The sequence below is a fragment of the Rhinatrema bivittatum genome, chromosome 11, assembly GCF_901001135.1.
Source record: "Rhinatrema bivittatum chromosome 11, aRhiBiv1.1, whole genome shotgun sequence".
NCBI classification, from domain to species: domain Eukaryota; kingdom Metazoa; phylum Chordata; class Amphibia; order Gymnophiona; family Rhinatrematidae; genus Rhinatrema; species Rhinatrema bivittatum.
In genome coordinates, this window is record NC_042625.1 from 86,310,211 (window position 1) to 86,452,408 (window position 142,198).

Here is a 142,198-nt window from a genome sequence, read left to right on the forward strand (position 1 = left end):
GGTAAAGTGACTTGCTCACGGTCACAAGGAGCGACAGTGGGACTCGACCCCGGGTCTCCTGGTTCATAGCCCTCTGCTCTAACCACTAGCAGTATTATAGCACTTCAGGGGGTGGGGGTAACCCCCAGTATTTGCCTTCCATGCAGGAATCCCCAGAGGAGCGAATAACTCAAGTTACTGTTCCCTCTCCCCCCTATTGTATCGTAACACAGCTTTCTCAGTATTTCTTTCACCGTGGGCAAGGCTCACGTGACGGGCTGGCAGGGTCCTGCCCTTCCCCTGCCCATGATCCGTGCCTGGCCCGAGCAGAACCAGAGGTCCGGCCCTGGCCACTCTGTCACGGTGCCAGCAGTAGCCCGGCATCCTCTGCCAGCAGAGCCGTGAGGCCGATCCTGCCAATACTCTTCCCTCCCCCATCCCCCAGCTAAAAGCAGGGCTCCTTCCTTCCTTCCTCTGAACCAGATGTGCAGGAGCAAGGAACTGGGGCGGCCCAGCAGCAGTGTCCGCCGGTTCCACACCGATCACATCATCGGGAGCAGCTGCAGCTGCGCCCTCCATCCACCGGTGCCAAACGCCCTGCTGGCAGCGCCTCACATCGCCTCCCACCTCCCGCCGCACAGAGCCTTCCCAGTGAGGTGGCTACATAACCGCAGCTACCAGGAGGCGGGAGGGGAGATTCAGGTGATTCAGAGCAGGAAATGAGATGAGACTGAAGGGAGAGTGGGAAGATGCAGCCCAGCTGAACATGAGTCACTCACAGGTCGGAAACCACGGCCAGGCCTGGGAGGGGGTTTGCCCCCTAAATGTATGCATCCCAGGAGACCCGAGGAGGAGGAGGAGGCGGGCTGGCCAGCGAGGGTCTGAAGAGCAGAGCGTTAACCAGCCACATGTCCCAAAGCAAATGGGCTGACGTCTGTGCCCGGAAGCACCTAAGGTGGCGTTTAAAGCAAGCGCAGTGCACTACCTGCCTTTATCCTAAACCTGAATCAGTTGTTTACTCTTTTGAAAAGTGCAAAGTCCAGGGGACACGCGGTGAAGTTACTGGGTAATACGTTTAAAACTAATAAGGGAAATATTTTTTACTCAAGGCACAATGAAGCTCTGGAATTCTTTGCCAGAGGATGTGGTGAAAGCTATTAGTGTAGCTGCCTTTAAAAAAAGGTTTGGAAAAGGTTCCTGGAGGAAAAGTTCATTAACCATTATTAAGGCAGAGTTGCAGAAATCCACTGCTTATTCCTTGGGGATAAGCAGCTTGGGATTTATCTACCCCCTTGGGATCCTGCCGGGTTCTCGTGACCACTGTTGGAAACAGGATATTGGGCTTGATGGACCTTTGGTCTGATCCAGTGTGGCATCTATTCTTCCAGCCCTAGGGTTGGCAGCCAGTTCCAGCTCAGCAGAGACAGGCCGGGGCAGTCCTACTTTTACCCTGCTGCATGCAGGGATTTGTAGTCCTGGGTTTTCTGTGAAGGGCTGAGTCCATGGTCACAGGCGATGGCACAGCCAGCGCCTGCTCACCTGGGGCCACTGTGCTCCCTCCCTCACAGCGCTCCTGTGAGAAAAATCCGGGAGAATTCATGCGGCAGGGAGAGCAAAACCGTCTAGCAATGATGATAGTGGGGGGAAATACATTTCTAAATAAATAAATAAAATCACGCGGCTGCCTCCCCTCTCTCCTCCAGCTCCGCTTCTCTGTGGAGGAGAAGGGCCATGGGGCAGAGGAAGAGCCCGATCCGGCAGCTCTGGAAACAACTGCAGGCCGCATCTTGTGTTTTCCATTTCTGTCCACAAATCTGGCGAACACAAAAAGATATGTTGGACAGTAAGTTTATTGGTAAAAAATTTGGAGGAGAAGAAACCCCCTTCCCCCAGCTGCATATTCCCCCTCCCTTCCTCGCTATATAATACAGAAATCACCCCAAGCGCAGGATCTCCTGTCTGTAGAGGGTTTAGCACGGCTCCCATGCTCTAGCAGTCTGAGCTTGGCCAGTCTTCTTTTGAGTTTCTTCACGAGGTTGGTGGGTTTTAGGGACTCTGGCCTTTTCAGGTGCGCAGAATTGAGCTTTTGTAGTGGAAGCTGGCTCGGCTGCTCGAACATCTCCTCGTCCTTGTCTTGAGAGAAGAGGACCGGGGGCTGGTGCAGATGCAGCTCCGTTTTCCCCTGGGGCAGTGAGGAGAGCACCTGGCAGACGCCTCGGAGTCTGGGTCAGGCCTGGATTTAGGGACAGGCAACTTAAAGACAAATGCCTATGGCGCCTGAATTTGAAGGCACCCGTGCTGAAGAGGAGCCAGCAAGCGCTTTAGGACTGTGCACGGGTGCTGCTTCAAAGGTGCCACCCTGGCACCCTGCCCTGCCTACCGGCACCAAAATCTTAAACTCTGGCCCTGGTGTGGGGTTCGGTCTGTGCCAGCTGCACCTGGAGCCCGCGGAGGGAGGGCAAAAGCACAACAGGAAGCCTCGGTCTTTTATTAGCCGCCAGCTCTGGCAGCTGCAGGTGAAGCTGGAACCTTTGCACCATGTCCTGTTTGCTCCTGCATGCGCCCCGCACCTCGACGCCCACTCACCTGCCGCTGGCCCCAGCCTATCTCGCAAACCCAAAGCCTCCACCCCTCCCTCCAAAAAAAAAAAAATACTTGTACACAGACCTTCCTCTCCCCCCACCTCCCAGCTGCCGCAGGTTACAGGAAACCACTGCTCTGACGTCTGCCTTTTTCGCAGCTGAGCTGGGGAAGGGGGGGTGTGGGGCTGGATGCTGCCCCTTAACAACCTGCTGACGCCCACTTGCTTCCTGCCCTCGCCTGCCCAGCCGCCCTCTTCCCTCTCTGCTGCGGTCTTGTGCGCTATTAGCCAAGGCGAATGCAATTAAGATCGCAACAGACGAGGCACCCTCAGCCCTCCCCGTGAGCTGATGATATTTCTGTGGTTCATAATCGAAAGTTTGTGTGTGTATCGGGGGGGGGGGGGGGCTTTTCGTGCCCCATCCTTGCACTGAAGGATGGGATGGTAGTGGGCTCAGCTGCAACTCTGGCCAAACGCTGCACCCCGAAAAGGTTGGGGGAAATGCGTGGCGCAGCCTCCCCAGCAGGGGTACTGGAGAGAAAAACGGAAACAAAACCAAAGAAAGACCCAAATGGGCCCAGAGGATCCTCAGCTGTGCAGAAGGCGGGAGGCGTAAAGCTGGAGATGAAGTAAGGTCTTCAGCACTGCAGCAGGAAGGGACCTTGTGCCATTTTCTCTGTTTCCAATTCTTCGTCACGAAAATCCAATGGCTGGAGGCCACTTTGCTGTAAAGGAGCCACATCCAGGGTTATACGTAAAGGGTTTTGGGAGGAGACTTTTACACCTCAAAAACAGGTTCAGCTCAGGGCTTCTTACTGGCTCCTGTGCCTCTCTTGGACTTCACCACAAACTCTGAATGAGATCTGGTCATGCGGCGGACGTCTCCCCACGAGGCAAACGATGGCGGCGGGAGTGAGGAGCCATGGATGAGGTGCCTCGGCCAATCAGCGTGAGCGCAGGCAGGGAAGGAACGAGGGTTCCCCAGCTGGGCGCCACCCTCCCGGCTTGTGGCAGAGACAACTTTCGCTCAACGCCTTTCCTGCCCGGAGCCAGCACGGCGCCACGTTGCACGTTAGAGCCATGTGCCAGCGGCTGCCTACGCCGAAATGTGATTTCCGTTAGCCAGCCGCTCTCGCTTGGTATTTATTTATTTCAGGTCTCTTATAACCCGCTTATCACAGCAATTAGCCGTCCTAATGGCTCAATTTTCAAAACCCTGCGCACGCCAAAACCGGGAGATTGTGCGCCTGCCTCGGACCCACACACGTCACCCAGATTTTGAAAGGCCCGCGGAAACCCGCATATCTCCCGTTACACGCGCATGGGCGGGCTGGGTCTGAGGCATGAATTCTGCACGAAACGATTTGCGCGCACAGGTGCGCGCCACGGTCCCTTCCTGCGTAACTTTACTTCTGCTATGGATGGCAGGTGAGTAATAAAATAAAAAAAAACCGGAGGCTGGGTAGCGAGGATTAAGGGGTCCGGGCTAACAGAGTAAAAGGTAAGGTAAACAAACCGGAGGGTTAGGAAGGCCAATTTGGTTAATTGGGCAAACTGGGAACGAACTGGGAAAATTGGCCCTAGCGTTGGCGTGAGTATCTACTGACATCTCCCTCCCCCACTCATGTTGAGCAGGTGGCATTTGCGCGCACGTGCAGGCGTACGGATAAACTGGGGTGCACGTGTACGTGTAACCAGGCCATTGCATACCATGCGCTCACTTTCTGAAATGGCTGTAGCCATCGGAGCGCGCCAGCAGACACCGGCAGGGCTCTTAAAATGTACCTCTAAGCCAGTAATTCAGACACAATACATTATTAAAACCAACATGAGAAGAGTAGACATGGCCATGTGTTTCAGTGGCTTCCGGAGAAGCTACACATCTGGTACACTGGGAAGCTCAAAGTGGGTCCGGCTACCTTCCAGGGATGTGCGTTCGTCACCTCCATTGTGGCGGGGATGCGCGCACCTCGCCGGCTTTCTAGTACACGCGGGGAAACGGAGGTGAAGAATGCACACTCCTGCTACCTTCTGGGACCCTGGCAGGGAGGGGGAACACCTCCTGTGATCATAGCCCCCCTGTGCCCTTCCCTCTGTTCCACGTCTTGTACTTAAAACCATCTGCCCGGTGAAGGCCAAAAGGAAAGCAGACTGCGGAATAAGACCAGGAAAAAGGAAGCCAAGGGATAAATCCGGCAATCATTCCGAACCATCTTTAGCTGATATCTGCTGCTGCTGCTTTAAATTGCACTGTGAGGGGGGGTGGGTGGGGGCAGAGGCCTCTGCTTTGCCAGGTTCTTGTGGCCTGGTTTGGCCTCTGTTGGAACCAGGATGCTGGGCTTGATGGACCTTTGGTCTGACCCAGCATGGCAACTTCTTATGTTCTTATGATTTTCTCCCATTCTGTGGCTCAGCCAAAAAAAAAAAAAAATCCTTAGGATAACAGAAAACCGGTTGTGCTGTGAAACGATCAAGCTGAGAAGATGAGTGGTGTGGACACGGAGTCCATAATTAGAAGGTAAAGGCGAGGGCGGCAGAGGGGCGGGCTCAGGATGCCCACCTGACCTCCGACGACCTGGACACGGATCAACCTCGGGAACCCCGAGACGACAAAACGCCTGCGCGACTGCTTTCCTTTTGTTTTACAGGCCTGACCGTCGGTGGACTCGGAAGAACGGGTGGGGGGGTTGTTTGTGTTTTTTTTATTTCCAGGACTGTCAGAAAATACTTTTGGCGGTGGCGGGTGATAAAAACGTTTGGAGGTTTCCAGGTAGTTTCAAATCGACGCGACTCAAGAGGCAGGTTTGTGTCTCCCCGTCCGGTGGCCGCGTCATCTTTCCTCCGTTAGCTCGGGACATGCCAGCTTCAGATTTAGGCTACGAGAGCGAATTCATCCTGCGGGTCAGAGTGAAACTGGGTCCGATTACTCCATCTCCCCTCGGGGGATGAGGGGGGAACATTTCATCCTGGCTTTGGACTGAATGTGGCTCCTTGCAGTATCTTCCGGTTTTGTTTTGGGGGGTTTTTTTCTTCTTTTTTTTTTTTGCCTCCTTGTTTTCTTGAGGGCTAACGGTCATGAGGACCACTTACATATTTCCTATTATTACTTTATAGAGTTAATTTCCCTGGTCTCTTGTGTTTCTTTAATATACTGGTTTCTTGGCAGATTTTGTTAGAAAAGGCTGAATAGCGACAAAGTTGGAAAAAAAGAAAAAAGTAGAAGAAGTTTATAAAGTTCAGAGGTCACCCGACGACATCAGCTATCCACAGAACACATCCCAAGCTTCCCCTTTCAGTTCCTCCCTGCAGTAACCGAATGCACCTGCGGAGGGATTTTAACCGATGAGCTGAGCAGACCTAAGTCGGTAGCCACTGATAATCTAATTTTTGCATAATGACTTATCATGGGGGGAGCCTTTAACGCTGTGCACCCTTAATTCAAAACTCTGTAACAAAAATGCGACAAAAAAAAAAAAAAAAAGAATAGAGAGGAGAAGCAAGAGTAAGACCCTGCCATTACTGCGTACACAGCTCTGAATCTGGGGGTGCGGTTTCAATTCCTCTCTCCGCTGCTAGCCGTGTGTATCCTTGAACAGGTCACGTCGTCTCCCTCCGTAAGCTCTGGGGGGTGCGGACACCCCAAGCATCGCATTATCTTCCGCAAGACGGACAGAACTGACAGACCAGGAGGCGAGGCCTGTCTGGTGCCAACAGCTTTAATAGACTGCACGGGACGTGCAGCCCACATTGTCAGGCCATGAAAGGCAGAGCAAAAGCGCAGCTTATCACACAGCGAGCAGATGGGAGGCCTGGGCACCAGGGTCCCCTGCGCCAGGCCTGCCCGGCTGATAAAGCCTCCGCTAATTAGGAATCGAAAGGCAGTGAGGTGGAGGATGGAGACCCCGGGCGGGAGGAGCAGAAAGGCGCTGGCGGGGAAAGTGCTCAGGCCTTCACAGTCCTCTCCAGGTTTCCAATTCAAGATACAAAAAGTACGTCGGAGAGGGGAGGAGGAGGAGAAACATCTCAGATACAGAGAGAAGCAATTTCTCCTCCGGTTATCTCCGCCTCTTTCAAACCTGCTCTTTCTTTCTTTCCCCGACTCCGAAAAAATATCAGTCCTCACTGAAAGTCTCTGGCTAGGCAGCTGCGGTCGCTCCTGACAAAAAAAGCTGTGGGGAGCAGGCATGTTTTCTTATTCCTAAAACCAAGCCAATCTAAAACATCCGTAGAATTGGTGAACAGTTTCACGGGGAAATGCACATTATCACCAGGGCTTGTCAATGAAGTCACCATTTCAAGACGCAGCGGGATACAGGACACTCACCAGTAATGGCAGCTGCTTAGATCGTACTGCGAGCACGGGACTAATCTGGAGTCGCAGCGGAAATGCAGGTGCTCAGCGAGCCAGGTCCGTCTGGCAGGCTGCGAGCACGGGACTAACCAGGAGTCCCATGGGTAACGCAGGCACTCACCAGGCCGGGTCTGGCAGGCTGCGAGCACGGGACTAACCAGGAGTCCCATGGGTAACGCAGGCGCTCACCAGGCCGGGTCTGGCAGGCTGCGAGCACGGGACTAACCAGGAGTCCCATGGGTAACGCAGGCGCTCACCAGGCCGGGTCTGGCAGGCTGCGAGCACGGGACTAACCAGGAGTCCCATGGGTAACGCAGGCACTCACCAGGCCGGGTCTGGCAGGCTGCGAGCACGGGACTAACCAGGAGTCCCATGGGTAACGCAGGCGCTCACCAGGCCGGGTCTGTCAGGCTGCGAGCACGGGACTAACCAGGAGTCCCATGGGTAACGCAGGCGCTCACCAGGCCGGGTCTGGCAGGCTGCGAGCACGGGACTAACCAAGAGTCCCATGGGTAACGCAGGCGCTCACCAGGCCGGGTCTGGCAGGCTGCGAGCACGGGACTAACCAGGAGTCCCATGGGTAACGCAGGTGCTCGCTGAGCCGGGTCTGTCAGGCTGCGAGCACGGGACTAACCAAGAGTCCCATGGGTAACGCAGGCGCTCACCAGGCCGGGTCTGGCAGGCTGCGAGCACGGGACTAACCAGGAGTCCCATGGGTAACGCAGGCGCTCACCAGGCCGGGTCTGGCAGGCTGCGAGCACGGGACTAACCAGGAGTCCCATGGGTAACGCAGGCGCTCACCAGGCCGGGTCTGTCAGGCTGCGAGCACGGGACTAACCAGGAGTCCCATGGGTAACGCAGGCGCTCACCAGGCCGGGTCTGGCAGGCTGCGAGCACAGGACTAACCAGGAGTCCCATGGGTAACGCAGGCGCTCACCAGGCCGGGTCTGGCAGGCTGCGAGCACGGGACTAACCAGGAGTCCCATGGGTAACGCAGGCGCTCACCAGGCCGGGTCTGGCAGGCTGCGAGCACGGGACTAACCAGGAGTCCCATGGGTAACGCAGGCGCTCACCAGGCCGGGTCTGGCAGGCTGCGAGCACGGGACTAACCAGGAGTCCCAGGGGTAACACAGGCACTCACCAGGCCGGGTCTGGCAGGCTGCGAGCACGGGACTAACCAGGAGTCCCATGGGTAACGCAGGCACTCACCAGGCCGGGTCTGTCAGGCTGCGAGCACGGGACTAACCAGGAGTCCCATGGGTAACGCAGGCGCTCACCAGGCCGGGTCTGGCAGGCTGCGAGCACGGGACTAACCAGGAGTCCCATGGGTAACGCAGGCACTCACCAGGCCGGGTCTGGCAGGCTGCGAGCACGGGACTAACCAGGAGTCCCATGGGTAACGCAGGCGCTCACCAGGCCGGGTCTGTCAGGCTGCGAGCACGGGACTAACCAGGAGTCCCATGGGTAACGCAGGCGCTCACCAGGCCGGGTCTGGCAGGCTGCGAGCACGGGACTAACCAAGAGTCCCATGGGTAACGCAGGCGCTCACCAGGCCGGGTCTGGCAGGCTGCGAGCACGGGACTAACCAGGAGTCCCATGGGTAACGCAGGTGCTCGCTGAGCCGGGTCTGTCAGGCTGCGAGCACGGGACTAACCAGGAGTCCCATGGGTAACGCAGGCGCTCACCAGGCCGGGTCTGGCAGGCTGCGAGCACGGGACTAACCAGGAGTCCCATGGGTAACGCAGGCGCTCACCAGGCCGGGTCTGGCAGGCTGCGAGCACGGGACTAACCAGGAGTCCCATGGGTAACGCAGGCGCTCACCAGGCCGGGTCTGTCAGGCTGCGAGCACGGGACTAACCAGGAGTCCCATGGGTAACGCAGGCGCTCACCAGGCCGGGTCTGGCAGGCTGCGAGCACAGGACTAACCAGGAGTCCCATGGGTAACGCAGGCGCTCACCAGGCCGGGTCTGGCAGGCTGCGAGCACGGGACTAACCAGGAGTCCCATGGGTAACGCAGGCGCTCACCAGGCCGGGTCTGGCAGGCTGCGAGCACGGGACTAACCAGGAGTCCCATGGGTAACGCAGGCGCTCACCAGGCCGGGTCTGGCAGGCTGCGAGCACGGGACTAACCAGGAGTCCCAGGGGTAACACAGGCACTCACCAGGCCGGGTCTGGCAGGCTGCGAGCACGGGACTAACCAGGAGTCCCATGGGTAACGCAGGCACTCACCAGGCCGGGTCTGTCAGGCTGCGAGCACGGGACTAACCAGGAGTCCCATGGGTAACGCAGGCGCTCACCAGGCCGGGTCTGGCAGGCTGCGAGCACGGGACTAACCAGGAGTCCCATGGGTAACGCAGGCGCTCACCAGGCCGGGTCTGGCAGGCTGCGAGCACGGGACTAACCAGGAGTCCCATGGGTAACGCAGGCGCTCACCAGGCCGGGTCTGGCAGGCTGCGAGCACGGGACTAACCAGGAGTCCCATGGGTAACGCAGGCGCTCGCTGAGCCGGGTCTGTCAGGCTGCGAGCACGGGACTAACCAAGAGTCCCATGGGTAACGCAGGCGCTCACCAGGCCGGGTCTGGCAGGCTGCGAGCACGGGACTAACCAGGAGTCCCATGGGTAACGCAGGCGCTCACCAGGCCGGGTCTGTCAGGCTGCGAGCACGGGACTAACCAGGAGTCCCATGGGTAACGCAGGCGCTCACCAGGCCGGGTCTGGCAGGCTGCGAGCACAGGACTAACCTGGAGTCCCATGGGTAACGCAGGCGCTCACCAGGCCGGGTCTGTCAGGCTGTGAGCACAGGACTAACCTGGAGTCCCATGGGTAACGCAGGCGCTCACCAGGCCGGGTCTGGCAGGCTGCGAGCACGGGACTAACCAGGAGTCCCATGGGTAACGCAGGCGCTCACCAGGCCGGGTCTGGCAGGCTGCGAGCACGGGACTAACCTGGAGTCCCATGGGTAACGCAGGCGCTCACCAGGCCGGGTCTGGCAGGCTGCGAGCACGGGACTAACCAGGAGTCCCATGGGTAACGCAGGCGCTCACCAGGCCGGGTCTGGCAGGCTGCGAGCACGGGACTAACCAAGAGTCCCATGGGTAACGCAGGCACTCACCAGGCCGGGTCTGGCAGGCTGCGAGCACGGGACTAACCAAGAGTCCCATGGGTAACGCAGGCGCTCAGCGAGCCGGGTCCGTCTGGCAGGCTGTGCAGGGGACCTGAGGAGATGAATATTTGGGCAATGGTCACTCTTCTGTAGATGGCCATTCAGATTATTAAACATGGGGAACAGTGGGTGCAGGAGGGAATGAGGTGGGGGGGATCTTCTGTGCTTTTCTACCCAAGGTGGTGGAGAGCCAAGGAGGAAGAATAAAAATACAGACTGTGCAGGGTAAGGAGAAATCTTGCAGGAGGGCCCACTCTGTGGCTGGGGTGTACGGGTAGCAGTGTGGGTCTCTTCCCGCTCCAGTGTCCCCTCACGCCTCTGCGCTGGCAGCTGAAGGTGACTTACATTCAGGCAGGCTTACAAGCTAAAGGCCCGAACACCTCCTCGAGAAATCGTCAGCGCAAGGTAAAAGATGTGGAGGGAAGCGAGCTGCCCGTCCTTCTGGCCGAGGAGTAGATCTGCGCGTAGCACGATGCCTGTGGAATCCATGCAGGATACATTCAGGGTCTTCCCAGCACAGCGCGGAGTTTAATGCTGAACGGTCTACAGAGGGGCCATACGGACCCCGGAAATGCTAACCGGGGTGTGAGTGAGGTTATCCCCCCCCCCCCTTGTTACGAATGTGGGTTGGGGGAGGGGCAGGGCAGGGGGTGTTGGTTGGGGAGACTCTTGATAACTTGGGTTAGATGTATCAGAACAAGGCATCCGAACCATTATTTTTGTACCGATTGTGGCTGCAGTTGGAGTTGGGTGTAGGACGGGGGGGGGGGGGGGGGGGGGGGGGGGGGGGGGGGGGGGGGGGAATGAACAGAAGAATGAATCTAATTGAATACCTTCAGTGCTGGAGGTTGCACTGCCGAGCTGAGGGACTGCCTGTGCTGTTATTACGTTTCAGTACAGCTCTGTGATTGTGCGGTCTTCTCTTTTTCTGTTCTGTATCTGATGTTATCTGGTTACAGTAATAAAGACATTTAAACGTTCAATCTTAAGGGCCTCGGTCAGCGAGCGCTTTTCCCAGAGACGCGGAATGGCGTGGCGGCACTTGGTTAGCAAATCCCACGGGTCCTGCCCTAAGAGGGGGCTGCGGCGGCTCTTCATCGGCCCAGCAGCTGCATCGAGAGGGGGAACGCCGGTGCCCCCCCCCCCCCAGTACAACCACATAGGTAACTCCCCCCCGCCCCCCCGAAAGCCAGCCTTGGGAAAGGGCAGCTCCTATAGCGGGTACCCAGAACAGTAACCGGGGTCATGGATCAGCGCTGCCCCCCTCAGACGCCGAAACAGCAACCCCGCCAGCGACTGCCGTCCAACGCACGCGCGGCTGGGGCTCAGCGTGCAAGCTCAGGCACATGGTTGTTTTTTTTTTTTTTTGTTTTATTTGTAGTCACGTTTCCTAGAGATATTTTGGAGTTAATGCAAGGATTCAGCAACACCGAGAACGCAAAAAAAATAGTCTTCTTTATTAAGGGGGCGGTGGATGCCTGGAGAGGTGGGACCAGGAGCGGGAGTTCAAACGGTCTTGGGGCAAATGGCGAGGATGGTGGGAAGGGGGAGAGAGGGAGGGAGGGAGGGGATGATGAGAGATGCAGTGGGGTGTGCAGCTACCCCAGTATGCAGGCCTGGTTTTATCCTCAAGAGAAGCAGGGCAATGATACCATTTGGATTATTGCCTCGGACGCACGTTTTTACAGGCGCTGTGTATTGCATCGGCTCCACTGTGTCTTTTTGGTGCTGGGGTGGGAGAGGCAGGTTAGCAGCCTAACCCGCCTCTTCTGCCATCCTGTACCCAGCACAGCACTTAGCTCAAGTGCAGCGAGTCACATCTGCTGGAGGGAACTTCCAGCAAGGCCAACTTGTAAGGTCAGGCTTGGCTATAAATAACTATAAGGTTCACCTCTTTTTTTTTTCTTTTTAAAGAAATGTATTTTACTTGGGTGTCTTGTCTAATTCCCGCTGCTGAGTGCGTTCCGGTGGAAAGACTGGAGAGCAGCGGGTGATGGAATGAGGATGAAGGGCTGGGGGCTCTCAGTACCGTGCATAGTCCCAGTTCAGGTTTTCTGCTCCTGGGGAGGAATCCCAGTCCTTGCGCGTCCCCAGGTCCATCTGGTGCCTGGACTTGGGGGGGGGTCCACGTTAGCTAACCAGTTTCTGGAAGGAATCACAGCACTTTCACAGTGGTGGCGGCCGGGCTGAGTTGGGGGTGGAAGGAGGGATATAAAAATGAGGGGGGAGAGAGCAGAGGATCCTTAGCAGTAGGGAAGCGTGGGGCAAAAACAGAGATCAAGCAGGGTCCGCAGTGCTGCGGCAGGAAGAGGAAGGGTCCCCGAGGACATTACCCCCTAGGAAGAGAGGAGTGGTCTACAGGTTGGAGCAGCGGGGAAGCCAGGGTTCACAGTCAGCCCCTGAGGTAAGGAACACTTGGGGTAAAAACCAAGGGGCTCTCAGCCCTGCACATCCACCCTTTTTCTCCCACCACTCTCGGCTCACCCAGGCTGCAGGTCAGAAGGATTCACCAGAGACTGAGGAAAGCAGGGCCAGCTCCGCTGCAGCTCCTGGCCCCAGGCATTGCTTTCAGTCCAGGCCTTGGTTTGCTTTCCTCTCGAAAGCGAGCGCGTGTGTGTGTCTAGGAACGGCAGACTGCGCCTGGGCCCTTACTGCCCTGATTTCTCTCTTCTCTCTCTCTTTCTTGTGTTTTCAGATGCGCGAAAGGATGTGGTGAGCTTGAAAGTGCTGGGAATGTTCTAGAGAAAGCTTGATGCAGGAGAGAAGGTTAATTGTAAGGGGAGAGTTAAGGGCACCCGCTCTCTGCACCGGAGTTGGACCAGGTGAGACTTTCTGTTCTGCAAAATGGCTCGGGTGTGCCCTGAGGCTTTTATTTTCTGGCCGGTCTGGGGCTTCCTGTAGCTCCTACACCTGCTGACCCAGCTGCCTCTACCGGCCTAGTCCTCCTCTCCTCTTTCCCCCAACCAGGGACAACCAAGCAGGGACATAAAATACAGCAACTACCTCAAAAAACCTGGAACCTGACGCGTGTGCCAAGCGGTCCTGTAACCCCAGCCTACGGGGCACGGGGCTTCCCGAGAGACTCTGCAAGGCCTTGAAATACCCCTGCAGAGACAAGAGAGGTTATTCCAGCCCCTCTTCCTTGCTTTCATTTGGAAAGCATTCTTTCCTGTTCAGGGGACTTGGTTAGTGCTGCGGGATTTAAAGGTCCTTCATAGCAGGGCATATGGGGCTACACAGGACAACTTTGTATGTCAAATATAGAAATCGTTAGCCCCTAAGAATGAGCAAGGCAGGTCAGGTCTCATTCAGGGACCCCTTTTTCCCCCCCTCAACCCAAACCGGGGTTTCAGTTCCTACTGAAATATTCCAACAGGAGCCAGGACCGACCCGATCCGGAGCCGGTGACAGTGCCGGCCAAGCATCCAAGCCCAACTGCAACAACAACAACAACAAAAATCCTAAAAGAAAACTCAGTGAGACAAGTCAGAAATCAGAGGACAGGTGACACGAGAGCTCCTGAGCTCACCAAGCAACTTCCTGCCAAACAACCTCCCCACCGCCACGTGATGTGATGAACTCCTTAGGTAGATCCGGGTTTGCACAGGCTAGAACAGCTATTAGAAGGAGGGGGCTGGAAACGGGTGGCAATAAGCGAGGGAGCCTTTCACCCCCTGGTCACCGCTGCTGCCTCAGGTGGGCAATCACTGGTCAGCAGGCCCTCCTCTCTGTCTCGAGTGCTGCTTGCGGGGAAAGATGCGGGCCGTCTCCATCCCGGTGACAGCGGACAGGTGTCGTCCGCATCACCAAATCACCACCTGCAGTTCGGGGGCCACCAATGGCACGGTGACAGGCATGGAGGTTAAAGGAAGCCCTGCCGCCCCCCCCCCCCCCCGTTAGGGGGAGGGGCAGGATGGAAGCCCCAGTGGCAGGGCAGTACTGGAGGACTTCCCTTTCCAGTGACATCCGCCTGGGTGCCGAGAGCTTGGACCTGGATTCAGGACCGCGTTACGGCCCATTTGGAAACCCGAACAGCCGTCCTGAGTTCTGACGCGCTTCCCTTCCCTAGCTGCTCCCACCTACAGCCGGTTAGCTATAAAAGAAAAATCATTTCCAAGAGAAGTGGGAAAGGTTTATCCTGATGGCACTGCCCTCCGTTTATTCATCCCGCCAATAAACTATAAAAAAAAAAAAATAAAAATTAAAGATTTTTGCATGTCACGCCTAACGGGCCTATAAATGTAGCAGAATCAACATGCAAAAAAAAAATACAGAAATTAAAGTAGCACATAGTAAATTCTCTCTCTAGTATGAATTTTTTTAAATATGTGAAAGCAGCAAAGCGATGCACAGCAGACTTTCACCTCCTCACATGATTACCTCAGCCAGCACGTCCACCTGGCCTTAGGATAAAGATATCTCAGGGTGGCTGCCTCCCCTCGCCCCAGACTACTTCCTTGCAGCTGCTGCCTAGCCTAAGATAGGTGCTGCTTTCTCTAGCGTCCCTGGGGGGGGGGGGGGTCGTCCATCTTTAACCTCTTCCCCAGCCCTGCGCCTTTCAGCTCAGCCGAGAGCTGCCAGCCGTCTCTCGTTAGAGCACGTCGTTTCGTCTGGCCCTTCTCCCATAATGCCCCTCGCAGAGAGATTGCCCTCCGGTCACAGAGGTTACTGCTGGCTTTTGTGACATTCAATGGATGATGCACTTCCATTGGTCTAGATTTTGAGACTGACCCTTTCTCCCCAGGAGGTTACAGGGTCACAGCTACCCTGTCCCAGAATGCACCGAGATGTGAATCCTAAACTAGGCCCGACTCAGCCTGCCTGTTAGAACTGGATCCAGATGGTCAGGTATACTGGCTCCAGAGTAGCTTTCTGGACAGAGGTCTGCAGATGCTGAGGATTTGGGCAGGGGGGGCCTGCACTCCACATTTAATTAAATAAGAGGGTCAGTGTACCAGTGAGCATTTGAGCTGCTGAATGGGATCACTGTACTGTTCACGTAGGGATGCACATTCGTTTTTTTCTGTTTCGGTGGGTAGGTACCTTGCCAACTTTCTCGTACATGCAAAAAAACCGGATAATATGTGTGTTTTTTAAATAATGGTTTATGCGCATAATACCTGTTTTTCTGCGTGTACGAGAGAGTCGATGAGGTGCGCACATATCCGCCGAAATGGAAGAAACAAATGCATGTCCCTGGTGTTCAGTGCAGAAAACCCATGCAAGGGGGGGGGGCCTGCATATTTCTGAAGATTGGGCCTCCAGGAAGGCTGGGGGGACCTGCATGGAGGTCCCAAGGATCAGCCCTAACTTCAGTGAGCATGGGGACGCCAAATTTTAACATGAAGCAGCCTTCTAGCAGAGATGGTAGTGGCCTTTGCTAAAGCAGATTCTGGAAATCGGTTGGGGAGGGGGAAATGGTGCTGGGCTGCACTTGGGAACTCATATGGGCATCTACCCAAGTGGCCAAAACTCAAATGGACAGACTGGAGGGGCCATTTTGGTCTTTATCTGCCTTCATTCACTATGTTACCATGACATCACCTGCACCAACATATACATATGGTCACATACACACAAGCACAAGCTTTTAGTTGAATGTAAATAATACATACGTAGATGCACGCATGCTATGTGTACATAAATTCAACTACATGTATCCATACGGTCCCGTGCACACGCTTACATGTCAACACACACGGTCTCACCTCAGGGCTGGCACTTCCAGGAGATGAACTAGGCAGTTGCACCTTGGGAGGGTGGAACGGTGGCAGAATCGCGGGAGGTGGCCCATAGCCACTGGCAGAGCCCATTCCACTTTTGCCACAGCTTCTCCAACTAGGTAAGCCCGGGGGAAGGGGGCTGCAAGACTGAAGGTTGCCTAGAGAGCATCGAATACTGCCCCACCCATGTTTTCAAGAATGCACGTCCACCAAAACGAGTGCCTTCGCTGACATCAGCAATGTGAAAGAAAGCTGCCCGCATCCCTGCTGCCCTCCCGCCTCAGTGTGCAGTGCAGTTCCTAAAGTCCACGCCACAAGCAGCCGCTCCGTTACCACCTCCACCCTCACCACCACCACCACTGTTTAAGGGTTTTGCTGTAGATACAATACTGTGCTAATCCTTTAAGCCGACCGATCTTGTCAGTGGCCTTGCATGGCCTGGGATCCAGCTGTTCTGCGCAGTGTATGATCTTTGTGACATCACAGCCATCAAACACCCCTCCTCGCTCACACACACTGGACATGGCATGGGGACGGGTGTGGCTGCTCCATCGCCCTCTCTCACCTCCCCATCACTAGCCAGGTTCAGAAGAATTGCAAGAGGGTAGCTGCTGAAAGAACTTCAAAACTAATAACATGTTTAATTAAAAGGTAATGAGCTCGTTATGTTAACCTTAACATCCTTGTCCAATGTATTTTATTCCATTTCTAAACCCCACCACCTTTCTGGAGACTCCAGGTGACGTATAATTCAAGCATATGACCAAAACCAAAATGTAATCCATCCGGAGAACGGCAGAATTACACAGCGCAGGGTTGCAAAATGAGAACAATATTTTCATAGGCTTCACTATGGCTTGATAATAGCACCATTTCTAGCATTCCGTTCCATCTGAAACGAATGGGCCTGGTAGTTCCTGGCTTTCCCTCTTCATCACCACCCCCTCCCACCCTCTCCCACTTCTCCTGGCACAGGTGGGGTGTCTTCTTCTAACTTTCTATCTCTAATTCCCCAGGGATGGGGGGAAGCAGACCCCAGGCCCTTTCCAGTGTCTCACTGAGCAAGAGCCCTGACAAGTCTTCCATTCCCGATCTCCTCGCCACCTCTTGCCCTCTACTCACCAACCAATTAATCAATTGCCCATTCAGAAAGTGAAATCAGAGTCTTAACAAAAAAGCTAAAATTAAAAAGAGAAAAGAGAAAATGGCAAACCCATATCCTGTTCTGTCCCCGTTTCTCTGAACACCTGCAGCTGCACAGATACCGCTGGGCGATTTTTTTTTTTTTTTTGAGGCGTTTACAAAAGACAAAATCTCTTCAGACTGGTTTGTAGTATTAATTTTCACTGGCGGCCGGCTCTTTATTTCCCTTGCTTCACTTTCCCCTCTTGGTACCGTTTTTTAATCAGATATCACAGCCTCGCCCAGTGCTCTGGAAAGAAAATGGATTAGCCAGGGCCGGGTTTAGTTAGGCGTAGGCACCACATTTTGAAGGCAGACCAAAGAGGCGATCCCTCTGCTTGCTCTGGGGGCCATGCGCTGGCAGAGCTTCAGAGGGCTGCCGCCGTGGCATGGTGCCTAGGGGGGGCGCCGAAATCTTAAATCTAGTCCCGAATATGGCGGGAAGCGACGGAGGTCCCAAGATTCCCTCTCTCTAGAAAGAAGGCTTCCCTATTTTTTATTTTTTTTTTAGGTGGGGAGAGGGGGCATAGAGAATAGAGATTAATGCCCCCTCCCCCACCCCCAAAATCTCCCTCCTGAAAATTCTTGCATAGCAAGAGTGTGGAGGGGGGGGATCTCCAGACCTGGAGCACCGCGGGCACCTCTGGTTTTTGGGATGAAACAGATGCCTGCAAACGAGGCCTGTGCTACAGCCACTGTCCTGCGACTCAAGCTCCTAAATATTCGTAGAGCAGGCCCTGAAAGGTAAACCTCTTTGTGGCACCGGAAGGGGCCGACAAACCGTGGCCCATCCTAGGGTCGGTGCGCTTGCCTGAGGCAGTAAGACCCATCCCTTGCTGTGCGCGGCGAGCTGCTCCCCGCTGCCTCCTGTCTTTAAGCGAGCGCAGGCCCCCGCGGATGTCTCCCGAGAGGCCCGAACGTGACGCGGGGGTGGAGAAGTTTAAGATGGCGATCCTGGTTCTTAAAGGCGAGAGGTTAAGAGGTTCACGGCTGATTTTAGGAAGCGGTGGGGAGCGGCCCAGGGCGAATGAACAGTGGCTGGGTCCTGGAACGCTTGGGGCTACCATGGTGGTGAGAGGGCACCCCTCCCCCTCCCTCCACAAAATGGGGGGGCCCAGGGGGGTTGCCCCTGAGGAGGAGGGAGCGAGACGTATCCTCCTCTTGCAGTGTTTGAGAGTTTCGTGGACGTGTGGAAAACCAGGCCTGTCAGGCAGTGAGGGATGGAGGGGGAGGGGGGGGGGTAAGGGGAGGCAGGTGAGGCCCACCCAGGTCAGATGAAGAGGTCTGCTCCTGTCGGAAATGACTGGGAGTAGGCAGGGCAGTGCCGGATTTAGACATAAACCGCACTTCAGAGACTCAGATGATGAGGGTCCTCTAAATATTTCAGGTTTCAGTGATGCTCTGGGGGTCTCTCAAGCTTGACGTAGTCTAGGATCTCTGCAAGTCACAATCCGACCCTGGGGCAGGGCCCGTGGCGGGGGTCCAAGGTTCCCTAATCCATCCCTGCTGTTAGGAGACGCTCGCTCAGTGCTTGAGCAATAGAAAAGGCTAAATCAGTTAATTAAGAGGGTCCCGACCTGACTGTCTGGCAGGCACATGCTCTCCTCGCCCCCAGCTCACTCCCTCTCACAGCTTTCCAGCTCATTCCTGCAGGGAGCACAGCTCTCCTCCCTCCTTCACTTCTGCAGGACGCACAGGCCCTGCACCCCACTCCCCCGAGGGATACGACCCCCTCACTAGAAGGAGCAGAGAGCTTGCTTCTGCCTCATCCCCCCCATCAGCCCCAGGGAGCCACCCCCTCAGGGGCTACTGCTCTCCTCTCTCCACCCTTTCCTCAAGGGATTTATCCCTTCATTTACCTGTGCAGGAAACCCAGCTCTCCTCCCTCCCTCCCTCCCTATCCAGTAAGAGATTATGGGGAAGTTACTCTGGGCCTGTATTTAGAGATTGGAGTAAAGGCAAGCACTTTCCACCCTCACTGGCCTCTGAGGGAGTGCGGCTCCCCCACCCCTTCACGCCCTTCAGGGAGGGACAGGCTCACTCTTCCAGCAACGTTTTCTGCTTGGCGCACTTGCAAAATAGCCCCCCTTGCTCACTAACTTTGAGTGATAAAGACTCCAAAGCTGCTCTGCCACTCACGCACACAGCGAGTGGAAGACCCCCAGGCCCCCCATCAGCCCAACATCTCAGCAGAGCCCAAGGCGGGCTTCCAGGAAAAGCTGCGGACTGGGAACGGCAGATGTTTCCAGTAAACACGAGCTGCTGGCACCCACTGCAGTACAGAGGGATCCCAGCCCTCAGCACCCTGCAGGCTCTGGCAGCTTTGCTCTTGTTCAAAGGTCTGTGTTCCTCTTCGGCAAAAGGTAAGCTGTTGCCTCATTGTAATTCCAGCTGGTACTAACCCCAGCCGGTGCCTGCAGGCGAGATCCTATCAAAGCATGACTGGTATTTATTTATATTGTATACTGGAGCTGTGTGTGGGCACGAGTGCTCCCACGCGCCAATAGTGACAGATGGGCCTCAGCAGATAGAAGGGGGGCCTGCCTTTGCTTGGGAAGCTCCCCTCTTCTGCAGGCCCCCCCTCAGTTCCTCCTCATGTACAAAGGGGCTTCTAGTTATGAACCAATAAACAGCTCCCCCCTCCCACTGCCTTAGGACCTACAGGTATTAAATGGAATCACTGAGAGGGGGGCGGGGTCCGAATTGGATGCTGATTTTTTCAGGTGATGCCCTGGAACTTGAAGTCGACGCCCCCTCGCTGCCAATTCTTTAGCAGCCCTGGGGAAAGTTCGCTTTATCTCCCTGGGGCCCAGTCTCTGACTCCGGGCAAACTGGGCGAGTCGCTCCAGCTCTCTGTACTTCGGGGGGCCGGGCTGAAAACAGGGCGCTGGACTCGGTCTGACTTTCCCCGGTTCTCAAATACTTTGTCATTATGCAGTTTTGGGGAAGGCCTCTCGCCTCAACCCCGTCCACCTTCCTCCTGCCTTCTCTGCCAGGACGAGGAAGCAGCCACCCCTTGCATGCAGCACCTTCTGCTGTGCACCCTCCAGGGCCCGAGGGCTGCAGGAGAGAAGCTCAGTCCAAGTCAGACTAGGAAAAGGTCCTAGAGACGGGGAGGGGGGAGGAACAGGACCAAGATACCAGCAGGGGATTTTGTCATTTTACTCCTGACGAACTGCATACACCAGGAAAAATATCCAAATTATGGGGAAAAAATTGTTTGACTGAATAAGGACCCCAGGCACAGGATGGGGGAAAGATTATCTTGTTTTTTGGTTTTTTTTCTGTTTTAAAGAAAGCCCTATGGCGGAGTTTTAGAGCAGGGATTGCAGCTTTCTACCCTGAAAGGAAGAACTCCAGGAAATGCAAACCTAGTAAAGGAAGGTCAGATAAGCAGCAAACTGCCTCCCCCCACCCCCCAGAGTTGCCCAGTGCAGATCCTTCCATTCTGGGTAGATGAACCTAAAAACTCCCCTATGCAACCCAGCACCAGCTTCTCCAGTCTCCCCACAGGCAATCGCTACTAAATCAGAAGAGAGTTTTTTGCAGACCAGTTTCTGCAAATAAATATATAAACCCAATAAACTCTAAATAATATTTGAAAAAAAAAATGGTTTCGCAAACCACCAGTTTCCAACATGATTTGCAATTTCCTCTGCAAACACAAAATGTTATTTCTTTTTAATGCCAATACTATCAAGTCAGCTGGGGCCAGGGATGCTGCAGAGGAACGCTGACGGACCCTGGAGGGGAGCGGAGAGGGAGAGACGCTCAGCCATCGCAGGGCATGTGGACTCCAACCACAACTGCACGTGTGCAGCGTTCCGGTGGGTGCCCGAATCTGGCCTCGGCCGCACAGCTGGGCTGGACAGGAAGGGTGAAGGGGGTCACTTCCTGCAGGGCAGAAAGGAGCTGCACACTCCCGAGTTTTGACAAAAAGACCTGAAAGCATTATTGCAGTTGTAAGCCAGATAAGTTCTAGACAGATCTTACCTATATCCTACGGGTCCTGTCTTGTGTTTCTGTAGGAATTCTGGGATGTGCGCCCAGACATGAATCTATACGCAGTCCGGCACTAGGGTGAAGGTTCAACTATGGAAAGAGGAGCGGCAAAGAAGCATCAGGGGAGCCACAAAAGAGTCCGGGAAAAGACGTGAAGGGGATAGGGCAGGAGTGGTAGATAGGGAAGTCACCCAGGCCTCAAGCCTAGAATGGCGACTCCTTTAAGGGGTCAGGCTGAGCACAAGAGTGGTTGATGGGGGTAAAGGGACCTCTGCACAGGGCATAGCCCAAGGTCTCCTTAATCCCTCCCTGGCCAATGGGAGGGTAGGCAGAGATCGAGGGGCCCATGCTTGCTGCGTTCAGCCCAGCCACCTCCTGTCTAAGGGCCACAGTTTGGGGAAAGCCTCCCCACCATGCCTAAAGGGAGCTTTTGTGCTACTGAGATCCAGCATGGCTTGGAGCTATGGTCCAGATGTGTTCCCTATCCCTCCTGCACCCACCCCTTCTAGGGAGAATATTATATGGTAGCACAGCTGGGCATGAAAGTGGTAGGGTGCAGCGTGTCAGCGAGCTGGGCCTGTGTAGGAGGAAGGCACAGTATTTCTTCCCTTGCTGAGCTTTCGGTTGTAAATTATCGGCAGCAAGGAGGTGTCTCTTATAGAGTAAAAGGGCCAACTCATGCACTGTAGGTGACAAGATGGATAATTCTGACTCATCATAGTGCATAAAAAATCCTAAGAGACATCTCTCACAGCAACCATGACCCCTCGGGTGCAAACGCCCTTAAGAGTTTACATAGCATGCACTCATCAGAGAGAGCAGCCACTCCTCTCTGTTCTCTGGGAACTCAGAGTGGGCACTCACTCCCCTGTGCCCTCCAGGGTCTAACTGAGAACAATCATTGCTCTGTGCTCACCAGGGCTGCCAGAGGACAACTCCCCCATGCACCCTGGGGTTCTCCAAGGGCACCGCTAAACTCCCCCACACACTCACCGGGGACCCTTCAGGGAGCAGTCACTCCCTCGCATGAATGCCTACGGTAATTTTTTTTTTCTGGAGCGGGGGCAATAAAGAATCAAAATCACAGAAATCGTTTTTGAAATAATCATGAAAAGCAAGGGTGCGGGTCCCTTCCTTCCCATCTCCCCGCGGGCACCCATGCTGCCTTGCGCGCGTAAGCAAAATATTCTGCACAATCACATCCAACAAGCATGCGCACCGCCGCCTCAGCCTTCCCGAACATGTAGTGAGGTAGGAGAGGGGAGTCAATAATTTGGATGCATTTTAGCTGTTTTTGCTGCTGGATTTCAATTCACCGTGTTTACTGACCCCCTCCCCTTGCAAATGCCATGCACAGATACTTGGATTGTCCGTAGCTTCCCGGCGCCTTGTTGGGGGGTTTCCACTTCAGGGGTTGTCTGCACACTTCTGTTTCTAATCTGTGGTCCCTTATTCTGTATTCGGGGAGCAGCTGTCTGTGTATCGTGTGCGTGACTCGGGTGAAAGATTCTGAGGGATCTGTAGCAACTTGGTCTGTTTTGTTGTCCCTGTAGGAGGTGTATTGGTGTCCCAGTGCCTGTTGTAATAGGTGCATTGTTGCCTTTTCGTAGGTAGGGTTGTTGGAATGTAGACGCGTGCAATACTTAAAGACACAGAAATCAAGGTTAACAAAAATAAAAACAAATATATATATATTAGGTAATCATTTTATTGAGCAAATATAAATATATAGCAGGTAATCTCTTTTTATTGAATATAAATATATATCAAGTAATCTCTTTATGTTGAACTAACTTGAGCTTTCCAGACCTTAAAACTCTCTTCAACAACTTGCAAGAAAGAAAGCATGCCTTTCCTGCAGTTTGGGCAAATGACCTCCAGAGGGAGCCCTAGAGGACTTCATGAAGGCCACACTTGGGATATGTAGTCTTCAGGCATTCGGAGCTGACAAACTGGCTGAAGGTAATTAAAGATATTGCTAAGAGTCCGAGGGTCACACACACTGGTAGGATTCGCCGTCTATTTTAGAAGTGGGAGGGGGGCAGCCAGTCGCTGGGAAGCTTGAGTGAGACAGGTGAGTTCTGCAGTGTGGGGAGTCAGGTTGGCCTAGAACTGTTATATTTAATATCAGATTGAAATGCCCTGTTGAGCCTTGAACTGGGAAACATGGGCTCTATGGAAGGGCAGCGATCAAATCCGCCCACATTGGGCCGGACCAGTGGCACCAGGTGGTAAGGGCTGTGCATTGCCACGTGGAAAACTCCTGATTTGAACCCTGGATAGGCTGGAGGGGAGGGAGTCATGGGCATTGCCATCCAGTCTGAATCCATGTAGATAGTATTGACGCTGTACACTGTTAGAACGCATTTGGTTATTTGTTAATTTATATGTATTACCAAAAGTTCCATTGTTGCCTTTACTCAGCCTTTTCTTCATTATTGATCCCTTCCCGTAGCCCTGTTGTATGTATTTTCTTGCCTTTTTGTTAAAATGTGAACCGGTGTGATGTGCCCACTAATACGGTATAGAAAAGTTTTCAAATAAATAAATTAATAAATTGCTAAAATATGACCACCTGCTTACTCTCACCTGCAGACAGGTTGGGCTGCATTCATAGCTCCCACTTACCCAGGTAAATTACATGTTTACCAGGGGAAAGGGCTTTGATATCGCCCTCCCTGACAAATAAAACTTGAAGACTGGATATGTCTGCATAAAAATGGTTAAGGGAAGAGTGCCTATACGTAAAACCTCAAAGAACATAAGAATTGCCATGCTGGGTCAGACCAAGATTCATTGAACCCAGCATCCTGTCTGACAGCGGCCAATCCAGGTTGCAAGTATATATAGAAACATCTATAGAAATGACGGCAGAAGAAGACCAAACGGTCCATCCAGTCTGCCCAGCAAGTTTCGCACTTTTTTTTTTCTCATACTTATGTTACTCTTGGCTCTTAGTAACCTTTTGGTTCTATTTCCCTTTCACCCCCACCATTAATGAGAGAGCAGTGTTGGAATTGCATCTAAGTGAAATATCTAGCCCAATTAGGGGTAGCAACCGCCGCAATAAGCAAGCTACGCCCACCTGCCCACCCAGACTAAATAATTCAGTCCTTGTTGGTTGTTGTCTGTATATAGATCCACCTTTCTTCATTCCCACATTGGAATGTACCTGGCAGATCCCATGAAGTGGATCTAATCCCTGCTGCTCGCTCCCAGCATCCTTTAGTCTGCCTGGCTAATAATGGGGCCGATGCAATAAATTTTGTGGAATGCGGGTGCTGACTTTTCAACGCCCGCTTTCTTAGCGCACGCATGGTGCCTGCAGGGGGGGGGCGCCATGCAATATGCAAATTAGGGGGTCGCGCTAGCAAGGAGGCGCTAGGGTCGCTTTGCGACCTTAGTGCCTCCTTGCTAACGTGACCCCGCGGCGGCTGTCGGTTATGAAGACCGACGCTGGTAAACTTGCGTCAGTTTATCGGCGTCCGTTTTCGTTACTTGCAGACAGCCAGTTATGAAAACCGATGCTGAATTTACCAGTGTCGGTCTTCATAACTCGGTGGTCTGCTGAGGTCCTTTTTGTTTGTTTGTTTGTTTTATTGAAGAAGTACAGAAAAGCAGTTTTTTTCTGCTTTTCTGTACTTCTTTTACAGGTGCTCAGCTATTGACGCCTGCTCCAGGCAGGCGTTATTAGCTGAGCGATAAGTCTGAGACGCACACTTATTTTTTTGAATGCGGAGTGAACGAGTAATAGCCTCGTTCGCGTGCATTTGCATGTGATGAGCGCTAACTCATTCACTCTGCGTCGGATGCGCATTAAATAGGCGCTAATCCCCCTATTGCATTAATGCCTATTTAACCCGCCTCCGACAGCGGGTTAAACAGTATTCTCGTGTGAGTGCGCTGTATTGCATCGGCCCCAATGTGCTATGGACTTTTCCTCCAGGAATTTGTCCAAATTTCCTAAACTGTGCAATGCTCTGGGAACAGCTCCCACAGCTTGATAGTGCACAGTGAAAAAAGTACTTTCTATGAATTTTTTCAATCTGCTAGTGGTTAGGTTAATGGAGTGTTTTAGTTTTTATTTGAAAGGGCAAATAACCACCCTTTATTTACTTGTTCCATCAAACTTATAATTTTATAAACTTCTGCCTCTCTTCCAACTGAAGAGCCCTCGCCTGCGTAGCCTCTCATCATAGGAGAGCTGTTCCTTCCCCTTTACCATTTTTTCGCCCTCCTCTAGTTCCGCTGTGTTTTTCTAGAGAGGGGGTGACTAGAACTGCACTGAATATTCGACAGATTCAGTATGATATTTTCCATTTTATTAAGGATCATTCCTAACATTCTGTTTGCTTTTTTGACCACCGCCACGCGCTGAGCAGAGGATTTCAATGTGCTGCCCACCAGGACGCCAAGCTCCTTTTCTTGGGTGGTGATGCCCAGTACAGAACCCAGCATCCCTACCTGTAGCTGGGATTACTTTCCCTATGCGCATCACCTTGTACTTTTCCACGTTAAATTTCATCTGCCACTCAGTTGCCAGTCTCACAAGCTCCTTCTGCAATCCTCACAATCTGCTGCTGTTTTCATAACTGAATAATTTGGTGTCATCTGCAAATCTGATCACTTCACTCGTCGTTCCCTTTTCCAGATCATTTATGTTTATATTAAACAGCGCAGGTCCCAGTACCAATCCCTGTGGTCCTCCACTAACAACCTTTCTCCATTTGCAAAACCATTTCTGTTTCCGCCTTTTAACCAGTTACCAGTCCCCAAATAGAACAGCGCCCCCTATCCCATAACTTTGTAATTTCCTAAGGAGTCTTTCATGGGGGACCTTGTCAAATGCCTTCTGAAAATCCAGATTTGCTATATCAACCAGCTCACCTTTCTCTACATGTTTATTTACATCTTCAAAAAAATTTAAAAGGTTGCTGAGACAAGACTTCCCTTTGCTTAAACCATGTTGACTCTTCTCCATTAAGCCACGTCTATCTATATGGGCAGAGATTGTGTTTTTAAGAACAGCTTCTACCATTTTGTTGCGCACTGACATCAGGTTCACTGATAAATAGTTTCTTGGCTCACCCCTGGAGCCCATTTTAAAAACTGGTGTCACATTGGCCACCTTCCAGTCTTCAGGAACTATTGCTGTGTTAAATGATAGGTGAGAGATTTCTGGTAGCAGGTTAGCAATTTCTGTTTTAGTTCTTTTAGAGCTCTGGCAAGGGTGCCATCTGGTCCTGGTTATTTGTTATTCTTTAGCTTGTCAGTCTGATCTATTACATCCTCCACTGTCACCCGTCTTTGGAGAAAGGAGAGATGGTGAGTTCATACCCCAAGGAGCTGACTTAGGGTTACATAACTATTAAGAAGTTGTTTATTAAGAAGGGAAATTTTGGTGGCAAAGGATTGGGATGAATCAGAGGGGGCCCTTAAAAGCTTTGTTGGTGGCCCCGCATTATAGTAGGATAATGTGCCTAACAATATCCTAGGAGCACACTGCACAGACAACACCCGTCACAAGCCTTCCATATCAGGACACAGTTACTCTCCCAAAAGCACAAACGGTGACACCTGCTTTGAAACAGTCTTAGGAAAGACACATTAATACTCAGAAAATGTTGCTAGAAGATTACCGGGATCGGTCCGTACAGTTGCTCAGTCTCTGCACAGATCTGGCCAGGTTGTGACCCAGTGTGCACAGCCCATTAAGTAAAGTACATACGGCAGACAGACATACAGTGTTGTTTATCCCCAACAATCCCATACACATCCCTCACCATGTGGTACGAGAGGGTTGCAGAGTAACCTTGGGAAAACAGGCTTGCAGTGTTCACTCTACACTGTGTATGTACAGTACACACACACACACACATACACACACACACACACATACACGCACGCACACAGCAATTTCCCAAGAGCCAGCCAAGAACAGGTGTGAGGTTGGCCAGCGTCTCTTCCTTCTCTTTCCTTTCAAGGTTCTCGGCAGTCTGTCACCTGGTTTATGGCACGGTATTACCGGCTCCTCCAGGTGCAGGGGATAAAGGCTCTGTTGTCGAATCACCTGGGAAAAAAAAAATCTATTGCAAAACTCGCTTTTTAAGCCCTGGGCTGAAATGGGATGGCAGGCAGCGCAAAAAGCCAGCGTTTGGGTGATGAAAGAACAAATAATTATTAAACCTCTCCTGTCCAACCACAGACCCAGCAGGTTCTTGTTGCAGAGGTGAGGAAACGGTGGGGGACATTTATGGAGCCAGTGGTCTTTTGGGGATTAGGGACTCCTTACTGTGCTGATCACAGAAGGAGGGGGCCACACTGCATTCGCCTGGTATGACCATTGGTATCCCCTGAGCACAGAATCGGATGTTGCTGAGGGCTGGATAGGAGGATCACCCTGTCAGCTGAGTCACTCGAGATCTTGATGCGTCTCCACTGAAGGAACCGGCCTCTGAAGCCTCAAACGAGGCAAACGTGCCTAGAGCTGGGGGGGGGGGGGGGGTCATGCGAGGAGTCTGGAAGGCAGGAGGCCGGGGTCATGGGAAGGGGGTGGACAGCTCCAGCGTGACAAAGTGTTTCTGGGTGGTGAGTGCATGGCACAGCCTCCTGAGGCAGGGGACAGGGGGCAAAGGTGTTCAGAGAGTTCAAGCTGTGGGGCGAGCACAGGGGATCCTTGCCAGTGGGAAAGTGGGGCGGAAGTCGGGCGGGGGTCGGTGGTGTTGCCTTAGGGAAGGAACGTGGGGCAGGCGAGGTGGCTCTCGCCCTCATCCATCAGGTGGAATTTTGTAAGACGTGAGTACCCCCCCTCTCCCCATCTTCCCACCCCGGCTCGCAGGCCGAAACTGCCGTGGTTTCTTCCACATAGCTGCGGCCCTGGCAGAAGCGTTGGGCTCAGCCCCGCCCTTCTCCTCCATGCTGCCGCCGTCGTCCAGCTGTTGCCCGGGTCACTGCCCAATGCTGTGGGTACAGGGGGGGACGACCTATCCGTTGCCTGGGGGGGGGGGGCAGTAAACTGGGCAGGCAGAACACGGTCCTCCTCCTCCTCCTGCCCCAAGGAGCCGGATAGCCGAGTGGCTCAGCACGACTGCTGTGCGAGGATGCTTGGCCCTGATCCCAGGCCACGAGCTGCAGGTTAGCTGAAGCGGACTCTGTGCGCCTGCACAAGGAAGCTAATTTTAGAAAGCATAAATTCTCAAGACTGCACACCGTGCCCAACGGCTGCTCGCTGTTAAGAACCGGTGCATTCACGGCCCGGCCCCGGGGCAGGACGCCCACGCTGTGGTCTCTCGTCCAGCAGGGTCAAAAGTTTGGGCCATCTCAGAGGAGGTTTCCCTTTCAGCCCTCTGCCAGCAGAGTGGCCCGTATCGTCTGGGTCATTAGTCCCGGAGAGAAAGAGACATCTAATTCCCTGCCCCCCAACAATATAAATATTCCCGTCAATCAGTTGTCTACATATTCCAGAGAGTTTCACTCAACAGGAGAACGACTGTAACCTTCTGAGGGGGATCTGGAACGGAGACCCTGGGTGGTAGGGGGTGTCCTGAATCCCCCACTCTGGCAAGGACACTTTTTTGCAGGCAGAAAGTTGCAAACCAGTAAAAAAAAAAAAAAAAAAAAAATTCAGGGCATCGCAAGAGAGTTGTTTTTTTTTTTCCTGAAAAGAAATAAATTGCCGACTGGCAGACACCGGATGGAGCTTCACAGCTGAAGAAAAGACAATTGCATGTTGGCATGGCCTGGGCTGAAGGAGGAGAGGAGGGGAGAGGGCCAGGCGACAGGGAAAATAGCGGATGTGGGTGAAACTTCTACCACGCTTTAAGCCTGAATGTCTTCAGTGAGTCCATGAGTCAGTGGTGCCCCGTCTGACTCAGTAAGGAGGGGTCAGGGTGTGTGTTTTATACAACAGGGAGACAGTGGGAGATGAGAATAATGGAGGTGAGTGGTGGTGAGGAGGGGGGGGGGGTTGTGGATATGCCCCCCCCTCTCTCGGGTCTCCTGGAAGGCGGGCAGACTGGGGGGGGGGTGGAAATGGGGTGAACGCATTCCTAAGGAAGCTTGTGCTGTCTCTGATATGCGTTCCAGATGGCAGGGCAGACTGGCTGGAGTCAGTCGGATGCCGGAGTGGCTGGTCCAGCTGGGCTCCCCCCTCGCCAGGTGGAAGCCCTCAGCTCCCTGCTTCCGTTCTTAAACAAGCATTCCCGGTGCTGCCAGAAGTGGCTTACACAGACCTCCTCATGATCCGGAGGAAGCAGGGGAGGAGGGCTCCTCGCCACCACGCGCTGTACCCACATCCCTCCATGGAGCCAGGAGAAAGGGCTGTGAAATGTACTTTTAACCCCTCTGCTGCCAGAAATGGCTTGCTAGCCTACTAGTCACTTTCCGGGGCAAACTGGTTGCCGAAATGAGGTCTCTTGCTCTCCCATTTGCCAGCTGGCTACTTTATTTCAAAGGCTGCCATCAGAAGACAGATCTACAGACCCGCAACGCTGCTGGCTCTGCACCCCCCCTCCACCATATCACTGAGCGACCTTGAGTCAGTCGCTGAACCTCCCTGCATTCATACTTGTGCTATAAGCTCTCTGGGCCAGGGATGCAAACCAGCTGAAATGCTTTGTAAGCACCTAGGTAAAAGTGGCAGGTAACTAAATAAAGATTGCTGGTTTTCCACAAAATTAAGAAATGACTGTGGTTCTTAGTTAGCCCCTTTCGCTCAAAGCTAGGAAGAAGGAAAGATAATCCGAGCACATGAAGATCACCAGGCCCATGTGAGAATTAGATCATTTGTGTGAGCTGACGAGCAGATAACACCCACGGGGCTTGTTTTTCAGCGGGCAGGTCTCCTTTTGATAAAGCAGCGGGGGAAACTCAGGTTCATGTTCTGAGTTCAGTTCCTGCTGCTTTTCCAACCGGCAGCTCTCCCCTCCCCCTCTCCCTGAGAGGGCATCTTGGCCCCTGGGCAGCAGTGACGCCTGCTGGACAGGCGGGGCGGGCACATGTTCCAGGTCCTGCGAGGAAGACGCCATCTGTGGCAATGGCCAAGAACTGGCATTGGAAGACGAGTTACAACAAAATGAGACCTGGGGCAGCTGTAAATGCTGTAACCCGGGCAGAGAGAGGGGGGCCAGGGCCGAGCGGAGCTGGAAGCCCACAAGAAGCAGGCAGAAACTGCTGGAGGAGAGAAAAAAAAAATGACTCTCTCATGTTTAAACCTAGAGGCAGATGCCCTACCCAGGGAATGAGTGAAGAGTACAGAATAAAAATGATTAAAAAAAAAAAAAAAAAAAAGTTTGCTTAACACAAACAGCCAAAGGAATCCGACCCGGGAAAGATTTTCAGCACTTAAGTGTCTATTTTTGCCTTGTCATCTTTAGTGGAAGACTCACTTTTAGACAGAACCGGTTGGTAGGATCATCGCCAGCTGCTCCAGGTCTTCGGGGATGGGCCGAGCCGGTCATGCCTGTGCTTTCCCTAGGGAAATCAGAACCACATCTCCATGCCCTGGGGCAGAGATCAGTCTGGGAGGACTGAAGAATGGAGCTGGGAGCTCTAGGTGTTGCTTTACAACTTGATCCTGACCCTGCATGCCTCCTCGGGCCTTCCAGCCTCCTACCTGCCCATATACTTGACACGAGCCTGGCTAAGTCACCCCCGGTTACATCGGATAAGCCCTTGGGGGGGAGTATGAGCCGAGAATTTCAGCTGCTAAAACCATCATGGTAACCGGTGCCGGCAGAGAACACGGAGGGTGGCGTGCAAGCCACCCCATCTCTTTTCCCTTCGCCTACCTTGACCTACTGCCTCCAGATTGTTGGGAACACGAGTCGGTTTCACTGTTTTCCCATATGGAAAATCTCCCAGAGCACTTTCAAATGGAAGCTGCAAAAAAAAAATAAAAATCCAGTAAGGACTCACCTGGTCTTGTTGAACTGGAGCCAGTAATCACTCCTACTTTCCTCACTCAAGGTGCTGCCTCCTGAACAAGTCTGTGGAGCACTTGTGATACTAAACCTGCGTGGGAGCCGGTCCAGTGGCTCCGTGACCGTGCTCTGCCTTTCAGTGGTTCTGGGTTTGATTTCCGGGTCAGGTCTGAGCTGGCAATGCCGTGGAAGCAGGGTATCCAGCCCCTTGGTGGGGAGGGGAGAGATGAGTCCCGGTCATGAGCCATAGTGACATCTAGTGGCCAGATGTAGGGGGCCATGTTAGCTGTGATCAGGAGGGGAGCCCTGGTTTGTGATCCCTGTCCGACGAATGTTGCTCCAATGGGTGAGCTTGGCTGGGCTGGGTTGATTGTCTGATCTGCCTCACTGGTTCCAGTGCCCATGAGGTAAATGGGAGCTCCTCAGCTGCCAGAGCTATGAAATCTGTCACACTTCAGTAGGACTCACTAAAAAATGGTGAAGAAGCAGATGACACTGTGATTAGATAACAGCTTGGCAAGCCTGTCCCAGTGACCCCTCAGCCTATACGATTTCAGGAGATCCAACAAATATGCATTAGAGAAAGCAGCATATAGACTGAGTCTCTAAGGTATGCAGATTTATCTTGAAAGCCCAGCTGATGGTGGGTCACCAGGAAGCCCTGAAAACTCATAGAATAAGTTATATAGTGGGCACAGAAAGGGCAGCTATGGCTGAATTAATCTCTAGTGGGAAAGTTTGGGTGGTGATTATTGTTTATATTTTGGGAGGGGGGGGGGAGTTGTAGATCATACATTCTGGGAAAAGGCGCTCTCTCTACCTGGGGCTGACGTGGGAAACAGCTGTTCACATCCAGTCCCCAAAATCAAATACAAATAAAGGCACTTGAATTTGCTCAGCTGTGCCGCACACTGTGTAGAGGAGTCAGGAGTATTGTTGACCAGGAGTCAGCCAAAGGCAGTGCCAACAGACAACACCCCAGATACGCCCATGCCCATGGCAGCGGCAGTGCAAAGGGGATGGCTCCAGGAGGGAGATCATTTGCACAGCTGCCAGCAGGGCCGGGCTTTTGCATTTGTAGTATTTGGGTAAAGAAGACCCTGCCTGCTGCTCAAAACATTGCTGCAGAATTGCCAGTGACCCTTGGTTTCTGGAGGGAGGCTGTGAGGCCACTTCTGGCTCGTCGGTCCTCATCAGCCGACATGTTTTGGTACCTGCTGATTGTGAATGGATGAAGCAGGGGCTTCGGGGTACCACAGTGCACGAAGATGTAAAGTCAAAAGCTAGGAACGATATTGCCCTACACAGACACTCAGCAAACCCTGGGCCATTTGGCAGGCCTGATAAGGGGGAATCAGCCATTGCGGAGCATAGGGAAAGTACCCAGCTCCAGTTCAGAGGGATCACGGACATCTTTCTCCCCATCTGGCAGGCTCCAGCTCTCCCTCGGTTAAAACCATGCAGAGAAGATGGCGAGAGGCCCTTAGTCTGTGATATGGCTGCAGCATGCTGGAGGGGGGAGACGTGTAGATGGGTTTCCACACCTCTTTCAGGAAACCTTGCCGTCGTCATCGTCGCAACCAACTTTTATTTAAAACCACCTCAATGTTTACAGATAAATGCTCAGGGCAAGCTTGCAGCAGTGATTCAATTTCCAATAAATACAATTAAATAAAACAAGTTTTAAACATTCAGTTTCTTAACCAAATTTTTTAAACCTGCATTTATTACCAACATAGTAAATTCCAAAAAAAAAAATAAATTGCCAATAGACCCCTGCCCTAGACTGTAATCAAGGCGGACCACAGGCCTGCTGAGAGAGCCAAGTCTTTATGACTTTTCTAAAACTAGATAGATCGTTTATAAAATCAGAAATCCTTTGGAAGGCGGGGATAAAAACAGAAGAGGCTCTTTTCCGCGCACAGAATATCTTAATCTCATGAGGCCAGAGAATCTGAAAAACAATCATTTGATGAACTTAAACAACACCCAGGGGTATATTGAACTGGGTGATCTCTCAAGTAGAATGAGATCTATCTGCTTCTGGTTTGCTTAGCATAGAAGTCTGCAGTTTTTCTCAGCAGAAAACGTCTGAAACAGGGAGTTGGAAAGATGAGGACTGGCTCACTCATTCCGTATGATGTGGAGGCAGGTGATCGCCTTAGGCTGAAGAACAGGACCAAGGATTTAAAAGCGGGGATAGGAAATGAATGGAACACGCAGCTCATCCAATCAGAGGCAAGCTCTAAAGGCCTGATGATAAAAACAACCACCCCAGAAACCAATCAGCCGCCAGGTCCAGGGAGCTGTCATCTGACAACCCCTGTACCAATTGCGATAGCTGTCGTCTTTGCTTGATGCTAAACGCCCCAGCACCGTTTCATTGAGCTTCAAGTTGAAAGAAACCCAAAATTCAGCCCCCAATGTCTCTGGGACATTGTTCCTGCAGGAAGGCAGCTGGTGCTATGTACATGAGCAGCAATTGTGTGACCTTAAACTACACTCTTTGGTGTATATCAAATCCAAATGGTTCCCAACAGAACAAAAAAAACAAAACAAAACCCCGAAACAAAAACAGGTTTTGTGTTCTATGTTGATGATGATCACAGGCAGGACAACTGAGTGAAGGTATGAAAAGCAGATCTGTCAGCCCACCTCCGGGCCGTGCTATAGATCAGTACACCGGCACCCCCCGGGCATCAGAGCAGCTAATGACCAACTTAAAACAAAGCAAAGAACTTTTTAAACACCAATACCATCTCCCCCACCCTGCCAGCAGTGAAAGGGAAATCAGAACGGGATTAATGACTTCAGTTTGTTTTAAACTGCCAGCCATATTATCCGAACTCGCCAGCTGCAAGTGCAGAATCTGAAATGCAGCTCAAAATTAGAGAGAGCTTTTTATTTTAGTCTTTTTGGCTCCGAAGAGGGGTGCAGGCTGTACAAGGCCCTTCACGCCGCTGTGCAGTTTAACACAATTCATTAGTTTAAAAGAAAAATCCCTTTACCAAGTCGGGGAGTGTTTTGCTTAATCAAAGCAAGGTGTTGTCTGTTTCAGGTACCCAGGAGTCAGCCTGGATGAGGACAACCAAGCTGGATTCTTTCGTTCAGCATTAAAAAAAAAAAAAACCAAAAAAAATTCAGATTCTAGAATTTTGTTTTGTTTTTTTCTTGCAGACATTTGTGAAAAAGGGGGAGAAATAATAACTTGGTTGTCCTCAGCCAGGCTGACCCTGCAGAAGCTGAAACCGATCCTAGTGCTACAAATATTTAATCAATATTACGTTCACTTATTTATTTTATTTATTTATAGGCTTTTCTTTACCGACATTCGTAAGGCACATCATGCCGGCTTACATTGAACTGAAAGGAGGAAAATACAATAAAACAAAATAAAACAAAAGGAGGGAGAAGCCACAGGACTAAGTGCACGATTAGTGTACAGCCAAAACCAGGATCTCTCAGAATCATTTCATTTATCATTACCAGATTGGCTCTGTTTTGTCCGGCAGGCAGAGCCAGTTCTGCGTTTTGCTCTCATGGCACCTGTGGGCCTTGTAGTTACAGCTTTGTTTAGAAAAGTGCCACAGAGACTATGGCTGGCCCTCAGGGTGACCTTTGCTAACAGTCCCCACAGAGAGCTATCGAGAGGTGCTTCAGTGGCACAGACAAGTTGGCCTTATCTTCTAACCTTGAAGCGTGGCTGCTATCTCTGCTCGGTCCTGCAAGACTCAAGCATGTCTGTGCTGTAGGAGAGTCGCTCCCCTCCTCCTTTTTGTTCCCTGCTCTGTGCACTTTGTGGAGTAGGCAGGTTATAAAAATGAATAAATACCCCACCCTACCCTACCCAAAAGCTCCTGATTGCTGTTGGCTCTCACCACCATTCCGCCAAAGATCTTGCCGTCCCCCAGCATGGCCAGGGGGGGGGGCTTCCGAAGACCGTCCTCTCCGAGCAGGGATGGCAAATCCTCCCAGGAAATGTCTGCTCAGGGCGTGCCTGGAGAAGCCCATTTCATGCCCCCTCCCCTCCACTTCCTTGATTAGAATTTATAAATAATCCTCGTGCTGTTTGGAGCTGACTGACGCCTTCTGTAGAGGCCTCGCAGTGGCTTTTTGTTTTTTCCTTTCTATGGCGCCAGGGGCAAGCGTCTATCAGGGCAAGCCGAGGGCCTTTCCTGGAGAGTGACTGTTCCCCCTCCAAGAATCCCAGGGCTGGATGTCCAGGCATCCTGAGGAGAAGGAGGGACCGTGTGTCTGAATTGTAATCTCAATGCATTTCCTGTACAGTTCCACATCACAGTACAGGAAGTGGGGGGGCAGCACGATGCGTGAGTACACTGATCTTTCACTTTTATAGGTCTGAATTTAAATTCTGGCCTTGGTCACATGTGAAATGAGTTTGGGATGGCAACAGGTCTCAACACCACACAAAATCAAGGCACAAAGTTTTAACAGCTGTCTGTTTCCTCTTTGCTTTTTTTGAAGCAATGGCATTAGCGGAGGGTGCGGCAGGGCAGGTGGAAGATGCATTGGCAGAGCTGTGTATGAGGGTCTTGGGTCTGGAATAGCAGGGGGTGCTGTGGGGCAGGACTGGGGTGCACTGGCAGATCTCTGTGTGTGAGTCCTCATACTGGAATAGCGGAGGGTGCTGTGGGGCAGAACTGGGGTGCATTATCAGAGTTGTGGCTCAAACATGGAAGTTATTGAACTTCATTTTTTTATAAGTCTTTTATATTCCATTTTTTCCTAAAGGTAGGCCCCAAGCGGATTACATAAAGTAGCAAGGCATCAAGTACTTAAATGCTGGACCTACACATATAAGATTGAAATAGATAAGAAGTGGGGGTACATTTGGTAGGAGTAAGAAGTAAGTTAACACCGGTGGCTCGACAGTGGGGAAAGTGGGTGAGCCTTTAGCTGGCAGGTACTAGAGGATGAGTTTAGGGCAAGGCCAAGCTTTGTCTCTCTTTCTGGAAGGAGAGATAACAGGTTTCCTGGTGTAGCATTAGAGGTATCTTGTTCCGTATTTTAGGGGCAGAGCAGCTGAATGTGTGAAGTCAGTGGAGGGGAGGACAGAAGAACTTACTGGGAGGATCGGAATTTTCATGTGGGGGTGTAGGAGAGCAGAAGTTGGGAAAGATATATTCAGGGGCCGGTTGACTCGTGCATGTGAAGACAAAACAAAATGTTTTAAATGTTCTCTTGCTCTCAACTCACAGCCAGTGTAGGTGACGTAAAACTCACGCCACATGGTCAGTGGGTTTGGCCCCTACAGAAATCTGAACTGCTGTGCTCTGCAAACGTTGGAGGCGTTTGAGGTTGTATTGTGCAATACCGGAGAATAGAGAGTTGTAGTAGTCCATGGGGCTGGTGATCGGTGAGTGTATATCCTAGTTCAAGCATTGCTCTTTGCATTAGCAGAGGTGTGGCTCAAACATGGAAGTTATTGAACTTCATTTTTTTATAAGTCTTTTATATTCCATCTTTTCCTAAAGGTAGGCCCCAAGCCTAGACATTGAGAAAGCATTGTAAGAGAGAAGGTGTAGTGTGATGGATTGCAGGAGTGAGGTGGGGGTAAGCACACAGGTCACTTCAGTCTGGGTAGTAGAAGGGGCAGATCACACTGGGTAAATGTGGTTACCCTGTGCTAGACAACCATCTGCTAATATCACTTGCTAGACAAGTAGTGCACACAGAGGGGAGAATTAGAGGAGGAATAATACTGCTAGGGGATTTTGGTGCTTGTAAGCGTTATATAACAGGTGGTACATGTCATGGTAAGGTGAACAATAGGTGATACTGCTCATGGTAAGGTGAACAATAGGTGATACTGCTGAATGAATCTGTTGTTTTCTGCCACTATTAGGTAAGGGATGGTCTAGAATTATGAGGGACAGGAATGGGACTTGGCCTTCCTGGGTTCTAATCCCCCCCACCAAGACCCTCCTCCCTTCTTCAGTTTATCTGTTGGAAACTGGAGTCTCAATCATCATGTTAGAACATAAGAAGTGCCATGTTGGGTCAGAGCAAAGGGCCATCAAGCCCAAATCCTGTCTCTGACAATGGCCTGTTCGCATCACTTGGAAGTCCCTAGCAAATCCTAGTAGAGAGAGAGCCATTCCCTGTTGCTCATTCCCAGAAGTATGAGGTGCTGATCCACAAGCCTGCCTTGCTAAGAGCTGTTAGATGTATCTCTCATTCAAAAACTTAGCCAGATAATCTTTTATCTCAGCTCTACGACTGGTCTTGACCACATCTTCTGTCAGCAAAAAAAGAAATCTTAGATTTATTTTAAATCTGCCAGCAGTCAGTTTCACAGAGTGTCATCTAATCCAAGTACTATTTAAAAGGGTAAATAACCATGCCCTGGATCGACACAAAGCATTATGAGAGCCTCCGTTTTACTCTCTATTCCTTTCCAAAACATTCTGTTGGCTTTTTTTTTTTTTTTTTCGTCACCTCTGCCTTACTCTGAGCTGAGGATTTCAAGGTATTGTCCACAATGACTCTTAAGATCCTTCCCCTGGGCAGTTAACTTCTAACATGGACCCCCAACATTTTGCACAGGTAATTGGGATTCATTTTTCCCCCCATGTGCATCACTTTGCGCTCATCCACGTTACATTTCACATTGGCTTCCTCTCTCATCCCCTCCCCTTCTGAACTTATGCCGCCACCCTGGAGTCCTGGTCAGGAAACACACTGCCGTCTCCTGCAGATGAAAGGTCCTGCTGACATGCCAGCTTTTATTTTATTTTTTTTGCTAGGCCCGGCCTGCTTGTAACTGGCAAAGAAGACATGATCTGTGCTTTATCTTTAGCTTTTCCTGTTCAGGATGCCTTGGCCCTTCTTGCAACAGAAACTGAGAACGTGACGGACGGAAGATAAAGACCGCAAGCAGGGCCGGTGGAAAAGTATTTGGTGCCCTAGGTGAAGCTTTGGTCATGCGCCCCTCAGCCTACCCTCCAGCACAGCGCTCCTTCCTACCAGCGGCTCTGGCTCCAGCACATCTCCCCGTTCTTTGCAGGTACTGCACCCCCTCTCAGCTTCATGCTGGTGGGATTTTGCCGCTCCCAGAAAGTTTGGCGCTCTAGGCGACCGCACCGGCCCTGACCGCAAGGCCCATCTGGTCTGCCCGTTTCATGTCCGGCGCAGCGCCAGAGATGTCCGGCTCTCTCTCGCTCCTTTCCAGCGAAGGATCTTGTGTGCTTGTCTCCGGCTCTCTTTGTTCTCTTGCTGTTTTTTGCCCTCCTGGGAGGCAGTTCCATGCATGTCTTTCCCTTCCTGTGAAGAAACGTTTCCTTGGGTTACTCCTGAGCTTATCCCTCTGAGCCTCATGGCCTCTTTTTCTATAATATCCCTTCCCCTGCACAGTGTTTGCTTCTGATTCATACTTTAAAGTTTTTAATGTTTCTATTATATCTTCCCACCTTTAGGCTTACTTAGGTGTCATTTCTTAGGGCATCCCTGGCTCGGACATCTGTTGTCAGGCGTCACATCCCCACATCTTCACCGCATGGTCATTCCACTCAGCCCTCGCCCATGCAAACCTGCTTCTCTGCATAAAAAAACCCCCACAGAACATGTTTTAATCATCCGTTTCAGTTTATTCCTGCTTCACTCAAAGAACAGAACCAAGCTAAGGCCACATCCACTGTGTGCCTCTTACACAGATTTCAGGAACCCTACTGGAGAAGGGATGGCCAAGCATCATAGTTCACTGCTCTTGAGTCCTTTTCTGCCACTTCTGTGCGATCTAAAAAAATATCAGGTAGTGAGACTTCCCCATGCACCAGGCAAACGGGCCTGGCAGAGGTGCGGGGCGTAGCTAGAGAGACCCCATTGTCCTCTTGGCCCAAAGGTGAGACTGCCAACTCATAAGGGCAGATCTTTGTTTCCCAGATATCTTGGAAGACGCATCTTCTACTGGGGCAGCCTCAGGTTACCCTCCAGCAACCTCACCACAGTCACCAGCACATCTGGTCAAGGCGTCTCATCCCCAGTGCCAGGCTACCTTAAGGACCTCCTTCACTTGCACACGAATACTCATGAATTGAGAGGCAGCGGCCGTACAGATGTTGGCGGAATGTCGCTCTTTGTGATGGATTTAAATCAGCGTTATTAGCAAATCTTATTATTTGAGTCAGTTTTGTTGGCATTCAAAACCAGCAAAATCATTAAAATTCTCCTTTTTCCTAGTTGATTTCTATTTAATTCCCGAGGGTGTTGGTGGCATTTAAATTTTATTTTATTTTTTTAATTTTATCCTGCTTAGCCATGTCAGTTATTATGAGGCTACTGCTGTGCTAATGGTCATCAGTGTTCCATGCAGGCATCTCTCTGATACATGTGAAGCATGAATACAGCATAGACGGCTGAAGAGCAAATCTTTTTCAGAGCCCGTGCAGGTGCTGCCCTGATACATGTAAAGAGTGAATACAGCATAGACGGCTGAAGAGCAAATCTTTATCAGAGCTCCATGAGGGTGCTGCCCTGATACATGTAAAGAGTGAATACAGCATAGACGGCTGAAGAGCAAATCTTTTTCAGAGCCCGTGCAGGTGCTGCCCCGATACATGTAAAGAGTGAATACAGCATAGACGGCTGAAGAGCAAATCTTTATCAGAGCTCCATGCAGGTGCTGCCCTGATACATGTAAAGCATGACTACAGCATAGACGGCTGACGAGTGCTTTCAGGTAAAGACATTTAAGGAACTAAATAAATAGAATGTGACAAAAATAAAAAGGCATACGGATTTTTTTTTTAAATACTGTAAAACTATAATTAGATATTTTAAAGCAGCAAATGAAATGAGACATAGTCTGTAAGAACAAAAAAAAACAGAACTCAGAGGTGAGGACCAGAAAGCCACTTTCAAGCTCAGAAAACATCTGCCTGCAGCTGGACCCTTGGACGGCCCTGAGTTTTTTTTCTCTCGGTTTGCGGCTTGAGCTGAGCCCCCTTCCTCCGCTCATCTCGTGTCACAACCAAGGTCATCTGTAGCTAGAGAACCGGGACAACTGACCAGCTCTGGTTTCCTTAACTACAGGTGCCACAGGTCTCCAGGACTGCCCCAGCAAACGGAGCACAACAGCAACAAAGATAACAAGCTTGCAGAGTCCCAGAATTATAACAGGAATGGGGAGTTTAAGAAGTCCAGGGCTGAGACAGCGGATCAGGAATTACCTGGTTTGGGTGACAACACCGGATCTAGCGGAACCCAACTAAAAAAAAATGTGTGTTCTGAGTGATATCTGTACTGGTCCAAAAGTAAAAAAAGAAAACCCATGGACACTATCCCTTCCCCCTCCCCCCCCCCCCAAAAAAAAAAAACAAACCGTACAGGCCCAGCTCGGGGCAGCCCAACCTGCCATGTTATTTGAGAGCGTGGGGTGGTGGATGCTGCTCCCATTGTCCTGAAGTAACGGAGCAGAAGCGTTAAAAAGTTGCCCTGTTGAACTGTCCAGATCATGAGCAGGGGGAGCCAGGATCGCGTTAAACTCTACCGTTGGTTATTCAGAGCCCCCAGAATCTGCATCAGTTTGGGTGGCAGGTCAGTAGTAACACCCCAGTGTGCTCAGCCCTGTCCCCCTCAAACAGCGCCTGGTGAGAAGGAAGGGAATCTGCCAGGTTTTATATTTTGGGCCCTGGCAATCTTGTTTGCTCGCAGCCATTCCCCAGTTTATCAGCTCGTTAAAGGCCCATTTCAGATAGAGCTTACTCCCACTGTGTGGGTGCCAGTAGGAAGATGAGTTATTTAATTTGTAATAAATGCCCCCTCCAGTTCAGGAATCAGATAGCACCTCCCCGATCTGTCCCGTCAGGACCAAGCTGAAGTGAGGCAGTCACCTGAAAACAGATAAAATGGGGTGGCTAACGTCTGAGCGTTGCATTTCAGCAGGCCAGGGCAGCAGGAGACACAGACGTTGGGCCAGGGGGGCACGGCAGCCACCCATAACGTGACGCCGTCCTTCCCCCATTGCCCCTGGCCTCTGTCCCTTTCCTTACCCGAGTGCAATCCACTTAGAACTGGCTGACAAGCCACAAAAGGTGGAAGATAAATCAGAAATGACATTAAATGGTGTAACCCGAGCTCCAGCAGCTTTCCCTGCTTCTGGCATTGCCTCCCATCCCACCCTACCCTTCTGTAGGTATCATTCATGCCTGGTGTCGCAGTGGGCTTCCAGGTGGTGATTAATTTAGGGCATTCTGCTGTGTTGGATGCTCAACCGTCCTCTAAATGTCCAGGAAAGCAAGTCTCTCTTTTGGGTGTTTATGGGTGGGGTGGAAACAGACAGGGATGGCAGCTGTGGAGCTGCCGGAAGCTTTGTTATGCTGTGGCATGCGTTGGGTTTATCGACTTTGTTTCCTGGTGGAAGAGATGACTCTGGCCTTCCTCTCCCATGGTTGGGCTACTTCAGTGCCAATCCTGGACAGCCTGCTTACGTGTCCCCTGGCCAGAGGGGATAGGAGGAGAGGTCAGTCTGGAAGGATTTTCAGAATGAACAAGAGGTTTCTTGGAATGTTTGAATACGGTTTTGTTAAGAAAGGCTGTGGCCTGTTTTTATGCCATGCATTGTGTGGTGTTGATTTTCTGTCTTCAGGCGCCCAGCGAGGGCTGGGTTATGGGGAGGATGGCAACTGGAGAGGCCATGGGGTCTATGTCTGAATATACAAAGTAAACCCTTGGCTGCACTACAGGAATTTCACTGGAAATCTGTGGATTTTCAAGGAGACAGATAGTTTAAATGACTTAAATGGGGCTAGAAATTCGCTATTTTTGACACACTGCACCATGCAGGAAAGAAAAGTGCTGAAGAATGGGGGTGACTCACCCGCCAGATAAAGGCAGACAAATGCTATCTGTCTCTATAATGACTGTGACCTTGTAAGCGGGCAGCCTGACCCTGGGAGAGCCAGAGGATCTGTGTGCAAAACCGTACCAGCCTTACCGCAGGGGGCGAGCGCAGAGCGCTTACCTGCTGCCTCTACCTTAAACTCTCTCCCAGCCAGCACCTAAGCAGAAATAGAAACTATAACCTGGGCAAATGAGTTACCAAGCCAATAGGAAGAGGACTTTACAGGCAGGTGTGAGGCTCCTCACAGCAAACCTCTTTATCAGAAGACATAAAAAAAGAAAATAGCGCGTGCCCACACCACCCAGAGATAGAGCAAAGCCCTGGTCTCATTGACGCTGCTAAATTATGCCAAGGCGTAACCCAAATGACACTCGACAGCATCTCGGAATATTCTCAGCTTTTCTGTGGTCAAATAACTTTATATCTTGTCCATCCTGAGAAACTCTCGGAACGCTCCGAAAAAGTGCTGTCGTAAAAAGCAGGGCCCACTCGGTTCCACCTTACGACTTGGAATCGTGCGTTCATCAACGTCCCCGTCCCCCCCCCCCCCCGACCCACGCCGCCCGCGTTCTAATCACAGGGCCTGCTGCTGCCCTCCTGCAGTAATCGCCTTTCACGCGTCGTCCCCCTTGTCAGTCTGCTACTGACCCCATCCGTTCTGAGACCGACGCCAGGCCCGATCTGGCACCTGTGACTTAATGCGGAGTACGCTCAGCGTTCTAGGAACCGCATGCAGACTGGAGAAAGCCTGCACTCTTCCCAGGTTCTGATACCTACCTTGGGGAGAGAAAAGGCCTACTTGGCCCACCCTGCCTGTTCTGTCACCCGAGTCCCTGATCTTTGCTCATCTTCCTCCCTGGCCGTTACTCTCCCCCTGCACTTTGTCCTGTCCCTGTCTCAAGCCTGTGTGGGATCAGTGTGAGAATTATCCAAGGATGATATTGTATGTGAGCTTCTGAAACTGCTGTGACATCCCCCCCCCCCCTTCTTCAGATGTGAACAGATGTCCCAGATGTGGCCTAGTAGGCCGCACTAGCTCGGTGTCCTACACATCTGCCTCTTGCTCTCCTATCAGGCTGTCATACCTGCCCTTGGCTAACACTACAGTAACCTTCTCAGCCTGCATGGTCAGGGGCTTGGGGTTAAGTGTGTGGATGTGAGGCCTTGTTGAAGATGTGGAGGAGGGACCGGCAGTGGCAGAGTGTCTGAGAGACGGCAGCAAAGCATGAGCTGCAGGCTGCCACATTCACCCCCTCCCCACCCTGCATGCTTGCAGATCATCAGAAGCAACTATGGTGCCCACAGCCTCTCTGCTCGCCAGGCCCTAAGGCTGCCGTTGGTCTCCCAGGACATACAATCTTATTCTCCCCTGGCAACTGTTCCTGCGAGTCTACTTTGTGCCATGGCTGATCTTCTCCTGGCATCGTTCCGATACTCTCCCTACCTATCACGAGGCTTGATTGTCTAGAAACGGAAGCCTGTGCAGAGGAATGCTTGCTTCAGAAATCTGATTCTCCTTTTATGTGATAAGAAAAACAAGACTTCTAGTGATCATCTTCAAACCCTAACCAGTGTTCAACCCAAACTGCCGAGCAAATGGAAAAAGCGCGTCAGGGAGGAAGTCAGTCTGTGGGCGAGTGCGTGCGAGGCTGCGTGCGTCGCTGAGGTCTGAGATCCAAGGAGCAATGCCACGCACCCGCAGAGAGGTAAAAGCAAAGTGATGGCTCCAGCAAGCTTGAACTACAACTGTTTTTATAATATATATTACTCACACCTACGTGGTGCAACGTCCTGGTAGCACTATGAGTCCAGGAGAAAACTGGAATCTGTGGGTTGTAATACGTTTTGCAATGATCCTCCAACAAAAGAGATGCTATGAAGTGTGGGATTTTTGAGATCACATAGGTCCATCTCTTCAGACTTCTGCGTGATCTCACAAAAGGTCCCCATACTACACCATTTTTGATGGCCCCACGAATTGTATCCCAGACTAGAAAGGTTTCAGCTCACTTGGTATGTTAAAATATCATTTTTTTTGTTTTCGGCCTGTAACGTCAAAGGAATCTGAAGGTCTTGTAGGCAGAAAGAAAGCGCGTTTTCCTCAAACCCCTGAAAATGAGTCGGTGCCGAAGCTGACCTCTTCTGAGAAAGAGGCAACGCTTTGACAGCAATTACTGCAACCAGAAATAGGACCAGAGCAAAAGCAGGAGGCCTCTCTCTGTGCACAAATATGAATTTGGGGCCGACTTGCTAGCAAAACACAACCACGACAGGAAACCAACATTGTACAAATGCAGATGCGAGTGGAAAAAAAAACCCCAACCTCTCTAGATCATAGATAGCTGGCTTTTCACCTTATCTAAAAATAAAGTAGGTTATTAGAGGCTGATGCGCTAAAGATATGGCACGTGTTTTCCATCCAGTGCTTGAGTGTGGTGAGGCGATGGATAAGGTGGGGTGAAGTGAGACGGGCGAAGAGTATGCATGGACCCTTGACCTCCCCACCCCCTCAGGATTTAACAACGGTCACTGATGGCAGTGACTTCCTGAGCTACTGGTTTCCATCTTGTTGCCTCTGTCCAAAAGACTGTGCCTTTGGGTAGAGGACATGTCCACCAGCTGGCTAAGGATTTGCTAGCAGAGTGGGCTTTTTTACCCTCAAACCTACCGGCCAGTAAAAGGCACAATCAGGCTCATGGCTTTTTGTTGTTCTTGTCTCGGATTGCCTTAAATTTCATTTACAGAGTTCCGATTTCATGGCCATTGAGCACTTCTAGTAGTCAACTCATTCTATGGTGTTGAAATTACTGCAGATAGTAACTGGGATTATTTTTTTTTTTTTTATCTTGAGTGGCTTTCCCTTATGCTCATGCAGCTCAAAACCCAATGTATCCTAGGTCCCTAGCCCAAGGGCAAGTGGAGCGTGCTCTGCTCCCTCAGTTTCTCTCCTGGGAACAGGAGGCCCAGGGGAGAGAAGGAAGCCTAGAGAAAGAGAGCGCTGCTGAACTGTAATATTACATTTGTTTTGTTGAACTGTGAAGCATAGCAGAGCGGCTTTTGTTTGTTTCTTGTCGTTGATAAAAAAAAGTTTATGAAAGATTTTTGCCAGGGTCCAGTCTGACTCTGTCCTCTGGCTACCCTAAGACTGCTCATGGTGCCGCATATGGTGTCAGTTTGGGGATTTTTGGGCTAAAGCCTTGCTCATGCAGATAAACCACGCCAAAAGAAGAAAATAAAAAGGGGAATTTGTTTTTTTCCCTTCTGTCACGTTCTTCTTCATTGGGCCTCGCTGCAGTGGCAGCTGAAAGTTTAATTTGCAAGCAGACTAAGAAGGATAGCTTCTTCTGGAGTGAGGGACTTATATTTGTAATGAGTCAGGGCTGAACAGGCAGGTTTTGTTTTGATTTTTTTTCCTGCAAAGAGAAAGGAAGTTGCGTTTAAGTGTTCCAGAATATAGCAGAGCCTTTCAGCAGACTTTTGTGGTGCCAGAGCCAGTAAGGAGTGAGTCGTACAAGCTGTCACTGAAGGGCCGCAGAAAACCTGGGGGTGCTCATCCTGTCTGAACAAGCAGCCCAGCAGCTGGCGTTGATGAGCAACCAGCAAACGATACCGATCCAGTTGGCACAAGCCACAATGACGCAGGCACGCCTTCCACCTCCTGTTTTGTTTAAGCTGAAGATGGGGGAAGACCTGGATGTTTTCTTAAAGAATTTTGAAAGAACTGCCCACCTGATTGACTGGCCAGAAGCCAGTTGGGCCACATTTCTAACAAACCTTCTCACGGGCAAGAATTAAGCAGCCTTCCAAGTAGCTAATCCCAGTGGCAGAGCAGACTATTCCATGGTCAAAACCGCCACCCTGGAAAGAGTGGGTTGTATGGCAAAGACGTACTGGCAGCAGTTCCGAAAGAGTACCCTACAGCTGGGGGAAACCCCATGAAGCCTTTCCATCAGCTAAAAGATGCCAGATGGAAGTGGCCACAGCCAGAGGTGAAGACAAGCCTCGAGGTAGTCAAGCAGTTCCTTGACGGAGTGGACCGAACCATGTGGAATTGGGCGTGTTGACGCCCAGGGCTCACCCCAGAGAAAGCCTTGAAAGTGGCAGACACTTTTCATCAGGCTGAGCTGATGCTGGAAGTAGTACGGAGACTTGAGAAACAACCCACGCAGGCTCCCTGTCCTGGCAGTGAGAATACAGGACCTGAACAATAGTCCTCAGAGCAGGAGAACTCTGCCTCCAGACTTACTGTACAGCCATCAGGCTACTCCGCTTGTTTCGAGTGTGGGAAGCGAGACTGCCGATCCCAAGGAACTGAGGCCACGACGTTAACCTGGTAACTCAACCAATACCAGAGGCTGATACGTTCATTGACAAGTGAGGACCTTCAAAGCAGGGGCAACCGAAAAGTCGGAGGCAAAAAGGAGTCTCGGAGGTATCCACCCTCCTGACTAGCAAGGGTCCGTACACTTTTTCCTTTTGCTCACTTTGTGCCAGGAATGGACATCAGAAGGGCATTGCCCCTGTGACAAAGAAGAAAACGAAGAACCCTTGATAGGAAGGGGAAAATTTTAAAATGGAACAAGCATCACGGCCATGCTCCTTCGGTAAGACAGGCGACCATGCTAACGAGGACTGCCAATGGCTGGAGGACATAGAATTGAGAGCAGACGTTAGCAGAGCAGTGCAAAGAAGAACGCAGCCGAAACCTTTTGTAGGCATTTTCGAAGTCAAAGCGGAACAAATCCCACCCACATGCTCCCACTGTGGAGCAAAAGAGCACGTTAGGAGGGACTGCCCTCAACGGGAGAATGAAGACTGGGAGCAAGAAAGGGAAAATACTTGTGTGAAAAAGCAAAACTGTAACTTGGTAGAAGAGGCGGGTGGGGAACTTTCAGACATTGTAATTTCACGGAGCGGAATGAGGTGCCCACCCAGGTCCTGGTGGATTCAAGCTGCAGAAAGATCCATAGGCGTAAAGACTTAGCCCAAAGAGGATGTATCAATTAGAAAAGGAAGGTACAGAGAAGGGCAACCAAAATGATAAAGGGGATGGAACCGCTCCCCTATGAGGAAAGGCTGAAGAGGTTAGGGCTGTTCAGCTTGGAGAAGAGACGGCTGAGGGGGGATATGATAGAGGTCTTTAAAATCATGAGAGGTCTTGAACGAGTAGATGTGACTCGGTTATTTTCACTTTCGAATAATAGAAGGTCTAGGGGGCATTCCATGAAGTTAGCAAGTAGCACATTTAAGACTAATCGGAGAAAATTCTTTTTCACTCCACGCACAATTAAGCTCTGAAATTTGTTGCCAGAGGATGTGGTTAGGGACATTAGTGTAGCTGGGTTCAAAAAAGGTTTGGATAAGTTCTTGGAGAAGTCCATTAACTGCTATTAATCAAGTTGACTTAGGGAATAGCCACTGCTATTAATTGCATCAGTAGCATGGGATCTGCTTAGTGTTTGGGTAATTGCCAGGTTCTTGTGGCCTGGTTTGGCCACTGTTGGAAACAGGATGCTGGACTTGATGGACCCTTGGTCTGACCCAGCATGGCAATATCTTATGTTCTTAACACTCGCCTGTATACATGGTGACCAGCAGCAATACCCAACTAGTTGGGTTCTACTGATGACTGCGGCAGAAAAACCGTTATAGATGTGGGAATACTTCCTGAGCTCCCATATCTGGTGGTTTTAGGACACGATTGTCCCCAGTTTAAAAACCTGTGGGGTCAGCTAGGGACAAACGAGCCAGGCCAGATGACTTGTCACCGAGAACCCAATGGCACTGGGGTATTCCAGATATCAAGTAAACAAGGTAAAAGAGCTTATTGTGACAAACAAGGAACAGCGGGCACCCTATAGACCTTGAGCGGTTTCCCAAATGGGATGGAGAGGGGAAAACTTAGGTTAAACAGCCCCAGCATAGGGCTAGGATGGAAGAGAGGAATGGCTTTTTTTTTTTTTTTCCTCAGAGTATACCACTAGTAAGGACAAGCCTCAAACTAAGATGTTTGGGCTAAGGGGGAGGTTATGTGAAGGAATATACAGGAGAAAACCCCCCAAACACCTTAAAGAACCAGATCTAGAGATTTGGCCCAGTCCACCTTAAGCCTAAGACAGCAGGGAATCCTGGTCCGGGCAGAGGTACCTGGGAAGGTTTATAATTATCCAGGCCCAGGAGAGAAGGAAGAGAGCGCTGCTGAACTGTAAGTTGTAACACTACGTTTGTGTTGCTGAACTGCGAAGAATAGCAGAGCTGCTTTTGTTTGTTTTCTTGTCACTAATAAGTTTATGCAAGACTTCTGCCAGAGTCCAGCCTGAATCTGTCCTCTGGCATCCCTAACTAAGGCTACTCACGGTGCCACAGGGGGTATCAGCTGGGTCTTGTTGGGCCTGGGGTGGCTCAAAACAATTTGCTGCCTGAAGCAAGGGATGAGATGGCGCTAGACCCCCTCCATGTAGGAGTCTCTTTATAGCCTGGCCCTTCCAATGGAAAGCAGGGGTCAGAGGTATCCGGATAATTTAAGCAGCTAAGGCTACTCGGGGCAAAGAGCTGTCCTAACCTTAGCCAGATAAAGTTAGCCGGCTGCTGTGTATCCAGTACTGTGGCTGCACTATTGAATACACCTCCAAGGTTAGCTGAGCAAGTTTATTCGCCTAAGTTTGCTATCCGGACAGAGACTGAATATGGACCTCTTTAGTGTTTCACACAACTCTGGGGTCCTGGCAGTGCGGGGCCGCAGCTCGGAGCCCGTGGGTTCGTCAGGGCTTGAAAGTGCTGGAGGCTGCACGCTGTGGTACAATTTGTTTGTCACGTCAGCGCGTTGGGTAGAGCTTAGAGAGTGCTTTGTTGGAGATAAGACGGGAAACGATGCGCCCCCTCACTGTAGCACCAACAGCCACCAACTCTACCAAACAGAAAGAGAGAAAAAAAAAAAAAGCTGAGCAGGCACAACCTGTGAGGAGGAGCAGCATCTTCAGTCTTTGACAGCGAGGCTGACCCTGCTTCGAGGGCTAGGCTGACAGCCCCCACAATAACAACACAAGGAAACAGGCTTGCTTCATATTCTTTGAAGGCCGGGAGACCACAGAGGTAATAAATGGTGCAGAGTGGAAGAGGCAAGAAAAACTCCACAAAGATTTTGTTACGCTGGGAGGCAGGGGTTGGTTCCCAGCCCGGGCCTCTCCAGCTGAACTTTCGGGAGAGCCATAGCAAATATGCAAGAAATAGATTTGCATACATCCGGGTCCCCAATGTATGCAGATATTTCTCATGCATATCCATTACAGATACCTTGAATACCTGACCAGTTGGATGTGGCTGCAGGACTGGGATGAGAACCAAGGCTGTCTGGGTAACGTTAGGACAGGGCTTCCAGTGACCCCACAGTCAGTCAAGCTTTTATGAAAATCCACCATGAAATATGCATTAAATTACTTACTATACATTAAAGACTTGGTATGTACAAATGTAACCCATGCATACTGTGAAAACTCAACTGGCTGAAGAGTCACCAGGACAGACAGCCCCGGGGTTGGTCTGTTTCCCATCTAAATCTAGCCTAAGACCCAGGTCATCTACAGTAGATCGCTATCAAGAAACCGGAGCACCCACCCCCAGACCCTGTCAATGCTCTTCTGGCTCCATTTCCTACCACAATCATGGACTGGCATGACAAGAGGGAGCGAGCGGGAGCTATTGGTAAGGGCTCTTCATGGTCCACAGCTGCAGTGATCACTCTCACCCATCCTGGACATACGGCACCTCTTCTACTGACCTGCAGTAAAACCATCAGTTGGGTTGCGGGAAGCCAGTGAGGGAAACGAAAAGAAAGAGGGAGGTCCATAGGGGTCAGATTTGGGTTAAAAGGCAGAGAACCCCACAGTGCATCATCTTGCATCTGAGCCCTCACTGGCATCAATAACCCTTCGCTCCCCTGGCCCTGAGCTGGCATGACGTCCTGCTACCTGGGACTTCCAGCTCAGCCGGAACCAGGGACGGCATCTGGCACCGTCCGTGAGACTTTATTCACAGCCACCTGGGGATTTTCCACGTTTCATACGCCCCCCCCCACATTTAGCATCCCTGGTCTGGTCATTGCATTGACTGTCCTGGACCGGGGGCTGCCTCTGCAGCCATGGGCCCTGAATGCAGCCACCAAGTGACCAGGAGGGAGTCCTGGTCAGCAGACGTGGGACCATTCCCAGTCGCTGAGCTCTTTTTAAGACTGCACCAGATGCATGCCAGCTCTCCTCCTTCTTACGCACTGTTTCTTTCTTTCTTTTCCACTTTCACATGTGAGAAACAAAAAACAGCCCACACGGCTTCTCCTTAATCTACTGAATGCAGTCATAGTGCTGTTGTTTTGCTTTTAATAACTATCATGACTGCACCATGAAGCATTCCTAACACCTGCGATTCAGAAACTGTGCTGTTGGTTTCAAGAAGGAATTAAAAAAAATGTACATCTTCATATCCACAAAAAAAAACAAACACCCAGGCAAAACAAAAACAAGGTGTGGGCGTCTGGCCAGCGTCTGTCTGGAGTCTTGGATTTGCTGGGTGAGAGGGGGTGTGCCCCGGGATGGTTCCTGAGTACCTGCCCCCGCCACAAGACTGGCGAGAGGGATTACAACAGCTCCTCCCCAGCCCCTCTGGTGCAAAGCTTTTGGATCTAATTATTTTTTTTACATTTTTTCCCCCCAGCCGGTTGAATATGAAAATCACCAGGGCCTCCTACTTGCTTACAAATATCTGCAAGCAGCAGGGAGGGTAAGGAGCGCCTAAAGATAGGATAGGCCTCCTGGCTCGGTGACAGCGTCGTCCTGGCCGGAGGCTCCATGTGCGTTCCCCACCTCAGCTTTTCTGCTCCTGGGGATGCTGCAGAGAGAATCTCCGTCATCGCACAACAGTGACACCTAATGGTCAAGCTTGGGGAGCACGTGCACCGGGGTCCAGGGGGCTAGATGGGGATGGGGTAAAAGGGCACTGTGTAATGGGGGACAGAGCCTCGGGGCAGTTGCAGATTTAGCACTATAGCCCAGTGAAGGCTAGTTCCAATGGAGCTGGAAGGAAGCCCCAAATCGCATTAAAACATGGTTTGTCCTATTCCTAAGCACATCTGGGCAGCTCCAGTTCCTGTTTCTGAACTGTAAGAACCTAAGAGGCACCATGCCAGGTCAGACCAGTGGTCCATCGAACCCAGCATCTTGTCTCTTGACAGTGGCCAGTCCGGGTCACATGGGAATGCCTGGCAGATCCCAATAGGAAAGCCAAGAGAAGGAGATGCTGCTAATTCCTACTGGACTTGCCTTCCAGAAACTCACTAGCCTTGACCAAGTTTTCTGGCAACAAATTCCACAGTTCAGTTTCTTTGGGGAATAGATGGTGCTCACTTCCTGCTACCCCGTTCCTCCTCTCCCCAGATCTTGCAAGCCCTAAATTAGCAATCCCCTGCTCCTTAACCTCTCTTTCCCCAACCCCCGTCCCCCTCCCTCAAAAAAAATAAAATGACCTGCATACATCAGCAAGATCTTAACGCTGAGAGACAATGCAGGCAGATCAGGACTGCAGAGGGCTTCTCCTCATGAACTGCTGATGCAGTGCTGCATTGCCTACCCCATCTCAGGCTTTTACCCTCAAATCTTCATGTCCAAGGATCCCCCTGTGCTTAAGTCTAAAGTGAAAAGGACATGCATTGACCGCCTTCCTGTCTGGCTGTATATTCCAGCCAAATCTTTCACGCTCACCTCTCTCATATTTCTCACAAAACAGCTTTGAAAATGATTTGATGTCGGGCTCTAGAAGGAACTCTGGTGCCTGCTCCCAGCCAAGGACTGTCACTGCACTAGATGGGGAAAGTTAGGTAGTGGGTGAGGAGAGAATCTCGGGGTAGTCTATATTTTGTGAGGATCCACTTTAAATATGGCCACCAGCTTCCTCCCGCCTTTGTAGCCACGCCTTTCCCTGACCTCCTCTTTGCCAGACGGTGAGGAGGAGGGGAGAAGCTCAGTTTTGCGAGCGTCCTTTTTCCTGACCTGTGCACAGCTCGTTAATTGAGCGTCCCTTTTCCTAACCTGACCGCCGGCACTATAACATCTTTTTTTTTTTTTAAGTTGTCCTCACTTTTGTTCCTCTGACTTAATATCACCACGATATTAAGTTGGAGGGAGTACAGAAAAGCAGTTATTTTCTGCTTTTCTGTACACTTTTGGGGCTGCTCAGAAATTAAGGCCTGCTCGGAGCAGGCCTTAATTTCTGAGGGTAAAACTGTGCACGTCTGGTGCACAGTTTTTTTTCAGGATTGGGAGAGAATAGCTAATATCCTCATTAACGTGTATTTGCATGTGATGAGCGCTATTAGCTTCGTGGGGGGTTGGATGCAAGTTTTGGACACGCTAATCCCTTTTTATAGTATAAGGGGTTGTGGTCACGCATGTAACCACGGGATAACCAGTGTGCTCGGCTGAGCGCGCACTGTATTGCTTCGGCCTGACAGTGGCCTGAAATTTAAAAAATAATAATAATATGGAAGGTGGGGGTGAACTTCTGAGGGCAAAAATACAGAGAAGCATCCTTTAGGGGGTGAGTAAAAATGATTAAATAATATTTGGGGATTTGCTTGGTCCTTCCCTAATCTTCTAGCTGCAGTGAGGTGGAAAGACAGAGAATTGGGACCAGCAAAACGCAGCCTTCCGGAGCACTGCCTGATCGGATGCTGCGTTTCAACGAGGTTGGTGACCCACCCGCCAGGACTGACCGCACCGCAGCTCGCTTTCTCTGTAGAAATCGTGGAGGGAGGGGGGTTCTTCAATCCATCAGTGACCACCTCGGCAAAAACAAACAAAGGAAAAAACATAAAAATTAGTCCAGCAGAAAACAATTCAAGACAATTTGGGATGAATTAGAGTCAGGACAAGACGGGTTCTGGGACCTTTTCTTACAGGCCTGAAAAAGTTTGTTTCTTTATTTTATGTGATTTTTTTTTTTTTTCTTCATCTTGGACTAAAACGAAAGGAGACCTGTGCTGTGAATAACAGTAACCCAGGGCAGAACAAAAAACGGGCAAGGTGCTACCTTGAGGACCACAGATCTAGGGACCCGATTTCTCCAGCCTCTAAGAAGGGACAGTGCGATGCTGACCTGGACCTATGTCCTTTGCACGCCCTTCTCCTTCTCCCATTGATTTCCCTGCAACCGCCCCGTTCCCCTGTCATTCAGAACTCCCTGCACTCGGTGGATCACACCCAGAACCGGAGCAACCTGCTCAGCAGCCCTGTGAAATGCGCACGGCGATAACCTCGTGAGGAAAACCAATCGGTGCAGGAGCTAAGGAGAGGCTGCTGCGAGCTCTGTACAGAGCCCTCTCCGCTCGGCCCCCCTGCAGTGCTCCAGAAAGGCGAAACCGGCCTGCGGGGTTTAACAGCGGCGGGCCCTGGCTGCTGAGCTTGGTGGGGTCCATCTCGCCTTCCTCTCTGAGTCACTGCCACCTGTACGTGGCCTCGGGCAAGGAGCTGCCAACAGATGCATTTGTGAGCCCTGCCTAACAGGCAAACACCTGCAAGAGAGAGCGTCGGTCTTCCTCCTGCAAGAGAAAGCAGGGGACTGTTTTACTTGGTGTTTTTTTTAATTTATTCTCTGTATGACAGTGTTTTGGAGCTTCTGCTGTCTGTGTGGGGAGGGAAAGAGACGCACGCACACGCACACACACACACACACACACACACTGACCAGGGAGGAAGAATCCAGCTTCCTCCCAAGCTGAATGAAGGCCTTGTCTGCATGTAGATGTGACTTATGGTTTTGTGGTGGAAGTTCCTTCATTGGGTCTTTGTTTTTCTTGTAGCATGGCCTTTCCCGAAACTGTCACCTGAAAAGCCTGTGCCCAGCCGACACCTGGGCACAGGGAGTGTTAGTAAACAGATGCCTGCTTGTTACTGGCTGGAACTGAAACAGCGACTTAACGGCCCCCGAAACAGGACTGGTTACTCCACGGCTCGGCCCTGCTGGCACCTGGTCGCCCGTCTCAAAGGCACGCCAGAAATAACATCTGCAGAACAACATCTAGAGCCTGCACTGAGCCGTACTGTCTCAGTCCCCTTCCCCCCCCCCCCCCCAACCTCAGTTTCCCCCTTTCCATGTGCAGTTATCCTTCCTTTGCAAAGCAATTTACCCCCGTTGTGCCTCCGTCATTGAGTCTCTGTGTGGGGTGAGTCTCGCTGTCTCCCTGTGCCTCCGTCACTGACTCTCCGTGTGATCTGGCATGTCACTATCTCCTTGTGCCTCCATCACTGACTCTCTGTAGGAACTTTGGGGTGAGTCTCGCTGTCTCCCTGTGCCTCCGTCACTGACTCTCCGTGTGATCTGGCATGTCACTATCTCCTTGTGCCTCCATCACTGACTCTCTGTAGGAACTTTGGGGTGAGTCTCGCTGTCTCCCTGTGCCTCCGTCACTGACTGTGAATTTTGGGGTGAGTCTCGCTGTCTCCCTGTGCCTCCGTCACTGACTCTGTGAATTTTGGGGTGAGTCTCGCTGTCTCCCTGTGCCTCCGTCACTGAGTCTCTGTGTGGAGTGAGTCTCGCTGTCTCCCTGTGCCTCCGTCACTGACTCTGTGAATTTTGGGGTGAGTCTCGCTGTCTCCCTCTGTCACTGACTCTCCCGGCAGGCATAGAATAACACAGATAAGAACCAGATCTTTCTTTCAGTTTTCTATCACTTTAGTTCAAAGAGCACTTAAATTCCCCTCCTTAAACCAATACCATCCTCCCCTGCCCCACAGGCCATTCAGCCAGCCCCTCAATCCTGTCCCTCCCACTGCCTTCTGGGTACAATCCCAAGCAGGGTTAAACTCCCTCAGAGCTCTGGCCTCCACCCCATCTACTGCTCGGCTCTCGCAGGCCTTGTCTTCCCCCTTTGGTTCTTACGAGCATTGGATTTAATCCAAAACCTAGGCACCCCCCTATATCTTGCTGCCCAGATGTGTAAAAATCCGAGCAGCCAGTAAAACTAGTGAGGTTGTAGTTCAAAACCCATGGCCACCCTGCGCTGATTAGGGTTGCAACCGTGGCCGCTCCGTGCTGCTTATCTCGGCCTTCTTGGAAGCCGGGCTGCCTCTCTCTGCCCAGTGGCTTGCGTTTTCCCCTCTCGGGTCCTCTAAAGGTCTGTATGACTGATCCAACATTCAAGCCCCCCTCCCCCCCCTCACATCTTCTACCCGCTTACCACCTTGCCCTGTCTCTGCAGCAGACGGGTTTAAATTCTGTCCTGGTTTCAGTTGCCACCACTTCTGTCACTGAGCTATTCCAGGCATCCACCAGCCTCTCAGTAAAAAAAACCCCAAAAACAATTCCTCCTGTTTCCACCCTGCAACTTCACAGCTCCATCAATCCCAAGTTTACCTCTTTGGCATCCCATGGCACCCAAAGATGAGGAGGGGGAGGGGAGGGTCCCTTCCTCCCAAGGAAGCTGCACAGTGAAAGGGGGGCCTTCTCCTTTATGGGGTGATGGGGTGCCCCCCTCGCTAATGCAACTCGGGGGCGGGGGGGTGGCAATCCTACAGCGCTGCAAACGCTGCCAGCCTGCTCCTGCACCTTTCAGGGGAGGGGGGGGGGGGAGGGTCTGCCAAGACCCTGCTGCCACTGGGATAGAGGAGGAGAGGTTTGCCTTTCAGCCTGGCGCCTCTGCTGCCGAGTGGGAAATCCGGTCCCGATCACCACCCTCTCGTCCTTGACTTTCCTTTTCAACGACAAATTTCACCTTCCTGTCAAATATTTTCCTGTCCCTGTCCTGGTCCCCTCTCCCCCTTGGCCTGGCGAGCACATTTCCAGCACCTTTAAAGCTTTTCTTTGCAGGCTCTGCATCGTTTTGGGTTTGTTTTTTCTGTAGGCCTTTTCCGCACCGCTTCCACCCTCTAAAGGTCCCTGTGAAGGTGCGGCCCCCGACCCCACAGACAGCGAGCACAGAGCTCCCGGTGGTGTCTCACCAACGAGACACGAGAAATCGATGGACGCTGCCGGGTGCCCTGTGCCCCAGAGACAGAGGCCGCTGGGCGCCGAGGGCCTGGCTCCTATGTTCTGCACGGGGGCGCGTTTGCCTCCGTTTTCCTGCCGGTGATCCCCCTGATTATCTCACCGAGCACCGCGTTAGCTTTCCCCGTCGTTTTCTGTCACTGACTGGGCTACCCTGATCGATCTCTCTCTTGCTTGACAGTTTCCAGCTCTCGTCCTTCTGGCTGATACTGTGGCTAATGGATTTTTGTGTCACAAATGCAGGATTTTTACGCTCTTTAGCACCCCCTCCTCGTTTTAGAGCCCTTGGCCGTTCTTCCAGTTTTTGGGTTTTTTTTCCCCAGTCTCCTTTCTAATTTTGCTTCCCCATTTCCCACCTCCCATTCCTTGCAGCATATCCAGTCTCTTACAGATGTTTGTGTCCGAACGAGCAAAGCTTTCCCTCTAGAACCTCAGCACCTTGGCTAATAAGGACACTGGGAAAAACTTGTCCCCGTGCTGGCCTGTGGCGATCCCTCTGACGTCCCTCCATGCCACCGCCCGGTGTCTTGTGGGGCTCAAACCGCAAACTGGGCCCTGCCAGCGGAGGAGAACCCATCGTTCACATTTCTCCTCCTGCCAGCTGTTGAGTGTGGGGAGTGGTGGAACGGGCAGGGGTGAGGGGGTGAGGGGGGGGGGGAGGTGAGAGAGGCGCTATCTTAAGATGCGCTCTCTCTGCTGCCTGAGCCGCTGGTGTTGGTTGCAGAGCGCGCGCACATCCCCGGCGTTACGTCCCGATTCCGCCACGCAGGATCTGAGTTTGCAAGAAACAAAAAAATACGTGAGCCTGCCACGTAAACTGAGCAGACTTGAGTTGTAAGGGTCGCGGAGCGGCCACGCGCACCAGTCCACTGGAAGCCTCCCGTGCCCACGTCGCCTTATCAGCGGAGGGCAGCACGAACAGGAGGAACCTTTTAAGACGTGGCAGAAGTGGAGGGAGAGGGGTGGGGTGAGAAGATGCAGCCCTTGGGTCGGCTCTCTCTGCATCCTCGGAGAGAGATGGCCCTTGGTCAGAGAAGGTCCAGCTGTCCGGCAGGCAGGTCGTGAGAATGACTGCTGGGGGCCAGTGTCCCGGAGCAGGAAATGGAACCATCTCGAAGGGGAAGGTCCTGTGACTGCCGGTACCACATCCTTCAAGATGAGCTTGTAAGATTGCAGGCAGCAGGAAACAGCTGTCAGTAGACTCCCAAAACCTGAGGCTGGGAAAATCATCCAGCAGCTGGCCTAATCCACTCACACTCCCGCCCCCCCAGACCCTTACCGAGAGGCATTTTTTATGAGAGTGGGGTTCTTTTAATATCCAGGGACCTATGACGACAGAGAGAGACCCTCCAAGCCCCCCTCAGCTGCCCCTTCACCTTTCTCCTCTAACGCCATTGGCCTCTGTGCTTCTCCCATGCTTTGAGTAAGTCACGTGTTTTACCTCAAGAGCCAGGCGCTGACATCAGCCACCAAGTAGATTCTGGGATCTGAGCATTTGCTGACACGTTCTGAGGCTTGCAACGTAATTAAAATATTTCTGCCGCGCTATCCCACTCTGCGTGTTTGGATCTATTTCTCTTCCTATTATGGGGATTCTTTCGATGAGAATATTGTAAAATTTAGTACTTTTGTTCCTGCTTTAACTAACTTTCAGGCCGATCCAGTGCCGTGCCCTAGCCGCTGCGCATGGCTTAACACACTGTCGGACGCGCATCCATAACCTCCCCCCGATCCAGCACGGGGATTAGCACGTCCAAAACGCGCGTAGCTAATAGCGCTCATCACATGGAAATTCATTAGCTAATCCTCGCCACCCAATAAGTTTTCCGGGCGGCCCATGCACCCTTGCAACGCGGCGAATTTTACGCCAGCCCAGGGCTGACACAAAGGTGTGCCACACTCAGGGGCACGTTGAAAAAAATAATCCTTTCCGTGATCCCTCGCAATACTAAAAGGAATCAAAGATAAGCAGTATTTATTAAAAAAAAAAAAAAAAAGTCTTTGAAAAAAAGATTCTGGACGTGCAATACACACACAAGATCCACGGTCCCGGCCATGTATCTTGTGCGTGTATATGCGGGTAGCGGGAGAGACGTACGCTCATAGATCCATTTTCCCAACCCGCTTGACAGCCACCTCCTGTGCGCCCAATGCCGAGAAGGCGCTAGGGACACACATTTATCCCTAGCGCTTTCTTTTTAGAGCATGACCCCCCCTCATTTAAATATTTGATCGCGCGCCCAGGACAGGAGGCTGGTTGCGCGTTAGAAAAAGGGGGCGCGCAACACTGAGTGCCCGTTTCCTGCGCACATTTATTAGATCGGCCTGATTTCTGTTGTTATTCTCAGTGAATACATTTTGTGTGGAAAGCAGCTAGTCCCAGGGCTATTTTGGGCTATCTTATTACAGAGCTGTGGAATCTGTTGCCAGAAGACGTGGTCAAGGTGGCTAGCATAGCAGGGTTTACAAGAAGTGTAGAGGAAAAGTCAATAAAACATTATTAGCCAGGTAACATAGTAATGACGGCAGATAAAGACCAAATAGTCCATCCAGTCTGCCCAACAATTTGCTTATGGTAGTAACCCTGCTCTGTGCAGCTTACCCCATGCCTTCTGTTAAGGGCAGAAACTGCCATTCTGTTCAGGTTACCCCCATGTGTTAATGTTACCCTTTCCCTTTCTTCAAGCCTTTAGAGATCCGAAGTGTTTGTCCTATGCCCTTTTGAATTAATTAATTGTTCTTGTCTTCACCATCCCCTCTGGAAGGGCATTCCAGGCATCCACCACCCTTTCCGTGAAGAAAAATTTCCTGACGGTTCTGAGTCATCCCTTCTGGAGTTTGTCAATGGTGCACCGTTAAAACCTTTCAGGTATCTGAAGGCCAGTATCACATCTCCCCTGCACCTCCTCTCCTCCAGGGTATACGTATTCAGATCCTCATAGGTCTTCTGATACAGACCCCACACCATTCTGGTCGCCCTTCTCTGGACTGCCTCCGTCCTCTCTCTGTCCCTTTTGAGGTACGGCAGACTAGAGAAAGCCACTGCTATCCCTGCGCAAAACAAGACATAGATCTACCAATGCCAAAGACAGGTTCGATGGACCTTGGTCTGACTCAGCATGGCATTTCTTGTGTAATACAGAATGCCACGTTTTAGCAGTACACATGGCACAAGGAATTAAACACTGCTCTAGGAAGGACATTTACCCTCAGACTGTAACGTGGGTGCACTGATTGGTGTTACCTGTTGCTGCCTAAGCAACTCAGAGGGTGAGGATAATTTAGACACATTCCTTTTGTTACACGCACACTGAAAAGTCTCCTGCAAGCACACACCTGTGATCCGAGGAATCTGCTCTTTACCTTGATCTTGCCGGTTGTAGACGTGCTTATACAGTCCATGAAATGGACTTTCTGCTCTTTCAACAAAGGAAGGATACAGTCCTGGGAAGCAGACCAGCACAGTTGACCGAAGGTATTTTGACACAATATCTTATGCTCTCACGCCTGGAGGTCCTGCATTAAATTCTTGTATTAAAAGAAAGCATCTCGTGGATACTAGCAGAGCCGGTGAAGGGCTCCTTGACAAATGGGTGCCAGGTCACCAGACCCGGTTCTTTCCAGAGTGAAGTGGCTGAAGCCTGGTGGATCCTGAAATGTGAGGCAAGCATGGATGGCAATATTGCCTCTTTCTTTCTGGAGAACACCCTCTGACCTGGATACAATGAGCAAAAAGGCCCATTATCTGCTTTGTCTACAAGTGCCTGAATAAGCAAGTGCCCGGATACCTTTCCCAACCCACCCACAAGAGATCTCCCTCCCAGTGACTCGTCTCTTCTAGCTTCCGCCAGATTATCCTGCACTAGGCTCCCTCCTTTCAACTGTTATGCACCAAAAATTGGAAAAAGGTAGCACTACCCCTACGGTTCAAGCCTTGCTACCTTACGTTCAGGAATAAAGCTAAGGCACGGCTTTTCAGCCAGGGCTTCCCTGCAGAGATCCCGTTCTAACTCCCTGTACAGCCGATTAAAGACCCTGGATTCCCGGTGCGATTCCAACCATACATTTGAAAACTTTCACTGTAAATGGTCTGAATTGCAATTTTGTCTGTTTTTAAATTGATTGTAATCTGCCCCATCCCCTCCCCTCTTGAGGCAAAAAATCAAAGGTGCAGAAAGAAATTAAAGAAAGAAAGTGCTGGAGTAGGTGGCAACTATGCTGCATCTTTGATGGCAATCATCTAAAAAAATCAGGTTCTGGCAGACTGACACTTCTCTGAAAGACTTTAGACAGTCCTGTGCACAGCCAAGATGGAGGGTCCTGGGTTCAAGTCCTGGTGTGGGTTATCTGCCCCCCAGATTGGCCAGGGCTGGGAGTGCTGTGAACAGAGGAGACAACTTTTCAAAATGATGTGTGTGTGTGGGGGGGAGGGGAGGTTGCTAAAATCAACTGAAATTGCACCTCCCTAAATACAGTGAAGGAGTTTGCTGAATATTAGGAAGGGGGGGGGGGGAGGTCTAACAACCCTGACACCCTCAGAGCTGGCACCCATGGTTGTGGAGACAACTTCCACAGTGCCTGGGGGGCAGAATGGTAACACTTAGATGGTAGTTTGGACAAGTTCCTGGAGGAAAAGTCCAGAAACTCTTATTAACCAAGTAGACTGGAGGAAAGCCACTGCTTATCCCTGAGTGTAAGCAGCCTGGGCTCTGTCTACTGTTTGGGATCCTGCCGGGGACTTGTGACCTGGATTGGCCACAGTTAGAAAGAGAATACTGCGCTTGATGGAGCCTCGGTCTGACCCAGTACGGCAGGTCTTATGTTCCAGTTACCAGACTGAGGGCTCAAGATCGCAGAGTTCTAGAAGGAGCCCTGTTGCATTGCCCCCAGCTCAGGTCCGGCCTAAAGCAAGTTATGTGGAGACAAAAAAATGGGAAAAATCTTTACTTAGCTGTGAGTGACTGACTTGTCATGGTAACACGTCCCAGCCCTGGCTGTGACTGAACTGAAAGAACATAAGAACAGGAGGAAACTGCGAGCCCCCTCCCCAAAATTAAACATCCTAGCTTAATTGCAAATACCTGGAGATGATATTGCTGTCTATGGGTGGGAAGAGGTGACATGTTTGAGGTAGAAAGCACCCCCCCCCCCCCCCCGAGAAGCCCTTCAGCCTATCAGCAGCTTGCTCTTGTGGGAGCTCCGCCCTTCAGGACTATTGTCTTCAGAGGAGTGGTACCAATCTTGCTTGTGTATTAAACTTCAGCAGTTCAATGATTTTATTTTGTGACCTCATTACATTTCACTAAAGCTGATATATATATATATATATCTATATATATATATATATATCAGCTTTAGTGAAATATATATATATATACATATATACACACACACACATACATGAAGCTGCAGAGCTACTTTTTGGCTTTGCGGGATTCAATCAGTCTAGTGCACCACGGCAAGTAGAATACAGTGTGAGTCATCTTCTCATTTTAATATTCAGCTTTCTGCCTCTGCATGAGAGGAGGGAAGTGACAACTAATTCATAACTGCATTCTGTTTGAATATGGGAGAGAAAGACTAATTGGCCCGTTCTGTCTGTCCAACTCTTCCTGTTCACACTGCCAAAGATATATTGCAGTTGCTAGCCATGGAGCGGGCCTGCTTGTTGGTTATCACTCCCTATCCAGGACATCATCTTCCTTTGGACTCCGCACTCCTAGGTAGCTGAGCTTTCAAGATCCTCCATTTAGGTCACTCCCAATCTACCCCCCCAATGTCTAACCACAAAACAATATTCCAGACAGCCACCCACACCAGCCTGGACATTGCCTGAACATCTCGCCTCCTAAGTCCCCGAGGACCTTTCTGAACAGGACCTGCCAGCACGATGGCCGCATAGCTGCCAGGCGGAGCTGGCCTCGGGAGCACCTGCTTTTCCACTAGGTTCTTACTCTGCTTGCAGCCTGCCAGACAGACCTGGCTGTGTTTCCGCTAGGGAATTTAACATTTCATATTACCTAATTTGCCATTCATTCTGGCAGCTCTGGCCCTCATTGAGTCGTTCAAGTGGGGCATTTTTCATCCCTTCAGCATATACTGCTCGGTGGTGCTGAGATCTCTTCGCAATGAAGGATCCTCTGTGCGTATTCCCTGCCTTCTTATTGACCTTTCAACTTATTACCCTCTTCTGCATGCACTTGAGGTATTAAACTGACTCTGTCATTGTCTCTCTCCATCACCTCTTCGCTTTGGTACACATTAAGGTTCACTTTCTCTGGAAGACCTCCATGCTCTCTGTATCCTTCCAGAGGATATTTATAGCCTGTATGTTGTGCTCTGATAAAGAGTCCAATATCAGCAACCAGGACTGTTGTTTCTTCTTAATAATAATAATAATAATTAAGATTGGAAATGAATGAATGATGATCTAACTTTTCCCATTCTCAGGCACAAGCACGAGGTGATCGTGGAAAAGCTTTAGGGAGGTGGGAGCTGTCACTTCTTCAGCTTGGCAGATGTTTGGAGGTTGCTTCTAACAGATGTGCGCACCCTTTTTCTATTTTAGTGCCTGCCAGCAGGGAAAGGGAAACCCTACCTAGCTTTTTATTCTTATCCACGTCGGAAATCTGTTTAAAATATATATAAGCAGATCGGCCTTCTGCCGAAAGCGTCCTTTTAAATGGCCGAGCCGGTCAGCAGGCCAGCCTTTCAGGACTTCTGTTCCCTAGGTAACGCTTGCAGTCCCTTGCCCCGCCCCGGCACTCCGCAGCCACGCAGCGCTGGGAGATTCCCCCCATCTGCTCCCAAGAGGCTCCAAGCTGGCAAGCATCGGTTAACCAGCCTGGCTCCTCCTGTCCCGTCTCAAACGCACCAAACCAGCAATATGGTTATTAACTGCATTCCAGCCTTTTTCCCACAGATTCACAATCAAAGCACCCAAAGCCACTCACGAAGCCTTACCCCTCCTTCTCTCCACTCCCCCCTTTCTCTCGCTCTCTTTTTCCTCCTTCCCCCAAATGGCTGGAGACGCTATTTTTCACTTTGCTCTTTAATCTGTTGTTACAAAATAAAGCCTCTTTTGTTGGTGGAGGGGAGGGTGGGAGGGAGCTGGAGTTGGAGATCCGCTGTGAATGGAGCTGGGGGTCCTGATTGCTAATTATGCATGGTGAATGTCGATAGCCTGATTGTCTGTCCTGCAGCTGCGAGCAGAACAAGGGAGGGGAGGAAGAAAGAGCGAGGCAGACAAGCTGACGCCAGCCCTGTAACTCTCCCACCCATTTCGCGAGCGCCTTTGGTATTGTTTGCAGTGGCCTGGCCCCGGCACCTGGGTTCGGCTTGCAAGCACAGCAGGGACAGTGTCGGAATTCTAGGGGAGAAAAAGAGAGATTTTTTTTTTTTTTTGTGTGTGTAGAGGGGAAAAAAAATCCTGTTGGATTATTGATGTTAACCCTTTGCTTTAGAATGTCTTTTTCTTTTTTTGGCCTTCGTTTAAAGCTGGCTTTTCAGGAGAATTTTTTTTGGCATGGAAAGAGAACTAGAGCTATAATATGATGTTCAGAGATGGTATTTAACTACAGCTGTTGGGATCAAATAGGAAAAAAAAAAACCATCTCTATTGTTTAATTTACATTGATTAAAATAAACTCCAGATTTCTTCTCTATATACAGTTCACTGAATATCTTAGCATATAAAAGAAAACCAAGACAGGGACCTAACTATTCATTTAATAAAAAAAACACTTTAGTGAATTATCTATAGATATTGTAGAATTATGCTATCATATACTGTGGGAAAAAATGACCAAACATTTGCTCCAATAGGTAAACGGCTCCGGATTTATCAGTGAGAGCAGGCCTCCAATTTTTCTGGTTTTTTGTAAAGGCAACAACACATAAGGGAAGACTGGAGCCAGGTCTGCATTGGAGCAGTACCAGAAGGCGCATTTGATCAACCCGTGCCATGTCTGCAACTTCCTATTGAAGGTCGCTTTTGTGAGTAGGTAGCCTTCCCTCCCAAGTGCTATTATGTGCGCAGTCCAATGCATTTCAGAAGGGCTTTGCAGACGTTTTGTCGCACCACACGACTTCCAAAACACCCTTCACATTGTCTTTTGAAGGTTGGCCACCCTAGTTTTCAATGCATGTGGCTAGCCTCCTTTCCCTGTATCTACCCATCATGGCTTGAATACAGGGTGGTCCAATTCTGGGTTGGTTTTCTTTCTTTTTTTTTTTTTTTGGTCATTGTTGGAATGTAAAAGCATGGTCCCTGACAGCAGATGTTGAAGTCCAACCTTTAGGAGCACAGCTGTTAGTGAAGGGGTGGGCTGAAGGATCTGGGAAAAAAACCGACTAATGTCCTTAATCTTTAAAATGGCACCCTAGATAAGTGTTAACAGGCTATAAGAGATCAGTAAGTGCCTGTTTGTGTTTCCCATTGGTCAGCAGCTCTTTCTATGCCATTTACACCAGTAATATCCTGTAACAGACATCTCCCTCCTCTAGTAGTGACCTGCAGTAAAGTCATCCTCCATAGTGACTCAGGCGGTGGTAATCTTACAAGTAAAGAAATAAAGGATACCAGGTCAAAGCCAGGTTTGGTGTGGGTGGCCCTGGTGCCAACGGCAGTAGATTGCTGCAGTTCCATGATGATGAGCTGACAGAAAATCAGCACCGAGTCTACGATTTTTCTAGATGTATCTAGAAATGTGCATGGTGCATTCCTAGAGAAACTATTCGAATGAACAAAATTACAGAGCATATAGAAAGACACAGCCACAGCCAATGTGGATTTACACAAGGGAAGTTTTGCTTACCAAACTGTTGTTTTTTGAAGGGGTTAATGAACATGTGGATAATGGTGAGCCAATGGATATAGTGTATTTGGATTTTCAGATGGCATTTCACAAAGTTCCTCATGAGAAACTCCTGAGGAAATGAAAAAGGAGACAATATCTGCTTGTGGATGGCAAAAGACAGGAAACAAGAGTAGGACTAAATGGTCAGTTTTCTCAACGGAGGAAGATAAATAGTGGTGCACCCCAGGGATCTGCACTGGGAATAGTGCTTTTTAATAAAAATGATCTGGAAAAGGGAATGAGTGAGGTGATTAAATTTGCAGATGACATTTTATTTTTTTAAACAATTTCTACCTTGCACTTTCCACCATTCAAGTATTCCACACTGTAGTTACACAATGTTAGGTTCCATATTAAAAGTCACCACCATGGAAAAGGATCTAGGCATCATCATAAGCAATATGTTGAAATCCTTGCCTCAGCTTGTGGTAGGGGTCAAAAAAGCAAATAGAATATTAGCAATTATTAGGAAATAAATGGAAAATAAAATGGTGCAACCCTATCTAAAGTAATGCATGCAATTCTGGCTACCACATCTCAAAAAAAGATATAGAGGATCTGGAAACGGTACAAAGGAGGGTGACCAAAATGATAAAAGGAATGGACAGTTCCCCTATGAGAAAAAACTAAAGATGTTAAGGCTCTTCAGCTCTTAAGGGGAGATATAATAAAATCATGAGTGGAGTGGAACAGGTAAATGCAAATCAGTTGTTTACTCTTTCAAAACACATAAAGACTAGGAGATACTTCATGAGGTTACTAAGTAGCACACTGAAAAATCATAGAAAATATTTTTCACTCTGCACAATTAAGCTCTGGAATTCATTACTGGAGGATGTGGAAAAGGAAGTTAACATAGCTGGGTTTAAAAAAGGTTTTAACAAGTTCCTAAGGTAAAAGTCCAGAAACCATTATTAACTAGATAGACTTGGGAAACTAAACACTGCTTATGCCTGGGTGTAAGCAGCATGGAATCCATCTACTATTTGGGATCCTGCCAGGGGCTTGTAACCTGGATTGGCCACTGTTGGTTTGATGGATCTTGGTGTGATCCAGTATGGCAGTAACTGCAAAGTGGAACAGTACTGAATCTAAGGAAAGATTTAAAAGATGCTCATTTGGGGCTATAAGTCGAACCATGATGGCCCCTTATTTCATAACATTCCCTCTCTCACACAATATAGGTTTGAAATATTTTTGCTCCTCATTCTATGCTGGCCACCCTTGGGCAAGATAAAGGATGCAAAACAGCTTTCTGGTTACCCAAGAGCTACTGCCGAGTGGAAAGGGAGTAACTATTTATCAAGCCCCTGCTCTGCTCCTCCAATCCCCCATCCAAGCATGCAGGGAAAATACGTTTAAAGATGACAACAAAAGTGGGTCATTATGCTCATGAACATCTTAAGATGCAATGACATTTTCTGAGGAAAGGACCTGCAGGCACTAGTGCGCAGTCGAGCACAGGTCGCGGATTTATGCCCGATATGCTATCTGTGAGCTTGGTTTTGCAAAGTCTCAGCTCGGGGTTAATCCCCTCTTCAATCAGCCTGTGAACCTGACAGAAATAATAAACAGCTTCTTTTTCTGCCGCCATGTTTGCATTCCAGGTTACTAGTTCGGGTTCCCCGGTGACAGGGTAACTCAGACAAGCTGGGCCCAGATTAAACACCAGAGAGGATCCCTTCCCCCTGCACTGTTGAATATAAGGGGGTTGGAATGAATAAAAGGAACTGAAAACAAGAAAAGTTTATTTTCTACCCCCCCCCCCCCCACCCGGCAGTATTTACACTGGGACAGGTGAGGAGAGGTCAGGAGGTGCAGGAGAGCCGTGGGGTTTCAGGTATACCGTTCTTGATCTGTACTGAGACCTCTTATCTCCCTGTTTGTTTGCTTTTGGTGGCATCAGCATGTTATTTAATGAACTCAAACTAAAGTGCAATGTCCCTGATTGATGGTGCGAAGGATTTGGGTGGAAAGAGAGAGGTACAACGTGGAACATGGACCGTTTGCTACTGCAATAATGGTCTTTCTCTCTGCCGCCCACAGTGAGGAGGACCTTGAGTTATGAAGAATGTTATGATGGGATAAGCGCTTTCAGAATGACATAAAAGGGCATTTTGAGTCAGGATGGTGATCGGGGGTCTTCAGATGTAGCACAAAAAAACAGCAAAGTAGTTGTGAACACGCCTTTGCTAGGCTACAGATGATGGCTGTTGGTACAGGTAAGGTCCCTGACTGTTCTGTACAAAATGTGTTTGTTCGCTTAGCAAGACCAGAGTCGTTACAGGTGGAATACAAATGTTTTAAATAAATCATTAAATGTAAATTTATTAGAACCAAAGTTTGTTATACAGGGGGAAGGCCAAGCATTGCTATAAGAGGATCCACTGCCAAACTGAGTTATCTTTCTTGACCTGTGAGCCTGGGCTGTTGGGTCAAACTGTACACGTTCGTAATAATTTTAGCATCATATGGTTTGAATCAAAATCCTTTCCGCCATCAGAGATGTCCAATGACTTGGTTCCCCTTCCCATCTGCCTTTTTGCCCTCTCTGTTCTAGGGGCTGCAGGGGAAGCAGTCTTGGAGGTCTCATGATCCTTGGTTAAACTGTCAAAATAATTATGTGGTAGGGGAGGAGAGAAAGGGTTAGGAGGGGTAGAGTGTACCACAGATGACCACTTATGCACATAAGAAGTGATTCTTGAAATTACAAATACTCAGGCTGATACAGTAAAGCGCGGCTGCGGTTGCCCGTTTTTTAACCCGCTTTGGACGCATGTTTTGAGCGCATATGACGGACCCACGATTCAGTATCTGCTTTTACGCGTCCTTGGCGCTTGCCGAAAAAGACGCGTATCCATTTCCGCCCGCTGCATGTATAGGATATGTTAATGATCGGATTAGCTATTCCCTCCGATACAGTAACGTGCGCCCAAATTATCATGTTTTTAACCAGCTTATTTACCGCGTCTTTAACCTCAATATTTACCGCCTACCCTGTCCCTGGCGTTAGTGTGGTGTTCAGTCAGCTTTGGACCGGACAGCGTCATGGACAACATGCATATATTGGCTCTGGCGATCTTTTTCATTCGGTTGAGAAGCAGAATGAGAAATGCTCGAAATGCTCAGCAAGGTAAGGCAGATTGGAGAGGCCAACAGGGTAGCCCAGCCGCAAGGAGAACCCAGACAACCGGAGAACCCAGCAGCAAGACCGGAGGAGGGATGTGTTCAACGGTACCATCCATTTCTGGGCGTCTCTGAGGCTCCGGACATGGACGCCTCTACGGATGCCGGACAGATGGGAGCCGCGCCAGGCCTTCCTCTGGCGTCTGCTAGGCATCCTGAGGCTCCGGGGGTCCAGCGGAGACATGGATGCCTCTACGGATGCCTTCCAGCATCTGCTAGGCATCCTGAGGCTCTGGGGGTCCAGCGGAGACATGGACGCCTTCCGGCATCTGCTAGGCGTCCAACAGAGACATGAACGCCTATACGGATGCTTTCCTCCTGCTTCTAGAATTAGGCATCCCTGAAGCTGCCGATTGTAGTAAGCGCTTAAATAAGAATGCATAGCTCATTTATGAATAGTAAAAGCTTAGCTAAGAATGCATAGCTCATTTAAGAATACAAACTTGAGAATCCACAGTGTTGCAGATCATGGACGCCCAGATAGAGGCGGGAATGTAGATGAACGGAAGCCGTGACCTTGGACGTCTGGCCGGGCGCTCAAGGCAGCGGCCATGGACGTTGGAAGGAGTGGGGCATCCGATCATGGACGCCTGGATAGAGGCGGGAAGGTCCATGAACGGAAGCCCCAACCTTGGACGTCCGGCCAGGCGCCCGGACTTGGAAGGTTGGGGGTGGCCTCCGAAAAAGATGACGTCCGGATGCTCAGGGCAGTGGCCCTGGTGTCCATGCAGGGTCTGTAGAAAAGAACCATCCACTTCCCTGGTGGAATGACATTTGAAATGACAGGTACCAGCGCACCATGGATACTGTATAGGCGCTGTATACCGCTCTATACAGTAAAATGGATTGCGAACGCCTACCGCTTCATAGGCGTGCTTTGGATGCTCGTTTGCCGCCGCTTGGATTTGCTTCTAATTTGAATTCTGAATCGAGCGGCTTGTGAACCAAAATGTGCACGCGTCAAACGCGTGGGCGCCCGGCACTGCTGCACTTTTTCTTACGCGTCTGTACTGTATCGGCCTGACTGTTGGGTAGGGAACAGTTTATACAGTTGGAAGTAAGGCCAAAATAATTGTAATGTAAGAAGGCTCATCAATCAGTAAAAATATTGCTATCAGTAATTTTTTATGCCTTATCATAGGCTTAGGGATAACTGCATGGAATGGCAGTTACTACCCTTAACAAAAACAAGGTGGTAACCTGCACGGAGCAGCAGTTACTACCATAAGAAACTTCCCGGGGAGACTAGATGCACCATTTGGTCCTTTACTACCGACATAAGTATGTTGCTATATGTTAAATAAAAGTTTCAGTACCTCACAATGTTTATTTCTTACGTTAAAACTGTGCTGCCTTATCCTAGTTAGTACGTGATATGTTAGCATTATCCAGTAAGGGGTTACTGCACTCTTAATTTGTGATGGGTTAATCTCCATTGCTCTATTCAAAAAGGATTTCTCCTTTGTGCAAAAAAAAATAAACCCCAAAAATCCCAAACCAGCTTGGAGGCCGAGGCCCAGTACAAGTTCTATATTTTAAGTACGTAGAAATGAAGAGTATCCAATGTGGAATATGTCAGCAGATAAATAACCCACCAGGCCCATCTAAACTTCCAGATTCCATTTTCTACTGCAATACAACAGATCTTACTTCATCTCAGGAGTTACCCTCCAAGGATCCTAGTCTAAGCTTTATCACATTCTTTCCTGAATTCCGATACTGAGGGTCCCTTCCATGCAGCCACCACTATTTTGTGCAAACAAATGTTTTATTTTATGTTATTTAAGTTGCCAGCTATACCTTTTTTATTGTGTGAAAATGTACATTTGTAATTAGCTTAGAAGAAAATCAGGTCAGTGCAGTGTGGCCTAAGGGTACCCAGTCCAGATAGTAATTCTCCAAAACTACTCAAAAAAAGTATCATTGGCCACTTGTTTCGACTTTTATTTCTACATTATCTAAGTGGTCTAATTCTGTAACCACATTCATTTACTATGTAAGCAAGAAAAGCTCCTATGTTGACCTTATGGGACCACCCAAAACGATTGCTCCCCATTTTTCCTATCATAAAAACTTAATCCGTATTTGTCGCCTGGACATATGGCCACCCCGTCAAAAGTCGCATGCGTACATGCAGTGTTTAATACCAATACAGCGTTTTACAACATTATCCGTCATTAATACATCCTTTGCATGCAGTAAACAAACGGATTCTGGACGTCGGACTAGTGTGTGATAATTGAGTTTATGGAAAGAAACCGCCCAGAAAAGCCGAATGCATTTTTATAGCGCTACCACATTGTGCTGAAAAAGGAAATCCACTCATGCAAAACCAGTTATCACTTTCCCAGCATCTGCAGCTCGCGAGGGCCCAGAGATTCTCTCCATCCCCGGCGAGGCCACGCCCTGCTGAACGCTTCCGCTCCGCCCCCTCCGGCTTCCTATTGGCTGGGGCCGGGTTCCAGCGCCGTGGCCATGGCGGTAGGGAGGTTGCCATGGACACGCGTCCCCGTGTGAATGCATGACGTCGCAGGGCTGGCGCCAGGCTGTCTGGAGCTGCGAGTTAGATCAACACAGCTGGAGGGACGGCGCTGCACAGCTGGGAAAGGGAGCAGATTCCTCAACAAAAAATAGGATTGTGAGAAAAGTTCTTAAACAAAACAGGGCAAACAAAAGCCTTTAATGACATCCTTTCATAAAAATAAAAAATGCAAAAAAAAAAAATCCCTGGTAAAACAGCAAAAGCGGGAACAGCATTTTAGGAGATATTTGGTGTCAAGCTGCCTGCAAAAACAGCCAAGTACAAGTCCTTACAGTTCAAAAAATATTTCAGACATATGTTACAGAACAATTGCCCAAGTGTATAAAACAAAGTTAAAAAACTAACCCATGTAAAAAAAAACCTGTAGAAATCGAGATGGGGGCACTTCGTTGCGCAAGTTGGTTAAAAAAGCGTCAATGCAGCTTTTGCTTTTGTTGTCTATTTTAAGTTAGACGAATCAAACGTGTTGTTTGGGCAATGATTTTGTGTTTTGTTTACACGTGTTTTGCTGTGTAGCTATTCAGCTGTATTTAAAAAGTAACATTATTGACCAGGGTTTGTTTTTTTTTAATTATTATGAAACTTTATTGTAATTTTTCTTTCGACATTTATGTATTTTCAAAAGCAATTTTCTCCCTTGAGTCTGATTCATCTGTCTTAGAAAGGTAGTTTCACATTTCGCAACGCTTTTCTTTATCGTTATACTAAACTATGAATCTTGTCAATAAAGGCAAAACGTAGGATTTTTTTTTTCCTTATAAAAAAAAAATCATCTGGAACTCCTAAAGATCTGGAGTAAATTTGACTTGCGGACTTGAGGCATAATTTACTGCAGCTGCACCCTCCCCATCGAAATCGTAGCTAACAGATAGTAGTTATGGAAAGAAAAAAAAAGGAAAATGAATTTGTGCAAAGAATAATAAAGAAATGAAATGGGCAGAGAAAGTATATATCAGTCTATATATAGTCTTGTACCAGCAGTTCTTGCATGCATACCCTCAGAATTAGGGATTTATGCTTTGCTATGTTGAAAGGTGTTTAAAACCACGATAAAATTTACAGTAAAATCTATTTTCTGACTCCTGGACATGTTTTCATAATCGCAATGAGGGACCCAAATCTGTTTTCTCCATTGTAACCTCAAGCAGCCTAGTGTAATTAATTGTATTTTTCCCTTTCTGGTCACCAGATAATTCCTGACGCCATGAAGTCTGGAGGTCATATGAGCAGCAAATTGAGGAACAAGGCGGCACTAATTCCTTACAAGATCTCCCTGCAAAAAAAAAACCCAACCTTTTTTCCCCCTCTAAAATTCCTTTACTCGCTTGTTTGGGGATTTATGGCTGCATGGATCGTGGAGTAAGAAAGGGTAAGAAAAGAAGGCTGGAAGTGAGCGGGGCGGAATTTGAAGATTTTGTATTTTTTTGCAATAGCTCAAAACTTTTTTTTTTTTTTTTGCATTATTATGGGGAGGGAAAGGAGACACATTTTCAGTACAAGCGGTTTTATAATTGAATAGGGGAAAAGTGAAGTTGCTGGCTGTCCCCGCCCCGTGCGTAGCCTGAGCTTCCTCATTCCTTGGATCAGCGCTGCTATTTGGTGTCAGCTCAAGCCAATGAAACGCTCTTGTTGCTGGTGGGGCTTTTTTTTTTTTGTACCATTTAATCAGCTTGTAAATGCGCAATCCAACATTTCCCCTGAATGTCGGGGGGGGGGGGGGTGGAGAAAATACTGGAGGACTTTTACCTTGGGGTTTTTTTTTTCCCTTACTCTGCTGCGTGGTTGAGCTATTTGCATGACGGGAGGCGTGGCCAGGCAGATGCACTGCTATATATAGAAGGAAGCGCAGAGCAAATTGCAAAGGGCTGTGGGGAAGTGTGCAGCAGGTCAGTCGGTGGGGGTCTTGCTGGAGGCAAATTAAAAGGGGGTGGAAAAAAAAAAAATAATAGGCACCTGAGTGTATCAACTCCGTGCTGTGTTGCTAAAGCTTTAGGTCGCCGTTGGCCACTCCGACCCGCCATGAAGGCCATCAGCCCGGTGCGATCCGTCAGGAGCTGCTACGAGGCGGTGTGCTGCCTCTCGGACCAGAGCCTGGCCATAGCCCGCGGCGGCGGCGGCAGCAACAAGAGCCCGGCCCTGGAGGAGCCCATGAGCCTCCTGTACGACATGAACGGCTGCTACTCCAAGCTGAAGGAGCTGGTGCCGGGCATCCCCCAGGGCAGCAAGCTGAGCCAGGTGGAGATCCTGCAGCACGTCATCGACTACATCTTCGACCTGCAGATCGTGCTGGACCAGCAGCCCAAGGAGCAGAGCTCGGAGGCGGCGGTGCTCACCCTCAAGGTAATCCCCCCCCCCCGGATTTTTCCGTAATTACCTTGCATAGACCGGAATGGGGGAAGAAACGTAGGTTAGACTGGCCACATCTTAACTTGTGCTGGGGCTATAACGAATACACTTGGCTTGTATGCGGGGAGGGGATGGCACCGAAATGTCACTGCGGTGCTGGTGGCTGACATTGTGTTTTTTTTCTCTCTATGGCTTGACAGGCAGGTGAATTCTCTTCTGGACTCTCCTCGGACGAGAGGACTTTGTGCCACTAACGCAGATGCCATTTAGTCAGCGAGGTAAGAGCCTGCCCCTGCCCGGTTTCTCCTTCCTGGTGGAGTGGGAAAGCGGTGTTGGGGTGGTTTTTTGACAGACGCTGTAAACGAGCGGGCGCTAGATCCGGGGCGCCCTGACCCGCTCTCCAGCCTTTGCATGACTGTAACGCTTCTCTGGCGCAAGATCTTGTTTCTTTTCTCCTGAAATGGGATCGTCATTGTCCCAAACGCTGGCTTTTAATAGCCAGGCGTAGCTAAGCCCCTGCAGCTGGTAAAACAGACCTCCCTATGTATATCTTTCTCTCTCGTAATGCCTCCCTCCTAGTTTCAACACCGAAGTGGATTCGAGGGTTGGCCCTCCCCTCCGCTCCCCTCTTAATGCTTTCCGTCAGGAAGGCGCCACTAAACATTTGTTCCTCCTCCCTAATCTGTGTAATTTTAGATCCATCTGCAAAGAGTTAGGACTCTGGGCTGCTTTTTTTTTTTTTTTTTCTCCCTAGTGCCAATTAGCAAACGCCGTGCCTGAGTGTCGAGCTCTCGATTTCCTTATCAACTGGAAATAAGTCGAGGTTTCCTCTCTGGCGCCAGGCTGTCTGCAGAGCTACCTCTGATCTGCTGGGAAATTGACAGGTCGCTGTTTTGTTTTGTTTTTTCTTCTCTTCTCCACCCCCCACCCTCCTCCCCATTCAGGCTGCAGGTGTGGGATCACAACACTTGGCTTGTTCCAAGGGGAAGAAAAAACAGAAAGAAGAACCTTGGCGTGGATCAGACTTTAACCCCTGCACCCCCTCCCAACGGCAGGCAGGGCTGGACAGCAAGACAGTTTCTTATTTTTTTAAATCTAATCTCCAGGATAGAGATTGTTAAAGTGAAAAAAAACTGCTGATCGCCTCAACAAGATGTTCTGGAAGGGCTACCTGACTTAAAACTGTATTTTCAGCTTGTTAAGCTTTTTTATTTTTTTATTTTATATATTTTGCGTTTTTTTTTTTTTTTTTTTTTATAAATTTGTTTTACAAGATGGACAAGCTTTTCTCCTCATCCCCCCACCCCTTGGATTGTAGACTTTGTTGGAGTTTTCTAAGAACTACTTTTGCACGAGAACAAGTGAAGCTGGGACTCGTTTTTCCTTCTCTCAAAAACATATATCTATATTTTTTACTGCACCGTCGACCCCAAAGTATCTTTGCAAAGGTTTTATCGTGCATCTCTCCGCCCTCGCTTCTGGCGGAAGCGGCAGAAGATAAAATGCTAATTTTTTTTTGTTTTGTTTTAACGTTGGTGCAGATCTGTATATTTTGTAGCTATAATGTCAGAGCCTTGGAGCGTAACTTCCAAGAATTAAAGTTTAAAAAAACAAAAAACCCCGCCAGTTTGGGGCGTTGAGCCTCGTTTTATTGCCGATCTCTATAATAGAGTAACATTTTGTACCTTTATTGCAGGGGTGTGAATTTCTGCAAACATGCGTTGTACTGCTTACTGAAAACTTTTTATAAAAGTTTAAATTTTATATGTAATAAAGAATTGATTTTGAGTTTTTTTTTCATTTACAAATGCGTCTTATTGATCGGGTCTGCTTTATCATGCCCGATGCTATTGTGCTCGTGGTGTTAAGGAGTGGGGGCAGAAGGTCTAAAAAAAAAAGTCAAGCGTTCTTGGAGCGGGAATCCTGTTTGGATCCTCAAAGCTCCTGCTGGACAGTGGCCCTGAGCTATATCTAACTATTTATCCTTAAACTAGTGTCCACGGATGTGATTCTTGGAAGGAGGTATTTTGTGTTTATACTTTAAAAAACTACAATGATAAAATCATGGATTTTTTTTTTAATGTTTAATTTAATCTGCACGATTGTTGTGAGTTGTAATAGTGCGCACTAACGTTAGGTTTTCTTAGCATATACAAAAGGGGGAGTGGGAACGAAAGTTTTTGTGCTGAATTCCTCCTCTATTGGCTGCTAGCCACAAACTGAAGAGCCAGAGTGCATCTGCTAGTTTATCTGCTTATTTGTAGAACTTCTGTCTCTATTTTTATAACTCAGCAGGAGCTGCTGTTTTGGGACTAGCGGTGAGTTTTCAAAAGACTTTTTAAAATTTCGAGCATGAGTGTAGAGGGGAAGATCGGTGTGTGGCTCTTTAGTAAAGTGGAAGGATGTGGGGCTAGGGCTGCTTTCTGGGAGGGATTTCTCATCTTTAATAGCCGAGGACGTGGTAAACCACACATGTACCAGGCCTAACCAGTGTGCGGGGCTTGGGCCCAGGCCTCGGACGCCTTCCTCCGCCACCTCTGGCCCTAGCCTGAATAGGCTGCATTAGTACAAGAGTTAAAAGTAGAGACGTGGGCCTTGGCCTACCTGCACCCCGCAACTGAATGAAGCTCAGCAGGTTTTATGGGCAGGGAAGGGCGGAGTCAACTCATCCCCTTTTTTTTTTTTTTATTTGTCCTTCAAAGCCTGTTGTGCTGACTTGTAAAATTCTGTCCTTTGAAAACCCCGTTAACACTGGCCCAAAAGCTGGCTGGTTCTGCAAGTCTGAGGGACAGTACCTAAATAAAAAGTCATTTATGGCTTGTAATATGGAGACTGATTTTCTGTCATAGGCGCTGCAGGAGGTTAAAGCTGTACCTGGGACAGAACCTAATACCTTTCTCTGGGCCTATCACATCCAAAGCTGCAGAGAAATTATAAAAGCTTACATGGGACCAAGCCTGAGAGGGTGACATCCTTACTGAGGCTAAAGGTCTGCAGAGTTTAGGCTCTGCTTCAAGACAGGAGCATTGATCTCTGAAACTCGTATGCAGTAAAATATTTTGGAATAATCTAATGAAAGGTGTTATATCCTGGAAAGGATTTATTTTCTCTCACAGGTGAAAAAATTAGTTCTAGGTGATAACCCTTTTTGGGATGACCCTAACCAAAAGAGCAAACCCAATATCTAGGTTCTCCCAGAAACTTGTTAGATATTCGCCAACCACACTGCTTCACTGGAAAAGTTACCGAACATTTTGTGAAGGGAAGCAGTAATGTAGGCACAGCACAAAAAAAAAAGTATTTGGGTCTGGGAAGGAATTTCTTTTCCTCCTATGGATGCCCCACTGCCTTTTTCCTTCCCCTGTAAGTTTTATGCACCTCTGGTAACGCTAGGCTTCTCTGACTTCTAATGGGAACCTCAGAACATCGATGCAGGAACAGCGTAGGAGGTCAGGTTGGGGGTTGATTTAAGGGATTGGTTTTTATCATTTTGGTGTTTTACACATTTGTAGCCTCACTGATGTCACAGGAAGAAGCCAAAAAAAAATAAAAAAATCCCAACAGCTCCAAAACAATAGGTCTTATTTCCAAGGGTTGCTAATTTTAACATTTTTTTTTGCTGTACATTGAAGAGCTGCAGAAAGCTAGGTTGCTGCAATAGGATCAGATCTGAGTCTTCTGCAGCTATGGACATTCTAATTGAGACATTTCAAAATAAAATGGACCTGTTTGTAGGAGATGGAAATAGAAGTGGGGTACAAAGTGTGGGTGTCCCTGACGGTAGGAGAATGAATACAATGCATGAATGTCATAGCTACAGTGCAACTCTTCCTTACCTGAGACTGGAAAACCTGTTTTAATATGCTTCCAGTCGTGGTTGCAAGCAATTGACGACTGTGGTATTGACACAGAATTCTTGGGAAACAAACTTTTACTTCCTGGAAATCAGATGGAATTCCTGGATTTCTAGACCTGGCTCTTTTCTGTGACCCTGGGCAGGTCACTTTGCCCTCTTCAGGTGATAATGTTATTCCATTCCATTGTGCCCATGACAGTGCACCTGGGAGCTGGCTGCACGCATAGAAATGCTGTAAGTGCATAATCCCAGGCACAGGGCAGATTCTGGTCATGCGGCTGCACTTGTGCATCAAAAAACACAAATTCTTTGGCATGAGGGGATAGTGGCTCACTTGGTGCTTACATGGTCCCTGGTGTACATGTGATTTATGTGCCATCACCATCACTTTATTTATTCTGGATTTGAGTCAGTATCCAGTAACTGCCCCAATCCGTCCTCTTACTATTATTTAGGGCTGGGCTGTGTACTATTTTAGATTGTGCACAAATGAGAAAACCTAAAGGTTTAATTCCCTCACTGTGACCTTGAGTAAGTCACTTAACCAGTCCAAGATCATACTTAACACACATGGATGTAGCCATGTCCTTTATCTAGACTATCCCATAAATAATATTAGTGTCCTCTTACACTAATGCACTTTTCAGCTACAGCACGTCCAATACAAACCACAGAGCCACCTCCAGGATATACTCTTCACAGCACATGTATAGCACCTGATCTGTGTGGATGTTTTCAAATGAAATATAGGAGAAGGAGCAAGGCCTTTAGTATCACGCAGTCACAGGCAGTCAGATCATGTGATTTGCTCCCAGATAACACCACAGAGAGAGAGGGAGCTGAAGTTTCTTTACCTCACAGAAATTTTCTCTGATTTACACTTCTGAGCTATAGCTGGTAGACCACACAAGCCTCTGCTTGCTCCATCCTGGGCTGGGACCATCTTCCAAATCATTAAACCAAAAGGAAAGGAAGGTGACAAGAAGGGTAGGGAGTCCTTTTCAAACAGGCCAATACAATAAAGAAACGCGGTAAATGGGCGCGCAGTGTTGAATGCCCGCTTTCCTAACGCGCTCACAGCCACCTCTCCTGGGCACGTGCTACAATATTTAAATGAGGGGGGGGGGGGGGGGGGGTCGTGCTAAAAAGGCAGCGGACGCCCAGGAGAGGTGGCTGTTAGCTGGTTAGGAAAACGGACGCTCAATTTTACGAGCATCCCTTTTCCTAACCTGTGTACAACCCTTTTCCTAACCTGACTGCTGGCACTTTTTATTTTTTTTAACTTTTGGTTCCTCCGACTTAATATTGCCACGATATTAAGTTGTAGGATGTATAGAAAAGCAGTATTTTCTGTACACGCTAAACCCCTTATGGTATAAGGGGTTGTGGACATGCATCCAAAACATGCGTCTAACCACGGATTAAACATTACTCCCAGCTGAGCGCGCTGTATTGTATCGGCCTGAAAGTGGGGTGGCCCTCGGCTAACTTCCAGTTGTGATATTTTCCAAAGCTGTTTTATTTTCCATGGAAGGAAACGGTCCCAGCAAGAGCATGTGGCTTTCATGCTGCACTAGGATTTGTCTCTGGAAACGTTCACTGCCTGTTTAAATGTGTGTGTGTGTGTGTGTGTGTGTGTGTGTGTTAGGTGCACCTTGCAGAGGCAGTGTGCAAGCAGGGAAGGAGCTCTGGGTCAGTGGTGCCTTTAAGCAGATAGTGCAGGAATCGGTCCATCTGTGCAAAGAACACTCAGGCACAATCCTTTAAGAATGATGCCTCAGATCAGATAAAAAGACCCATTGGGTATATATATATATAAATTAGATCTAAGTACATCATTAGTTAGCAACAGAACAGTGGTACCAGCATGCCTTGCCTCACGGTAGGGCATTCTGACCATGGACTGCTCTCTTGTAGTACAAAATGCCAGCCCATGGCCAGTAAAGGTTGGATCCAGAAGGATGACCAGTTGGCTTTATAATCCTGGTGGACCACAAAAGGTCACTGTTTATTTTGTTTGTTTTGTCCCACAGCAAAAGTCCAAAGTGTGTCACTGGAGCTTCATTTTTGCCATGTACACACTTGCTCGAAAAATGGTATTTGAAAGCTTTCCACCTTAGCTAGCAACTCCAGCCTGAATAGTTGGAATTCTTATTGTAGACAGAGGGGGTCCCTCAGAACATGGGCCAGTCACACAGTCTCAAGTGCTAGGGCTCTTGCATTCATCTTGGAGACTTGGCCTTTATCGCTCTTGCACGCTCCTTCAGTAAGTCACCTGGAAGGACCATTTCCAACATTATTCTTGTAAGATGTTTCTGTTGATTTGATGGCTCTGCCAGAAGGAAAGTCAGTAGAGGGGCACAACACATGTGAAAGGTAATACAAATCATACTGGTGATATAGGACATCTGTTCCCTATACATCTAAGTAGGTCAAAAGGATGACAGTAAGGTAGGGTGGGGTGGGATAGTGAGGGGCACTGGTAGACCATTCTCAAGGGGGCATAGATCAGGGAGCGAGGATCCCATTTCACGATGCGTGAGATGGGAGAGAGTCCTGTGGAAACAAACTGATCCAGTACATGCATTGTATGCAGATGTGATGATTGGTCTGATGCTGGTTCTTTAACATAGTGACCACTGACCATACCCTCTTCAACAAGTTGTCTGCTCTCTAGACATCTTATAGGCTAAATATGTCCGAAGTCTGTGGCCATTTCATATAATGCCTTTGGGACTTTTATTCTGGCAACAAAATATATTAGATGTGTCAGGCCTGGTTCTGAAAGTAGGAAAGATGGTGATTGTCTTCTTGTAAGGTCATCATCTTCAAGACAAGGATAAGAAGGCAGGTTTGAATCAGGGTAAAAAAAAAGACATGAACCTAACCGACTAAAACGTAAGGGATCTCCTACTAGCCCAGCCTGGGAAAGAGTCCCTCGCCACAGAATTCTGGCCTTGGCTTTTGTAGTGTGAGGACAGAATATTGAAATTCAGAGATCTCTAATTGGAAAAATAAGTTTGGGGCATTGGCGGGACTGCCTGGAAGTCTCACCCGAACTCTGTGTTTCTAGGTACGCCGGAAGAATGGAAGAAGGCTGGCAAAAAAAAAAAAAGTATCCATTCCTGAGCCACACTTCCATGTGCCACGCTGGGGACTCTTACTGTGAAAAGCCTCCTCACCTTTAGCCACAGAAGGCTAATTCCATCAGCTAGCGCTTGCTGTGACTAAGACAGGCTCTGCCCTGTTCACCTGTCTTGAGCAGACACTATTTTTAAGACCGATCTGTGAACAAGGACTCTCCCCCCCCCCCCCCCCCCCCCCCCCAAACATTTCCTCTCGGGAGGTTTTCAACCGTGGCTAATGGGGAGGAAGGCAAGAAAGTGCTGTTTGTGAACTGCTGACTTTTCTTGAGCACCTGGGTAACCAAAGCTAGGTCAACAGTGACTGATCAGAAATTTGAAGGGAGACAGGAAGGGTAAATACTATGGTTTGTGTGCTTGTGTTGGGTTGGGGGTGGCAGAGGGCCTGCTCCACTCTAATACCTGCTACAAGGAGCACGAGCACGTTACAGCAGTGACTCCGTAGGCTGTGTTTTTCGCTGGGCCCTGGAGTGATTCTTTTTACAGCTTTCAACTGGACCGACATAATAATCAGCCTCCAAAAAAAATGATTATGCTCCCGATTGCTCCAGTCCACCGAGGTGCACCTTTGAAGACAGGCCCTTTGGTGGTCTTGAATCCTCAGGGCCATCACTCATTTTCTGATAAATTCTCTTGGTGGTCCAATGTAAGGTTGCCACAGCCCGCAATGGATCTGGATCCCATCTTTAAACATCATTTTTACTTCCAATATGTAGTCCCATAGAACCTCACTAGACAAACCCCTCCACTCCACGCTTGTATTTCAACACCTATGACATTATGGTTAAGGAATAGGGATGATGAGATACTTTGTAATTTGGGTCCCATCTCCACCCCCCCCCCCCCCCAATATAAACAAATATGTTCCTCGTTAACTCCAATGAAGTTAGCTGGTTAAGGAGCAGCAGCCTTCTCGAGGCAGTGCCCTGGCACCTTAAACAGATTCCCTCCTTTCAGCTGTAAGACCTGCCCCGCTGTGATCACTTCAAAGTGTTACCTCTGTACAGACCCTTACACCCCCTTCCAAACCCTGAGCTCCTTGGATACCTCTGCCCAAACCCAACAGCTGGGGAGGGACTGAACAGATGCCACAGACATTCAGGAGGGGAGCAGGGACATCACCTCGTGGCACGTGGTGGGGAACATGGCACACGGGTCCACGGGTAACATAAATATCCCAGGGGGGGGAGCCAGTGACCCGCTCTTACTCTTTGTCTCTCTTCCTTACAAGCTATTTCTGTCATATACCACACCTCTCTGACACATCCTTGTAAGGCTTCCTGCTTAAAGTTTCCAGGTCGAAGGTCAAGCAATCCAAGATAAAATAAGGGGAAAAGGGGATGCCTTAATGGCATTGGAATGAGGTCACCATTTTTAAATCGTTGTTAGTGGCCATCAGACATTCATCACCACGGATTTGATGTTAGATTTAGTTATTCACCTTTTCCAAATCCGAGCTCAAGGCGAGGTACAATTGAGGTGAAGTAGTTATCGAAACAGAAGTGGTCTGGGATTTTTTTTTTTGGTTGAATAGTTCTGCGATGTCGTCACAGCAGAATCCTTGCCAGATGAGTCTCTTCTTCAGCCAATCATTAAGCAATCTGAAGCTAGGGTGCAATTACAGTTATACCTCACTGTCCCTACCTCATTGTATTCCCTTTCCATACAGCTGTTATAGAAATGGTATAATACGCTCCCCTTCTGTATTAAACAAACAAAACAAGCAATCCTACCCCTCTCTGCATTTTATTTCTTTACCAGCCCAAGGGGCAATATCAGGATAGCACCCTTAATATAGCAGCCAAAGGAAATCAATGTTTGAAATCTAAAGTATCTCCTGTGAACTCCCCCTTTCCCCAGTATAATTCTAATACCATTCTTCTGCCTCCTCCGATTCTATTCTTCCCTCCTCATATCTTCCATCACAGTCTCCTCCCTCCCTCATGCACCTCTGATGTCTGATCCCTTCACCTTCCCACCACTGCTGCGGACGCGAGGGCTCAGAGGGTGGGGGCTGAGTCAGTCCCGCCCCAGCTCAGCGCTTCCATGCAGGAGGCGGGGCCTCTGAACATGGGGCGGGGCCGACTTGGCCAGTGCATTCCATGCCTTCAGTTCAGACAAGGGCCAGCAGCACGTTGAGGAGAAGGATTGGTTCTTAGAGAGGACCACAGAGTGGGGTGATGAAATCGGAGGTGCGTTGAGGGGACTGGGGGAAATGGGATTGGCAGTCGACAGGCCGAAACTTTGCTGCCTTTAGACACTGGCCTAATAGGTCTGTCCATAAATATAGGCCTGGCTGGCACCACTTCCAGCTGAAGATGCTGAGCCAGTCTTGGCTTTGCCCCATTGCGTGCAAGGAGTTGTAGTTGTGACTGTGAGAAAAGCACGGCAGCTTAGAACCGAAAGGCAAACAAGGCCCCTCAACCTGCCCAAATTATTCCTGATGCAATATCGGAGACCCCTCTGATGTCCTGACCCTTCTTGGCACCTAAGGATCTGCTGCTTTTCCTCAGGATTTCTTAAGAACCGGATCCATCTTTTGTGGACTGACATGAGGCTTTGTGAGGTGGTAATTTCTGGCTGGTGAGAATCATTTCTGGATGGGGGTAGTCCTTTTCCAGTACCATTGTAGAGGTTTTGATTCAGGCCCCCAAGACTTAGGTCGGCCTGTCCCGGACCATGTTTTTAACCGGGGGGGGGGGGGGGGGGCGCAGGAGCACGTGTTTTATCAGCATAAACTGCTTTGTGATCGGAATCCCCTATCCCCACTCTCCCCACCCAAGGGGGTTGGAGAGCAGCCCAAAGGGGAGAGCCCTAGGAGCAAAGCAAATCTTCCTAAATGTGCTTCTGTGCTTTGACCTGTACAGGTTATTGTTCTCTCACGTATGGAAAGTTTCTCTTCTGCACTCCACATAACCCCCAAAGGCACAGCAGTCTGAGCGCTTCACTTGCTGCATGTGAGCTTTTATTAATAAAAGTGACCCCCATAAAAACATTACTAAAGCAGAACCACATGTAAATGTATCTCTTCCTCATGCACTCTGTTGACAATAACAGCCAGGGGGCTTCAGCTCCCCACATTCTGGAAGCTTACTTTTCAAGTTAAAAAAAAAAAACCAACAAAAATATAAAAATGCAATAATTTTTTTAAGTTATTTTACGAAAGAGGTCTCAGTTCTGGAGAGAAAGAGAAAAATAATGATCAAGCCCAGATTATTGGGGTGGGGGTGGGGTGAGGGGAAATCCCTAATAGTATTTTAAGAACATAAGAACTTAAGAAATTGCCATGCTGGGTCAGACCAAGGGTCCATCAAGCCCAGCATCCTGTTTCCAACAGAGGCCAAACCAGGCCATAAGCACCTGGCAATTACCCAAACACTAAGAAGATCCCATGCTACTGATGCAATTAATAGCAGTGGCTACTCCCTAAGTAAACTTGATTAATAGCCGTTAATGGACTTCTCCTCCAAGAATTTATCCAAACCTTTTTTGAACCCAGCTACACTAACTGCACTAACCACATCCTCTGGCAACAAATTCCAGAGCTTTATTGTGTGTTGAGTGAAAAAGAATTTTCTCCAATTAGCCTTAAATGTGCTACTTGCTAACTTCATGGAATGCCCCCTAGTCCTTCTATTATCCAAAAGTGTAAATAACCGATTCATCTACTCATTCAAGACCTCTCATGATCTTAAAGACCTCTATCATATCCTCTTTCAACCGTCTCTTCTCCAAGCTAAACAGCCCTAACCTCTTCAGCCTTCAGTGCCCAGAGAAATTAACGCCTACCTTTGGGTAGGCGCTAATTTCTGAAAGTAAAATGTGAGGCTTGGCTGCACATTTTGCTTTCTGAATCGTGGGGGAATACCTAATAGGTCCATCAACATGCATTTGCATGTTGCGGGAGCTATTAGGTTCGGGGGGATTGGATGCGCGTTTTCAACGCGCTATTAGGTAAAGCTAGCGCGCTATTACCCCTTACTGAATAAGGGGTAAAGCTAGCGCGTCAAAAACACGCGTCCAATCGCCTGTTAGATTGTAAGTCCTCTAGGGATAGGGAAATACCTACAGTACCTGAATGTAAACCGATGTGATATGTCAGACTGAATGTCGGTATATTAGAAAAAATTAAATAAATACATAAATAATCTTATATTCTTATGACTATGGAAGGGCCAGGAAGGAAAAATTCCCACTTACATGTACGCAGAGCAGAATAGCTGTGATTTAAAAAAATAAAGTAATTTTTGTTAAACTTTAAACTAATACCAAATAATTGTTATGGTGCTACTTAGGCTTAAAGTTTGGGGGTTTTTTTTAGTGTCATTGCTGAAAATACTGTACCTATGAAATATCCATCTTATAAAAGACTGTTTGTTTTGTTTTTTTTCCTTCCACTTCACTTATTTGAATATCTGGCCTCATAATAAGCAATGCCCCCCCCCCATCGACAATACAATTAGCAAAAGGAAGCAAGCAAGCAAGCAAGCAAGCAGGCCCCCCCCGACCGAGAACGTGGTAGGCGAGTAAACGTGCACCCGGGCCAGCGTTTCGGTTTCTGGCCACCTGTCTGCGGCGCCCGGGGACTCTTACTGTGACACGGCTCCCCCACCTGGCTTAGCCATTGTGTTGCTCTTAGCCGCTCGCAGGTGTCTGCTGGCGCCAGGCTGTCTGAGCCCCAGCCCCGGCTCATTCCTCTCCTCTCCTCCTCCCTCTGATTCACACCAGGCCGGCCGGAGCCGCGGGAACGCTTCCCACTGCCGTCAATTACCCCCGTGCAGCTGGCCGGGGTCGGAGCCGCCCCCTCCCCCCAGCGCGTTACACGGTGGCTACTCATCGTCGGCGGGGGGGGACACATTATAAAAGGGAGAACAATTGTGAAAAGCTCGCAATATCCGAAAACTAAATTCCATTAGGGAGGGGGGAGGGAAAGGAGCTGTAGGAAGGCGAACCAGCTCTGCAGAATAGATCAGCGTTTATCACGGGCCCAGTTTACAGGGAGCCCGCCCCGCGCCTTGGGACTGGAACCGAGGGACACTGGGGCCTCGGGAAGAGGTTTCGGAGGCGGCCTGGTGCAACCACAACATCCCGGGGGTTAGGGCCAAGGGAGCCCAGGAGCTTCGGCGATGAGCAGGCAGGCGAAAGAACGTGGGTAATTAGGAAGGAAGGCTGCATCGTGCCCTAGCGCCATTGAAGCCAGTTCCAAGGGAAGTGGAAGGAAAAAAACCAAAACAAAGGGAGTCTTTTATAAGATGGATATTTCATAGGTACAGTATTTTCAGCAATGACACTAGAAAAACCCAAACTTTAAGCCAGTAGCACCATAACAATTATTTGGTGTTGGTTTAAAGTTTAACAAAAACTACTTCATTTGTTTAAATCACAGCTATTCTGTGTAAGTGGGAATATTCATGTAAGTGGGAATTTTTCCTTCCTGGGCCTTCCATTGTCATAAGAATATAAGATATGCCATATTGGGTCAGACCAAGAGTCCATCAAGCCCAGCATCCTGTTTCCTACAGTGGCCAATCCAAGTCACAAGTACCTGGCAAGTACCCAAACATTAGATCACAAGCTACTATTGCTTATTAATTATCGTAATAGCAGTTTATAGATTTATCCTCTAAGAACTTATTCAAACCTTTTTTAAACCCAATTACACTAACTGCTGTAACCACATCCTCTGGCAATGAATTCTAGAGCTTAACTGCAAGTGAGTGAAAAATAATTCTCTTCGATTTGTTTTAAATGAGCTACTTGCTAACTTCATGGAGTGCCCCCTGGTCCTTTTATCTGAGAGAGTAAATAATGGATTTACATTAACTTGTTCAAGTCCTTTCATGATTTTGTAGACTTCTATCATATCCCCCCTCGGTCATCTCTTTTCCAGTATTTAAGATATATAAAACTGGACCTCTGGTGGGGAAACAATTTATTCATCTCAAATCAAATGATTATATTTGCCTGCACCCATGTAGGGCCATTTCCAAGAACTGGCTTTTAATTGAATTTAATGGGAAGGATGGGCCTTATAGTTTGTCTTCGATATGCACCGTATTTGCCCAAACAGTAACAAATAATTACAAGGAAGCAGAATTTTTACCAATGGATAAGGCAGTAAAAAAAAAGGTCCCCAAATATTAGGAGTCAAAATGGAAGTCACAAGTTCATATCTTCCTATTAAAAGAAAAGAACACTATACCCGAGTCAAGTACAACCAACTCGGAGGATAGCCTAGTGGTTAGGGCAGTGGGCTACAAACCAGGAAACCAGCGTTCAAGTCCTGCTGTTGCTCCTTGTGACCTTGGGCAAGTCACTTTACCCTCCATTGCCTCAAGTACAAAAGCTTAGAGTGTAAGTCCTCTGGGGATAGTGAATTACCTACAGTACCTGAATGTAAACAGATGTGATATCTCAGATAGAATGGTGGTATATATATAAAAAAAATAATAATAACTGAATTCCTTCTGGCTCATTCCTTCTGGCTCTTAATAAAACTGTCAACATAATTGTATGGCATTTAGCCAGGCAGGCAAGAGAAAATCTGGCTACAATGCTACTATTTCTCTCCTGCTTAGAAGTGTCCTTCAGCGAGACTGCCTGGCACGAGCTTGGTCAGGGAGGGTCTTCACACCAAGAGACATCTTCCATTTTAAGGATATCCGCCTGGGAGACAAATTAGCAAAACAAATCATCCAGCAGACTAAACATTAAGGCCAGTTTCAGGCAGTGCAGAGCTTGAGAGATTTCCCCAATTCAGTCTTCCCCTCCTTGGTTTGCCCTTCTCGTAAACAATTACTTAATAATTCATTATCTTTGATGCTTATTTTTTTGTAATTTAGGGCCCAGCGTTTTCTCCTTGCTCCTTGTCCTCCCAGCTCATTGGAATCAGTTCTGGGACCCTGGCAACTACCTGGGCTCCTAATGGAACCCTGTCTCTTGGGTTTTAAACCTGACCAGCAGGTGTCATCTTTAATAGAAACGTGATGGCAGGAAATGACCATCGGGTCTGCTCACCCACATCAACTACTTAAAATCCCTACCACTCCCTCAGAGATCCCCTGTGCATGTCCTGTGCTTTCCTGAATTCAGATACCGTCCCCGTCTCTACCACCTCCACAGGGAGGCCCTTCCATGCATCCACCACCCTCTCTGTAAAGAAATATTTCCTAAGGTTACTCTTGAATCTACCCCCTTTCACCCTCATTCCTCGACCCCTTGTTCTAGAGCCTCCTTTTCACTGTGCATGGACGCCTTGGAGTATGGCAATGTCTCTATCAGATCTCCCCTATCCCACCTTTCCTCTAGGGCAAATGTTTAGATCTTTGAGTCTATCCCATATGCTTTAGAATGAAGACCACTGACCATTTTAGTAGCCTCCCTCTGGAGAGACTCCATCCTATTTATATCCTTCTGCAGGTGTGGTCTCCAGAACTGTACAAGTGAGGTCTCACCAGGGACCTATACAGGGGCAATGTCACCTCCCTTTCTCTGCTGACCATTCCTCTCCCCATGCAGCCCAGCAGCTTTCTGGCTTTTACCGTCACTTTATCCACCTGTTTGGCCACCTTATTTATTTATTCGATTTATATTTTGCATTATTCAGGTTCTGTAGGTAATTAAGATTATATCTGTTACGATCACCCACAGATCTCGCTTCTTCTTTCTTTTTTTCCATCCCTAACGCATGACCTTGCATTTTCTTTAGCACTGAAACTCAGCTGCCAGACTGTAGACCATTCCTCCAGCCTCGCCAGATCCGTCTTCAAGTTTCCACACCTTCCCGCCTCGCTACTCTGTTGCAGATTTTGGCATCATCCACAAAAAAAAGACAAACCTTTCCCAACAATCCTCCTGCAATATCGCCCATGGAAACGTTGAAAAGAACTGGTCCAAGGGCCAATCTCAATGGCGCATGCTGGTAAGCCCCACCCCCTACCCCCGGAGTGAACTCCATTTACTGCTACACTTTGTTGCCCCCCCACTCAGCTACTTTAGGGTTCTCATCAAGGGTGCTCACCATAACTCCCCCCCCACACACACACAGCGGCTCCGAGCGCTCCTCAGCCGATCTGGGAATTGAAGCAAGGACCCTCCACGGTGCACAACCACCGAACTACTGGGCTGGCCCATCAATGGTTCTGCTACATCCTGGGGAGCAAGGGAGTCTGAGGCCAATTTAGGGACGTTGATTAACCTCAAGTTCTTGTTCTTTGTTCTCGATATTTTCAGCACTGTGACATAATGCCTCGTTACCTCTTCCGAGAGCAGCGCAGGTTTCTTGTATCCCAGCAATTTATTTTTCTAATTCGGTCGCCCTTTACAGCACATCCTGAACCACCCTGGCTTGGGAGGAAAACTCCAGTGGAATTCCAAAATAGCTTTTCCAGCGGCTTTAATTCCAGCCAAAACTATATCCTCCAGATGGAAGGTCGGTCTCCAAAGTGTCTCCATACGTATTTCTTCAGGGGGTTGTCTCCTCTGTGTCATCCCCCCGCCCCCCCCCCCCCCCCAGTCAAACTGCCAAAACTGACAGAAAATAAATTATCCAGAGCCGAAGTGGAGGAAACACCTGTAGCGTAAGTTACACTGTTACAGCAGGATTCAAAGCAGCCACTACATTTACCCAGCTGCTTGACTTCCATATGCCGAGGCTCTGCTCCTGGAGGCACCGCTGAGCACTTGGGAGCTGCCGAAAGTCAGGGCATTTGAGGGATTGTCCTCCGAGGGCCCAGTTGGCACAGTACCAGCACAACTTGTCTTTGCAGGAGGCAAGCTGCTCGATCCAACGGCGAGAGTCTGATGGCATCCACACCTCCTGCAACACGAATTAGAGAGCTGTCCATGGGGCCAGAAGGAACCAAGGAAAGTGCCGGGTACACCCGGGGCCGGCTTTTAAGATTTTGTCGCCCATAGGCAGGGTGCCACAGCAGCACCCCTTTGAAGCAGTCCCGGCACCTGGCCGCAAAGCAAGAAGAGGTAGATTCCTCTTTGATCTGCATATTTGGTGCCTTCAAAATCTGGTGCCCTAGGCCATTGTCTGTGTGGCCTAAGCCTAAATGCTGGCCCACTAGACTGGCTTCTTCCTCTTGCCTTTCTTCAGTCATGACAAAAAAATAAAAATCCAAAAACTCGAGAAGCAACAGACGTGGTCTGGGACAGTGATAGCTTGCAGAGCGTCCTTGGATTGCTTTTATTTTGCAGTAGATGATGTGGTAAAATTTCATACTGCAGTTCAGTAACTTTAACACTTGAGTCTCCGTGGTACCATTGGACCAAAATCCGTAGGAAATATTTCTCCGAGCAGAAATTAAAAGAGTTTCCAGCGATGTCCTGGCCAGTGCCAGGCAGTCAACGCACAACCCAAGTGTCTCTCTTTCTCTCTCTCTTTTCCCATTCCAGCACGATGAAAGGCTGGCCATTTTATACGAAGGCCAACCCTTCATCGTACTGGAATGGGAAAAGAGAATTGGAATGATTGCCAGCGCACTTATCGGCTTGATCGTGGCGCTCTGACGGCAGAGGAATCATCTAGCAGTCTCTTCTTTAAAATTACCAGATCGGCAATAGCCCGAAACAGTTCCCTTTTCATGCACCCTTCCAGGTTCGTGGCACAAACTTCTACAAAGAACAATTATTAACTGGTCTGATGTCTTTTAACACAGAAAACAACAGCACATAAAGACCAAAATGGCCCCTGCAGTCTGCCCGGTAGTGAGCAGTCCACCCTGGGTAGATGTGCACTCATATCTCTGTTGTTTTAAACTGTGACTGCCGCCCCCCCCCCCCCCCCCCCCCCCCCCCGTCCAGGTTATCCCAATGCTTCATTATCTTTTTCTTGCCACTAGGGATCCTCGGTATTTTCCCCACATGTGGTTATGAGTTCTGTTATCATCTTTGCCAAGGAGGTAAAGCGAAGTGACAAAACATTTTTCAGATATATTAGAGAAAGAATGGAGTGAAATTGAAAGATAATGTGGAGAGAGATGAAGAAATGATGGAAATATTAAACAAATACTTGAGTTCGGTGTTCACTAAAGAAGACCCTGGAGAAGGAGCATTGCTGGTTGACAAGACCATAGATGGGGATGGAGTAGACGAAACTCAGTTTACAGAACAGAATGTATGGGAAGAGCTAGGTAAACTGAAAGTGGACAAGGCCATGGGGCTGGATGAGGTTCATCCCAGGATTCTGAAGGAGCTCAGAGATGTTCTGGTGGGTCCGCTGAAGGACCTCTTCAATAGATCCCTGGAAACAGGAATGGTGCCTCGGGACTAGAGAAGAGCAGTGGTGGTCCCGCTTCACAAGACTGGTAGCAGAGAGGAGGCTGAAACTACAGGCCAGTTAGCCTCATCTTGGTGGTGGGGAAATTAATGGAGACTGCTGAAGGAAAGGATAGTGAACTATCTACAATCTGGTGGGTTGCTGAACCCGAGGCAGCATGGATTCACCAGGGGAAGGTCCTGTCAGACAAATCTGATTGATTTTTTTTACTGGGTGACTAGAGAACTGGATCAAGGAAGTGCGCTCAATGTGATCTACTTGGATTTCAGCAAAGCTTTTGATACGGTCCCACATAGGAGGCTTGTGAATAAAATGAGAAGCTTGGGAGTGAGCGCCAAGGTGGTGGCATGGATTACAAACTGGTTGACTGATAGGAGACATAGATTAATGGTAGATGGAACCTATTCTGAAGAGAGAACCATGTTAAGTGGAGAGAATAAAACATGATATAATAAAGCTCGAAGAATGGTTAAAGATTTGGCAGTTGGGATTCAATGCCAAGAAGTGAAGAGTTGTGCATCTAGGATTTGTTAATTCAAAAGAGCTGTGATAGGGGGTGAAAGACTGATGTGCATGGACCAAGCGAGGGATCTTGGGGTGACGATGTCTGGCGATCTTAAGATGGTGAAGCAATGTGACAAGGCGATAGCCAAAGCCAGAAGAATGCTGGGCTGCATAGAGAGAGGAATGACCAGTAAGAAAAAGGAGGTGATGATGCCCTTGTACAGGACCTTGGTGAGGCCTTACCTAGTCTACTGTGTTCAGTTCTGGAGCTCTTATCTCAAAAGGGATAGAGACAGGATGGTCCAGAGACGGGTGACCAAAATGGTGTGGGATCAGAATTGGAAGACTTCTGAGGAGAGGCTGAAGGATCTGAATAGGGTATGTACTCCCTGGAAGAGAGGAGTTGCAGGGGAGATAGGATACAGAGCTTCAGATACCTGAAAGGTTTTAATGATGTATGAAGTTCAAACCTTTTCTGATGGAAAGGAAACAGTAGGACTAGGGGTCACGGAATGAAACTCCAGGGAGGATGACTCAGAACCAACGTCAGGAAATATTTCTTCACGGAGAGGGTGGTGGATGTCTGGAATGCCCTTCCGGAGGAGGTGGTGAAGACAAAAATAGTCAATAATTCAAAGGGGCATGGGATAAACACTGGATCCCTAAAGCCTAGAGGATGGAAATAAAGAAAAGGGTACATGGAGAAAACTTGCTGGTGTGGCAGTTACTACCCTTAACCAATAAACCTTGATGCTTTTGATGCAGCTGCAACATTGCTCTCTGCTTTGATGGCTAAGGGGGGGGGGGGGGGGGGAGGAGAAGAATAATTGATTTCAGATGGCAACATACACAGGCCCTGACTTTTACACTCTCGGGTACTGATAAGCATGGGGGTAACCTGCATGGAAAAGCAGTTGCTACTCTTAACAGAAGTCATGGGGATTACTACCCTTAACCAATAAGCCTTGATGCTTTGACGCAACTGAAAAATCACTTTCCAGTTTAACTGGGGAGGGGGGGGCAGTGAGGAGGGGAATTGGATTTAGATGACAACCATTATGGGCCCTGGGGTACTGATACACAGACACAAGGGAAAATGCATAGGACTGGTTCTAAGGCCGAGTCCTTAAGCAAAGCGCGTCAAGCAGCACTGTCTGAATTTTTCAGAAGGCTCATCACCAATAAAAATGTTGCTAGCAGTACATTTTTTATGGGTTATCATAAGGCTCGGGGATAACTGCACGAAGCGGCAGTTGTTACCCTTAAGAGAAACATGGGGGTAACCTGCGTAGAGCAGCAGACACAACCATAAGAAGCTTGCTGGGCAGATTGGATGGACCATTCAGTCCTTTTCTGCCCTCATTACTATGTTACTATGTTGTCTCCACCACCGTCTTCTAGATGGTGGTGGAGACAACATAGACCACAGACATCCACCTTCTCCGTGAAAAAAAAGAGACCGTCTGAAAACTTCTCTCTTTGATGCTGGCTTGAATGTAAAAATGTTCAGGGTTGAATACTCTGCTATTTTTTTCATTTTGTTTTTGCTGTTGCTTTAATATTTATTATTACTTTTATTGTTTTGGTGTCTGAAATTTTTATGGATTGTTTGAGAGTTTTTTTGTTTTTATATTGGAATAGAATGTTTTATTAAGACTCATCCTGAGTGGTTCTTGAAAAACAGGCTAAATAAAGAAAAAAAGAGAGAAATATTCCATAAGTAGATTCTGCTTATGGACCCCATATTGAAGCAGTGCAGGTTATTGGTAGGTATGGGGTTGTAAAGGAACTGTGCAGAGCCTCCCAGTCCTTGGAGGTGACAGAATTCAGGAGAGTGGTGCCGCTCTTTCCACTTCTAACTCGCAGGTAGGAGATCCTTTTAATGTAATTGAAGAGTTTAACTTTCGTACCTCATCTGGCACCCCTCTGCAAGTGGCAGATCCAGTGAAAATCGAGGTGCCCTCTCTTTTACACCCTCCTCTCAAGAGGCTGAAAGAGGCCTACGAACACCCCCTACAGGTACAATCCAGAAAGGTATACAGGATTGTACTGCTCCACAGCACGGGGGAATGAATTTCGTTACATAAAGCTTATTATGTACATATGCATAGAATATCATGTATATGATCATCAGTGTCTGAATTTTATAGCAGTCTTTGTCAAAAATAAGATCAGATTTATTATTATTATTATTATTATGTGACTTTATAAACTGGTTCTCAGCCATCTCTGGAGTAGAAGACCAGCATTTTGTACAGTGAGGGCCCTCAGGAGTACCCGGAGTACTGCAGAAAAAGGAACATAAGAACCTGCCATACTGGGTCAGACCAAGGGTCCATCAAGCCCAGCATCCTGTTTCCAACAGTGGCCAATCCAGGCCATAAGAACCTGGCAAGTACCCAAAGACTAAGTCTATGCCATGTTATTGTTGCTAGTAATAGCAGTGGTTATTATCTAAGTCAACTTAATAGCAGGTAATTAAGTAGCTGCTTCATGGCTTCCCCTCTGCTGACAGTGCTGCCTTCTCTTGTACAACGGAGAACCCTGGCCCTTAGCCTTTGCTGAGTACCAGGAGGTGGAATGATGTCCTCATCCCTAGGGGAAATAACTTTATTACAGGCCGATACAGAAAAACCCGCTCTCCCAACGCGCGCCCAGGCCCCTCTCCTGGGCACGCGATTCAGTAAAAAAAATATGTAAATGAGGGCCCGCGGTAAAAGGAGGCGCTAGGGACACTAGCGCGTCCCTAGCGCCTCCTTTTTGACAGAAGCGGCGGCTGTCAGCGGGTTTGACAGCCGACGCTCAATTTTTCCAGCATCGGTTCTCGAGCCCGCTGACAGGCATGGGTTCGGAAAATGGACGCCGGCAAAATTTAGTGTCCGTCTTCCAACCCGCGAGCCGCAGGCAGATTTAAATTTTTTTTTTTTTTTTTTTTACTTTTGGGGCCTCCAACTTAATATCGCTATGATATTAAGTCGGAGGGTGTACAGAAAAGCAATTTTTTCTGTACACTTCCCTGGTGCTGGCCGAAATTAAATTTCTGAAAGTAAAATGTGCGGCTTGGCTGCATATTTTACTTTCTGGATCGCGCGGGAATAACTAATAGGGCCATCAACATGCATTTGCATGTTGCGGGCGCTATTAGTTTCGGGGGGGGGGGGGGGGGGGGGGTGTGTTGGCCGCGCATTTTCGACACGATATTACCCCTTACTGTATAAGGGGTAAAAATAGCGCGTCGAAAACGCGCGGGCAAACGCGGGCTAACAGTGCGCTTCGCCGGAGCACACTTTGCTGTATCGGCCCATTAGAAAGGTACTTCTGAAGGTCTGTAGTGCTACATTTAGCACTATGTTTAGTGGACTCATTTAAATATTAATGAGGGGGCAATGGGGCTGAAATCCAGGATAAGGAGGGAAAGCTTTCAAGAGGCTGGTGCCTGGCTGAAGGGAAGAGTGTGGGTGATAGCCCGGGCTATGAGGTGGCTGTAAAGAGATTTATACTCCTCAGGTGCAGACCCGGGTGACGTCTGCACCTGTGAAGTGTTTATCTTTGCAAAGGCAAACAGCAAAACCCGCTTCATTTTCCAGGGCACCATTAACTTTCTCTTGGCTTCCCAGAGACAGGATGGAAGTAGAAGATAGCGGGGGTGGGGGTGGGGGGGATGTTGGCAGTCTCCCTGGGGGTCTTAATAGGGTGTAATTACATGGTAACATCCCATTGGGAAGGAGGGTAAAGCACATAAAATCTGCCTTTAAAAGGCTGTTGAAAGATTCACGAACTCACTATAAAAATCTGGATCAAAGCTAAGGCCATCAGGATGGAGTTTAGCCCAAGTGTTTCCAGAAACACACAATTTAAATGAACTTCCGGTGAGCACCGGGATGCTATCTGCCAGTGAAACTCCTCAGGAAAGAGGCTCCATATTGTGTGGTTCTCAATGAGGATTTGTATTCCTGGGGGGGGGGGGGGGGGGGTGGAGGGCACCTCCAAGCCAGGTGGACCGTTACGTTTCGGGTGTTTTCCAGTTCTTCCCCCCTCCCACCCCTTGTACACTTTCAATCCTGTCAGTCCTGCCCAGCTCATTGAACAAAAAATAAAATCAAACGGAGCTGCATAACATCTGGCCTAGCTGAGGTCATCTATTGCTTTCTTTTTAACCACAGACTATGAGGGCAGATAAAGACCCACGGACCCTTCCAGTCCACCACTCTCCCCTCCGGGCTTCACCCTTTGCTCCCTGCAGCTAAAGATCCTCTGTGCCTGCTCCATGGTTTCTTGACTTGTGTTACTGTGTTTGCCTCCACCAACCCTGGGAGGCATCCGCCACCCTTTCTGTCTAGAATTATTTACTTGTTATTCACACATGCCTGTGTGTGTGTTGTATGTGTTTGTGCATGTTTGTTAGCGTGTGTGTATTTTAGCGTGCTGTGTGTTCTTATTGTTTATTGTGTTTGCTTACTGGTTATTGACTTGTTTATTGTCAACTGCTGTTGACTTATCGTCCCCTCGCATTGTTCCCTCTGAATTTCCTGCATGGTTTGCCAGTTGAGCCTTTTGCTGTCACTTGTTTAGTTATTCTGTAACACACTCTGCTCTCTCTTGCTGGAAAAGCTTGTCATAAACTATGATGATGATGATGTTTATGCAAGAGAGAGAATGGGGGTAGCTGAGAGAGTAGAGGTGTATGTAAGTGACAGAATATTCCCCTGTTTTTGTATGTGTGGGGAGGAGTGAACAAAGGGAGGGAAGGGGTGTGTGTGTGTGTTTGCTCCTCCCCCTCAAGCTCTCTGCTGTTAAAGGCCACTTGTGGTTTTCCGTAGCCACTATTGTGTGCCACCTTCCTTCCCAATGAGTCATAAAACAGTTGATTGCTGCCACGGTTCACAGCTCCAGCACTGTCAGATGCCAAGGCTCATTTCGCTCCACCACTGGGGGTGGTTTGGCCTGTAGCTCAAAACCCCTCCCGTCACCATTAGAGCCCGGCTAAGAGCCCCGCTCCTGTCCACTGAAAGCAGCGATTTTCTTCTGTCGCTGTGACGGCCGTGCTTGGGTGCAGCGAGTATGGGGGGGTGGAGGGTTTAGATGCATCAGTGGTGGCACGATGGCTTCCAGCTGCAGCGTTTGTGCTAGAAGGTGGGCACGGCAGGTGGTGAGACCCATTCTGTGAAGTGGCGGCAACTGCAATCACCACTAAGACCACCCTCGCAGCTCAATTGACGCCAAGGCAGTTGGTTTTTTTTTTTCAGTAATTCAGGTCCTGGTAGGGGTGGGGTAAGCTAGACATGACCCCAATAGGAAGCCGCCTATCTTGTTCAAGATAGGCGGCTTCCTATTGGGCGTAATATTGGTAGCCTGCTAGGTAGACCCCTATTGGGGTCTACCTAGCAGGGTTGGCTTTAGTGCATGCAACCTTTGTAGTTGCATAGGGCGCTGAGGCCTGAAGGGCAATGTGACGGCTTTAAAGAGATGCCAGCAAACACTACTCCCTCGCCCCTGCTGTGGAGGGCAATGTTCAACATTCGCTGAAGCTGGCTCCCAACTTTTAACTGGTAGCCCAAGGCAAGTTACATTCAGATACAGCAGGTATTTCTGTGCCCCCAAAGAGGCCTTCAATCTGAATCTGTGTCTCCGGCAATGGAGGACACAGTGAGTTACCCCCAGATCCCAGGAGCATCAGTGGGAGAAGCTAGATGTGAACCCTGGCTTGCCTGGTTTTCAGCCGGCTGCTCCCTCCTCTCCTGCCGTCTTCCCTGTTGCAGCCCTGAATACCCTGATCCCATGTCCCCTCCAAGTCATGCACCTGGGCATGACTGGTTGATGCAACGACTCCTCTGCCTTTTGACCCTGCCAGCTCAAAATACCACTTAGGATGCCGTATTCTTCGTAAGGTGTATGGTGCAAAAACTGTGGGAGCCTGCAAATGACACAAAAGATAAAACCGGTATCTCGCTTTTGCCTTAAAGTGGAGCTTTTAAGCTTGGAGCTCTGTGTGCGCATCCAGGGAGCTCTGGTCCTGTCCACGTCGGAGCTGGAGCCTGTCACAGAGCTGGGGGAAGACATCAGGGCTTGGAAGTCACCCTGACAGCACAGAGAAAACAACCTCCTGTGTTAAAAAAAAAAAAAAAGCCAGTTTTTCTAGAACGGCAGCGTCGTGTAGTCGCCTCTTGTTGAAATGCCGCTGTGACAAGCCGCTCTTCAGAGTTTCGCTTCTGTCGCCGGTTTCAATGACTTTTGGAGCTGCGGCAGGATCCTCTGCCACGTGTTGCTAGACACACGTTTCTGTCTGCCCTTTCTGTTTGCCTGTCTTTCTCGCACACACCCACACGTGTGCACTCCTCGGCATCCGGCCTCCTGGAACACTGTCTGGCTCCTCGCTTTGCTGTCTTTCTTTTTTTTAATCCTGATGGATTGCACCGTACAGACGTCAAAAGCGGCAAGGATTCGCCCGCCATTATTGGGGAGCTGCCGAAAATCACGCGGCGGGCCTCAGAAAGCGGTTTCTGTGCTTTGCTCTTTGAACTGGGGAGGGGTCTTGGGCAGGGCCGGCTTTAGGCATGGGCCTAGGGTACCACGTTCTGAAGGGGCCCAAAAACTGGGACCACCTCCCAGTTCTTTTGAATCTCTGATGGGGAATGCCCCAGCCCCTCCACTCTGCTTTCTGGGGGTGGGGGGAGGAGAAGGGGAGAATGATCTTAAATCCAACCTTGCTCTCGGGTCCAGTAATGGCAAAGTACCATGAGCCTCGTTTGATGGGGGAGAATCAATGCCACGCCAGCATCTTCCCACGAATGCTTTTAGAGCTGCAGCAGTGACTGAAGAATACTTTTGTGCTTAGGTGTGAAGACGTCACAGTTGGTGCTAATGTCACATCAGAATAAAGGTCTCGTGTCCTCGAAAGCTTTGGTGCAATACCGTCTGTGGATAATTGGTACATTCGTCTTTTAAAAGGTTGTCGGCCTACGGAGAATCCAGTTTTCTGGTAAACTGCATTGTTGTGACTCCTAAATAATTGCTTGCCCCACATAATTGCCTCCCATTGCAGCTGGCACATGGACAGAAATGTAGGCCTCAGTCTGCCACTATTTTTGTTTTGGTTTTTTTTTATTTCAATTGGCCTGAGAGTTTCCTCTCTCTCATTATGAACTCCTATAAGGTTCCAGGGCCAGGAGCTTCCATCTGCAACAATCTGGGTTTTTTTGTTCCTTAATTTACTACTCCCCCCTCTCCTTCCCTGCTCAGTCCAGTCATCGCAGTGATGGTCTTCGACCGGGTGCCAGCGGCTCCCTCCAGACCCCGGCTAACGTGACTTCCTCCCTCCCAGGGGCAGTGAATACGACCTCCACAGCATCCCCGGCCCAAAAGGACATTGGACCTGTCCTGGGCATTGGGCACAGCCATTACCACTGAGCCAGCCCTAATCTGTCACTGTTAATTCCTTCTGGTCCTGCTCAGTGAGGAAAGATATAATTAGGGTCGGTGCTATGTTTTTTGTTTTTTTGCTGCCCTGTGCAAATGATTACTGCCCTAGATAAACTTTCTGCCTTACACTTGCCCCCCCTCCCCCCTGTCCAGATCCTGGCTCCGGCCCCGACCTCATTCACTCAGACAGGCCTGCTCTCTTACACTTAGGTTCCTTGTTTCATTCACACACGCACCCTTACATAGACTCCTTCCCTCTCACTAACACCATTGCTCTCTCGTACACACACAATCCCTCTCACACACACACAATCGCTCTCACTCACACACACACACACACACACAGGCGCTGCTTGCGGCCCGCGAGACTGCTTCTCTCAGCCGCGAGCAGGATGGTGCTGCTAGTGGCCCGCCAAATGTCCACATTTCTCAGCCACGAGCAGGATGGGCGCTGCTTGCGGCCCGCCGAGTCTCTACTCCTCTTGGCCGTGAGTGGGATGGGCTCCGCTCGTGGCCCCCACGTGGCTGCTCTTTGCCGTCCCCTAATAGCTGGTGCCCCATGCGACTGCCTAGCGCACAGGCCCTGGTCTGAATGCTGTTTACAGGTGAAGTCGGGTAGAGCAGGGTAACTCAAACATTTTGATGCCAGAGACTGATGGGCTGCCCTCTTAACTCGACGTGGACCAGTGGGGGATGGGTAACCTCTGTGGCTGAAGAGCAAGATATGCTTCTGGAGTCTTCCCTCGTCACACCCCAGCCACAGTGGCGGAAATCATAACAAAACACATCACTTCATACACCCCCCATCCCTCCAAATTCTTCAGCTACCACCAACTGCCTTCCCAAGTCTCCCCACACACCAGCACTGTCATCAGCCACTTCCCTAATCCTCTCCTCCCCCACCCTCAATCTTCTAACTTTGTCACCCCTGTGCCCTTAAATTTAAGCTGACTTTCTGACACCCAGTGTCCAGGCCGCATACTGCCCCCTGGAAGGGTGTTTTACTGACCCTGGAGGGAGACTGGATTCTCTTGGTGGGTTCCATTAACCCCAGCCACCACCCCACACCACCACGGGTCTGGTATTCCAGTCCTTCTGCAGCCCTCCTCTTCAACCTTGCCAAAATGAATAAGCACTGAGAGAGGGCAGGGAATGCAAAGTGCAGCTGAACTAGTCTGCATGGAATGACTTCCTTAAACCATAAGAGGTCCCCTCCGCAACACCTGCTAACCCACCAAAAATTCTTGATGGCACCTGTGTAGTTGATATAACTTAATACATTTAGCAACATTAGTTTATGTGCCTTATTGTAAACCGTTGTGACGGTATCTATCTTAACGACGGTATAGAAAAGATTTTTCAATTAAATTAAATTCTCAAAATATACAAAGATGTTTAGAAAATGTAACATTTTTGAACAATTGGTTTAGTTCCTTACCTAGTTTCTGCCTACCTACCCTACAGGTCGATCCAGTAAAGTGTGCTCCGTCGGAGCGCACTGTCACCCTGCTCTGGACGCGTGTTTTCCCTTACCCCTTATTCAGTAAGGGGAGGAAAACACGCGGCCCACCCGCGGCACCTAATAGCGCCCTCAACATGCAAATGCATGTTGATGGCCCTATTAGGTATTCCCGAGCGATCCAGTAAGTAAAATGTGCAGCCAAGCCGCACATTTTACTCTAAGAAATTAGCGCCGCCCAAAGGTCGGCGCTAATTTCTTCCGGCGCCAGGGAAGTGCACAGAAAAGCAGTAAAAACTGCTTTTCTGTGCACCCTCCGACTTAATATCATGGCGATATTAAGTCGGAGGTCCCCAAAAGTAAAAAAAAGTAAAAAAAAAAAAAAATTTTGAATTCGGCCCGCGGCTGTCGGGCCGAAAACCGGACGCTCAATTTTGCCGGCGTCCGGTTTCTGAGCCCGTGGCTGTCAGCGGGCTCGAGAACCGACGCTGGCAAAATAGAGCGTCGGCTGTCAAACCTGCTGACAGCCGCCGCTCCGAGCCAAAAGGAGGCGCTAGGGACGCGCTAGTGTCCCTAGCGCCTCCTTTTCCTCGTTTGCACCGCGTCGCCTAATTTAAATACTGGATCGCTCGCACCGGCGAGGGGCCGGTGCGCGCGCCGGGAGAGCGGGCGTTAGTCCGCTCTCCCACGGACTTTACTGGATCGGGCTGCTAGTTTTCTGACTGACAATGACATTTGTAACAGCTCTGATACAGGGAGAGGAATCCAGGAGGAAGCTGAGAGGAGGAGGTAGCAGAATGTGATCACCTGATCTGTGACTGATTAGTTTCTCCAAAGGCGATTTACTGTATAATACATACTGGGGGTAATACGCAGTCACTGGCGGGCTTACAAAGTTAGCTGGATAAACTTTGGAGGGATATTCAGTGTTGCAGCCACGCTATTGGATATAGCAAGCCACAAAGATTGCCAGATATGTGCATTTGTTTCATCCATTTTGGTGGTACGCACGTACCTCGCCAACTTTCTAGTACACATGGAAAAAAAAAGGATAATATGCGCATAAATCATTATTAAAAATACATGCATACTATCCGTTTTGGGTTTTTTTTGCGTGTACTAGAAAGTCGGCGAGGTATGCGTGTATCACTGAAACGAATGTCCCTCTCTATTCTACAACACAACAACAGTTAGCTGAATAAGTTATTTGGCTTACTTAACTTCATTGCAGGAAAGTCCCCAGTATGCCCTTATGTAATCCGGCTAAATTTTAGACAGATAAGTTAGCCGGATAAGGGGGGGAAATATTAAAAAGTTGGCATTTAGTCCAACCCACCTCCAAGCTAATGAAATAGCTCCAGCACAGTTCTGCGAGCTCTGGCGCAGTCTGGACTCTGGAGGGGAGCTTCGTTAGCGGTGGAAGGCAGAGAAATCAGTAGTGCTTCTTATCTTTCTGCTGTCCTGCACTGCCCTCAAGTGGGCATGTGCTTAATGTGTGTGCAGATTTGAACAGGAGCAAGGGAATGAAGAGCGGGGCATCTAAACCGATTAAGAAATGCTTTCTTTTCATTTTTACTTTAATAAGCAGAACTTTAGACAAAAGCGATGTTTCACTTCCCAAATCCAAAGAGGATGTCGTGATAGCAGAGAATTCTAGGAGGACTGCCACCCATTGCTTACCCTTGCCAGTGCTGCCCGCCTACGGTGGCCAATTGACCTGGCTTATTCCAGGTTTTCTCCTGCAGCCGGCACAGAGCTGTCGCTGCTCTCAAATCAGAAGTACACTACCATGCCTGCAAGTGGGCAAAATCAGGGCGCTGCCCCCATCCACCCTCTTCATGGCACCCAGTCCAGAAGGCATGGGTGGCTCCAAGGGTGGCCCTAGCAGGGAGGAAAGAGCATCTGTAGCTTGGAGTGAGTCTCCGGGCCCACCCCCCGGGCTGCATCTTTCTGCACGGATGCACGTTGTGGGAAATGCAGGGAGGGAGGGACTGGTATAATGCGAGCAGGCAGAGGGTCAGGGTACAATGAGCCACCATTGCCTGGCAGCATTAATGAGTGGGCAGTGCTAACCCAAGTGTACCTGGGCCAGACTCCCTCCTGGGGAGACTTGGAGATGCAGGATCATGAACTGGCAGACTTCAGTGAACTCTCACTCGTGTTTCAAGGCCCAACCCTAAGCAGAAAGAGAGCGACTCTGAACAGTCGGCAACGGTCTCCCCTCGCACTCGTTTTGCATTAAATAAACTGGAAGCACTGTGCAGCCTCAGCCTGAGTGCATCCTTGTGCCCTTGACCTGATGTCCCAGCAGCTGTGCAGCGGGCCCCGAGCCTGGGGCCACCAGGGCTACGGAACCCGGTCCTATCATTGTAAACATAAAATAATAGTTCTCGTCTTGACGCCCGTTCACACACTCGTTTTCGGGCTTGCTTCCCAAGCTCCCAGACCGTCCCTGGAGTCCAGCTCCGAGGTCAGAGGGCCTTCCTTGCCTGGTTACCATTTCTGTCCATGGAGAGGGCACAGCCGTTCTGCCGCAGTTCTGGGTCCTGGAGGGTGTGCCCTGCGCCCTCGGCCTCTCTGCAAGGGCTTTGCCTTTTCTTCGGCAGCAGCAAGATCAGGAAAGCGGCCAGCAGGTGCAAACAGAACCAGTAGGACCTAGAGGGGGTGGCAGAAGGGAGAGTTTAACAGCAGACAAGGCCAGGGTTCTCCCACCTTCAGCTCTGCCATTTCAGAAAAGGAAGGCCCTCCCTCGTGGACTCAAAAGCTCACATACAAAGATAGTTTTTGGCTAATTTTTATGTTGGAGCAGTGAAAGGCATGACGGCATAACAGGGCCAGGTTTAGAGGAGGCAGGCAGAGCAATTGCCTGGAGGCCGGCGCCAGAAAGGGGCTCCCTTGCCAAAGCTGAGTGATGCCACGGAGGCAGAGCTTGAGGGCGTCTGGCACTGGCTGGGCCCTCTCTTTAGTTTCTGCCCTGAGGCCCCCAAGTGTGTGTCCAGCTCTGGCCCTGACAACGCGGCCAGTTGGAGACCTCTGTCCGGTCCTGCCCTGACTCCAATACTCGGCGTCTGCTCCTCGGTACATCAGGGCAAACTTTTAATGAACTGCACTGAAATGCCTTCTCTAGCAATCTGGAAACCACTGGGGGAGTTTTTGTCAGGCCTCTGGGGACAGGCAGAGCTGGATTTAGGCACAGGCAATATAAGCAGGATTCTGAAGGTGCCCCCGCCCCCGGTAGCTCTCTGACTTCTGAGGGTGACCACCCCCATCCCCAGTCCTGGGTCTATGCCTTGGGGACAGGGAAATGCCTACGGTACCTGAATGCAATTCGCTTTGAAGTGACTGAATACAAATCCAAGATTGGATGAAATAGCCCATCCCTTCCGGATAAATCTCAGAACTCTGCGCTCCTCCAGTCAGTGCCTGTAGATGCTGCCTCACCTCGGACAACCCATCCTGAAGAGACTAGGGGGGGGGGGGGGGGGGGAGGGTGCGCCTTCTTACCAAACTCCCTCCCAAAAGAGATGAGAACCAAAGTTTTTCCCAAAAGCTCTCAAAGCCTATCCATTTCAAAAAGCGCATTCCAGCTGGGCACCACAGAGTCATCTAACCTTGACAATAAGTGGGCTTTATCAGCGCTGTCAATGCTCGTGGTTTTGATTCCTGTCATCGCTGATTGATTTTCATGCAATTTTATTATGTGTGCTGGCCTGTACCCCTCCCTGGACATAGGAAAGGCAGGTAACAAATATTTTTAAATAAATGAATACATAAATAAGTAATTTGATATAATCAAGCACAGAGATCTGCTCCTGCCTCAACGATAATGCCTGACGGCATAAAATCAGTTTTACGTAGAAAGCCTCCACCACAAGGCAAACACATAATTCTCCCTCCCCCAAACCTGGCACCACTCTCAGGCTCGCCTGCCAGTGCTGTCACCTCTTTTTGAGCTCGTGTTTCCCACCACTTCCTTACACTCCTGACGGGACATTTACACGAAGGGATGAGCAACGTCCCAGCTGGAACTGTTGGCCCTCAGGCTGCAGAATCAGGGCCCCGTCCACTTCAGCTAAAGGAGAATTTCGGTTTGCTGTGCCCATGGTGGTGATGTTAAGTCTCCTTCCAGGGCTTGGCTCTTTGGTTGGAATAAATATCAAAATCCGGGACAAGGAATGGGGGCAAGGAGCCCTCTGCTCACCTGTAAAACTTGAGGGAAGGTCCCAGGTACAGGAGGATGAAAGGGGCCACAATGTAGCTGACAGCTACCTGCGTGGCAGCCCACGTGACCACATCATAGAAGATCTTGTGTGATGTGGAGATGAGGAAACGGTGCCGGAGATTTCTGCGGACCTGAGTGAGAGAGGACGTTGTGAGATCAGTGCCGGGAAAAGTGAAGCTTAATTGCGCCAACTCAGTGCCAGGGTCCCCTGTCTGACTTACTGCCCATGAGCCCTGTCGCTTCTGCTTCATAGCACCTCCTCGCCACGTCACGTCTGGAAGAACAGACTTGGGCCATGCCAGCTGTGTCCCACACCACCTCCCTTCCATACACGCTCTATACTGTGCCACCGTTGCCCCCAACCGCAGCTCCCACCATCAGCGGTGCCAATACCCCCCCCCCAACGCTCCTGATCCCAGGTTTTACCTCAAGACATTCCTGGCACAGCTCTGAGCAGACTTGGAAAGTGGGCAATACGTACGGCTCGGGCCGCCAGGGTCATGAGCATTCCTGTCAGGAAGGTGAGGTAGTAGCCAGGGTGAACTCCGTGCCAGACAGCTGACAGCACGAACGTGGCCAGGGTGGGGCTGGCAGCACAGCGGTCATAGCAGATCCTGAAAATATGTCAGAAAGGCCCCGTTAGGAAGATGCAGGGACTCCAGCAGAGCAAACCCAGCGCTTGGCTTCAGGGCGAGGGTCTCTGGGCTGCATTACGGTGCTGCCTTTACAGAAACACCCTTACAAGGGAAGAAAAACTGATTTCAAAACATGAGGCTTCCTAAATAGCTCCAAGTCTCTGGGGATGGGCTACGTCAGTCCCGGTCCTGCCCCCTTGTCCTTACGAACTCGCAGTCCTGGTTCATTAGGGGAATTGAATGCGATAAAATCGGGACCGATTCAGCCTCAGGGTTGACCTTGAAGTAGGGCGATGAGGAAGCTCCATGTCAGGGGGGGCACCGACTGTGCTGGGCCTAAGTCTGTTCCACTGCATGCATGGGGATGAAGTAACTCAGTTTTGGTTGTTTTTTTTTTTTTTTTTTTAAGGAAATTGAAATATCTTCATGCAAGCAATGGGGCAAAATCAGAAGCCAATTAGCCTGTCCTAGGTGACCAGGAGCTATTCCTGTGTGTTACCTCGGCGGGGACACAACTGGCACAGAATGCCCACAGCACAACACGGATACTTTACTCTTTAAGCCACACAGCTGTCTGGATATTCCAGTTGTCGATGAACATCTTGAGACTTGTAGCCAGCTGTGGAATAAAGGAGAGAGAGAGAGAGAGAGAGCTGACAGTCAGAGGCGTGAGAAGCTGCTGCCCAGTCCCTCCTTTCCAGCCCTGACCCGAGAGCTGGACGGTTCCAGCAGGTCAGAGCCAGCCTGCGTCAGCTCTGGGTTACATAAAAAAGACTTCAGTCTCATTCTGTGCAGGGATTTGATTTTCTCTGAGACCAGCGCAGTAATAAAGTAGTAAATGACAACAGATAAAGACCAAAAATGGCCCATCCAGTCTGCCCAGTTAAGATTTGGCAGATCTGGAGCCTCCTGCGTAGGATGGTGGAGGAAGGTAAATTCATAAGAAGCGGATCTGGTTTTACTTGTCCCTGATGCCCTGGAGTCATCTGACTATGGCAGCTGGATCTACGGGTTAGAGCACAGAGCTGTGTGATTCTGTGAGCTCCGGGTTCAAACCCCTATCTCTGTCACCGAATCTCTCTGTCTAAGCAGACTCAGCATGTCAGTAGCCAGACAGTAGCCAGATAGCCTTTCTCATGGGCTTCCAGCCCAGGCTGGATCCACTGTGCTTCATTCCACGCTTAGGCACCCTAGGTCTTCACTGGGATTACTCCCTCCTACCTCGATCCTCACAATACAGAGATTCCGTATAAGGTCCCAGCGTGGCTTGCCGTCCTTCCCATAGCCGCTGAACCCAAAGCCAGCTGCATTGTGGATCGCATCTGCTGCTCATTTCAACCATGGAAAGAAAAGGTTCCATTGCTTATTCAGTACATTTTGTTCCAGTTAACAATTAAAACGTTTGCATTTTTAGGCACAGATAATCCTCCAGTGACGAGGGTGAATTCAGCTTGACTGGAGGCATCAATTTCGTCAATAGAATATCATTACCACAGCCAGTGCTCCTGCATCATTCCCTACAGCACTTCCTGCTGGGAGAGGCTGGGACTGCAGGAGCTGTGAACTCCCCCATTACCAGCTCTCCTATACTATTCCTTACAGTGACTCCTGCTGGGAGAGGCTGGGACTGCAGGAGCTGTGAACTCCCCCATTACCAGCTCTCCTATACTATTCCTTACAGTGACTCCTGTTGGGAGAGGCTGGGACTGCAGGAGCTGTGAACTCCCCCACTACCAGCTTTCCTGCACCATTCCTTACAGTGACTCCTGCTGGGAGAGGCTGGGAGTGCAGGAGCTGTGAACTCCCCCATTACCAGCTCTCCTATACTATTTCTTACAGTGACTCCTGCTGGGAGAGGCTGGGACTGCAGGGGCTGTGAACTCCCTCACTACCAGCTTTCCTGCACCGTTCCTTACAGTGACTCCTGCTGGGAGAGGCTGGGACTGCAGGAGCTGTGAACTCCCTCACTACCAGCTTTCCTGCACCATTCCTTACAGTGACTCCTGCTGGGAGAGGATGGGACTGCTGGGGCTGTGAACTCCCCCACTACTAGCTCTCCTGCACCATTCCTCATAGTACCTCCTGCTGGGAAGTGCTGGGACTGCAGGAGTGAGTTGTCCCAAAGCTACTGCTCCTGTGCCATTCCCTACAGCGGCTCCTGCTGGGAGAGGCTGGGACTGCAGGAGCTGTGAACTCCCCCACTACCAGCTCTCCTGCACCATTCCCTACAGCATCTGCTGCTGGGAGAGGCTGGGACTACAGTAGCTGGGAGTCCTTCATTACTCTTCCCTTGCAGGCTGACACATGGAATTTCCTGCTATTCATGTAAGTTGCACTATTTCCTATGTAGATTTCTTCTTGATTCTGAAGGCACATACCCAGTGTCCAGGCAATGTAGTACTTGGGCCTACAGGCGGCCAAGGATATGTAGAGATAGAGCAAGCGATGAAGGAGCGGAGCTGTCCCAAAGAAAGATTCTTCTATGTTGTAGGCCACGGGAACGACTTTGGAAAGTGTCATATGGATGGCAAGGAGCAGGAAACTGGTAACAACCTTCTCCAGCACTGCGTTCTGCAATGACACCAGACCAGTGTGAGACACAGCATCGCTCCAGGGAAAGTGAGAAAGATGCTGCACGCACCTGTTCTCCAGCACTGCGTTCTGCAATGACACCAGACCAGTGTGAGACACAGCATCGCTCCAGGGAAAGTGAGGAAGATGCTGCACGCACCTGTTCTACAGCACTGCATTCTGCAATGACACCAGACCAGTGTGTGACACAGCATCGATCCAGGGAAAGTGAGAAAGATGCTGTACGCACCTGTTCTCCAGCACTGCGTTCTGCAATGACACCAGACCAGTGTGAGACACAGCATCGCTCCAGGGAAAGTGAGGAAGATGCTGCACGCACCTGTTCTCCAGCACTGCGTTCTGCAATGACACCAGACCAGTGTGAGACACAGCATCGCTCCAGGGAAAGTGAGGAAGATGCTGCACGCACCTGTTCTCCAGCACTGCGTTCTGCAATGACACCAGACCAGTGTGAGACACAGCATCGCTCCAGGGAAAGTCAGGAAGATGCTGCACGCACCTGTTCTCCAGCACTGCGTTCTGCAATGACACCAGACCAGTGTGAGACACAGCATCGCTCCAGGGAAAGTCAGGAAGATGCTGCACGCACCTGTTCTCCAGCACTGCGTTCTGCAATGACACCAGACCAGTGTGTGACACAGCATCGCTCCAGGGAAAGTCAGGAAGATGCTGCACGCACCTGTTCTCCAGCACTGCGTTCTGCAATGACACCAGACCAGTGTGAGACACAGCATCGCTCCAGGGAAAGTCAGGAAGATGCTGCACGCACCTGTTCTCCAGCACTGCGTTCTGCAATGACACCAGACCAGTGTGAGACACAGCATCGCTCCAGGGAAAGTCAGGAAGATGCTGCACGCACCTGTTCTACAGCACTGCGTTCTGCAATGACACCAGACCAGTGTGTGACACAACATCGCTCCAGGGAAAGTGAGGAAGATGCTGCACGCACCCGAAGTTTACTGACTTGACTTGATTGATCGCCTTTCTAAGTCATGAGATCTCCGCACACACCCTGCTTGTTGTAAGGCGGCAGAGAGAAGGCTTTATTGGACTGGGGACTGTCTCCAAAATCCTGTGGAAGGCACACGTTTATAGTATCCTGCAGAGGCAGCTGGTGGGCCATGAAATAAGCAGGTGAGAAGGGGGCGTCTCCCCTTCCCCCTCCCCCTGCACCCTTCCCATTCTCCATCTTGTTCTTGCTTCTCTTTCCTTCCTCCCCACTTTCTCTTTGACTTACTGTGGGCTGGCTGGGAGAGAGAGGGGATGACACAGCCCAGCTGGAGGGCTAACGCAGGAGACTGGAGCCCTCCCCTTCCTCCCAGTCCATCTAAGGAAGGAAGATGGGCACTCCCTAGTTGAGAAACACTGGACTACAGCACATTTGTGATGTCATCCAGCATTCTTAAAGCTGCCCTGCTATTGGTCGGGCCTCAGGATGGTAGGAGACAGGTCACATGATCATGTCTGGCAAATCACAATGCTTAACTCAAAAATTGAAGGAATGTGCTGGAGCATGTTTAAATATTTTGTTTTTTTGTTAGGGAGGGAGGTCAGGGCGAATCGTGGGCCGAGTCTGAGATCCTTAGTTACTGACTCTCTGCGTGACCGCAGAGCAAGTCACTTTATCTCCCTGGGCTTCTGTTTATCTAACTTATCTTTTCTTCCTTCTCAGAGGTGGCTGCATGCATATTTCTCTGGGTTTTTGCTTAGATGAAAGTCACCAGATTTCTCATTTCTCGGTGATAATTACTCAGGCTACGAGTCGGCGCACATTAATAGGAGAAGGACTCACCGTGGGGGACGGCTCTGAGCGCTTCTGGGTGCCATTCTCCTTCAGCTGGTCCAAGTCACCACCCCGCTGATAGTGCGTTCCCTCAATGAAAGACACATAGTCGTTATATGAGCAGAGAGGACCAGCAAGGATGCCCATGAAGTTAAAATTGTAACTCAGGTATTCCAACGGACTAGGAAGCTTCCTTAGTCAAAAGAAGAAAGGGGAGAAAGAGAGCTAAATTTTGATCTTAGAAGGCTACCATACACTCCCCCCCCCCTCCCCCCACTATCCCCCTCCCCCCACTATAAAGCAGCCACCCTTTGCAGATCGCAGGTCTTAACCATGAACTCGGGTGGGGCCAGGCCGGTGGCTCAGTAGCCGTGTTCTGTTCTGCCGTGCAATCTCCTGGTTTTCAGGGCTGAGAGGGGAGGCTGTTTCAGTGACTGGACCGGAGTGTCCATGGTAGCTGGGTTCCAGAAAGACTGGCGGTGTGTGGCACCGGTCCAAGACTGTCGCTGTGATGAGGTGGGCAGGGAGGTGAGGAAGGGGAAATACAAGGCAGAGGGGAACACGGCTTGCCATGAATCCAAGGACAGGCATCAGTAAAAAGCTAGAAAGAGCTGAGATTTCACTTTAGAAAAAGCGTAAAGCGTTCAGCTGCTAAAACTGCCGGTGTGCTCTGGGCCTCCCCATCGTGTCCAGACCCCTTTCCCATCTCTTGATCCTGGCATGCGTCACTCTGAGGAAGTTCAGTTTGTCCGCCGTGGTAGCAAGCGTGGGACAGGGCCCGTCCTCTTACCTGAGTGCTTGAATCTTCTGGGATGGACTAAGAGATTCAGGAGGCCTGGCAGTTCCTGGAAAAAGAAGGATTTTATACGGTGAATTTTCCTGTATTGAAGACCACAAGAATATTTTTACCCCTTTCTCCTTCTTAAGATTTTACTTTGCCCAAATGCACTTCAGAGATCGAGAGAGAGAGAGATGCCAACGTCTTGTCCTCGGCAAATCCAACGTAACTTCCTTACTTCAGCATCTTCTGTGTCTTAAAGAAATTCCCCTTCTGCTTTAGTTTTAAATTGTAAGGAAGTCTCAGTGTTTCAAATTTTGGAAAACCCCCTCCTCTCCAGTAACTTCAAATCGGATTTCATGGGCATCCGCCACCGGCGTTGCGCCGCTCTGTAGAAAGTGTGAATACAGCACGGACTCTGGGGAGGGAGTGGGGTGCACACATAATAGGAAGCTGCCCGCTTCTCATTTCTGTAGTGCTACATAAGTCTAGTGCTACAGGAATGATAAATAGTGGTAGTACAGAATTTCCAAAAAAGGTGCAAATTTATAAGGCGGCAAAGTAATATTAGAAAAGGAAAGAAAGAAGATGTCAGAGAATCAAGAAAGAGGAAAGTTGATATTTTGAGCAATCTAGCTGGTCCTGCGGCTTGCAGTCTGGAAAGGACGCTAGGGCGGGGAGCTGGGGCCGGTGCAGAGCCTGGAGAGGAATTAGCCGGGGAGAGGCAGGAGCCAGCAGTCCCCTTCTCCCCCCCACCCCCAATCTTAAAAGTCCCTGAAAGCTGCCTTCTCCCCCCTCCCCCACATCACAGACTGGCATCTCCCTGGTGTTACCATCATGTAATTCGAAGGCCACTTTGGTGATTTTCTGTGTAAGAATCATCATTGGGCTAAAAAAAGAGAGAGAAAGGGACATTTGTAATAAAAAGAAAACACGAAAAGATATTGCACAAACTGTGTGCCGTTTGGGTGGGAGGGAGGTGCTTAGAATCGGTGTGCACTGTGGCAAAAGGAAATATGGAACTGGCTCTCACCCAGCTGAGGTGAGAAATGTCCTTGGAAAGGGACTAACTGTGCTCCCGAAGGCCAGAATGGAGGATTTGGGGGGGTGGAGGGCAAGGAGACACACGGGGGGTCGCTGAGCCCTTTGTTCCCGCCGCCCTTCTGGAGAATGAACGACTCTTACACCGTAAAGTCAGAGGACTCCTCAGAGCTGTCCAGAAGGCGGTTGATTTGGAAGATCGTGAGGTAGCCCATGGCAAACAGCAAAGAGTATCTGAAAGCGAATGGGGAGAGAGGAGTTACAGGGCATCCCGCAGGAAGGTCACCAAACAGACGTCCCCTGGCACCGTGCAAAACCTGACTCTGCGTGACGTCCTCTCAGGAGTCAAAGATTCACTGGTGACGAGGCCCCTGTACCAGTGCAGCTTTATCTTCCAATATTCTCAGCAGTGGCTTGGGGAGACCTGTGCGCTCCCTCCCCCTTTCCCCCCCCCCCCTGCTGTACTCGACATGGCCCGAGGTGTCCCGCCTCTCCTCCGCCACACCCTGGACGGGCACTCACACGTGCACGCGGCTCCTGTCGGACACCAGCAGGATGACGTATGATACTATCACCTCTCCAAGTATGAAGACTGTGCACCTGTGGAGAGAGAAGACAGGATTAATGGTCCCTCTGGGACCACCCAGGAGATCCAGGGTCTTTCTGGAAAGAAACAGGTACAGCACATGGGGGGGGAGGCTCAAGCCAGGATTTCAACGTCCAAGATCTTCAGTGACATGGAAGTGCGTTAAAGTCGTGTAAGGAATAGCCTGTGGTGTGTTGTCCAACAAACAGCCCAGATCCCCCACATTCCTATTTTTTTCTTTTCAAATAAGAAAGCATTAGTTTTTAATTCTGTTTTTATTGCATCCAGCAGCACACAATAATGTCAAACATTTTTAAGGGCTGCTCTGCTGTTGTTCAGTGCCTCCCTCACCATGTGCTGTCTAAATGCCTTAAATGGTTGTATGGACTGGGAACTTGTGATTGGGTCAGAGCGATCACATGACCCCCACGCAACACTCTGTATGGTCGGTCTGGGATCTCCTTGCTCCATCTCCTCTCTATTACAAGCAGTGCAATCGTTGGACAAAACGGTGTCCCAGGCAAGGGCTGCTTTTGGTAGCTCCCCCTTCCTTCGCTTTCAGGCTTGCGGCTCCCAATCAGACTGACTCAGGAGTTTGATGTGATGCCTCCTCCCCATTCGGCTTGAAGCTCTGGACAGATGCTCCTCTTCCCTACCCCTTGTAACTGCCCTGAGTATCATAATCACTGCCGTGCTGGACAGATACACACAAGAGGCAGTCCCTTCCCCATGGAGCTTACAATCTAGTCAAGACTCAAGTACAAAACAAATAACAGGCTTCAGGATCTTTATTATGGAAAACGTGCTTAAGATCATCAAAGCTACGAACAGGAAGAGCCAGGGTTTAAGAATTAAAAGCAACCTCAAAATGGGGGAGGGGCGGTTTTAGGCAGGACTTGGCTATGGTCAGAGATGGGGGCATGATGTGCCAGCTCCGGAAGGTTGCTCCGAGCGTACGGGGCAGCAATAGAGGGGGGCAGAGATAAGAGCAACTTACCTGGCTGTTCCCCCCCCCCACTCCCCTCCTTAATTGGCCTTTTAAAATAGCAATAAACAGATTTCACCACATTTTTGCCTGGGGGTCACCCGCACGTGTGAATTGTGCCTTGCGCTCAGTTTTACCACAAATCGCACCATGTCTTATTGTTCAGTGTACGATCGTGATGCTGCCTGGCAAATCACAATACTTGGCTTTCTTTTCCCTTAACCATTTTTTAAAAATACTATACTGCTGCTACTTATTTTTAAAGCGCTACTAGACAAACCCAGTGCTATATAGATTCATATAAGATACAATTTCTGCTCCAGGAAGCTTACAATCTAGTCAAGACAAACAAACATGAGAAATAGGAGTCCATGAGAAGTGCATTTATTATAGATCTTAGGATTTAAAAGCAGCCTCAAAAAGGTGAGTTTATAGCGTGGACTTGAATAAGGCCAGAGAGGAAGCACGGCGCACCGAATCAGGAAGTCTGTCCTCAGCATACAGCACAGCAAGGTGGAAAGCACGGAATAGGATGGCGGTGGAGGAGGGAATAGATAAGAGCAGCTTGACCAATGAATGGAATTCATAAGGAAGGAAATAGGGAGAGAGAAGAGAAGATAGGTAATGAGGAGCTGCAGAGGGAATGCATTTATAGGCAAGTAAGAGAAGCTTGAACTGTTGTGGAAGTGGACAGAGAGCCAAGGTAGTGACTTGGGAAGAGGGGGGTTACATGGCCATAGCGAACTGAAGGAAGGTAAGTCATGCATCCAAATTTTGAATAGATTCCAGTGGAGAAAGATGGCTCATATTGGAGGCCTGCACAGAGCAAGCTGCAATATTCTAAGTTGTAGGTGATATGAGTGGATGAGCGATTTGGTAGTGGGTCCAGAAAGGAAGTGATAAATTCTAGCGATGCTATAGAGGAAGAGATGACATGCTTTAGCGGTGGTTTGCATGTGCGTGAAGGAAAGAGAGGCATCAAGGTTGACCCCAAGGTTATGGGCCAAGGGAACTGGGAGGATGGGAGTGCCAGCCACAAAGCCAGCAGAAAGAGGGGACGTGGGGGTAGGGGAGATAAGAATTTCCGTCTTGGGATTGTTAAATTTAAGATGGCGGCAGGACATGCAGGCTGAGATTTGGGGCTGGATTCTTGGTGAAATTTCCGGCATAGAGAGGTAGATCTGGGTGCCATCACTATAAATGTAGTATTGATTTAAGGATTTAAGGAAGCTGGAAGAGTGGTCGAAGATATGGCAGCTGAGATTCTTTGCCAAGAAGTGTAGAGTCATGCATATGGGGTGTGGAAATCTGAAAAAACTGTATTCGATGGGGAGTGAAGGGCTGATGTGCACGGAGCAGGAGAGAGACCTTGGGGTGATAGTGTCTAACGATCTGAAGTCGGAGAAACAATGTGACAAGGCAATAGCTAAAGCCAGAAGAATGCTGGGCTGCATAGAGAGAGGAATATCGAGTAAGAAAAGGGAAATGATTATCCCCTTGTACAGGTCCTTGGTGAAGCCCCACCTGGAGTACTGTGCTCAGTTCTGGAGACCGTATCTCCGAAGGGACAGAGACAGGATGGAGGTGGTCCAGAAAAGGGCGACCAAAAAGGTGGATGGTCTTCATCGAATGACTTATGAGGAGAGATTGAAGAATCTAAACATGTATACCCTGGAAGAAAGGAGGAGCAGGGGTGATATGATACAGACTTTCAGATACTTGAAAGGTTTTAATGATCCAAAGTCAGCGACAAACCTTTTCCATTGGAAAAAAATCAGCAGAACCAGGGGTCACGATTTAAATCTCCAGGGAGGAAGACTCAGAACCAATGTCAGGAAGTATTTCTTCACGGAGAGGGTAGTGAATGCCTGGAACGCCCTTCCGGAGGAAGTGGTGAAGACCAAAACTGTGAAGGATTTCAAAGGGGCATGGGATAAACACTGAGGATCTATAAAGTCTAGAGGATGTGAATGAAGAGAAGAGGCATGGGGGTGGCTTGCGGGAATGACAGCTACTACCAGGTGATTAATACCCTTATTCAATAAACATACACACGGTTAATGCGATTCCAACATTGCTCTATGCTTCAACAGCAAGAGAAAATATGGAAAAAAGGATTTGCATTCACAAAAAAGTGGGGGAGTAGCTTGCTTGTTGCGGCGGTTACTACCCCAAACCAAATAAGACTGATACTTCACTTTCAACGCATATCCAGCTTAGCTCACTGCTTCAACGGCAGGGGGGAATGAAGATAAGAGGATTTACATTCAGACAACAACCAACAAGGACTGAATTGCATAGACTGAGAAAACAAATAAGCATGGGTGTAGCTTGCTTGTTACAGTGGTTACTACCCTGAATCAATTAAGCCTGATACTTCACTTGGAATACATATCCAGCGCAGCTCACTGCTTCAACGGCAGGGGGAATTAATAAAAGATTATTTATATTCAGACAACAACCAACAAGGACTGAATTGCACAGGCTGGGTAAACAAATAAACGTGGGAGTAGCTTGCTTATTGCGGCAGTTACTACCCCTAACCAATTAAGCTAGATACTTCACTTAGATGCAGCTCCAGCACTGCTCTCTACATCATTGGCGGGGGTGGAAGGTAAATAGAACCAAAAAGTTACTAATAAGGGCCAAGAGTAACAGATAAGTATGAGTTAAAAATAAGTGTGAAAGCTTGCTGGGCAGAACTGGATGGGCTGTTTGGTCTTCTTCTGCTGTCATTTCTATGTTTCTATGTTCTATGAAAACCATGGGAGGAGATCAGAACAGCAAGGGAAGAAGTGAAGAGGGCTCAGGGCAGATCCTTGAGGCTCTGGTAGCAGAATAGCGGTAGAGGAAGAGCTGCCCGAGGATACGAAATAGTACGCCAGGAAAGAGAAGGGGAAAAGCACGATGGAGCCACAGTCCCCAAATCCAGTGGAGCACAAGGTGTCAAGAAGTAGATGGTGATCACCGGTTAAGGATGTGCAGCCGGAAAATGTTTTTGTAGCCATTAAGGATTTTCTAATCAGTTTATTTTAAATTAATTTCATTTCTGTTTCTATAGAAAATAGTTTGCACTAAATCCATTTAGTGGGCACAAAAAAACAAATACAAATAAAACAAATGCATATCCCTATCAATGGTGTGAAAAGCAGTGGATAAGTCAAGGCGGAGTTATCAAGTATGAAAATGGGAGGAACCGGTTTGACCAATCAGATCACTTAATTTGTTGAACATTCAAATACATCTGTCCAAGAAAAGCAAATTTTGTGATTTTCTTTGTCATGGTGCTTCTAAAAAAAAAAAAAAAAATGGAAACCAGGATGGAAATGAGAGCTGTGCATTTGCAGAGATTGTCTAGTGCTTTGCAATTTTGACCCTGGTTGAAAATGACCTCACCCTTATCAGATGAAGGTCCTTTTCACTAGGGTAGCTGCTGTGCCCTGAGTTTAGAGCTGCTCAATGGGGCTGATGCAAAAAAAAAAAAAAAAGTGCTGAAAGTATTTGTGGGATTTAAGTTGCTTTTGATATTTTTTTTGTTTAGGCATTACAGAGAAAGTTTTGAATTATTTGCTCTTTAAGTTGAACTGTTTATGTTGAAATGAAATAAATATTATTAAAAAGTAAAAAAAGTGGATGCCATGCAACATTTAAATTAGGGGACGTACTGCCAAGGAGGTGCTAGTGCCTTGTTGGCAGTGGGCGCCCGGGAGAGGTCAGAACCTGGGGTAAGAACATGGATGCTGAATTTATCGGCGACTGTTTTCCTAACCAGCATACAGCCGTGGGTTAGGGAAAAGGACGCTGTTTTTTTAATCTTTTAAACCTTTCGTTCCTCTCACTTAATGTCTCCATGATATTAAGTCAGAGGATGCATAGAAAAGCAGTATTTTCTGCTTTTCTGTACAACTTTTGGGGGTGCTCAGAAATTTAATGCCTGATTTGGGCAGGCATTCATTTCTGAGTGTAAACAAAACTGAGTGTAAAAATGTCCAGATTGGATGCACATTGGGACAGATTTTAAAAGGGTTACGCGCGTAACCCTTAAACCACCCCCTGCGTGCACCGAGCCTATTTTGCATAGGTTCGGCGGCGCGCGCAAGCCCTGGGACGTGCAAAAAGGGGCGGGGTGTGGGCAGGGAGGGGCGTGGCCTGACCCTCAAGGCACAGCGGCCATTTGCCGCTGTGCCTGGGATTGTGGGCCGGCCGTTGGCCGGTGTGTGTAAGTTACGCCTGCCGGGAGGCGTAACTTCTTCAACAAAGGTAAGGGGGGGTTTCTAGGTAGGCCTGGGGGGCGGGTTAGGTAGGGGAAGGTGCGGGGGGTGGGGCAGAAGGAAAGTTCCCTCCGAGGCCGCTCCGATTTCGGAGCGGCCTCAGAGGGAACGGAGGCAGGCTGCGCAGCTTGGCGCGCGCAAGTTGCACAATTGTGCACCCCCTTGCGCACGCTGACCCTGGATTTTATAACATGTGCGCTATAAAATCAGGCGTAGATTTGTTCGCGCTGGGTTGCGCGAACAAATCTGCGCCTGCGTGCAGGTTTTAAAATCTGCCCCATTATTTTTTTTGCCTCATTGACATGCATTTGCATGTGATAAGTGCTATTAGTTTTGCCGTGCGTTAGAATCGAGTTGTGGAGGTGCTAATCCCCTCATAGCATAAGGGGCTGTGGACGCGCCTACACAATGTGCATCCAACCGCGGGTTAAACAGTGCGCTCGGCTGAGCACCCAGAGTGTATGAGCTCCTAAGTGAGGTTTTTGACCCACTTTCTGAGGAGAAAAAGGCTTATGAAATTGCTCTGCGTTGTACGCGTATCTCTAGTGCTGGAAAACTGCTACAAGTATACTGTATCTTCTGTCTCATTTGAAATTATGAGATCCATTCCTCTGTGGTTTGCTCTACATAAATAACTGGTCGGTTCTTATAACCAGCATGGATTCTGATGTTCAATTAGCAGCAGTGGTGAATGCAGATCTGTAGAGGGGTCTCTCTGCTGCAGTCACAGACGGCCGCCTCAAGAGGACATGCTGGGACGCAACAAAGCCACAGACACACGGGAGACAAGTACTTACCAGCCATAGCAGAACATGCAAAGGTAGAAGCCCAGTAGGGTGGCCACAGCATGCCTGACGATGGGATTGGTCTTTGTGGGGTGCAGATACTTCCGGAAGATTAGAGCCAGGGGCAGTGCACAGATCTGACCCAGGAGGAAATTCATCTGTGGGAAGAAGGCGCACAGACTGGTAATGAGAGCTATGACAGGAGGGCACTCAGAGGGCCAGTGGGTGCTTCTTTGGACTAAATGAGAGGGTCCCATCCCAATGTGGGACAGAACCTAACCCTCACCCTGAGGATTTCTGCTGTCCCGTGCATGTGACTCAGTCTCTTACACATTTATTTAGGCTAGGGATGTCATTATTTTTTTCCCCAATATATCTTTAATGAGGTATACAGCAAACAAACACACGTTTCATTATGTATTTCTGATGCATAATAACTTGGTGGGGGGCGGGAGAGTGGTAAACCCTACATGAATCCAAATGCTGTCTTCTTTCCAGGTTAGTGAAAATAAGTCCCACTTACTTGCAAAAAGAAAATAAAAAAATGATTCTAGAGACAAAGTACGGTCTGTAGTTGAGTTTCTAGCCTTTGGGGTAGGCCAAAATGTTTTTTAAAAGGTGAGCGCTGTAACCTCTGGCAGAAAAAGTGGCACAATTGTTTTTTTAAAGTGACTTTTGCAGGAGAAACTTGAGCTAGTGTTTTAAAAATGGGAAAAACTTGCTCATTTTCTTTTAAAGCTATGGGATACAGTAAGAGAAGGCTCTCTTGCAGCTAGCTTTCATGGTTTTCTTTTCTCTGCAAGTATAACAAAGTTTTACAATGTGCCCAAATTACTCCCATACAGGCCGATACAGTACAGTGCGCTCCGGTGGAGGTATACAGCGGTGGAGCGCACTGTAAACCCGCATTTGGACGCACATTTTCGACGCACTAGCTTTATCTCTTATTCAGTAAGGGGTAATAGCGTGTTGAAAACGCGCGTCCAACCCCCCCAAAACTAATAGCGCCCACAAATGCATGTTGATGGCCCTATTAGTTATTCCTGCGCGATACAGAAAGTAAAAGACCTCTACAGATTCATGACGATATTAAGTCAGAGGCCCCAAAAGTAAAAAAAAAATAAAAATTTAAAAAAAAAATTAAAAATCATCCCGTGGCCCGGAAGACGGACGCTCAATTATGCCGGCATCCGGTTTCCAAACCCGTGGCTGTCAGCGGGTTTGAGAACCGACACCGGCAAAATTGTGCGTCGGCTGTCAAACCCGCTGACAGCCGCCACTCCTGTCAAAAAGGAGGCGCTAGGGACGCGCTAGTGTCCCTAGCGCCTCCTTTTACCGCGGGCCCTAATTTGCATAGGCCACCCTCCTGAATTGCGCGCCCAGGAGAGTGGCCTGTGTGCGCACCAGGAGAGCGGGCGCGCGCCAGCTCTCCCGCGTGTTTTTCTGAATCAGCCTGATAAGCAGTACCAGAAGCTGTGCGGGTGCGGCAGGCTCTGGTGGACTTACACTGCTCTCAGGAGGTGCCATGGGACTGTGGGTGGCGTGGAAGGGGTTGATGGAATGACTCTGGTGTCTTCTCCTCTATGCTCTAAATATCTTTGTATTTGCCCTCCTGGTCAAACCGACTATCTCCTTTTACAACAGCTGCTATTCAGCAAACCCCAACTATTTACCAGTGTTTGCCTTCCGGAGGCCAAAATGAATTTGGGTGACTGAAACCCGGAATGAGTAAGTTTCCCTGCTATGCCTCTGTTGCAAGCCGAACTTTCTCTTTTGTTTTGAGTCTCATTTCAGGCCTTATATATGCAGTATCCAGACATTTCCCCTCAATTCCAGAAACTGGACCAGCAAGGAGGAGGTGTGGTCTCCTAGCCACAGCACTGACAGATGAGTCAGGAGAAACCTCGATGCACAGGTTTCACATTCTGACTGTGTGAAAGGCACTTTGTCTCTGGTGCAGCAGCTTTGGTAGCTGTAACTGGGTGGTAATCCAGCACAGCATATGTTCTTTCTCCTATTCCTTCGGAAGGGTGCTACCTGGCCCCCCCCAACCTTGAGAATCGTGTCTGGATCAAGCTGATCATCATTGTATTTCTTTCTTTTGGATTTGCCTCACACCTTTTCGTTGGTAGCAGGTATGTTCCCTGTCCCCGGGGCAATGGAGGGTGAAGTGACTTGCGCTGGCGATCCCCAGAATCTGACTATGTTATACCCCTGGGCATTGGCACCCCCCCCCTGGGGAGCTGCCTGGCTCTGCTCTCCTGCCCCTGCTAGTCGCTGAGAAAAGCTTGCATCCAGCGAGCAGTTGTTACCTGTTCGGTCGGCAGGCTGTCGAGTACGGCGAGCCAGCCCGGGCTGCCCATGCTGCTGCTGCTGTCTGCCTCGGGGATCTCCATAGCTGCCGCTGCCTGTGCCTGGACTGCAGCCCAGTGCGTGCGACCTGCCCTGATAAGGCGCGCACACACCCTCGGCCCAACGAAACTCTCAGCCCTCCCCATTCACAGGGCAGCCCTGTGCACGCCTCTGCTAGCAAAGCTAAGCCCCGCGCTTCCCCAGCTTGCAGGTTCCCCTGCCCCAGGCTTCCAGGGGCGCGCGCCGAACAAGAGCGCAACAGTGCGCGCGCACAGTTTATTTGCAGTGGATGCGCGCTGTCTCGTCTACCCCTATCCCTCCGCTTTGCTTGTGGGCGGGTGCCTTATGCACTTTTTGATCTCCTCAAAACAGAAACAAAGCAGGTTCTTCCCCTTTGAAAACCGCCTACAAAGTAGGCAGTCTAGGAGTGCCTCATGTCCATTACAAACTGCCCGCGCTACTGGAGCCCATCCAGTAACCTTCCAGGTACTACTGAGCGAGCTGGCTGGCAGGTAATGGGACCTGCCTGCTGTGCAGTGCCCTCTCTAGATAGAAGTATTTGGGGTGGGGACATGGGGAGCAAGTTAAAGTGACCTGGATACACATCAGGTGCACCCTGCTATAAAAGGTACAAGAAGAAAAAGGCCCAAGGTTGTTATCCTTCTGTGTAATAAAAAGAAAAAAAGGCCATTTTAACGCAGGTTCCAGTCCTGCCTTCGGGCAAACATTGGCTTATATTAAAAAATACTGTGCAGTTGCAAAGTATGCCAGTGTCACACACAGGATCTCTGTAACTCACTGGCTCTTCTCCCCTCCCCCCCCCCCCCCCATCCTCTCACAAACACAAGCTCTCTCTCACACAGGCCATGGAGTGCACTGTTAACCTGCATTTGGACGCGTGTTTTCGACGCGCTAGCTTTACCCCTTATTCAGTAAGGGGTAATAGCGCGTCGAAAACGCGCATCCAACCCCCCCGAGACTAATAGTGCCCGCAACATGCAAATGCATGTTGATGGCTCTATTAGTCATTCCCGCGCGATACAGAAAGTAAAATGTGTACCAAGCCACACATTTTACTTTCAGAAATTAGCACCTACCCAAAAGTAGACGCTAATTTCTGCCGGCACCGGGAAAGTGCACAGAAAAGCAGTAAAAACTGCTTTTCTGTGCACCCTCCGACTTAATATTATGGCGATATTAAGTCGGAGGTCCCGAAAGTTAAAAAAAGTTAAAAAAAAATAAATTTGAAATCGGCCAGTGGCTCGCGGGTTGAAAACCGGACGCTCAATTTTGCCCGCGTCCGGTTTCCGAACCCGTGGCTGTCAGCGGGCTCGAGAACCAACGCCGGCAAAATTGAGCATCGGCTGTCAAACCCCCTGACAGCCACTGCTCCTGTCCAAAAAGAGGCGCTAGGGATGCGCTAGTGTCCCTAGCGCCTCTTTTTATCGCCGGCCCTAATTTAAATATTTTAGTTTACTGAATCGCGTGCACAGGACACTGGCCTGTGTGCGCGCGCTGGGAGAGCGGGCACTCTCCCGCGAACTTTACTGTATTGGCCTGACAGACACATAAGAGTCTCTCACACAGGCTCTCTCACACACATAAACACTCATACATGTTTTCACACATAAAGACTCTCACACACATGCACATGCTCAGAGGCTCTCTTACACAGACACACATGCACAGACAGGGCCGGTAATAGCTTTTTTGTTGCTTTGTACGAACAATGTCTGTGCTGCCCCTTTCTCCCACTCTGTTAATGAACAAGCTACCAAAAAGCACCTAGCTCCCTCCAATGGTCTATATTTAAAATAGCCAATGCAAGAGTATTAAGTGCCTTATTTTTGTTGAGTAGGTGGACCCTTGGACCAAGGAGGAGCCCTACAGGTCCCCACTGTCGGTAGGCGATGCTGATTTTTATATTCCACTTTTCGGCACTTCAGTAGGCAAACCTTGTAGCTTTATGCACACCCGAGCTGTCTACATGCATACAGTTAAGAATTATGCATTTTACATGAAAAAGAACAATTAAATGTACAGTCTTCTGAGGTAAAAATATCACTTACATTATATTATATTCACATGCACTGCTGTGGTGCACACCAGAAATCCCTGCAAAAAAGATACTTGGAACCCATATGTTATTAGGCCTATTGTAATGCATGTTGGGTGTGTGCTTGATCCTCAAAAAGCCATGAGTACATTGAATTACAATTACAATAAACCTCTCATACCAAAACAACCCTACCTATGAGAAGGGAACACTGCAAATATTATACCAGGATTTAAAACACCAATACTCTTCCTATTAGGAGAATATATCATCTCAATCACACTTGCAGAACACAAACAGACCCTTACCAAATACAGAATAGAGCAACCATAAAGTATAAATAGAAACATGCAAACAAAAAACTGAACTGGAAACTGCAACAAGCCACACTCTATATGCAGTGCAACAATAGAAAAAACAGAACTATCACCATTCCTCAAACATCAAATAAAATCAAGAAATATAATAAATACATAATCATAATATCAAAAACATACTAATAAAAAGAATATTTAAAAAATAACAGGGGGGGTGGGAATTGGAACCCTAGAGACAAAAAAATGGGCCCAGACTAAAGGTCTGTGGATCCAATACAAAATAAGATTGCTGGGCAGACTGAACGAGCCTTTTGATCTTTTTCTGCCATCAATATCCATGTTTTTATGTTTCTATAACTGACGAACAGAAGATCCAATAATTAAAACTTGTATACAATTTTTTTAAATTTCCCAAACACAATAAAATATTTAAAACCATCAGACACACCAAATAATAGGGATGTGTATTTGTTATATCTATTTCAGTGGGTACGTGCATACCTTGCCGACTTTCTAGTACACTCGGGAAAACGGACAGTATGCGTTTATCTCATTTTTAAAAAACCACACATATAGTCTCTGATTCCCGTGCCCGCCAAAACAGATGTAATGAATGCATATTGCTACCAAATAACACTCAAATATTACAACTAATAAGGATTAAAACATTTCACACTCTGAGTGTTGTCCCTTTAGGATTAGAAGTCGTGAGTAACAACTCTTTGGATTTGGTTAGAGTTGTGCCGTCAGGGTATTTGAGAACTAAAGTAACCGACGCTAATGAAGAGTTGTTACTCGCAGCTTCTAAGCCTAAAGGGACAACGCTGTTTGCCTGAATACAAATAACATCAAGAGCTCTTATTCCTGTATTGGACCATTGATTTATCTAAGGACTGTGATTTATTTAAGGATTGTGATCCATTTAAGGACTATATTTTTTGTTTAAAATTTTTTTTAGAAAAACAAAAGTTACACCATGTTTTTATTTGATTGTGCTAAAATATAATATTAGATTTTCATAACAAGAAAAAGATTTTTGTATGATAAAGATTTTTATGAATTTAACTTGATTTTTTAAATTTTTTCTTAATCTAAATCTATACGAGTGTTCATGTTCTCTCTTTTTGAATTGCACACAATATCTACTAAACACAAAACAAAGACTAATACAAAACTATTTCTTGTTGTTTACATATTTATACAACAATTTTTAAATCATACATATTAAAAACTTTTAGAAAAAACTAAAAGAGTCCTTCAAATTGTCAGTACACATATTTATATGTTAATGGCCTAAATTCTTGAAATGTTAAGAATGATGGTTCAGTCCTCTGTTAGAAATAAACGACTTAGCAGATACTAATGTAAACACTCTTATCTCCTTAATGTCCTTCAGATGAGTAGCTAAAATCCTCTGCTTTGAATCCAGCTAGTATTTCTACTTCAATGAGCTCTGTCTGTGAACCTCTCTGTTCGCACTCACACATACACACACTCCCTTTCTCACACACACATACAAGCTTCCTCTCTCATACATGCTCACATATTCTTCCTCTCTCTCTCTCACACACACACAAACACCCAGGTATTTCCAGACTGATTTCAGCCAGGTCCTCCTCTTCACTTTGGCTGTGCTGCGGGTTGGGAACTGTAGGGGAGCCTGTGGCCTTCTTAACATTCTGGCCACTGCGGAATGGGGTCCACTGCTGGTCACTGGCTGCTCTGCTCCTTTCTTCTTTGGCGGCAGCTTACCAGACCTTGCTCTGTTTTCAGTGGGATGAGGTCTGCTGGTGGCCGCCGGATCGTGGGTCCTTTTGTGTGTGGCGGTGGGGCAATGCCATCCCCTCGCCCATGATTCTGGGGTGTGTGGCAGCAGGAGTTGCATTTAAGCAAATGTCATCTCCAGCTGCTGCGGAGTCATTTTTGCAGTAAGAGCTGCGAGACTGGCTCCTTGGAAGCAGGAGATCGGATCACAGACTCGCATCAACGAGGGAAAAAATGCACATGAACCAGAAAATGTGGCTATTTTCATAGGGGCCAGATTGGAGTCATCTCAGAAAACAGACAAACATCCAGGCTAGTTTCTGAACAGAGTCAGCTGCCCTGCGGCAGTTACAAGTAAAGCTTCCAGGAGAAATATAGAGAAGACTGCGGATAACTTGGCTTGCAATCTGTTATTGTTCCTGATACGGCTGATCATCCATGAAAGCAACCTAGCTCCGTCGCCTTTCACTTACTGGGTGGCTTCTCAACTGTGAATGCATCTCGGGGACCTGGTGTCCAGGATGTGCCCGGCTCCGAGCTGCCCTCATCACCCTGGGCAGGGGCTGCTTAGATGCTCGCCTACCCTTCTGGGCTCATGTATTCGTAGCCTCGCAGACTGACCCAAAAGGGCAGCATGGCGTCTCCCTCCCCCTGCCTCAGTGGTGCTCAGCTCAGGCTTTGATTGTTTTACCGCAACCTCAGGAGCACTTTGTGAGGAGGAGCTGGGGGCACCCTTCTTATTCATGCCACCCCTGTGATTAGTTCTCAGCAGCAGGGGTTAAGGAACAGTCTTTATTGGGTGGGGGGGGGGGGGGGGGGGGGTGAGAATACCAGGAATGTGCTATGAAGCTCAAGGAACTCTTGCCAGCGCTGCTCCGCTCGATGAGGGGTGCTGGTTTCAGAAAACAATTTAACAAGGGGTTTCTGAGGGCCCCTGCAAGCCCCCTCCGGCACATCACTGAAGATCCTCAGCTTATCAAGTGGACATCACCCCTCTACTTTACCCTGTACCCCTAGGCTCAGCCCTTCTACCGATGGCATCTCAAGGTGTCTATATATATCTATAAAAGGCTTGTGTCGGTCAGTCGGTCACTCGGTCTGTCTGAAAAACTGAAAAAGCACAGAACCAAAATGGTTCCGTCATTAGCCTTCCACTGATTGTCACTGCAACAATTAACAGCAACAATCACCTTCGCTCACCCCCATTTTCTTCCCAGAATTTTCCTATCACTTTACTCCACTCAGCGAAGTGGCTGCTTCTCCTGCAGACAGCGGTCTGTAGCACTCTCTATAGCTGGCCAACGGGAGACGTCAAATATACTGTCGCTGCCAGACTCAAGACTGCCAATGTAGTTTATGGGGAGGTTCTCTAAGTCTCAATATGCCGTCAAATTAATTAACAGTATTTATCTTTTTCATTTTTGCTCGATTTTATCATTTAAATGAGTTATGCATCAGGCTGGCGAGTATTCTTGGGTACTTTTGGGTAGTATGTTTATCCATCTATCTATCTGTGTGTGTGTGTGTGTGTGTGTGTGTGTGTGTGTGTGGCGAGAGCTCACCCAGGCTGTACCCTCCTTCGCTGGAGTTTCTGAGGATCTTTGACGGAGATCTGCAGATGACTGGGACCCTCCGAACTACATTCTCAAGAGTGGAACATTGCTGGAGGTCTCCGCCGGATGCGGGAAAGTGCTGGAGATTTGGAGGGTCTGTCTCTGTCGGGGCCATCTTAAGGCAAGGGCCACTGGTGCCCAGGGCTCTGCATCTGTAGGGGCCCCGGAATCTTCCCATACCCCGCTTCTTCTCCCCTGCTTATCTTGGGTGGGGGCCCCTCTCCTTGATCCCCTGATCTTTTCCGAGAGGGACCCTTAAAGTGTTTCAGTCCAAGTCGCCAGGACGGGTTAAGATGGCGCTGCTCCGTGTCCACCACGAAAGAGGCGTGCCGACCCCTGTAACCGGATCTTAGGATGGCTGAGTTCTGCCCGATGTGTGCGCACCGGTGCAGATCCCAGACAAGGGATCTGCACCGGTGCGCATCCTCAAAGCCTCATATGCCACTGTTGCTCTGCTCTACCTTACAAGATAAAAAAAAAAAAAGATGCATAATTAAAAACAACAACTTGGGGTTAATATGTGGGAATCTCTCTTCTGGTCAAGGTGACTGTTTGGCATTCGTTCACTACTTCTTGGCAGCAGATGCTTTTCTGTTTATTACAAAATGTGATAAGAGGCACAAAGGTCCTGGGTTGAGCGATCAGGCAAGCAGTTAGCAGACGTAGAGAGCTGGGCCGAGCTAAAACAAGCAGTGAGGCGCCAATGACAAACTGCAAGCCTGATCAGTGTGGTTGCTTACCATTCTCCGAAGGGTCTGAGATCAGGTTGACACCTGGATTCCTCCCCCTTTCCCTACCTGGGGGTGGGGGCGATGCTAACACTGGGACACCATGCATGCCAGGGCAGTCGGCGCACCCTCTTTCCAGCCAATCAGGGCCACGCTAACATCCATGCTGCCAATCCCCTTGCCTTACAGGATTCTGGGAGGAGGCGGGAGGCCAGCATGACATTTAGCATTGGTACCGCTGGTCCCCAGGCACGAGGAGGGCTTGAGAGAGGAGAAGACCCCTAGCTGCCACGCTGGTTAGGAGGAGAGTGAACGTTTTCCGGTGAGGGTGCTAGATTTTTTTCGCAGACTGCAACATCTTGCATTGTCGCATTGTAAGTACAGTCCAATGATGATGAACTTAGGTTTTAAGATCTCATAGATCCTGTCTCATTTTAGTATGCCAGCTTCCCCCTGATTCTTTGTATTTCTGGCACAGTGTGTAGCGTCCCCTACTGGTGCCTTTATTAACAACTACCCCGGGTTTCCCCTTCCTATGTAGCCCAGCCGCAACATGCCTCAGCCAGGGTTCACAAGAGCACAGCTCTTTCATTAAGCGGGCCTCTTGCGTTCAGCTGCCAGCAGTCGCTGTTATGTGATGGCCGCCTGGGACTCTCTCCCTGCCAGGAGCTGTGAGCACCACCTCTGCAGTGTCCCTAGCTTCTATCAGCCTCAACCCAGCTCTCCTACATGGCAGCACACAGCATTACCAGTAAGCTATCAAGCCGTCTTTGCCCTTCCAAAGAGAGCATGGGGGCTCCCAGTGAGGTTAAGCTGGGCAGTATTCTGGTCTGCAGACTCATAAGTACAAACGCACTTTACAGCAGAATCCACTGGTTTCCACTGGCACCCAGAGCCTCTCCACCTCCCTGTCATGCTGGCTTATTAGAAGGATCCAAGTCGTGCCGCAGTGACTAATGTTTGACGTTTCTTGTTGTTTCCTTAAAACCCAATTACTTGGGTTATCTTGTACACTATTATCTCAGATGGAGGGAATGCCTGCGGGAGTGTGTGACTGAGCCCAGGAATTTGGTGGTTGAATGGAGGGTGTTGCAAAGTAATCCCTGTTGCTGTGGTAAATCCAGCCCTGCCCTGCCTTGCCCACGCTGAATTTCTAAGAGTGCTGTGTGTACAACATACATGCAAAAGGCGTGACAACAGAAGGGGGTGAGGGGTAGAGGCAGAGAAGACCGCAGCAAATCTTAATGCGTTTATTAAATAAGGAAGGAAGTAAAAGCCCTGCCTCGTCATGAATCTTCCAATGCTTCTCAACGCGACCTGATAACAATGACCTTCACCTCCTCAGGTCAAGGTCATTTTCAATAAGGGACATTCCAGGCTCCTGATTGGTTTTCAGCCCAAATTTTGACCCTGATCTGTCCACTGGGAGGATGGATGGATTCAAGCAACCACAAAAGTGCATTTCTGCCATGGGATGAAAAAAACCAACAAAAAAGTCGATTTTTCTCTACCCTTGAACGGAAAAATAATAGCAGGAGGGCATACGGACACTCGATTACGGCTCGTGAAGATGGCAAGAGGAGAAATTGCAGACGTCTCCCCTCCTTCTCCTGTCCCATAATTCCTTGGACAGAGAAATCTAAGAAGATCCGGGGCTTCCTTGTTGAATTTTTTGGACCTGGCAGTTTCCTCCTGCTACCTTGTATTTCCAGCTCAGCTGGAACCGGGGCTGGGATCTGATGCCATGAGCCTTCATTCACACCTACAGCCCCCCGTGTACCTTGATTTGTCATTGCACCGGGGCTCCCTCCGGGACGCCACAATCATGCGCTGTGAATGCAGCCAACGGGGGGGTTAAGCGATGACCATGACACCCTCCCCTCCCCCAAAAGGGTGTGAGAGCTGCAGCTCCACGTGACCTTGGGGGGTGGACAACCTGACTCGGGGACTGAACTGGGGACCTGTCACATGGCGGCGCACAGGGCACACAGCTTTCCAGCTCCTGAGGGGCAGGCTGAGCCGCGCCTACTTTTCTCGTATTTATGGACTTCAGCTCTACCATTTTTTTGGCGCTGCAGTCTTTCCAGTTCGGTTGGCTCTTCCTGGGGCAACAGTGCCAAGAACCTTTGGTTAATAAGTATCCAGGGGTTTCTGAACCCTTTCCCTCTTCCTCTCTAGCTCAGTCGTCATGGTGACAGCCAGGGCCCACAGACTACGGCTGTGTATTCGTAACATCCATTTCGGCAGGTACGCCCGCACCTCGCCGACTTTCTAGTACACATGGGAAACGGAGACTGTGTGTGTATTTTTGATAGTGACACACACGCATACTATCCACTTTCCCATGTGTACCAGAGAGTGTCGGCGAGGTATGCGCGTACTCGCCAAAAACGAATTGTGACGAATGCACAACCCTGCACAGACTACGGCTCCCACCATGACCCGGCATGGGCGCGCTCTGAGTGGCCAGGATGACCAAAATACGTTACTTAGCTTGTTCTAAGACGAGAGGATGCATGCATATCCTACCCACATTCATTGCAGGCATCCAGAAACACCGATGGGTTTGGGGTGGGGTTCAATAGATTGGATTTGGGAACTGCTCCTCTACCCTTCTCATCTTGTTATTTGTTAAAGGCAGCAGATGGGATGTGGCATGTGGCCGTCAGAGCTGGGCTAGCCAGGGCAGGCTCTGACTCCGGTTTGGCCAGAGGTCAAACATGAGGCCAGGCAAGAGCTGAGTCACCAAATTTCTTCCCAGCACACAGGTAGTTCAAGTGCTAAATTAGGGTGATTTTAAGCACCTGTGACCCAACCCATCCAAAATGAAGAGGAGGTGCCTGCTCGTACAGCCAAAAAGTGAAATGGTGGCAACCATGGGCCTGACTCCAGTGGTCCTCACATCACGTGGGGAGTCTTCTCTCTGCAGAATGGTAGGAGAAAGATGGATTTAGTGAGAATGCTGGGTCAAGGGTGCTGATGAGGCCACATCAGGAAGAGTAGGAATAGGAGCCTTTCGCAGGATCAGGGGATCTGTGGCACCCAGTGAAGTCTTGCCTGCCGGCTGCCAAGAAAATCTTCCACCAGTCGACTCCACAAAGGCTGCAAAACAGCAGCCAGAAGGTGAGGGCTTCTGCCGTAACCTGGAGGCCCAAACCAAACACTAGGCAGAATGAGGGCACAGATAACGAATTTCTTGTCGAAGGGCATGCTATTTCTAACCACTGCAATGTGTTTTTTTTCTGAGCTGAAATGGACGGAGAGGACTGCATCACTCAGGCAGGGGCACAGGGAGTCATCACCTTTCGGGCAAAGATCCTTAAATGACAGGGCGGGGAAGAGGCTTGTAGGCAGAAGCAATCCTCCCATTTTGTTCTCAGAAAAACGAGAGTGTGGAATATCCAGTTTGGGAAGCAGCACGAGTTTGCATGTATCCCATGAATATATGCGATGACCCTCTGGCATCCAGCGAGTGTTCACCTTTGTAATCTGCTTCAGCTCATCCAATGCAAGGCTCAGGCAATATAAAGAGGATAGGGACAGAGCCCCAAGGAGCTTCTACTGTATAATAAGGACAGAGCCCCAAGGAGCTTCTACTGCATAATAAGGACAGGGACTGAGCCCCAAGGAGCTTCTACTGTATAATAAGGACAGGGACTGAACCCCCCTGGAGCTCCTGCTGTATAAAACGCAGAAGGACTGAACACGCTGGCATTTCTGCTGTATAATAAGGTCAGGGACTGAGCCCCCAGGGACTCCTGCTGAATATTAAGGACAGGGACTGAGCTCCCTGGAGGACTGAACACACTGGCATTTCTGTTGCATTATAAGGGCAGGGACTGAGCCCCTGGGGGCTCCTGCTGTATAATAAGGACAGGGACTGAGGTCCAGGGAGCATCTACTGTTTAATAAGGGCAGGGACTGAGCCCCCTGGAGCTCCTGCTCTTTAATAAGTAGAAGGACTGAACAATCTGGCATTTATCTGTCTAATAAAGACAGGGACTGAGCACCCAGGTGGCTCCTGCTGTATAAGGGTGGGGCTCTTCCTAGAACCTTACAGTGGGGTACCAGTTGCGTTTTTCTGAAATAATGCACTTGCCCAGACAGTTTAGGTTCTGCAGTTTCTGCTCTGTGATGCCATTTCTTTTGCTTGCTTGGATGAGAGTACCTTGGTGCTTGGATTGCAGAGCCATTGAAGAAATAACTGCACTTCCTCCACTTCTGCAGCCTCATTCTGCCCTCTGCTGGTAGAACGCTGCAGTGCCATCCTTAGACCAGCGGCCTCTCGGAGCCCCTGTACTGCGGCTTCCCCGGTGCACCTGGCAAGCAGTTTGCGCTCTCTCTGTATCCACTGAAAACCGTTTCTGTTAGGGACTCCTCTCTGCTGTTTCCTGGTTGCGCCCAGGCGTTCAGTCAGTGCACCTGTAGAGTTTCAGAATGTAAAACTTGCAAGTAAAATTGCTAATTGACACAGGCCGGACGTCACTACTTGATGAGTAGATTCTAAACCGCACGCAGCTGTTTTATTTTCATTAGAGCAGAAGTACTTCAGGGGAACAGGATGATTATGGTTTAAGATCCACAACGGAAAGCTCCAGCTGTAATCTGGGAGCTACAGCTGGGTTTCCTGCATGAAAAGGGGGAACCAAGCCCAAAAATATTGGCATTACAATTACCAAAATCCCAAATCATCTGAGGAAAGTGCCAGGGCGCGGGTTACCTAACTGCGCAATGGAATAGGGTGGGGTGCCGCCACTGCAGCTTGGAAGGGTCATCCCCCTGGTTCCCTCTTCTAAATCCAGCCCTAATGGCCCATGTCTCTAGGAGAGAGGTCAGACTGGACCCGAAGGAAAGAATACGAGCAGAACTTGAGAGGGTGGATCATAGAACTGCAGAGCCAGAGTTATGAATCTAAACTGGGTGCTGCAGGCATGGCACAGATACCGGTAAAGAAGGAAAACAGCTGAATATGGACTCAAAAAGGACATTTAAACAATGGGTGTGTGTGGCCTTAATAAAAGGTATATATAAAAAAACAAAAACATACTGAGAAAACCAGGATCTAGTAACAACATCCCTGAGGTAGTAACAAAACCCAGAGACAGATAATTTTTCTGTACCCTGCAGCCTGGATGGCACTTTTGCTCTCATGAAATGGTGTGGGAGAATAGTGACAAATTACTACTTACCTGGTAATTTCCTTTTCTTTAGTAAAGACAGGTGGATCCAGAAGAAATGGGTTATGAACCTCTACCAGCAGATGGAGACAGAGCAAAGCTGACGCCATGGTATATATGCCCCCTGCACTGACATCAGCCCTCTAGTATTCTCTGCAAAAACCAACTGTGGACAGACTAACAAAACTTGATTACTAACAGATAACCATTCCAGCACTCAGCCAACAGGAAACACTGAGCTCAGACAAAGAGCGTAATAACACTAGTCTAGGGACTGGAGTAACACTTACCAGTAACCCCTGGAACACGCAGCCACAGAGGAGGACAATAACACACCCTGTTGGCAGCCGAGGGTGGGAAGGTGGATCCACCTGTCTATACTAAAGAAAAGGAAATTATCAGGTACGTAGTAATTTCTCATTCCTCCCGAACAGGGCGGGAGGCTGCTCACGATCCATTCAAAACCTCACGTGCAAAGGCTGCATCCTCCCGGGCCTGCACATCCAGACAATAATACCTGGAAAATGTGTGTAAGGAGGACCACGTCTCAGTACGGCAAATGTCAACAGGAGGCAACAATCTAACTTCTGCCCATGACACTGCCTGAGCCCCTAATCTGAGTAGGTAACGGCTTTGCAGCATCCACATACGTAGCCGTGACTACCTCCTTAATCCAGCGAGCTACTGTAGCCCACAAAGCCGGCTCGTCCCGTTTACATCCACCATGAAGGACAAACAGAAGATCCATCTTCTGGAAAGGTTTGGAAACCTCCGGATACCTCACGGCATGTCTCTTAACATCCGATGAACGCAACAGGCGATATTCCTCTGCATCTCATTCCCTGTCCAGAGACAGCAGGGAAATGGATTGATTCAAGTGAAAACCCGAAACCACTTTTGGCAAAAAGGAAGGAACAGTGCGCAGCTGTTTCGCCCTCGGAGTCACTCAAAGGAACGGCTCCCGGCAAGACAAGGCCTGCAGTTCGGATACTCTACGTGCTGAACAAATTGCCACAAGAAACACCGTTTTCAAGGTCAGTAAACGCAAGGTGAGGGCACACCGGCTGAAAAGCAGGGCCTGTGAGAAAAGCCAAAACCAGACTAAGACTTCGCAAGGGCACCGGTAACCGCAAGGGAGGACGAAGATGTTTCACTCCTTTCAAGAAACGGGCCACATTTGGATGAGCTGACAAGCGTCCACCATTCACCTGACCCCTGAAACAGGCAAGAGCCGCCACCTGTACCTTTAATGAATTAAAGGCCAACCCTTTACTCAATCCATCCTGCAAAAATTCCAAAATGAGCGGGATCTTAACCGAACGAGGAAGAGCCCCTCAATCACCAAACCTGCACATAGGCTAAGGACGTGGAGAGCTTTCTCGCTTGCAGCAAGGTGGCAGTCACCGCAGTAGAATATCCACGCTTCGGCAACTGAGCCCTCTCAAGAGCCAAACCGTAAGACAAAACTGAGTCAGATCTTCGTGAAGAACAAGCCCCTGCTGCAGCAGAAGCCTGGGTGCCAGAAACCGGAGGGGGGAGTCCACCAGGGGCCTTCGCAGATCTGCATACCATTGTCTTCTGAGCCAATCTGGCGCCACCAGAAGCACTATCTTCCCGTGACTCTCGATTTTCCGAATCATCCTGCCCAACCTGGGCCACAGGGGGAAGGCATACAACAGCTTGCCCTCCTGTCACTCTTGCACGAGGGCATCGAAGCCCAGGGACTTTGGATCTCTCCTGTGACTGAAGAAATGAGGAACCTTTGCAGTGCGAGAAGTCACCAGCAGGTTCAGAAATGGAAGGCCCCAGGATCCACTATCAGCTGAAACGCCTCGCTTGACAGTTCACATTCTTCTGGATCCAGACTCTGTCCGCTGAGAATGTCTGCTCTTACATTATCTTTTCCTGCAATGTGCGAGGCTGAGACCTCCTAAAGATGTACTTCTGGCCATTCCGTAAGTTGGGCGATTTCCTGTGACACTTGCTGGTTCTTGGTTCCTCCCTGCTGACTGATGTTAAGCCACAGTCGTTGCATTGTCCGACATTATTCGGTCTGCTTGACCCTGTAACAGATCGCTGAACCACAAGCATGCCAACCGGACCGCCTGGGCTTCCAACCGATTGATGCTCCAGAGAGACTCTTCTCTACTCCAGCACCCTTGCGCTGTCAACTCCTGGCAGTGAGTTCCTCAACCCTGGAGACTCACATCTGTTGTGAGTACTAGCAGATCGGTGATCTTAAGGAAACCCCCTTTCTCAGATCTGCTTCTAACCATCACTGCAGGTGTGTGCAGACCTCCATTGGCAGATGAAGCCAAATTGAACAGTCCTGAGACTGTGGGCTCCGAGACAACAGGAAACACTGAAGAGGATGCATATGCACCCTCACCCATGGCACCACTTCCAGAGTTGCCGCCATCAATCTGAGCACCTATAGATAAGACCCACTGTCAGACACATTGTGTTCATCAATAGACGCACCTGCGCCATCAGCTTCTGAATACGACACTCCAGCAGGAACACCCTGCCCTGCTTCATGTCGAACCAAACACCAAGGTACTCTAGCGACTGAGATAGCTGAAGACTGTTCTTGGTCAGGATCACCACCCAATCTAACTCCTGTAACAAGGAGATCACCTTGAGGGCCACCAGGCAGCTCTCTTCCAGAGTCTTGGCCTGAACCAGTCAGTCATCCAAGTATGGGTGGACCAGAATCCCATCCTTTCTCAGCACTGCCGCCACCACCACCATAACCTTGGAAAAAGTTCTGGGAGCGATGGCCAAACAAAAAGGTAGAGCTCGAAACTGATAATGACTCTCCAAAACCACAAAGCACATAAATCATTGATGCTCTAGCTGGATGGGAATATACAGGTATGCCTCGGACAAATCAAAGGACGTCAGAAACTTCCCCGAGTGCACTGCCATTATCACTGACCACAAGGTTTCCATGCGAAAATGAGTCAGCCATAAATGATGGTTGACCATCTTGAGATCCAGGATGGGACGAAAAGAGCCCTCCTTCTTGGGCACAATGAAATAAATGGAATATCAGCCTGTATTTTCTTGAGACATGGGCACTGGAACCACAGCCCTCAGACTGAGGAGCCATGACAATGTACACACCATTGCCTGCCTCTTCTGCAGGGAGAACCATGAATATGTCCTGAGGAATACTGCGAATCTCCAGCGCATATCCATCTTGCATCATTTCCAGGACCCACTGGTATGACGTGATTTTGACCCACCTTCGATAAAAGAAAGAGAGGTGACCCCCTATCTCCTGATACCGGGGGTGGTTCGGCACACATTCATTGGGAGGCTCAGGGGGGGGGGGGCTCCACTGCCTGAGCCTGCACCCCCACTGGGCTGCCTGGGACAAAAGGACTGAGACCTACCCAAAGGTTGAGTCCTCTGAAAGGCCACTTCTCTGTAGGGTCGAACACATTTGGATCCTCTAATACGACCTTTCATGCTAAAGGAATGTGCATCAGTTTCTTATCCTCTGGCAACCGAGGAACCTGAAACTCACCCCACTTATCAGCCATTTTCTCCAGCTCACTCCCAAACAAGAGTGAGCCTTTAAAAGGCAATTTCAAAAGGTTAGACTTGGAGGTTGCATTGGCTGACCAATTTCTCAGCCATAACTGACGCCTGGCCACTATAACCGATGCCACCCCTCTGGCTGAAGTGCGGACCAAATTGCAGTCTGCGTCTGCTAAAGAGGCAGCTGCCGGTTCCATCACTGCCCTGGAATTCACGTCAGATTCATCGACCTCCTGAGAGAGAAGTAAACAAGAGCGAGCCACCAGAGAACACAAGAAGCTATCTGTAAAGTCATTGCCATTGCTTAAGGATTGCCTCAATTCTCCTATTGTGCGCATCCTTCAAGGCTGCTCCTCCCTCTGCGGGAATAGTCGACCTCTTGGTACACAAGCACATCCACTTTTGGAAAATGTAATTGCTCTCTCGCAATAGTCCTTCCAAGCTTCCGGCATGCCCCACTCAAAATCAATCAATTTTTGAATGGCCTCCATAATCAGGAAGAAACATGAGGCTTTACGCAAAGAAATCAAAATGGGATTTTTCTTCAGCTCAGACATGGATTCCCAGAGACTCCCAGCATCTTCTAAGTCTGGGAAATCAGAGCTGGTAACTCATTCCTGTGAAAGAACTGCAACATAGTTCTATATGGCTCCAATCCTGGAGGAATTTCCCTATCCTCCAGGGAGCAAGGATTAGCTTCATCATCTGTGCCATCTGGATCTCTATCGGGAAGATTGGCAACTGATCTAGGCGAACTTCGATGCTTAGCCGCAGTACCAGGAGTGCGGGATTTCATCGCCAGTGACTCTGACCTGGTAAGATTGGTCGGGGCTGAGGACTGCACCTGGAGAAAAGACTGCAATCCTTGAAAAAATTACACCCAAGAAAAGGCAGAGGGATCCATGCCAAACCAGGGTGCACCTGGTTTGTGCCTACTGAACTACCGTCCCCCTCTGACAAGCCAGTTAGGGGAGTTCCAAAGTCAGGGGACTCTTCTGGCATTTCTTTATCCAGGCCTGCATCAGGCTGGGAAGAACCAGACTTAGTAAAATCAGATGAAGATAATTACCCCTGAGCTTCCAAGTTAGAGAGAATGCCAAGCTGAGATGCTCAAATATGACAAGTAACTCAGAGGGGTAACTGTGCACGGAGGCCATATGAGGGCATATTTTATATTATGTCATAGAACACTCTACAGACAACCTAGTAAAGCAAAACTTAGTTTACTAAATGTTGAAAATATATGGATAATAAATTAGCAAAATAATATCAACATTGAATACAGTAACACAGTAAGCTGTAAATAAATCAATAAAGGCCAACAGGAGAAAGACAGAAATAAAGATAGAATATCAATCAAATAACAAAAAAGAAGACCTCCCTTATACGTCCTCCTTGTATATAAACCAGTGTTCATAGAAACCTGGAAGACTTTAAGAGCTCTCTGGTACTTTCAGCTCATCCAACTAAAATAAGCAAATGCAATGCCTTATATATCCCTCTGCAAGTTCGGTGTTTTAATTTGCACTTTATCCAGAAAGGCATTTCAGTACCCGTCTGTTGATCTCCCATTTGGTAAAAGACACCAAATATCTTAATTCATTATCAGCTCATTGGTCTTTAGCATTTAATCTTCCCAGGCGTTAAGAAACACCAAATGTCTTAGCCTTTGATCGCCCCAGAGATACCAGATGTTCCTTGGGGCCATCCCAGCTCTTTATCAGCTCATTGTTGCCAGAATACCTCAGAAATGAGGGAACAAATGGTGATAGTGTCATGCCTTTATACAATCTTTGTACTTAAATTATATGCAATATATTGATCCATACTCATCAATCATTAGAGTCTGTTCTGATTCATAGCTCTCTATTTGCGGTACAAAGTCTTCCAAGGATCTAGCTAAGCTGCCTAAAATTATATTCCTACAGTAAGGTGCTTCGCTTTAGGCGCCAACATTCTGTTAGTATGCTCTAACAGGCGATTGAGAAATGTGCGTCCAGCTGTATTCATGCTGCAAAAAACTAGGCATCTATAATTTAGGCGTCCAAATTTTAGTGTAGAACCCTGTGCCTCTACGAGTCCCCAAAAACTGAGCTCCCATAAGGCCGCTCAGATTATGCGCGTAGGTAAGCGCGTGCATATAAATGCTCAGATAAGCGCCTCTATCATTGACGCCCAACCAGGCGTCCAACTAGGTGCCTAAGTAAATGCACAAACTGGGTGCACAACTAGACACACAGCTGGATGCCACGCATGAACCAACAGAACTGAAGAGGGCAACCTAATGCGTAGGAAAGCGTGCGAAATGCTGCTGTGGCCTACCATGTGGCAAAGAAGGAAAAACCTGAGAGCGAAAAAATGGCTGCTCAACCCACCAGGCTGCCCATGGCCCCCAGCCCCTCCGGAGGCGGGAATGAATGTCGGATTGGTGTGCCGAGTATGGAGACCGAAGGGAAGAGGAATCCCTAGAAAAGAACTCTGTTTTATTTAATTAATTAGTTATTCTTCTTTACCTGAGCTCAGCCCGACCCGGCTGAGTACAGAGTCGGTCTCCGGCTGCGGAGGGAGAGGGTATAGACCTTCACCACCGTGCTTGGTTTCCTGCACCCGCTTGCCTTTCAGCTGTTTTACAGCTAAGTCCATACCAGTGAAAACCAGCTACTGGACCAAGGCACTCATCTGAGGGAAGGACCCAATATATATCACCCCAGGAATTCTCAACTGAGGGAGGGACCATAAGGTATCACCACAGGAGAGCAGGATAAATTAATTTTCCTTCTTTTCTCCTTCTAAACACTTTAAGCAATCTCCAGTAGGGAGATGCACGTCTACCATCTGCTGGAGACGGAGAATACTGGCAGGCTGATGTCAGTGCAGGGGTATATATATACTATGATGTCAGCTTTGCTTTATCTCCATCTGCTGGTAGAGGTGCATAACCCATTTGTTCTGGATCCACCTGTCTAAACGCTAAGAAATGATGGTTTTTTTTCCCCCTTTAAACCTCAGTAAATAGGAACATTGTCAGCTCTGTCTAGACATGCTCTCTTCAAATACATATCAATTACCTTTAACTAATATGTATCTCACTTCTTTCCATGCTTCCCTTTGACAATAAAACTGCCTTACTAAAGGCCTCCTTCCCCGCCCCTCAGATAGGGAAAAATAACTTTGCAGGTTGGCCACTCTCCATTTCTGTTACAGTGTATTGGGGTTACAAGTCTCCAGATGTGTTCTGTGCCCCTCAGCCAGCATCAAGCTGAAATATAGGCTACTAGCCCAGAATTCTGGCATTAGCTCAACAGAAAACACAGCCAGCCCTTTCCATGCTATTTTCACTTCTTGAAGTTAGTAAGAAGCACATTTAAAACAAATCAAAGAAAATTATTTTTCATGCAATGCACAATTAAGATCTGGAATTCATTGTTAGGGGAGTGGTTAAGGCAGTTAGTGTAGCTGGATTTAAAAAAAGTTTGGACAAATTCCTGGAGGAGAAATCCATAAACTGCTATTAATCAAATTGACTATGGGGCAGATTTTAAAATCTGCGCGCACGGTGTACATTTGTGCGCGCTCCCCGGCACGCACAAATGTACACCCGATTTTATAACATGTGCGCGCTGCCCCGCGTATGTTATAAAATCCAGGGTCAGCGCGTGCAAGGGGGTGCACACTTGTGCACGCTGAGCTTTCCCTGTTCCCTTCAAGGCCACTCCCCCCACCTTCCCCTATCTAACCCACCCCCCAGCCCTACCTAAATCTCCCCCTACCTTGTTTTACTTATTTACGGGCAGGCGTATCTTGTGCGTGCCAGCCGGCTGACAGAGGCCTCAGTCCTGCCCTCGGACCAGCACCACGCCCAAAACCCCGCCCCCTTTTCAAAGCCCCGGGACATACGAGCGTCCCGGGGTTTGCGTGCGCCGCCGATCGGTGCGCGCAGGAGCAGGTTTTCGGGGTTACGCGCGTAACTTATGCGCATAACCCTTTGAAAATCTACCCCTAAGGGAATAGCCACTGCTTATTACTGGCATCGGTAGCATGGGATTTATTTACTATTTGGGTATTTGCCAGGTACTTGTAATCTGGATTGGTCATTGTTGGAAACAAGATGCTGGGCTTGATGGCCTCTCAGTCTGACCCAGTATGGCAAATTCTTATTTCCAGTTTATTATACGAACATTATCGTGCACCCACACCCAGTATACTGATGCAAAGGACTGTCTGCCTTTGAAAGCAGTGCTACCCTGTGGATTGCCGTGATTTTTTTTTATTTGTTTTGGATGGGGCTGTCACGATCTACGCCAGACGGTCATGTATAAGTTATTTAAATACAGTTAAACCCCATTCCAGAGAGACTTAACCATTTGCTGTCTGGTGCACTATAACCTTTGTGGACAACTTTATTAATGCAGCCTCCGGCTGAACATTACACTCCACATCCTGGGACCTTTAATCCTGGACCTGCTGCTAGAGGGCGCTCCTTCCAAAGCCATGGGCCTTCTTCATGCAGCCCCACCAAGCCTGCTTAAAGATGCCATTCGAGGTTTGTCATGGTTGCTGCAGGCTCCGAGCCAGGGCCATGGCCAGATAAAACAGCGCTCCGGGCAAGGGCTGCTCTCACTGAGTGCCGACCTTTTGGACTCACATGCTCGCAGACTTATAGATGGACTCAAAAAGGAGGTGTCATACCCTCTCCCTCATGGTTTGGCATCCAGGGTGGTGGCCCTGCTCAGAGCCAATTGACTCCGTTTCTGTTTTGGAGGCCTAGCCTGGGTTTTTTGGCTACCAAGTCTCCCCCCAGGATGCATTTTGGCACCTTACCTAGAAGAAGCAGGACTGCATGCACCACAGGACATTGGGGGCTTACGTTTGCCACCACCCAGTCCTGGTTTTGACCCATTGCATGCAGGGAGCTGCTACTTAAGGGAATCAGACCCACCTCTCCCTGCATGCAATGGGGAAACATTAGGATTAGATCTCTCCCTCTCCGGGTTGCGCTCTCCAGGGAGCACCTGGGTCACTGGGCAGCTTCTGCTCAGATCTTACTGGCACGGCTTGGATTTAATCTGCCCAGTAGAGCCTTGCCAGGACGTGATTTGCACCTCCTTCGCTAACAGGGCAGCTCTCAGGAAAATGCAGTGGAGCTGCTCAGAAACACCCCCCCCCCCCCCCCCCCCCCCCCATTTTAGAAAACTCTTCAGCCACAACCCTCTCCCATTCTAATTTAAGTGAATGGATGTGAAGGGGGTGGCAGTGCTGCTGTACTGATTGATCCTTGTGAGAACCACAGGCAGGCAATGTTCTGATAGGATAGCAAAAAGAAACTCAAAACCTGGCTCTTCCTCCAAGCATACCCCCAATCATCATCATCACCTACTAACACCAACCCTACCACCCTCTCATACTAACACCCCCTCCACAGGACCTACACCCACACCCTCTAAGGAAATACAAACCCCACACCTAACCTCCAGCACATAATATTTGTCACTTAAAGCAACCGTACACACTTTCTCACCTCAAGTACTGAGTTTCTACGCGCTTATACAATTTTGTGTATAACCTATGTATATATCAATAATCACTCGACCCCTGTACATATATATATATTTTTTCCTTATGTACCAGTTTTCACCTTCCTCTGCCCCCTCCTCTGTCTCAATCACCCCACCCCCTCCTTCCACAAGTTATCTAGTTATTTGCTCTGTTTTTGAGCTTATGTTATACACTGTTCCTTGTAAAGGCTTTGCCTATATATCATTGTTTGTAAGTTATCTGTAAACCGGCACGATGTGCAAACGGTTGCCGGTACATAAAATTAAATAAATAAAATAAAATAAATAAATAAAGCATAACCATAGCATAAGCCATGGAAGCCTTAGGGAGAAAGCTGGGTGCAGCCAGAAAGTGCCTGCGTTTTTATTCCAATCGGTGTGAAAATAGTAACAAATAAAGTATATTCGTAAGTCAAAAGGCAAGGAAACCTAGGAATAAGACTAAGAGCAGAAACAAGCAGGCTGATATTTCAGGGAATATGTATTTCAGCAAAGGTGTTATTTGTAGGGTGCGGTATATAAAAGATATTGCATAAATAAACAAATAAAATCGTGCTTGTTTGGCTACTGTCGGGGCAGAAAAATCAATAAAAAAGGATGCAGTAGCTAGCCATCTCAATCAACCAGTACCTTATCCGGCTAACTCAGCCAGGATATTCAGCGGCGCGGCCATATCGCTATCTGCCTCGTGCACCTTCGTTAGCGAGCGTCACGGTGACCCCGAGAACTGGAGGTTGCCTACCTTCACTTACAGCACTTACAGACCCAAGTTATTTTCACAATATTGTTTTCAGTTATTATTTTAAAATCACAACCACTTAAGTTTGTTTCCAAGTTGTGCAATGCCAAATACCAGCAACAGCCGAAAGAGTGAAATGTGTTTAAGTAATCAGGATACAGCCACCCCCAGCTCGGAAATCAGTGCCTAAATCGTATCCTTACGGTTATGAGGCGCACGCAGAGCAGGGGGAGTGACGCTGCCCCTTTAAGGGCGGAGCTCTCTGTCGCAGGTCTCCGGTCCCTGTGGGCAGGGTTGTTGGACTTTCTCCCCTCCCCTTTCTCCGCCTCTACCACCACCAATCAACCAATCAGCGGAAAACTGTTTCCGCGGGAGATCCGAATTTCGCGGCTCGCAGTTTGGCGCTAAAAAAAAAAAAAAAAAAAAAGGCAAGCGGATCTGGCAGCTAGAAAGAGAAAGGAACTGCTGCCGAAGGGCAGGTTTTGCAGCCATCGAGCCGAAATCCGGACCCATCCCATCGGAACCGAGCCACATTTTGGGCCAATAACTCGGGGGACGCTGAACTCAAAGCCTCCCGGATCAGCTCGGGTCAGAATTGCGGGGCTTTCTGGGTGGCATTAAGAGGAAAATCTTTATGAAACGGAGAGGGGGGAGGCCCCGGAGCGACATTTAGGTATTTATAAAATTTGATGCAAAGAAGACCTCTGCCAAAGTCCAAAGAATTCATTTTTAATCTTTTTTTGGTGCCTTTGAACTTGGCCAACCTTTTAAAAATTAATTGCAAGAGAAATACGATTGCCCACCCTGCAGAGCCAGCTTGCAAAGTGTGTATGTTTGTTTTTTTTTAATATATTAATTCCTCCGCGATTGCAATAAATAGCTCCCTAAATTTTGCGAGTAGCTGCTCTTCCTTTTGTCCTTGCCCTTCAGTTCGGACTGTCCGGAGACCGGTGACCTGGAGATTAAGATACAGGAGAAAAAAAAAAAAAAAAGTACTGCGATGATAAAGGTGCCCAAGGGAGTATCTCCGGCTCCTGGGAGGGGCGCCCAGTCGCAGCAGCAGCAGCACATGAAGAGACTTCTACCCCTGCTGGGCTCGGCAGGCACCGTGGCCACTAGTCTCGCCAGCCCCCAGATGATGCGGACCGGGCCGACCGCCTACTTCACCCAGATCTACCCCCAGCCGGCTGCCCCCAGGGGCAGCTGTCTCTACGCCACCCCCTATGGAGCCGACCCTAAAGCCCTGCGATCGGCCACCCTGGGGAGGCTGCCGGTAATTACACC

General features: G+C 49.1%; 3 protein-coding genes and 1 long non-coding RNA gene across 11 annotated transcripts in view; 3 read left to right on the forward strand and 1 right to left on the reverse strand.

The window, feature by feature from the left end:
• Positions 1 to 19,018: 19,018 nt before the first annotated feature.
• Positions 19,019 to 71,606, forward strand: LOC115072944. 3 transcript variants are annotated; one of them, XR_003851893.1, is made up of 5 exons: positions 19,019 to 22,233; positions 22,782 to 22,944; positions 63,616 to 63,786; positions 66,696 to 66,871; positions 71,567 to 71,606. It is a non-coding gene; the product is annotated as an uncharacterized LOC115072944 (long non-coding RNA). The 3 variants fall into 3 exon arrangements; XR_003851891.1 differs by having other exon boundaries at positions 19,019 to 22,944; XR_003851892.1 differs by lacking the exon at positions 63,616 to 63,786 and having other exon boundaries at positions 19,019 to 22,944.
• A 607-nt stretch (positions 71,607 to 72,213) lies between these two features.
• On the forward strand, positions 72,214 to 74,516 carry ID3 (inhibitor of DNA binding 3, HLH protein). Its single transcript, XM_029570975.1, has 3 exons — positions 72,214 to 72,717; positions 72,924 to 73,001; positions 73,668 to 74,516. Exons 1-2 carry the CDS (start codon positions 72,397 to 72,399, stop codon positions 72,975 to 72,977), a joined length of 375 nt encoding a protein of 124 aa, XP_029426835.1. The 5' UTR covers positions 72,214 to 72,396; the 3' UTR covers positions 72,978 to 73,001; positions 73,668 to 74,516.
• A 26,004-nt stretch (positions 74,517 to 100,520) lies between these two features.
• LOC115100871 (membrane-bound O-acyltransferase domain-containing protein 2-like) lies at positions 100,521 to 119,497 on the reverse strand. 4 transcript variants are annotated; one of them, XM_029619887.1, is made up of 13 exons: positions 119,380 to 119,497; positions 117,080 to 117,225; positions 110,963 to 111,040; positions 110,585 to 110,674; positions 110,233 to 110,288; positions 109,412 to 109,466; positions 108,631 to 108,814; positions 106,625 to 106,817; positions 105,468 to 105,571; positions 104,801 to 104,865; positions 104,093 to 104,225; positions 103,591 to 103,742; positions 100,521 to 102,044 (listed from the first exon to the last, which is right to left on the reverse strand). In XM_029619887.1, the coding sequence occupies exons 1-13, from the start codon at positions 119,461 to 119,463 to the stop codon at positions 101,861 to 101,863; spliced, it is 1,524 nt and encodes a 507-aa protein (XP_029475747.1). In that variant the 5' UTR covers positions 119,464 to 119,497; the 3' UTR covers positions 100,521 to 101,860. The 4 variants fall into 4 exon arrangements, 3 of the variants coding, with proteins under 3 accessions (XP_029475747.1, XP_029475749.1, XP_029475748.1); XM_029619889.1 differs by lacking the exon at positions 100,521 to 102,044 and having other exon boundaries at positions 103,612 to 103,742; positions 104,038 to 104,225; XR_003859202.1 differs by lacking the exons at positions 100,521 to 102,044; positions 103,591 to 103,742; positions 104,093 to 104,225; positions 104,801 to 104,865; positions 105,468 to 105,571 and adding an exon at positions 106,888 to 107,627 and having other exon boundaries at positions 106,693 to 106,817.
• A 21,698-nt stretch (positions 119,498 to 141,195) lies between these two features.
• Positions 141,196 to 142,198, forward strand: part of LOC115100872 (transcription factor E2F2-like) — a 17,850-nt gene continuing 16,847 nt past the window's right edge. Inside the window, exons 1-2 of one of the 3 annotated variants that reach the window (XM_029619893.1) lie at positions 141,196 to 141,742; positions 141,845 to 142,187. In XM_029619893.1, coding sequence (XP_029475753.1) covers positions 141,915 to 142,187 — 273 coding nt within the window. In that variant the 5' untranslated portion in view covers positions 141,196 to 141,742; positions 141,845 to 141,914. The remainder of the gene's footprint in view (positions 141,743 to 141,844; positions 142,188 to 142,198) is intronic. The other 2 variants (XM_029619890.1, XM_029619892.1) reach the window with 2 other exon arrangements.

Coding starts and splice junctions, on each gene's coding strand:
- ID3 (XM_029570975.1), top strand. CDS start 72,397: ATGAAGGCCATCAGCCCGGTGCGATCCGTCAGGAGCTGCTACGAGGCG. Junction 72,718..72,923: donor CGGCGGTGCTCACCCTCAAG/GTAATCCCCCCC, acceptor ATGGCTTGACAG/GCAGGTGAATTCTCTTCTGG.
- LOC115100871 (XM_029619887.1), bottom strand. CDS start 119,463: ATGGAGATCCCCGAGGCAGACAGCAGCAGCAGCATGGGCAGCCCGGGC. Junction 117,226..119,379: donor ACAGCCTGCCGACCGAACAG/GTAACAACTGCT, acceptor TTCTTCCCACAG/ATGAATTTCCTCCTGGGTCA. Junction 110,289..110,584: donor GAGTCCTCTGACTTTACGGT/GTAAGAGTCGTT, acceptor CTCTTTTTTTAG/CCCAATGATGATTCTTACAC.